Genomic DNA, 142,938 nt, shown 5'->3' on the forward strand with positions numbered 1-142,938 from the left:
TTAAAAGTTTTTAAAAGACCCAATTCACCCCCCCCCCTCTTGGGTTGTCACCTTGGGCAACACCAGCCCAGTAAGAATCCCAACAGCCATACACAGTAATAATATTAAAATAATCAAAACATCAAATAAATGCCATTTCATCTTTTCAAAAGCTCAACAAACAACAAGTGTATATAATCAGTACATATACACAAATCCTTTTTCACATTATGTGATCCATCCCCGTATTACTCTGATTCTCAAGTTTTCAGACTTTTCACTTCTGGCTTTGGACTAACCAAGTTCATGACCCAGTCCAAGACTGCATAATCCCACGCATAAGCTCGTGGCAGCTATCCCACGCGTAAGCCCGTGGAGGCTATCCTACGCATAAGCTCGTAGAGGCTATCCCACGCGTAAGCCCGTGGAGGCTATCCTACGCATAAGCTCGTAGAGGCTATCCCACGCATAAGCTCGTGGCAGCTATCCTACGCATAAGCTCGTAGAGGCTATCTCATGACAAGGTTAGTCCAACCCATTTTACATGTCTAGTTTTACATGTTTAATCACATTTCAATCACGTCACATATTTTCATAATTTCTCAAAAATATGTTCTTCCTTCCCAATTTAATTATTTCAATACTTTCATAATAAACAAAATGCACACCTCATAGTGTCATACAAGCTCAAAAACAAATAGCAACATACTGATAAAATATATCCAACGATAAATCCAATATATGCATAAATAAAAGTGCTCAGATGTAGGGATTCTTACTGAAATTGTAGACTGACTCAATCACGGATCCGAGTCACAACCTACTCGCTGGGGTGCTGAGTCCCCTGATCAAAATCTCCTGGCTCCGTTGACTCTTCCCCTACAACATTAATTATAAATCACAACTAAATTATTTAATATTAAAATATTCTGAACTATAATTCTCATCTGTTATGGGGTCCATCATCAGGTCCCCAAACATCTCAATCCTCCCAGATCTAGGGCAATCGGGATAGCCCGACTCCCATCTTGTACCACTGGCCTACGTCGTCGCCAGCCGTGGCCGCTGCCACGCCGGCGATGATGGCCGGTCCCGGTAAAGAGACCAACAGAATGGATGATTCCTCTCTCTTCATGGTTGGGAATACATCTCCCCTTCTCCATTTCTTGGTCCAAGGGCAGCAGCCGCCACCTGCCCAATCCTCGGCCGCCACCCTCCCGACCCTTGGCCACCGCTGGCCGAACCATCGCCGGCGATGGTGACCGGCCAAAAGAAAGAGAGAAGAGGAGGTCCCTCTTCTTCTTCTTTCCCCAACACCCGAAAGGGTTCCCCCCTCCTTCATCACCAACCGAAGATCCACTAACAGTGGATCGACCTCCCACCCGGCGGCAACCCCAGTGAACTCCCCCTTGCCATTGTCGCCGCCGGTGGCCAACCGCCGTCGTCGCCGGCCGGCGGCCAACCAACGAGGGGAAGGAGGAGGAGAGGATGGGATCACGAGGAAGAAGGCCTCGGATCCGCCATCCCTCATCTCCAAACAACATGTAATCCCTCTCAAATCCTGCCACAAACTCGATCAACCCGCCAATGCCATGGATCCCGGCCAACCGGCGGCCGGCGGCGACGAAATCCGAAGGAGAAAAGCCGAAACAGGGGTACCCTGTTTCGGATCCTTCTCCGACGGTCTCGTCGGTCAAATCCCTACCATCACCGCCCTAAGTCCAGGAAATGAAGCGCAAAGAAAGGATCCACGCTTACCTCGGTCCGATGGGTGCTCCGGCGGCCTTTCCGGCGAGGAATCGGCGGAGAAATGGAGGGTCTTCACCGAAGGAAAGAGGAAGGCTTCCCCCCCTCCGCGGCCGGCCGGATCTCCCTCTCCGGCGCTCGATCCCCTCCGGCGAGTCGCCTCCCCCGACGACCGACCTCCCCTCACGCCGCCGCCCCACCCCCTTCACCCCTCTTCTTCCACGATCGTGCCTAGGGCACGATCATAAGAGGGATACGGGTCCGGTCTTTTCGGGCCGGCCCGTTAACCTCTTTTTTTTTTTTCGGTTTTTACACGTTCTTTCTTTCTTTCAGTTGAGAATTTAATTTAATTTTTATTTTTTTGAATTTTTTTACGTCTATACTCTTTAAAATATATAAAATTATATAAATATTTTTATAAAATTATTATTTATATATATACCTTTATAAAAAAAATTAATTTTACTTGTATTTTTTTTAATATATATATTCGTACTGTCTAACATCATTAAAAAATAAATAACTTAAATTTAAAATAACTAAAATATTTTTATATGTAGACACAAAACTTTATAAAGATTCAAATGCAAATAGCAATTTTGCTAGGATATTCACATAATTACGCATATTTAAGAAGGTATACTTTTAAAAAAATCTAATAAAAAATGATCAAAATTCAGTAAAAATAATTCAGTTATTCTTAAAAAAAAAGTTGGCAAAAAAAATTAAAATTATCATGTCCCATGATTTTATTTTAATATCAACCCTTATCACTATATTTTGTGGACCCCATTATCACAATATTATGGAGTTTATTTGAATGTGAATGCTATGTGTAAGTTTGATCTCAAGGTGCCAATTAGTAAAAGTGATGGACAACCTACCTAACTTGCTTAAGCCTGAAGCATTTTGAGTGGTATTTAGTTCTTACGCTCACCTTAGACCTACGCATGGGCTAGATGTAAGATGTCCCACCCTGCCCGCTTAAGCGCGAAGTATTTTAAGTGGACTTAGGCCGAAGGTTTAGACCCGGTCTCTTTTTTTTTTCCTTATGTTATTTGTTTATGTTTGATATGTCTGTAAACTTAGGCCAAGTCTATCTAATCTTGATTTTGGATGGGATTTCACCATCCTACTTCTTGAACAAAAAAAAAAAATGTGCATCATAAAGGGGATATATGAAAGTATATGTGCTTGCCACCCTCTCTCATTCTATTATTGGTAGCCAAAATATGGATATGTTTTCTTCTTTGTTTAACTAGTTTATTGCACGTATTGCATGTGGGCAGGGCACAGAGGAAGGAGATCCATGGCGAGAAGGTTTGAGGAAAGGGGAAAGGGGAAAGGGGAAAGTGGATGCACACTTCTCTGCCTTGGCGGTCAAGCATATGCTCCGCTTTTTTGTAGGCTAAAGGAACTTGTGGTTGCAGGAGAAGCGGTCAACAGCTCTGTTTTCTAGTCCAATGGTGGTTGTGGAATTTTTTTTTGTCTTTTTTTTTTTTTTGGCAATGCCAGCATTTGGACAAACTTTACATGAACGCGACTCCAAGTCAAGGAGTCTCCATTCCTCTCCCACTTATCGTCTCCTCTCTTCTTTTTTTAATATTTTAGTCATATATTTGGGAATCTCTGCTCTTAAACCTCAGACCCTTATCATCAAGCCTAGTTCAATGAATTCGTAACAAAGCAAGAGTGTGACTCTTAACAAAGCAAGGTTGGAGTCATCTGTCTAATTGTCATCAATAGTTCTTTTCTTTCTCTCAGTTGAGAATTTAAATTTTTTTTTACTATACATCTGTTGCCACCGAGTGTATTTTTTTTAAAATTTTTTTATATACACCCTTCAAAATATATAAAATTATCTAAATATTTTCATAAAATTGTTAATTTTTATACCCTCATAAAAAAATTATTTTATTTGTATACTCTTCTTTTTTTTTCTTTTTAATATATGTACTCATACTATTTAACATCGTTACAAATTAAACGATTTAAATTTGAAATACTTGAAATATCCATATGGTAAACACGCAAAAAGAAAATTATATATGGATACATATATAAATAGCAACTTTGAAAGGGTATCCATGCAATTATGCATATTTAGGAGGGTATACACTTAAAAAAATAAAAAAAATGATCAAAATTCAGTAAAAATAATTCAATTGTTCTTAATAAAAAAAGTTGCAAAAAAAGATTACTATTATTATGTCACATGATCTTATATTAATATCAACTCTTATAAAATGAATCATACTGCTTTTACAAATTTTTTGCCTCCAAAACAAGCAATACCTCAATATTTATGATTCATTAAAAAATATTTTACTAATCTAAGAATCTATAATTAATTTAAATTTGATAGCTTTAATCTTTTAAAAATAATGAAGAATATACATCTATCATAGATTCAAGAATGATAACTATATCAAAATTAAATGGAGAATAATATTACCAAAATGATCACCTAATATTTCAATTTTACCGAGTCATCATCTTAAAAAAGAAAATTGATAATGTTGCTTAATATTTTTGTACCAGATAGCGGCTGGAAGTGGCCTAGGTTGAACTTTGAAGTTGTCGCAAAAGGAGAGGCTCCCTCCACGGCCGTTCCCATTCAAAGGAGAGAGAACGATTGCCCATTTAGTACTACAATTTGCAACCTTTTTACCTGACGCAACACAAACCACTGCAATATTTGGAGGGTAAGAAGCTTTTGATAGCTAAGACGTATATACGGTAAACCATTAAACCTTTTTCTCCTAAATTTTGATGAAAGTCGGAGACAGCACATATACCGCTGGCAGCAAACATATGATGATAGCATCTCGCTTTGTTATTTGTTTTTTTTTTTTTTTGGCTTAAAACGGGTTCTTCAGACAACGCGTGTCCGAATACACCCAAGAACATCAAAATACAAAATCTCACGTAGTGCCAATGGCAGCTCCCGCTCTCCTGCCCACAGGGCGTATCCCGAATGGTGTGCTGCATATGCAGCTACCCAGTCAGCCGCCCCGTTGGCCTCCCTAAATACATGCTTAGCCTCAAAGACCGCACCATCCCTCACCATCATCCTAATATCCCGAATCAAAGGATGGCCAGTGCTCTCACGCCGAATCCACCCAATGACAGTGGATGAGTCGCCCTCCAAGATGATCGAGCTAGCCCGCAGTACCTGCCGCGCATGGCGAAGGCCGGTCCAAGCAGCTCGCAACTCCGCCTCTGGAACTGATATGTCGAAGAGCCGGCAACCGCCCGCTGCCACTACCCTAGAGTGAGGATTTCGTATGACGAAGCCTGCGCCGCCTCGTGTCCCACTATCTAGTACTGAACCATCAAAGTTAACCTTGAGGAAACTCGGGGGTGGGGGCTCCCAGGTGAAGAACACCGTCCGAAGAGCTGCCTGAGTAGAGAAAGAACCCCAGGTGTCCCGAGCTATCAAGGCCGTATCTGAAGGGCTGGTAGGTTTGGAATCCATCGCCAGTACTCGAGCAGACTCCGCAACAAACCTCGGCGACATCCTACGCTCACCAAAGGTGCGAGCGTTCCTTGCCAACCAGATCTGATGGGCAGTGCAAGTCGCTCGGATGGCCTCCTGACATGTCCGGGGACTGGCCAGCCACTGTTGAATCATCTGTAGGAAAAGTCTCCTCTCCCGCCACACCTCCTCTGGCATACCCGTCCATTGCAATGTCAACCTCGCCCAAATGCATCCAAATAGTACATGGTCCACTGACTCATCTGCACCGCAAGCCCCACACTCCGCAGGGATCCCCAAACCACGTCGGCTCAGCACTGCTCTCGTCAGAAGACGGTCCCACATCACCTTCCATAAAAAGAGTGCTGCTCTCGGATGGAGCCTGGACCTCCAAATCCAGGCACAGTCCCATCCACTCTCATGCTCGCGCTGAATCACCCGGGCCAGGTCACCCAGCCTAACACTGGCCCTGCATGAAGTGCTCCAAACCCTGACATCTGGGCCCTCGCATCCTGGTACTGGAAGAGAAAGGATCCTCTCGGCTAGATGTGCCCCGAACAACTGATGAAGTCTGTCCTCGTCCCACTCTGCCCTCCCTGGTGCTAGGAGGTCGCACACCCGGAGCCCCACTGCTGCCTCAAAATCCACCGTCGTCGGCCAATATCTCAAAGGAATGGTATCCACCCACGGATCATCAGTCACAACAATGGTCCGGCCATCGCCCATCAGCCACCTGATATTAGCTAACACGGTCGGCAGGTACCTCCCAATCTCGCGCCACATGAAAGAGATACGACGACCACACCGTGCCACCTCAGGGCTCCCTCGGGCATATCTAGCTGCCATCACCCGACTCCAAAGCCCCTGTGGCTCCAACAAAAAGCGAGCTGCATGCCGTGCAATGAGAGCCTCACGCCGCTTCAGGAGGGATTGAACTCCCAAACCACCCTCACTGGTGGGCCGGCAGACCCGCTCCCAGGCCACCAGATGTACCCCACGGCCCCCACCATGGGATCCCTAAAGGAAGCTCCGGAGAAGACGTTCAATCTTCAACAGAGTCGTCTTTGGGACCACAGTGTTGGCCATGAAATATACCGGCATGGATCCAAGCACCGATCTGACAAGTGTCAGCCTCCCCATCATGGATAGAGATGATGCCCTCCATCCCTCCAGCCTGCTCTCGACCCGCTGCACCAACCCTGAGCACTCCGCCACCCGTAGCCTCCGGCCTGGGATAGGGACTCCCAGGTAAACCAAAGTCCCCTCCTGCTCGGGCATCTGCAAAATACTCCTGATCTCCTGTCTGACTCTGCTCTCCGTGCTAGGGCTGAACTGGATGGCTGACTTCGTGAAGTTTATTCTCTGTCCGGATGCCGTACAGTAACCTGCCAGCACTCTACGAAGTACTCGTGCATCAGAAACCCGCCCCCTGGACAAGAGAAGACAATCGTCAGCAAAAAGTAGGTGAGAGACAGGTCCCGCCCCCGGTGCTGGAACATAGGACTCCAGCTCCCGGCTAGCACACGCCCTCTGCAGGGAATGGGACAATATATCAGAACAAATGATAAATAAGTAAGGGGATAAGGGACATCCCTGCCGCAGCCCCATAGTAGACTCGAAAAAAACCGACGGTGTGCCGTTGACCAAGATAGAGAACTTTGGCCCCTGGACACACCCTAGGACGCATCCAATCCATCGCCTGTGGAAGCCGTGGCCTCCAGTGCCCTCCGGAGAAAGCTCCACCTGATCCTGTCATAAGCCCTCTCCATATCCAGCTTGACTGCCATCAAGCTGCCCCGCTTTGATGCTCGCTGGAGATCCCACATCATCTCCTGAGCCAACATAACGTTGTGGGAAATGTTCCTCCCCGCAACGAAAGCCCCCTACTCTTGGCTAATAATGTCCGGCAGTAGGGGCTTTATCCTGCCCACCATAATCCTCGCCACAACCTTATACAAGGTTGTGCACAAACTGATGGGCCTAAAGTGACCCGGCTCTACCGCCTCTTGGCGCTTCGGAATGAGCGTAATGAAGGTGGCCTTCCAATCCTCAGGCATGGCTGCCTGAGTGAAGAAACACTGAACAACCTCAATCACAGCTCCCCGAATGATACCCCAATATCTACGAAAGAAGAAAGGGGGGAACCCATCTGGTCCTGGAGCCTTGTCCGCTGCCAGAGCCCAGACTGCCTCCTGCACCTCCTCCGCCGACACCGGCCGAACCAGGGTCGTATTCTCATCATCTGCAATACCTACATCAACCCTCGGAAAGTGGTCATTATCACCAGGGCCTCCATCCTCAGTCCATCTGGCGCGGAAAAAGTCAAGTAGGACCTGTCCAACGGCAGGCTCACCCTCCACTCGGTGGCCGGACCCATCACGCAGTGAGTGGATCATACTTCGCTGTCGCCGAATAACCGTCGTCCGATGAAAGAACCTAGTGTTGCGATCACCCTCGTTTACCCACTGGACCCGAGATTTCTATCGCCAGAAAATCTCATGCTTCCGTAGCAGTGAGTGGTGAGTCGCTAGAAGCCCCCGAAGATCAGTCATGTCATTCTCCGGAAGTTCACCTCGTAGGTCTTCTCTCCTCTGTAGTTCAGTAATCGCTTCCTCAACCCCCTCCAATCTCCGAAAAATATCGCCCACTACCTCGCGGTTCCAACGGCGAAGCCGCCGTTTGGTCAACTCGAGTTTGCGTGAGACCCGTCGCATCGCATCCCCCCGCACCGGAACACGCCACGCATCGCGAACAATGTCCCAAGACTGAGGGTACGATAGCCAAACCTTCTCGAAGCGAAAGGGGCTATGATGATCCGGTTCCGATGAGGTCGAAATCAACAAGGGGCAATGATCTGATGCAATCCGGGATAAACGGCAGGTAGGAAAGCGAAGGATCCAGTCTGGGGATGCAAAGGCCCTATCTAGTCGCTCCCAAACCCTAGCACCGCCGGGTTGATTGTTGCACCAGGTGAACCGTGGTCCCGAAAAGCCTAAGTCCACCAAGCCATTTAGCTGCACAAAGTCGCGAAACTCCCTCCTATCAATCCTATCAGTGAATAACGCACCTCCCCTCTTCTCATCCGCACTTCTGATACAATTAAAATCACCGACCGCCACCGTCGGGATGCCCTGGGCAACCAAGTTGGTGACCTCTCGCCAGAGGGTTCTCCTGACCCTGTAATCCGTGCTCGCATACACACCACACAACACCCAAGAGTCCGCCTCAGGTTCCGATACAACCATCACTACCTGTTGAGAACAGTTGTGGAAGACATCAATCCTCGCCACCCCTCGCCTCCACAGGACCAAAAGGCCACCAGACAGCCCCTGGGACTCGACTGCATAGGTCTCCCAGTCCCTCCCCAGGCGTCGCCTCAGTCGACCAAGCCCATCACCAGACAATCGTGTCTCGCAAAGAAAACAGATCTCTGGACAGTGGAGCTGCACTAGCCGTTTAAATGAGGGCATAAAGGCCGGCTTGGCCGCCCCCCTACAATTCCAGGCTAGAATCCTCATGGATCAACAACTGCTCGGTCAGCCTCGGGTACATCCTCCCCCTGGGCCTCGGGAGCTAGCTCAGGCTGGCGACCTAAATCCCCCAGCTGCTCAACCTCACCAGATGCATCGCACATGACTGCCGCCCTGATGAGTCGCACGACAGCTGGGTGGTCCCCCTCTGCCGTAGCTAAGCCCATGGAGCAGTCACCACTGGCACCCGCATCCGGGAGTCCCTCATGTGGCGCCCCTCCGAGAGGCACCCCTGTCGCATCCTCTCGTGGCGTCAGTGGCTCGACTAGACCTTCCTCCAATGGCATCCCGGGGTAACCGCTGGTCTCACATCCCCTGGGGGCAGCCACGTGCTGCTCGCCCAAAGCTTGGGTCGGGGAACCAAACCGGAAGACACCATCAGGGCCTCTCCCAGGGCCCTCAAGTGAATCCCAAGGGTCCCGCCCAGGGGGGGTCTGACCAACAGGCAGGTAGGTCCCCTGCACTGTGACAAGTCTCCGACCTGGGGACCTATACTGGAAAGGGCCTGCTAGCTCCCCGAGATCCAAGGTCAGATCATCCTGGACCTGCAAGTCCTGCACAGCCCCGGGCCCCAAACACTCAGCTGACTGGGCTTGTGGAACCCCCACTGGTGGTCCTCTAGGGTCCCCCCCCTAATAGAACTAGCGGGCCCCGTCCCTGTAGCAGGGTCCGCTGTCCAGGCCAGCAGCTCCCCCGCAGCCCACGGAGAGCCCGCGAGGCACCCCGTTGGCCTGTCACACCCCCAGCCCGCCGTGAAACCAACGGTCGCGGCCCGCCATCGGCGCACGACCCGCTAGCGGCGCGGGGCGCGCCATCGGCCGCGCCCGACAGCCCGTGGGACCCGCGCCGGGCTCTGAAGGCCCGGGCTCGGCGGCCCAGCCTAGCCGACTGGGCCTGCTTGCCTGGGCCCCTTGGCGGGCTAAGGCCTGCCGGGGCCCTGGCCCGCTTTGCGCAGCCCCGGCTCGGCTCGCTGGGCCCAGGGGCGGTCAGAACAGTGGCCGGCACCAGGTCGGCCTCGTCGAGGTCATCGACCGAGTCGACCCAGAGCGGGACGGAGGTATCCCGGTGCGAGCCCTCCTCCCCACCCGCCGGCGATCGTCGCCTGGCGACTTTCGTCGGCTTTTGCCAGCCGTCGGTGTCCACAGGGGACACCGGTAGGGCAACTGGCGATGCCGGTCGGGCGTAGGGCGACTCAGGCCTCGGGTCAGGCACAGTCGTCTCCGGTCTAGCTACCGGAGAAGGCGGCCGGGACGAGGCCGATCCAGGCACTGGTCGAGTCTCCCTCGGCCGTGGTGGTCGAGACTCCCGCGGCGGAGGCCTCCGCCGCGTCGCCACCATCCAGGGGCCAAAAACCGGCCCTGGGATCTCCTCCCCGGCATCGGGGGGCGCCGAAATCGACCCGCCACCAGGGTCCACCGCCACTGGTGGCGGATCCTCCACCAGCCCAGGATCCACCGGAAACCGACAGGCCGCCTCCAAATGGCCCATCCGCCCGCACCGGGGGCAGAGGATCGGAATGTTTTCAAAGACGAAGGGCTGCCACCGCACCTTCGTCTTCCCCTGGATCAGGATTCCAGGTTTAAGGGGCGCGGAGGCGTCAACCGCCACCTTCACCCGGGCGAACCCCATCGCCCGTCGCTGTTCGGTGACACCATCCACGGCTATCGGTCGGCCTGCCCTACTCGCTATATCCAGGATTGTCGACGATGTCCAGTATTCCGGTGGCAAGCGGGGAAGACGTAGCCACACCGTCACCGACGACACCACCTCCTCCCCTGGCTCAAAATCAGGGACCCAGGGAGTCATGGCGAGGAGTTGGCCCCCCACTACCCAGGGTCCCTTATTAAGGGCGCGCTCTTGGTCCGCCGATGACCGGAAGCGCAAGGCCAGGTAGCCGTCTGCAAGAGGGACGGCCACCACATCTTGGAGCTTGGCCCGGGTAGCCACGTCCTTGGCTACCCACTCGGCCGGAACTCGGCGGCCCAGACTGCGTACCACGGCAGCCCTCCCGTCCCACTCCAATCGAGCCGCCGCAATAGGTTCCTCCCGGAGCGTCACGACCTCCGGAAAGCGGCGGCTCAGCCGCTCAACCTCCGCGGCCGTGGGCCACTGAGTCACCCACGGCCCCGGCCTCGACCAGGCACCAGAGTGCTCCCCCCGACCGCCGTTGGGTATTCCTACAGAGGTTTTAGGCTTACCTGAGCCTCTCGCCGTACCTCCCGCTTCCATCCCTGCCGACACCTTCCCCTTCCCCTTCCGATCCATGAAGAGAGTCCCTGCGAGATCCGCCTGCGAGGAAAAGGGGGGTTAGCTGGAAACAGACACAAAGGTGAAAAGCCGACGAGGAAAGCCGAAGGCGAAAGCCTGCGAGATCCGCCTGCGAGGAAGAGCCGAGGACGATAGCCTCCCCCCTGGGTCGTCGGATTGGACCGGTGACGACCTCGCCGAAAGAATCGCCGGCGTAAACTAGCCGTTAAAACGCCTCTGAGGAAAAAACTTCCCCAGAGTTTCTCTCACTACTTTGTTATTTGTTCGCGTGCGATCCATTAACCTCAGAGAAGCTGTATGACTGGCGGAGAATAATTAAAACAGAATTATGGAAACATATTTTTATATAATATATTTCGCGCAGAATAGACAGAGAGCCGGCAGGTTTTACAAAACCAGCTTTATAGAAAGCAACCGAACAAAGAACTTAATCAAATCGATTTAGGTTTCGTATAATAATCCCATTTTAGCAGAACCTGAAATCCAAAAGGCACCAAATGTTGCATCTGCAAAAAAAGCTAACTGAAGAAATGCAGCTAGCATTATAAACGAAATCAATCATGTTTGGCTTAATCCTAAGCATCCAAACCAACAGTACAAACCCTCTTTATAAGATGGAAAGAACACTGACCCCCTCATAATAAAGCATTGGCCACCATCAGCTGTCACAAGACCAGGACTGGCTGGGTATTAACCCTAATTGGATCTTAAACACATGATCAAACTGATACAAAAAACCAAACTTCAGATGTTTCATACCAACAGACTCAAATTAGGTTCCATCATGAGTCCTACATTGCCTATAGAAAGAAAATGATAGCATTTATATGGAGAACTGTAAAATAAGGTAGAGGCAAACCTTGCTCAAGAAATTTTAGATCACACAGTGGAGGATGTAGTATTTCACATCATAAAAGACATGACACGATATCCACCAAATGGATCATAAGGATCCCTTCCACCAGAAGTATAAAAAAAATTGCGAGTACGTGCATAAGAACTGGTGAAGCAAGTACAGACAAGCCATGCTCAAGTAATTTTATCTCAAACCCAGCAAAGGGTGAATGGGTATTTCACGTCATTAAAAAGAAAAAATGACACAAGCTCAATCATACTAATCATAATTCTCCTTTCTACCGCAACTATGAATCAAGACTCTTCCTGTTTATCCTTTTGTTACTCATAAATATAAAACCGCAAACTTCAAGGCAGCTTTTCTTTAAGAAACAAAAGCTGAGCTTCCTGGAGGAGGAAGCGCAACAACCTTCCCTATCGCAACTGTTTTCCCTGTAAAACATAAACCATGTTACTGACTATTACAAGCAATTTCTAAAGTTCATTATAGTTGAAGAATTCCTGCTTGTATGGAAAATACAAATATGTTTCTTTTTATTTATAAAAGAAACTGCATGTACCAACAAAGTAATCAAGGGACCAAATGAAGAAACAGCCTACAGTCATATGAAATTTCAAAATTTTTTACTAAGCACATAGCCCTGTAAAGATTACTCACATTCAGGGAAACCAAAATTAGAATCATGGCCAATCCCACCGCCAAAAGACGTACTACAGCCATTCAAGAATTTCATCGTATCGTAAGATTTTTAACAGATCAAGCGTACTGGGAAAACAATCCAAATTAAAGCATGCAAAGAAATCATAAGGCATGTCACAAGACCTGCAAAAATGAAGTACTAGCATATCATACTGGTTGATAAGAATCAATCTAACAAGACAAAATAGGTGGGAGCAAACTGGAGGAGAAGAAACCGAGAAATTACGGGCATGTTCAAGATTTAATTATCTTTGACTTGTAAAATCTTAACACATAAGAGAAATGATGGGTATGATGGAGTAAATGATGGCGGCTGCTGTCGCCGGGAGGTAGATCCCATCACCCCCGGTATATACCACAATATCTCAGCTTGCTTTGCTTGGTCGGATTAATGGCGCAGCTTAGTTCAAGTCAACATTTACAAAGATAGATACTTGAATTCAAAAGGGAATTGAGCTATGCCATGTTCTCAATAGTAGCTCAGTAGCAGCATATTATTAACTAAGAGCTAGTTTAACTAAGAGCTATTGGATGAGGTATTCTTATTATTTAACTAAGAGCTAGTTTGTAGTCTTGAGGTTTTAAAGGCTAAGCTTTAATATTTATTCTTCAGGCCGGTCCAGCTAAGGTGTTCTAATTTGGGTCCGACCCTGGTCCTAGACCGGCTTGGCCCAGGTCCCACCCCTTCAGCCTTCACCGAATGAAAGATCCGGAACGGGCCAACCCAGGAGACGTACGGTGTTCGGCGATCTAGGAGCCGATGTCGCCCCGGTGTTTCACCCGGTGGGCTCTCCGAACTTGGTTAGGGCTTTACGGTTCTTCTCCTTGATTTCAATGCTTGGAGATAGGAATTTCGAATTTCTCCTTGATTTCTCTTAAGCAGGGAGTTCATTGCGCTCTTGCGTGCTTGAGAAAGTTTTAGGTAGATTTAGCCCTTCTTTTTAGCGGCCTTTGCACGCCATGGATCTCGAACTAGCAATTTCCTGCAGCAGAAGTTGAGATTTTGTCCTTTTTTGGGGTTGTTGGTGTAATGGGGAGGATCGAGATTTTAAGTTGGTAAAGTTATGCATCAAGAGACTTCCGTTGCTTTGATTTGTCGGAGAATTTCTGGAAGATTGTGTTTGAGCTCCCTTTTATTATGGTTTTTGTGTTTTCTTTTTCAATCCATATACGTCTTCTTCGTAAGAGTTTGTTTTCTCCTTTTAATGCCTATCAGTAATAAACTCAAGCGACATCTATTTCTCCTTTTGATTACTTTAGATGAATGGGATTCTTGTAGTCATACTACATAAGGAAAGGTCCTCGCACTTGCACTTGCAGAGCCTGTAGAAACAGACCTTTTTTTTATCCTGCTCTTACTATTGAAAATAAATCCTGCAAAGTCTGTTTTTTAGTTGAAATTTTAACCATCCAGGTTAAAATTTTAACCTCGACCTAATAGTTGAAATTTGAAACAGTGTCCTTTTGGATTAACCTGTGTTCCGACGTGTAGCATCTTCAGTGGTTTGAGGGCCCATTAAATGGAGGAATTTTAACCATCCAGGTTGTAATGTTTCATCATCTCACTAGTTAAATTGGCTTGTAAAACTTTTAGATGATGCCCTCTTCGGAGGTAATCGGCAGTCTTATAGTTAACTAACCTTTAGATCCCTCCAGGCTCTCTCTAGCCTTTCAGAAGACCAATTAGGGTTTGCATGGTTAGATTCAAAATTTTCTTTCAAGTTTTTGCATCTGTTGTTAGTTTATCCATGACAACTGTTGCTGGACAAGTACCTTAGACTGACTACTATTGTTACTAATGCAAAAAAAAAAAAATGGTGAAGTAGATTTGTATATTTCTAATGGTATTAACATTGGGTAGGTGAATAAGGTGTTGCTGGTAGATGCACACTAGGAAGTCACTGGTGAAATGATGAATAAGGTGTTGGTGGTAACAACCTTCCTAACATACCATCCTTGCTTGGCATCACCATTTCATGTCGGTACATTTGAACTAAGCTAGAACTTGTTAAAGTCTTGTTTCATTTATTTCCACAATTTTATTGGAGTAATTCATGTCACCTCAAGATCCAACCTTTTAGATTTTGCTTTACCGCATCCTTCAGACCAGCATTTATTTATTTATGAAGGAGTTTAAAAGGTTGTGGCCAATTCATTATGTATAAAATCCTGATCCTATTGATTGGGCCAAGTTTAATAGAAGATTGGTTTTCCTTGGAGCCATGATCATCATTCCTACTATGGAATAGAATAATATTATGTCTTGTTTAGATTAACTCCGATAGGTGTTTGACAACATTTAGTTAATGATCTTTGAACTCATTTGCCCTTTGCCCACAATCATCTTCTTGCATCATGAACAGTAACCTGTGTGAGTTTTTTTTCCCACTCCACAACTGCATGCTTCCATCTCATGATCATTGAAAATGCCCTTTATCTAACTTTTACAATGAAAACAGTAAAAGTTTGATCTTTATCTATAGCTAAATGCATAATAGTGATGAATATTATTTTGGTTATAAAATATATCACTATCTGCTTTCTGAAAGCCATGTTCTTTCTTTCTCCTTATTACTTTCAGATTATGGATTATTTGCATAAATTACTGATGTTTGTTTGGATGTTATGGATTGTCTGATATCCTTCATTACTAACAGTTTCAAATGCAAAACTTCGTCATTTGGAAATAGGCATATTGTGTCTCTGGGCCTGTGATATTTGTACCAAATTCCAAGTTGATTGTTAGGGTTGGCCAAATTTGGTACTCAAAATTATATTGCCTTTTTTTGAAGCAAAGTTGACACTTCTTATGTATCCAGCGGGTATGAGTACATGCATAACAATCAACTTTTGATGTCTGGTAGGTTTTTTCAATTTCATTGCCCATTAAAATACAGCAATATTAGGTGACTCAAGTTAATTTAGAGGCTCGAGACTGCTTGGTGATTTGAGGATCGCTGAAAGCATATCCATGCCTCCAAATGCTGAAGTTACTTAAGGGGAAGGATAAACATTTGATTCAGGTGGCTTTAAATTAAAGGCAAGGTTGTGACTATTCCAAAGTTATTGGTTTTGTAATGCTTTTCTTGAGAAAAATAGCAGATTGTTTGTTGAAGGTCTCAATGCTGAATAATTCTGTTGCTAAAAAGAGAATCACAATAAACCCTTGCAAATTAATTAAATTATATAATTCATGACTTGTCAGCATTGCTGTTAGATTTTCCCATCCCAGCTTAGCTGTACTTGAGTAAGCCCTGTCCCAATTTTTACTTACAGGGATTGGCAGCAATGCCTTTATATGTTTACTCTAGTTATAGATGAACTTATTTTAAGCAAGCAGGAGAAGGTGCCATCATGCATGTAATTTCTGTATGATTGATTGTGATGCATAAAATAAGGTCAACATTAAATTCTATACTGGGAATTTATGTTATATGGGCCTAAAGTTTAATAGAATTAAGACAAAACATAAATTGCGATTTTAGTGGATTAGCACGACTATGAGGGCCTAGTCATGATTGATGGTCAAGACATACTTTGTTATCATAGTCAGAATGGGTGTATGAAGTCTAAAAGGTGCTTCTCAAGTGCAATGTGACCAATGCATACCTTTAAGAAGGGAAGATTTTATAGGATCATAAGCCTCAATATTGTTTGAATTAAAATGTTGAGGGTACAAACATAAATGCTAAGCACATTAGAGAAGATAATGCAGAAGGAATTTTTATTGGTGGAATAGGAAGGATGGGAAGAGGAAAGAATATATTAGAGGATGCACAAGAGTTGCATTAATAGAGTACAAAGTGGTGGAGATATGATCAAGCTGGTATGTGCATGTGCATCATAGATTTGAGGAGGTTTCCAGCACGATAGGTGCTTTATATTTGTTAAGGACAATTCTTGACGGTTCTTGGTTATGTAACCTTGTCCTCTGTGATCCCACTTGTGATACAAGAATGCCACGTCTTATGAAAAATGTCTTTCTTCCATTCACATGGTCTAGATGGTCATAAGGCATTAGGCCACAACGAGAACTGAAGTTGTGAGTGGACTAAACTTCAGCAGTTTGACAGTTGAGTTGAGGATGGTGCCTCTGGTTGTCTATCTTATTAAGCATTATATTTATAAAGAAGGCCACCTTCCTATTGAGGAATGGGGTCTGTTGTTCCTTTTTCTGCAAACCCACCAAAGTTATTGGTCATTCCCTTCTTCAATTCCACTATTTTAATGGGTGAGGTTAAGCTTTCAATCCATTCTGCATTGTACTTATATTGGATAACCTTATGATGAGAGCATCTTTTTTTGTTTAATGGCCATTAGAGGAAAATCTCAGTTGTTTGTTGATGTGATCTTAGGATGAGAATCATAGTCCACATCTGATATGAATTCATCTCTAACTAATACTTTATGAACAGGAGAAGAAATGATGGCACATAAAGGAGAGACAACAAGAAATGGTACTTTATTTTGTAGAAATTCCCTGACTTCTTAGAATGTAGGGTTTAAGTAACCAAATGAATATTCGGATTTAAGGAGAACGTCTATGAACTGAATATATGAGCATATTACAAATTTACCATCAATTAAGAAAAGGCTGTGAGTGTGTTTTTATTTTCTTCTAGCAATGAACATGTTCTGTCTTAATGGACAATTTCCAAGTTTTTCTTTGTTCCTACTAGACCCTAAAATCATTTCTGCTATAAGCCGACACATTCAGCAATTAGATAGTAAGGTCTTGTATAAATTTTTTTTTTGGGTTCTTCAACCAGATTGCTTAAATTTGATGTTTAATGACATGTAAACAAACATGATGGTATAATAGAATTTTCACAAAAACTTTTTTTGAAATTAGTGTTGAAATTTTTTAGCTGGCACTGAACATTTGAAAAAGATTTTCAGTGGGAGTAGAAATGGAAATATAGACTATTTTACCGAAAAACAAACTGGGAGAATTTCATTAGAACTGGGTAAATTGAGCAAGGATGTACCTTCACTGTTTTTTGTTATCATTGTGTTCAGTGAAAACTTAATGAGACATTTCTGTGGCAATATTAAGGTCAACAACATTTGCATGCGTGAAGTTGTTAAGCAATAAAATCAATGCAGAAGCATTAGCTTAGGGTGAAAGAAAAAAAAAATGTAGAGGTGAAAGCATATTGAACCTGAGAGGACAGAAAAGAATGAGTAATAGAAGCAGCCTAGGACTTGCACTAACAAAAAGCAAAGCAATGGAGACTAAATGAAGGCATCCAAAACTCAAATAGATGCTTAAAAGGGGTAAGGAGAGTCTCAGAAAATTTTGATGGGAGATGTGAGAGAGGATCTGGAAAACAATTTGCATTATATATAGGAATCCCAAACTTGACCAAAATTTTAAGTTGTTTGGTTACAGTTATGTATAGCATCTTTTCATCTTTTATCCTAGTCTTAAGCTGAATCTTGCTTTATCCCTGCATTTTTTATTAAAAATATTTGCACTTCAGCAATCCTAATTTTATTGGTTTTATTAAAGTGGTTTGGTTTGGTATCAAATATATATTTATGGTGGTGCTTTTGTATATAAATCTGTGTTCTGGCTGATCATTTATACTAATTAGGCTACTCTAATCATGTGGTCCTGCTAGAATTCTGTATTGTGCCTTCTTTAGGTGTATTAGTCAACTTGTATGTGATGAATTTATCTTATAGCATTGTTGTCCCCACACGGTGGACGTTTAGGGTGATGCATGGGTTAGAATTATGTTCAAACTTGTGTTACAGACCCGAGAAGGTATGCTAATAACTAGTAGTGTTACGTGTCTTTTCCATTTTCTAGTCTTATCCAGAATAGTTGGATTTGGATGAAAGTAACTCGAGTTTGTCTGGACTAGTGTCGGCAGAACCGTCTCGAACCGGGCGATTTCGGTCGTACCGAGTTGTTTCGGCGGCGGACCGGGACGGTTCCAGCAATAAAAACGAAATCCGTTGTCAGAGGGGAAGAAGAAGGAAAAAGAGGAAAAGAGAGCGAGCGGAGGAGAGAGGGAGAAGGAAAGGGAGGCCGACGCTCGGGCAGGAGGTGGAGGCCGTGACCGGATCTCCTATTTCGCTCGAAACACAGGTCTGGCCACTAAAAAATTTTTGTAATTTTTAAGTAAAGTCGGCAAATCGCAAAATTTTATAGCGGCCCGACCCCTGTTTCGAACAAAACAGAGGACCTGGCCGCAACCACCGCCTCATGCCCGAGCGCCGGCCTATCTCCCCCTTCTCTCTCTCTTTTCCTCTCTCCCTTTCACCCTTTCCCTCGCCTCCTCTATTGTGTCGGTACAGGCCCGGCATGGCACGACGCGGGCTCGTACCGACCCTTGCCGCCGAGTAACCGGTCCGGTGCCGGGTACCAGCATAACGGACCATGGTCTGGACTACTATTTGACAGAACTAAAAGGAAATTGTTCTGGATGAAATTCACCATATCTGATGAGTACCAGTGTAAATTGATTATTTGAGCAGTATGTGGTTTATTGTGGTTCTATTGAATAAGGCAGACGCTTAGCTCTGAAGCTGGCTCTGGAGCAATGTTTGAGATCTTTTACTGATAGAAGTTAGAACATTTTTTTATTATTACGTGGAATTGTGGATAGATGCGGTGACATACAGCAGATCCTTGCAAGGTAAGGTAATTATTTTGAACCCATCTGTATGCATGCATGTTTCCAAGTGCACAATCATCTTTGCAAGTAGTGACTTTAGGTATCCTTATTATGGCTTTATGCAAATTTTTGTAACTTTAGGTCTTACTTTTAGGAAAATACTAATTTGGCACTTAAAAGTAAACAATTCAAGGCTTTTGCATGGCATTGAGCGCACAGCTTCAGTGTTCATTGGAAAAAGATTAATATTTACAGAAATGGAAGTTCACATCATCAAGTCCTTCTGGAAGAAGTTGATGTTGGGGCCTAGTTGATGGTGTTGCAGGCTAAATATTCCCCCCCTCCCCTGCTGCCCCCCTTCCAATAGAAGATTAAATTGGTGCTGTTTGGACTAAGTTCTCTATCTTGGTAATGTACAGAAATTATGAAGCCTTTATGTTGTATGTGGTAGCTGGAAAATGGAAGGGATGAGCCAGCAATATTTTCGCTCATTTTGCTCAAAATTACTCCCATCATTTGTTATTTTAGGTGGCTTTATTGTGTGTATGCATGTCCCGTGTAAGTGTTGAATTAAAGGGCATCTTGTTTGACTTTACAAGGCCACTTGGGATTGAAAGTGAGTAATAGCAAAAACAAATTGCAAATGTTCAGAAGAGCGAAGAGAAGATTTGAGCAATAAGAGCAAATTTCATTCTTTAATTTCATTTACATGTTATCGCGACTCAAACTTTCCTTGCATTGTCATATTCATTATCTTTATTAGTTCTGGTATACCTATTGCTGTTTAGGGTTATTCTAGCTTATTGTTGTGTGCATTAGCAGTTTAGTTCTGTGTTTTCTTACTAGGTATTTTTATTGAAGCATGACCATAAGAGTATTTTCTGGATTTTCGTATATATCTGAGGCTTTAACTGGAAAGATTTGAGCTCTTTCTTAAATCTTATAAGTGTATAGCCGTGCTAGGTGGCAAATATTTTTCCTTGTCTTTGTCTTGCAGAGTTGATACTTAGGCAGTTGTAATGTCTTCAGCAATGCAAGGATCATATCTTCCTGCTACCACCGATTCAATAGCACAGACCTTGGAGGCGAAAGATCCTTCTAAGTCCATTTCTATTCTCTACCATGTTCTTGAAAACCCTTCATCTTCCGTAGAAGCGTTGCGTACTAAAGAAAGAACAGACAATTTCAAATCTGACCGAACTACTCACACAAGAAAGGAAAGCTGAGGAGTTGAGAAGTCTTCTGACCCAACTCCGACCCTTCTTCTCTATAATTCCAAAAGAAAAAACTGCAAAAATTGTGAGGGGGATCATAGATGCAGTTGCCAAGATACCCGGAACCTCTGATCTGCAAATCTCTCTCTGCAAGGAAATGCTGGAATGGACCCATGCAGAGAAGCGCACGTTTCTCAGGCCACGAGTTGAGGCAAGGCTTGCAGCTCTGCTAATGGAAAACAAAGAATATTCCGAAGCTCTAAATCTTCTTACAGGCCTGATCAAGGAGGTTAGAAGATTGGATGATAAACTACTTCTGGTGGATATTGATCTTTTGGAGAGCAAGCTTCAGTTTTCATTGAGAAATTTGCCAAAGGCCAAAGCTGCACTAACTGCAGCAAGAACAGCTGCTAATGCTATTTACGTTCCTTCAGAACAGCAAGGAACAATAGATCTTCAGTGGGATTCTTCTTGTGGAGGAGAAGGATTATAAAACTGCATACAGTTACTTCTTTGAAGCATTTGAAGCATTCAATGCACTCGAGGATCCCTGTGCAGCTTTTACCTTAAATACATGCTGCTGTGCAAGATAATGGTTAACCAGGCTGATGACGTTGCGGGCATTATCTCCGCCAAGGCTGGTTTGCATTATGCGGGTCCTGATTTGGATGCTATGAAAGCTGTCGCTTGAAATTATTTGAAACTGCTCTATGAGATTACAGGGCCCTGTTGGAGGGAGACCCAATCGTTCACAGGCATCTATCATCTTTGTATGAAACCCTCTTGGAGCAGAACTTGTGCAGGTGGATCGAGCCTTACTCGAGGGTGGAGATTGCTCGTGTTGCGGAGATGATCGAGGTGCCCAAGGTTTATGTGGAGAAGAAGATTTCTCAGATGATTCGTGACAAGAAGTTTGCAGGGACTCTTGATCAGGGTGCTGGTTGCCTTATCATCTTTGAAGATCCCAAGCCTGATGCTATTTTTCCTGCAACACTTGAAACAATTGCCAACATTGGCAAGGTCGTGGACAGTCTTTATGCGAGGTCAGCTTGGATCATGGCCTGAACTTCGGTGTTCCCCTCTTTCTCAGATCACTCCATCTTTCAGGCCTTCTAGGTAATGAATGAGACACTAATGAATGATTGATATTTGGTTTCTTTTGGCTTTACCTTGTTTTGTCTTGTAACAATTCTCATTGTACTCTCTCAAAGTTAATCCTCCTCCATGTTTGTGATGGGCTGTTAAATGCAAACTCCAGATGCGTGACCTTGAAATTGGTCTGCTGTATGAACCAAACCACATTGGACTTCTTTGTGGAGCCATATTTTTATGGTTTATTTGGTGGTCACGTCTACGTACATATCAGATTATTAAAAAAAAATTGGCACTTTCTTGGCTTGTGTTGGCTTTATTTGTTGCATGGATGTACAGATGTTCTGATGTATTTCAGGAGGATGGACTAGTTACTTGGTTCATATGTTTCGGGTTCAGGTTCATAATTTCTAATTGTCATGTAAATTTTCTTATTTAATTTGTAAATTCTCTTATTTGTAAATTCCAAAGTTGGAGATCGTCAAGATCTGGAAGTCGCCAATCTATGTCATAATCCCCGTCCTCGCCATCCACCTCCAGCTCCGCCAAGGAATCATTGTGTTCGATCATTAGCTTTTGCAAGCTCTTCAACATTTCGAGGCTTCCAAGTTGGGTTTTGACGATGCATGGTGTCAACTGGATGGATGCTGAGCTGCTCATCCTCTGTATTTCGAGGCGCTGACTAACATCACCTTCGAGTACAGCTCTTCCAGCTCTTCCACACTTGATGTATTCTCTTTACTGCCACGACCTCTGCCACCTTGAACTTGTTAGTCTTCATGCTCGGTTCCATAGAGATCAAGCAGCCGCAGTTTAGAAAGATTTGATATTGCACCACGAGGTATTCTCAAGAGAGAATGTACAAATCCCAGTAGCCAGTACTTCAGCTCTTTAAGACATGCCAGCTCCTTCAGCAATGATTTGATGCCTGTATAAGATAAATTAAGATACTGCAACTTAGGTAACTCCTCCAACTTGGTTAGGGATAGATCTAGGTAAGTTAGAGCAGGCATGCATTGGAAAAGGTCAGGTGGGATCCATGTAAGAGACTGGAAGGTTCTGCTGCTTCTGCTTCAACCCATTTCTGTTTCATATCCATTGCTTCCTTCAGGCCAATACTAGCTTGAACCATCCACTTATTCTTTTTCTGCCCGCAGTCGGAAGCGATCCATAGTGCTAAGTCTCAAATAACACCATGCATTCTCACCCACCCTTCCAATTTGCCAGGCTCCAGCAAGCACACTGCTTCCGGGATTCTAATGTGTTCGCGACGCCTGGACAAGTTTCCATTTGAGTCATCAATTAAGCCTAGACCCATCTAGCATTCTATAAGTTCATCTTTCCTAATTGGAATGTTCTTGAGTTTAGATCAGACTCCTCGATAGTCATTGAAGAGAAATTTATGATCATAAGGTGTTCGCCAGTCATTGAAGCGATGAATTTTTAAGACCGCGAATACACACCTTGATCCCAGGCCGCGAATACTCACCTATAAAAGATGAGACTACTGCTTCATTTAAAATAGGAGAAAGATAACCCAGTTATTTAAGTCATATCCTGCAATTTTGTAATTCATTCGGAGCTTAAAGGAGAAGAAATGGATAATATGAAGCATACTCCTACTGCTCAGAGAATTGCAGTAATTGCATTATGAATGGATGATATATGAGCATTCACTGTATGGTGTTCAGCTGTAGAGAGAGAGAGAGACCATGGCCCGGTACTAGTCCGCCCCAAACTTGTGCTCGATCCCTGGCATCAACCTGAACCAGATATAACAAATCATTAGGGCGACTGCTGCCTTTCCACTCGTATCGGGGCCAACGCGGTCCCCTGGGGAGAAGGAGGAGTGATCTTACCCTCGAGAAATTATTAGGTGGACCAGGTCCACCTCCTTCCCCTCTGGCGGAACAAGGATAGATGGGCACAAGCAGCAGCATGCTTGGCAGAAGGTAGGTAGACTGGTAATGGCCATCTACCCTCAAACCAAACGTCCTTCGATGCTATATATCTTCGTGAAGGCATTTCAGGCAAACCCCCTTTCTCACCCTATGCGCTTGGTGGAAATGGCAAATTGTTTTCTCCTGAAATAGGGGAGGAAGGAGTTTTTCACGTCCTTATCCTGCCACTGCAAGCTTTGCCACCATCCTTCACTGCCACGTATCTCCTGTAAGTTGCTCCCCATGATCTTGATGGGCAGCTGCTTCAGCTCGTCACAACGATTAATTTCAATGATTTTAAGAGAAGGAAAACTGATTGCCTGATCACATATGCTAGTCAAGCTCCCTAATTCATACAGAGTCAATGTCCTAAGACAACGGAAGGCAGATACCGAGTTATAGCCAACATAGTCACATACTGAATCACCGATCACTCGCTGCATTTTGGGGCACGAATATATCTCTAGTCTCTCGAGCCGTGGGAGCAGCAGAACCCAATTAGCATTCTCTAACTCATCACAACAACCAATTTCCACATACCGCAGCTGCGGAAGGAAATGTGAGATTGATACTCTTGTCCAATTTACCATCTTTAATTTCTTGAAGTAAGTGAGTTCGAGACGGCCAAGATCTGGAAGTCGCCAATCCATGTCATGATCCCGGTCCTCGCCATCCACCTCCAGCTCCACCAAGGACTCACTCCCTTGGATCGCTAGCCGCTGCAGGCTCTTCAACATTTTGAGGCTTCCAAGTTGGGCTTTGACGATGGATGGTGTCAACTGGATGGATGCCGAGCTGCTCATCCTCTCTATGCAGAGGTAGAGGCGCCGGGTAACTATGTTGTCAAACCTGGAGAGCATTTGGAGGGCCGGCACTGCATTTACCGTAATTCCAAGAGTTGTCGACATCACCACCTTCGAGTTTAGTTCTTCCAGCTCTTCCAAATTTGCTGTATTCTCTTCATCACCACGACCTGGGCCACCTTCAACTTGCCAGTCTTCACACTTGGTTTCAGAGAGATCAAGCAGCCGTAGTTTAGAAAGATTTGATATCGCACCATGAGGTATTCTCAAGGGAGAAGAAAGATTTGATATTGCACCACCAGGTCTTGTCCAGGAAGGAGGACCCACAAATCTCAGTAGCAAGTACTTCAGCTCTTTAAGACATGCCAGCTCCTTCGGCAATGCTTTGATGCTTGTACGGGATAAATTAAGATACTGCAACTGAACTAGCATGCCAATCTCTTTCGGTAACTCCTCCAACGTGGTAAAAGATAGATCAAGGTACGTAAGAGCAGGCATGCATTGGAAAAGGTCAGGTGGGATCCATTTGAGAGACCGCATCCACTGGAGCATCAAGACTTTGAGACTCGGACGATCAGGAAGGTATTGGGGCAATATTTCTATATGATTACCTATTAGCGATATTCTTTCTGCTGCTTCTGCTTCAACCCATTTCTGTTTCACATCTATTGCTTCCTTCAGACCAACACCAGCTTGAACCAACCATTTATTCTTTTTCTGCCCGCAGTCGGAAGCGATCCATATTGCTAAGTCTCGAATAACGTCATGCATTTTCACACTCCCTTCAAATTCACCAGGCTCCAGCAAGCACGCTCCTTCCAGGATTCTAATGTAATCGTGACCCCAGGACAAGTTCCCATTTGAGTCATCGATTAAGCCTAGACCCATCCAACATTGTATAAGTTCATCTTTGCCAATTCCATAGTGTATGAGTTCATCTTTTTCAATCAAATGGCCTTCGGGCCACAAGCAGCAGGACAAGAAGCATTGCCTCGTCGTGTCATCACGCAAGCTATCATAGCTGAGCTTTAATCTGGGAAACAAATCTCTTTCTTCACTCTCCTCCGGTAGGATCTCCATTTCCTGGATCTCAGCATGCTTAGAGGACTTCAGCAGCTCGATTACGTGCCTCCAGTATATTGGTTCCCTCCGGTTGCTCATGGCCCTTCCGATGGTCTTGAGGGCAAGCGGCAAGCCTCTGCACTCCTCCGCAACCTCTCCTGCAAGGTCCGGTATGTCAGGGTGAGAGCTGAGGGTCTGCTCACCGACATGAAATTTGAACAAATCCAGCGCCTCTGGCTGCTCCAAGCATTTCATCTTGATCTCGACGGCTCTCATTTTGCGGCACACGTCCTGCAATCTGGTGGTGAGGATGACTTTGCGCTTGTATTGATTCCCTCCGGTGCCGGGACGCGGGATCCCCACATCCTCCAGCTCGAAGCCTCTCCACAGGTCATCCAGCAGCAGCAGGAAGTTCTTGCTCTTGAGGTACTCGAAGAGGCCCGTGTTCGCTGGCTGTCCGTGGGCCTCCAGATTCAGTCCCAATTTCTGGGCTATTCCCTTCTGAAGCTTCTCCAGAGTACACTCCTTGGAAGCCACCGTCCATATCACATCGCCGAACTCCGAGCCCCTGTCGCTGCCGGGGAGGAAACTGTTGTTGATGCGGTTCAAGAGAGTGGTTTTGCCTACCCCTCCCATGCCCCAAATCGCGATGATTCCCACGCTATCATCATCGAGGCGGAGCAGGACTTCGTTCACAGTTGACTCAATTGCTACCAACCCGGGAATTGGAGGCATCTCCTGGACCGACGCCGGCGGCAACCTCCGCGCGACGACGATAGAACCTGCTTTAGTTTGCAGCTCCTCCACTACCTTAGCCTTCTTCGTAGCTCTCTCGCCGTCTTTGTAGCTCGAGACCCAGTTGAGGGGGACTCCCAACACCCTCTTCCTCTTCCGGCAGGCTTCTTCCATTTTGGCCGCTTCACCTGCTTCCGCTTCCACCCTCTTGAGCCAGTCGTCGACTTCTGGAGTGCGCTTTCTCCCTTCTCTCTCGGCGATGTTGATATCTTCCAGGAGGCCAGCCCTTGTAGCTTTCAATCTATCCATGGCCTCGGTTAGAGCTGTCACATTTTCTCCACTCGTGCTGAGATCTCTGATGTGCCGGATAATAGGCCGGATAATAGGCCCGACAATAGGCCCGATAATAGCCTTTGTAGCTTCCACGAGAGGCATCAGCTTTCCGGCAACATCAGCAGCTTCCAGAATGCGCTGCCTTGTGGTTTGAGGAAGGAGATTCATGGCGAGAAGGTTTGAGGAAAGGGAAAAGGGGAAAGGGGAAAGTGGATGTCAGGATGTGGAAGCAGATACTTCTCTGCCTTGGTGGTTGACCATATGCTCCCTTTGTTTTAGTCTACAGGAACATGCGGTTGCAAAAGAAGCGATCCACAGCTCTGCTTTATGGTCCAATGGTTGTTTTTTTTCATTTTTTCCTTTTTTTTTTTCGCAATGCCAGTATTTGAACAAATTTCAGAGTCATATTTTTTTTTGCTAAAAAAAAAAAAAAAAGAAGAGGGGAGGAAGGGACAAGCCCAACCTCGCGTAGCAGCCCCCACTGGGCCCCCCATCCCGCCAGGAGAATGTTCGATGCGGGCAAACCGGGTCGTGTGTTGGGCATGCCGACCTATTTTACTTATACCCTCTCCACCTGTGAGCCGGCTCGGTTACCCGATCCGACCCTCTGTGTGAGTACGTCACACCTGGCACCACCCAGGCTACCAGCCGACCAGTAGCACTTCCAGACCCCGTGTCCAGGCGTGGAGCATTCGGTCTCCAAATTTAATCGACGCCCGCGCATTTCGAACCTGGAACCACTTGGTTGGAAGTAAACGCCCCGTTCCAACTAGGCTACCACCTTGGTGGCTCAGAGTCATATTCAAATACTAGCCGATGGACGTCTGCCGACATGAACCCGACTCCCAAGTGAAGGAATCTTTTTTTTTTTTATTTTTTATTCATACATTTGGGAATCTCTGTCCTCATCCTCAGAGCTTTATGATCAAGCCTTTTTTTTTTTTTTTGTGGTGCAAATCAAGCCTGGTGCAACGAATTCGCCAGAACGCGTCGTGACCGAGAGAACGGGCACCGTGACCGCCACGCTACGTCAGAACGCGTCGTGACCGCCAAAACGCGTCCTGAACGCGCATCGTGACCCGCAGAACGCGACTCCAAGTCAAGGAATCTCCATTCCTCTCCCAATTATTGTCTCCTCTCTTCTTTTTTTTAAATTTTAGACATATATTTGCGAATCTCTGCTCTTAACCTCAGACCTTTATCATCAAGCCTAGTTCGATGAATTCGTACAAGAGTGTCTCCCTTAACAAAGCAAGGTTGGAGAGAAAATTGCCTAGCACAATAATTGAATAGGAACAGTAATATAATTCAATCTGGTAGGCTTGAGCTAGTGTTGAACTGTTGATAAAGTGGGACACACGGTTTGCAAAAATTGGAGAGCATTAGATGAATTTTGTGGACCCCATTATCACAATATCATGAAGTTTATTTGAATATGAATGCTATGTGTAAGTTTGACCTCAGGGTGCCAATTAGTAATGAATATCATCTTTGGATCCAAATCCTTCCATTGTTACTCGAATTAAATCTAACAAAAAATTATCTGAAGATCTATAACCAAGCTTAGGCATAAGCAAAATCAGTATAACATCATACGATAATCTGTGAAAATTAAAATACCAGAGGAATACCCCTACAATCATGAACAAGGGGTGGCATGCTTTGATGCTGAAAGTAGCTCAAATATCACTATGATCAGCTCAAATGCAGGCTTCACTCGAAGAAAATTGCGTGAATGACCTCTACGGCTCTACCATATCCTTGATATGTAAGGCATTTGAAATGGATAATATGAAGCAACACTCATACAATTTCCCACACCGCAGTAATAGTCGGCGGCAATCTGGAAGCCGTTAGCCGTCTAAGGCACAGCCCTCGGCAAGCTGGACGTCGGATGATGCGGGCGACGAAGTTCTTGAGGACGATGTTGTTGGAGGCGGCAAAAAAGGAAAGATAGGAGTCAAAGTTGGGTGTGGAGCTAGTGGGGAAGGTCACAGGAGATGTCGACCTCCTCGGCGGTCCAGGAGGAGGCAACGGCCTCCTTGTACATCTCCACACCTTGGGTTCAGCCGATGATGGAAACATTGAGACAAGCTTGATTGGAGGCAGGGTTTTAGGGAGGAGGTCTATGAGCGTATTCTCGGTATCATTTTGGATCTCTGCATCCCGGGTACTCGGCATCATCAAGAAAGATTCAGCTTAAAAAATGTCATCTTTGAAAAAAATTTGGATAATCCCTTTCTTTATTTTTGAGGATTTGAAAATACAATGAGCTTTATCGCCCCTCAACCCCCTTCTCGTCAGGAACATGACTATATAAAGAGTAACTTTTCCTGAAATGCTCTCATGCCTGGCTTGGTAGCAAGATTGTTTGGAGACATCCGAGTTCAAGCTACAGTTTTGAAGCAAAGCCAACAAGCTGCTCTAGCGGAAAGGGGGAGAGTGCCAAAACGAAGATCTTTTTGGCTCCACCCGAGCACAAGATTCAACTCATTCCAGCGGCTCACGAGGTTCCACAATGAGTTTTCTGCTCAGCTTTAGCTAGCTTACCTGGCCGAGCAGCATACAAATTCATTTACACAAACTTCCATCTAATTATGTATTACTTGCTGGAGTATATGCTTCTCTAGCAGCCCACAACAGCACCAAACCTAATAAAGATGATTCACCTGAGCAGAGAACGATTACCCATTTAGTACTACAATTTGCAACCTTTTCCCCTGACGCAACACAAACCATTGCAATATTTGGAGGGTAAGAAGCTTTGGATGGCTAAGACGTATATAGGGTAAACCATTAAACCTTTTTCTCCTAAATTTTGATGAATACACGATGAAGGTCAGAGACAGCACATACACCGCTGGCAGCAAACATATGATGATAGCATCTCGCTTTGTTATTAAATTCGCGTGCGATCCATTAACCTCAGAGAAGCTGTATGACTAGCGGAGAATAATTAAAACAGAATTATGAAAGCATATTTTTATACAATATATTTCGTGCAGAATAGACGGAGAGCCGGCAGGTTTTACAAAACCAGCTTTATAGAGAGCAACCGAACAAAGAACTTAATCAAATCGATTTAGGTTTCGTATAATAATCCCATTTTAGCAGAACCTGAAATCCAAAAGGCACCAAAGGTTGCATCTGCAAAAAAGCTAACTAAAGAAATGCAGCTAGCATTATAAACGAAATCAATCATGTTTGGCTTAATCCTAAGCATCCAAACCAACAGTACATACCCTCTTTATAAGATGGAAAGAGCACTGACCCCCTCATAATAAAGCATTGGCCACCATCAGCTGTCACAAGACCAGGACTGGCTGGGTATTAACCCTAACTGGATCTTAAACACATAATCAAACTGATACAAAAGCCAAATTTCAGATGTTTCATACCAACAGACTCAAATTAGGTTCCATCATGAGTCCTACATTGCCTATAGAAGGAAAAATGATAGCATTTATATGGAAAATTGTAAAATAAGGTAGAGGCAAACCTTGCTCAAGAAATTTTAGATCACACAGTGGAGGATGTAGTATTTCACATCATAAAAGACATGACACAATATCCACCAAATGGATCATAAGGATCCCTTCCACCAGAACTATAAAAAAATTGCGAGTACGTGCATAAGAACTGGTGAAGCAAGTACAGACAAGCCATGCTCAAGTAATTTTATCTCAAACCCAGCAAAGGGTGAATGGGTATTTCACGTCATTAAAAAGAAAAAATGACACAAGCTCAATCATACTAATCATAATTCTCCTTTCTACCGCAACCATGAATCAAGACTCTTCCTGTTTATCCTTTTGTTACTCATAAATATAAAACCGCAAACTTCAAGGCTGCTTCAGAAATAATGCTCATGCTGATTAACTGTACTCATAAACTTGGTGGTCTAGTAGAACAGAAATATCTTTTCCTGGCAAGCATAAAATTATAACACAACATTGTAAGTTATGACTTGTAGAAAACCACAAAAAAATGGCACCCAGTAAGTTTTGAGAAAGAGAGATAACAGGAAAAATATCAGATTATTGCAGAAGAAACATAGATCCATGAATGGCAATTATAGATGGTAAAAGAGGATAAGTAGGGGAAGTCACATACCTTCTAAACCAAAATTTCTTTAAGAAACAAAAGCTGAGCTTCCTGGAGGAGGAAGCGCAACAACCTTCCCTATCGCAACTGTTTTCCCTGTAAAACATAAACCATGTCACTGACTATTACAATAAGCACAACAGCATCATTACTCGATAATTCTCTTCTCACCTTCCGTACGAAGGGTAAACCTTCCAAGCTGGGCAAAATCTGAAAAGTTCTCGATGCATATCAAGTTATTCACCTAGATGACAGATTTAAGTAGATAATTAGTACTAAGAAAGTGTATACTTGTACATTTTGTTAAGAGTACTTCAAAGGGCATACCTGAATGCGGCAGACAACAGCAGCACCATTCTTAACGAAAAGAGGCTTTCTCTTTGGCTTCTTTTTCTTAGGATCCGCACTCTTTTTCTTCAAATCAATTTCTTCTATAAGATCTACAATCTCACACTCCTCAACAATTGCATGAATGTGTAACACTGCCTTGTAACCAGCAGTGAAAATTGCCTAGCACAATAATAGAGCATCAAGAATGCTCGGTGATTTAACTGGACATTTGTTCCCATAAGCCAAATAGCATCGTCAGAACCAAGAAAACCTCTTTTTTATCAAGGAAAAGGACTTACATTGTCAATCAATTCAAGAATCTGCAACTGGGCATTGAATTCAGTAACAGCACCTATTGGATTTGCTGCATGGACATGACAAATTGTGTTAACACATATTGCCAGTGTAATATTCAGATACAAGCAATTTCTAAATTTCATTATATTTGAAGAATTCCTTGTATGAAAAATACAAATATGTTTCTTTTTATTTATAAAAGAAACTGCATGTACCAACAAAGTAATCAAGGGGAAAAAAATGAAGAAACAGCCTACAGTCATATGAAATTTCAGAATTTTTTACTAAGCACATAGCCCTGTAAAGATTACTCGCATTTAGGGAAACCCAAATTAGAGTCATGGTCAATCCCACTACCAAAAGACATAATACGGCCATTCAAGAATTTCATAGTAACGTAAGATTTTTAACAGAACAAGCGCACTAGGAAAACAATCCAAATTAAAGCATGCAAAGAAATCATAAGGTATGCCACAAGACCTGGAAAAATGGAATATTAGTATATCAAGCTGGTTGATAAGAATCAATCTAACAAGACAAAATAGGTGGGAGCAAACTGGAGAAGCAACCGAGAAATTACAGGCATGTTCAAGATTTAAGGAGACCACAATAAGAAATAGTTTGAAATGGCCAGGTGGGACATGCTTCCACTAAAAGGGACAAGTTGAGAAAAACGATTTAGAAAACCAGTAATAGCAGATGTATCTGTTGATCAGGACAATGTCAAAGTTAATAAAGCCAGATCCATACAACTGGGAAATGGTTTCTTGGTTATGTTGATGATTTTTTCAAGATAAAGACATCTAATATGATAGTTAAATGCATATCACAGCCAGACAGCAATCATGGCACATCCCTAATAAAGATTTGGCATGCATAGATTATAAATAGAGATCAGGCTTCCCTAAAATTCCTTGACAACCATCAGGTCACTAGAAGGCACAAAAATAGAAACAAAACAAAACAAAATCTAATCTGTTCCAAGTAATCTTGATATGCCCTTATCAGGACAACATTGAAATGACCGAGGAAGAAGACCTGTTTAAATCAATAGGCACATTAAAGATCACAATAAAATAAGAGTTAATCTATCATCATCCATTAGCAATTATCTATATATGTGTTCACGCCCACAGCTCAGTAGTTACAAGGATATTGAGAGCTTCAAGTTCCATGCATGGATACACTGTCAAAGTGTGTCCTATAAGACTGATCATTTCTGGCAGGTGCTTGCAGCATCCAAATGGCTTATCATTGCTAGCTAAACCTCTTTTGTTACAAAATCTTTCTTAATCAATCTATCCTATGTAAATGAATTCAGAAGACTGTTATTGGCCCATCAGTTCTAACTAATATATTCATGGCTTCATTAGACTGTCCATTAAGAATTTATATAGCCAGAAATGGTGGTGTCTGCAGAATAAATTACAAATCTAATAATGTTAGTTCAGAAGTAATTCTCTGTATCAGACTTCAGGTGAATATATATATAATTTATGAATTACAGTAAAATAAATTGCAATGTAAGAAGATCCATACAAAATGAAAGTAGCAAATCCTCTAGATCCTCTCACCCCAATATTTTTCTTTTAGATTTAAGGGTCATAACTTTCTCATCTTCATATCATTATTTTCTAACTACATACTGAAGTCGATAGTTTAGCATTATTTGCATAGATATCCAAAATAAAATATAGAAGTATCTTTCAAGCACTATCAGAGAACGCCAATTTAAGCCGTATGCTTTTGAGATTAGGTTTATATAAGAAACTAATACATACCAATGCTTGAAAGGACAAAACCAGCCAAGATATCCTCTTCTTCAATCCCTGACAATTTGACCCGGACATTCTCACCAGGTCCAGCACATCTTACTTTATTTTCATCACAGTGTATAGCAAGCACTTTTACATTAGCCTGTCAATCATCAAGCAATACAACATAACTGACCCAATAAATTTAAAACTATGAACAAACTGAACCTAAGAAGAGATCATACTTTGTTGGGCATGATCAACAAGCTGTCACCTTCACGAATACTTCCAGACTCTATTTTTCCCATCACGACAGTTCCCATTTCTCTGTATTTATCAATAATTGGCATCCTGCATATCAAAAGTTTATTATTGTTTTATAATAACTTGTCAAATGGCATTGCCAAGAACGGCTAAATAATTAGGTACAAGGATGCGGAAAAATTAACTTGATGAATCTCCATCACATCTATGGAAACTGCTAAGATTGGGCAAAAGAGGAAAACTAAAGTTCTGATCATAAAGTTAGCTGAACATAATTATTTCAAACCTTCCATATGCATCACACCACAAAGAGAACTCTCATCCAACTCTACGAGACTCTAACATCAACCTAGAATATATGCTCTCCTTTTTCCTTTTCTCTTTCCCAAGTTTACCCTTTTTAACTGACAGAGTAATAAATGCATTCAGTTTTTTCCCTTTTAACCTGTCTTACAAGAACCAAACTAAATGTGTATCCAATTATTTCACAATAGAAGACCCCTCGGTGCATCAAATCACGATTGTTCATCCTGAATTACAGTACCACTTGCAGCTCAGGGTAACGGGATCGCCATTCACAACCATCTATATTGTTCAAATCAAGGGTTTAAGTACCTCACTGGTATGGCATGGACCCATACCTTACTAACAAGCAGTACACCTACGGGTGCAGGCATAACATAACTGAGTTGCATACTGTGTCTCAGTACAACACGGACCAAGGGGCACACCAGTACTTTAGTGGTATATGCATCAGTACTTATATCGTTTATTTCACAAATAAAGAAAAATTGATGGTAAACCATGTGATTCACTAATTACTCCTTTCAGTTTGATGCATCGTGTACAATAGAGTCATTATAATGCATGATCCATCATGTGCATCTTGGGTGCCAACAACTGGTTGGAAACTAAAAGAGATGGAAGTGAATTCGTACCTGAGAGGACCTTTAGGATCACGTGGAGGAACAGCAATTGAATCTAAAACTTCAAAAAGACAAGAACCATTCCACCAATCGCAAATGTTTTTCTCCACTCTGGTCTTCATATTGGTACCCACCAAACCAGAGATAGGAAGAAATTGAACATCTGTATAAAGTGCATAAGGAACAGACAACTGTATTATATACAAACTAGCAGTTTATCACATTGGTTCAGCTCTCTCATTAGTAAAGTTTGATTGATGAAGTATGTGCTATATGCAGCTATAGCTCAGCTAGCATTGAACTTCTTTTCACATGATATTGATGAATTGATAATTATCTTTGACTTGCAAAATCTTAACACATAAGAGAAATGATGGGTATGCTTTAGCAAGAATAAACGGAGCAAATGGATAAATGACAAGGTCCATACTCATGGTAGAGCCAAGCATAATTATTTTAAAAGACTTGCATGGCAGACTAAAAGTAGTTTGTCTAAAGATACAGATTTAATTAAATGCATCTGACAAAAATGTGGTTGGCCAATTTGACTTCATCCCTTAAACTTCCATCACAAAGTAAGAGAACAAGCACCACGATACAAGGAACCTGGTGGGCCATTAAAATAAATTCCCAATAATTGCATAAAAAACACTGGCCTAGAGTTTTCTCACATCCATATCTGAAGCACACAGGCCTGTTTAGATAAAATAGTCAGTGATCAAAGAATAAACCATCAATAGATCATCCCTTATATTATAAAGTAAGAGAACAAGCACCACCAGACAAGGAACCTGGTGGGCAGTTAAAATCCTCAATAATAGTGTAAAGACACCGGCCTAAAGTTTTCTCACATCAGTATCTGAAAGCACACAGGCCTGTTTAGCTAAAACAGTCAGTGATCAAAGAATAACCCCTCAACAGAAAGCTATGAAGCACAGACATGGATGTAGGGAAATAAGACATGATATGAATATACCAATACATCAAAACTTTAAAAAATAGATAACAGTATGGCTGAAATGTTTCGATCAATAAATGTGTTATTTTATATATATGTGAAAAAACTTCCCTAAAGCATAATGGAATACCATAGTAACATAATCCATATTATACACAAGCTCCATGAGTTGCCATTCTCATCCGTAGACCAAAATCCAAGCTCCATAGTCCATACCATCACTTCAACATCACATTCTACAATTTCCCACACATGATATCCATTATTAAAAGTTTAATATTCATAGGAAGAAAAAAGCCCCCACATCGTCTCTAAATCCAACTGCTGCTTCCCTCTCACTCTCATAATTAAAAGGCTAAGATTCATAACCAAAAAACTCCCCCTCACCCTTATTTCCAAGTACAACCGCCACTTCCGTCTTTCTCTCTCCCCTCTCTTAAATAGGGCACATAAAATTTGAGATCTAGGATTTACGTATCAGATTGTACCACTTCGTACCACCTGCACTGGGCATATCATACCAGCCTCTTAGGAAACCAATACTTAGTACACCCCCTATGCTGAGTGCCAATACCATGGGATGTACCATGAAAATACTTGGTACAGTCTGTATCCATTGGGTGTCAATACAGGTAAGGGAACCAATAGTTAAAACCTTGCATGAGATAGATGGTACAGACTTAAGTTTAATGGAAGTCGATCTGGGCTCAACACCAGCCTAACTCAACCCAATATCCAATCAATTGTCCGCAGACATATCCAAAAAGTATCTAAGGGCTTGCTAATTATAAAGCTAGAATTACTTAAAATAATTATCCAACATTTATCCAGCTGTACCCAACAAGTATTTGTATATGATTCATACTTGAAATGGCCATGGCATGCAAGTTTTAAGTATCCATGCATCCTAACCAAGAAGGATAATGCATAGGATTACCAATGACCATGCAATTAGTTTATGTAACAAATATTGATTTTGGATTAAGTAGGCCTTAGATCAAAAAGTACACAACTAATAGATTCATCAACAGTCAGCTGAGAGCAGGGTGCTATCATGCTATTAAATGGCATCATGTAAATACAGAAAATGGAGAGATGAACAAGGTAAAAACAAGAAATTCTAAACAACCATAAACTAGATAACAGCTAGTCACCAATACGATGTAGGCTAAATCTGAATTTAAGACTCACAAGAAGCAGGTTTCCTCCACCAGGATTAAAAGGACCACAAAGCAGGCTAAGCTCCAATAATCCAAGTGAAAGAAAAAACAATCCCTTAAGCAATAGAGGGAACATTAGCTCTAAGCTGCATGCAATCAGCTCATGTACACAACTAATAGATTCATCAACAATCAGCTGAGAGCAGCCTTAAGCAATAGAGGGAACATTAGCGCTGCCAAATGAATAAGCTACTTGCAATCAGCTCATGTTCAGCTAAAAATGATCGCTTAATAAACAAGAGAATTTTTAGCTCAGAATATAAATGAGCCAAACATGAGGTAGGCCTAGCTCGATCATGCTCGGATCAATATAACTTAAAATAAACATGGAAATGAATAATTACTAATTTATTATTTACTTGAGCTTCCTAAACTTAGCTGTCAAACACAAGACAGATTCATATAAAAAATTTAAGGACAGCCATCTAGGTGCCTAATCAGGCTAGCCACCCAAGCAAAGCCCACTTAAGCACTAGTCTCTAAGAGTTTCATTTCTCTATTGCTTTCCCTATTTGAACTCATATGGGACAACTGGAGGGCAGCAGAAGACTGCCAGTGGAGCAATCCAGTGGGCTGATCAATGCTTAGCGGTGTAATGGTGAGTGGCGATGGACACAGACAGCTGTGGCTAAAACTAGTAACAAACAGACATGTTTTTTACCTCTATCTATCGTTCTCTTGCATACATAACTTTTCTTGCTCTTTTTCATCTAGCAATGTTTTTTTTCCATCTGCTTCCCCTGTTTTTTGCCTGTTGCTGTACATGCTAGCCTTTGTTTTGCTTGCTTCCTTCCCTCATGATGGATGTTACTTGTTTTGCAGCACATTGCTGTCGCTTCTCTACCCTTTTCTCCTCCTCTTCCTCCTACTTGTTGCAGGGGGGTTGGCTGCCTTGCTATGTCCCTGCAGCCTACTGGCTGCCGCAGCGGCAGCAATGCTGTTGCTGCCCTCCACTTTCTTCTTCTAGTGGATTTTCATCTTCGGTCTTTTAAGCGTGAAAAATAGGTCTAATAATGCCATATACAGTGAAAAATAGGTCTTCTTGGAGGATTTTCCTCCCTAGGCAGCTGTCTACACCTAGGCACTTGCCTAGGCCACAAAGGGGGTCCCCCACTTGGCCTCGCCTGGTCAGTTGTACAAACATGAGATCAGAGTTCAGTTTATTATTCTCTCAACGTTCGACCCACAAGTTGTTTTGTCATCCAATCCAGGCTGTCTGAACAGTGGCACCACAGGATTCACTGGTTTGGGCAGGTTTTGGTGAAGTCTGGGTTTTACCTTGACCTAACCTGCTTCGCATGTGGCAGGTTAACTGGGTCAACCCAGACAGTCAACCGGGTTTTAAAACACTGCTCAAGACAACATTGAATTATATGGTTGCGAGTCAACTAAACTAGCAAAGATATCATAAGAGGAACAGCACCACCCAACAAATGAAAATTAAAAAAAAGTAAAATACTGATCCTGCAAATGCTGCAATAGTGCGCAAAGTAAGAAAGCAACACATTTACTTCTATGAACCAAACCTCCTTTGCAGTAATGTCAATGGCACGGAGAAGTGAAAAAAAAAGTGAATACAAAAAGTGAAAAAGTGAATACAAAAAAGGAGATGTTGGAAAAAGGAATAACATTAGTGCTGTGGGAAAAAGTAAAAACACATGAATATAGCTCATGAAAAGTTAGACCATACTACCTTTCCTTAAGTAACCTGAAGACTTGAGGAAAGGAACCATCTTAGACTCTATTTCGTCAAACCTGCAAAGGAAAAGCCCCATGAAAAAAAAAGGTGAAACTGCCACTCTTTAGCGGGCAAAAATCACAACTTTAAATCACTTGTAGACAGAAAAAAGAGACAGGACTTGAACAAAACCTTTCTTTGGACCATGTCACAGTAGGATCATCCATTTTGTTGACAACAACAATCAACTTAGCAACACCCAATGTTTTTGCAAGTTGAACATGCTCACGAGTCTGTCCTCCTCTTTCATATCCAGTTTCAAATTCACCCTTTCGAGCAGATATGACCTTAACACAGTAACATATCACAAGATTATGAAGTTTCAAAAAGAAGTATATGTTGAACAAACAAAATGACAAGATCTTTACCAGAACACCGATATCAGCTTGAGAAGCACCACTGATCATGTTTGGCACATAACTTTTATGACCCTAGAGAAATATGCAATTAGATGAACCATGATCAACAAAACTTCCAAAGATATAGGAATTAATTATGTGATATCCAATGATTGACAATAGTAATCGAAATACAACACTGAAAAATAATTTGTGATACTCACTAGACTGATATATCATTCTCATAATGTGCTAGATCCAACATTAACAATGCATGCAGATACATTCAGGAAATTCTATAATTCCTTATAAGCCAGTAAGCAAGTGGATTGAACACTCTTCTGACAGAAAATAACAAAACATAGAGTCACTCACAATTTGATCCCTCCAAAAATGCGCAAGGACTCCAATGCTGATGCATGATACATTTTTCAGGAACCAGGAAAACAGGGACTTTGTTGTAAACAGAAATAAATATAAGATCCACCATTCTGAGCTTGCATATGAGAGTTAATAACATTGAGATGTCTTTCCATGCCATATGTCACAACAAAAGAGTACTAATGATGCCAATGATAAAAGCCCTTGAGTTTAAGGAGAGTTTGACATCTACAGTTGTGATATGCTGTTCTGGAAGTAATTTTAGACCAATCTTGTTACATAACCCACTCCAAGCTTGTTATGTAACCCAGAAATGTTGCTGCTTCATTTGCTGTGACATACTCAGTCAACATTGTTGTACAACATGATCATGGAATTGAAAAATGAAAAAAATTTCCTTGTTCAGATCCTTAAAACATCCAAACCAACAGCCTCTAAGACATTACTGAGAGAACAGATTTAATTCTAATAACAAAAAAATTCTAAGCTATTAGTAGAAAAATACCGGAGCATCTAAGATTGTGAATCTTGTATTTTCTGTCTCAAAATGGGCTCTGCCAACCTCCACAGTCTTCCCCTGAAACACATGAAATATAGAAACAATAAGCAAAAACAACTGTTTGGAAAAACCATGCAATCCACTAGTTAGAAGATATGATGAGCAAAAAATATACTGAACACTCAAGGAGTCAAGTCTTTACCCGTATGGATGATGCTTTCATAAATAACATAAATGACAAGGCATAAGGGACTTTTTATTTCTCTCATGCAAATAATGATAAAACCTTTTTATACTCAGAAACTATTAAAAGCACATGAACCAGGTATAACAGAGCTGGTAAGCATAAAAACAACTGAAGCTTGGCAAAAAAGATCATAAAGTTGAACCCGCAACAGATTTAGATAAGGTGAATGCTGAAATTCTATACCTTTATGCGTTCTTCCTCATTTGTGTCCATAATATAAGCCATGTACCTAGAGCATCAATGAACAGGCTACTAAATATATATAAAAACTCCAAAAAAAATGTGAATTTATTCCAGAACAGGTCATAGTGAACAGTGAAAGAAAGGAACCAGCAAGATATACCCCATAACGTGCAAATGTGTCAAAGTACTGTAAAATTGAGCAGTGCAACAATAAGTTGAAAATATATAAAAGGGAAGCCTAATGCATGTGGGTCCCACCACTGCAGGGTTTGGGGAGGATTAGACGTACACAGCCTTACCCTCATGTGCGGAGAGATTGTTTTCATGCTTACGACACTCATATCACAATGGAGCAACCTTACCCTTGCACCAGGCAAGCCCTCATAATAACTTGAAACAAAACAATTCGACCGTCTACATGGCACATAAATAAGATTTGAGAGCCCAGTCGTTTGATCTACCCTAATTTGGTAATCATAAGAACTTATAGCATCGCAACAAAATTCACATTTTCTAACATACAATTGTGAAAAAAATAGAGATTTTCTTGAGAACACATGCTCCTTAAGTATCGAAATTTGAAGGTTTAGAGCACAATATTCTAGCCCTTCAAAGTACAAAAAATTAAGAAAACATGGAAACGATACCAAGAGACTCTAATAAAATAAAAAAAGGGGCATGTCTTCAATTTAATCTTGAACTTACACAAAGCTCAACAAGTTTAAAGGCGTCCAAATATTTCTAAATGTTCTTTCATGTACTAATATAAATATTTGTTTTCTTTCTCCTTTCTGATGAATATATTTTTTACAAGAGTAATAAGCAAGGAAATTCTGCTGATTCTTTTCCTACAGTGGGTGAAAGAGGATCAAATCAAGGTTTTAAGTCCCTGCCGACGGGGCGCATCCCGGCGGTCCCATCCTACTCTTATGAGAAAATGGGACCGGGACAAGATCGGGACTCCGAAACCCATCTATGCACGGATAAAGAAGAAAAAGGATAGAAAGGGAAGGAAAGATGAAGAAAAATAAAAAGTGAAAGGAAAGAAAAAGAAGAAGAAAAAAGGAAAGAAAAAAACAAAGGGAGAAGAAAAAGAAAGGAAGGAAAGAAAGATGAAAGAAAATAGAAAGAAGAAAAAAAGGAAAAAGAAATAAAAGAAGGGATAAGAAAAAGAACAAAAAAGGAAAGGAACGGTAGGTAGAAGAAAAAAAAGAAAGGAAAGAAGAAAAAGAAAGAAAGAAAAAAAAGGAAAGGAAAGAAGAAGGGAAGAGAGACGGAGAATTTATATCGGGACGCATGAACATGACCACCACTGGGACAGAGCAGGACGGCGGGGCGTCCTATTCGATGGAGAAACCGGGATATCCCTATCCCAGAGGATTTAAAACCTTGGATCAAATTATAACAGAAAACAAATCACCAACATAAAGATTTCACCAGCTCAACACAGTATTACTGTTGTGGACAAGGCAACGCCCTCAACCATCAAAATCTCACCAATCAGGAGAGAACATCTCTAGTAATCAAGGGTCCCATTCCATATGGTGAGTAAATGCCTAAGCCAAGCCCAGAGGTCCAAGCAATCATGGAATAGAAATCATGTCACAGTATTAGTTCCTCCAATCAGAATTAGGATTCCCAAATAGACTCATTATGGAGAGCAAATTCACCAATACTAACCAAACATCCAATTACAGCAACCACAAACTTGGGCAGGCATCTCAAGGCAAGGTGAAAAACAAATTTAGAATCTTTTCAAAACTGACAGCTCAAATCATTAAATCTATACACAAAGACATTCTATTACCAAAGGATTGTTCATCATCTTCCTGCACAATCTCCCATGCCACTACTATCACAGTGATGTTTCAAGTTTCTTTTACCATAATGCTAGCAACCCATAGAAACTAGTAACGCATTGAAGAAAATCCCACTTTTATAAATATATTCTACAAAGGGATTCCAGATTCTTAAAGTAATTTCAACTCTTTAAGAGATGATTAACCACTCTTTTGTTCTCTCTGAGCACATAGACAAACAAAGCATCATAATAGGATTGTATTTTGAAGTAGTTTGCCATATGATATGTGTAATGAATGAAAACACAGTCAACCTAAAAAGAGGCGAGTCCATGTGAAGTTCTGACACCTGAGACAGGAGTAAAAGGAAAGATATGTGGGAATGAAGTCCTATAAGGAAAGTTAACAGATGAAGTAGGTGTCACATTCCTCACATCTTCACCATAAAATGCAGATAGATAAAGAAAGTAGCAAAGCAAAGCAAGTCACCTCCTCAACCACAAGATCTCTTCCAAAATACAACGGTTACACAACTATATCACCTAAAAATTTTTAGGTTTTCCTATAATGACGTCGTTGGATTTTTATTAGTCTCCACATGTACAAAATTGCATGGCAAGAATAGAGAGTGTTCTTGACATGGTGCCGGCAAGGTGTTCCAAAGTTTGCCAGAGAGGGGAAGGCTTGAATTAACGTGGCCCTCTCTTCTTCAACTATACCTAGCTTTTTTCAGGCTCCTGGTATAGCTTCAAAGAGGGGATCAATTAGTCTCCGTGACATTAATCTACCGCAACAGGAGACCATCAATTATTTTGCATCCATTTAGTCTTTTCCCTCTATAAGAACTCTACACCCATTGAAGGCTCATGTAATATACAAAACATAAGGCTTCTTTTTATACTCTAACAAACAAGACATAAAGTTATTGTTTCTCCAAGAACTTCTTTTACCATAACCCTCTTTCCTCCCATCCCTCCCTTGCTATGGAGCTACCAATAAGAATTACCAACAATCTCATGACAAAAAATTAGAACTCAAGTTAAGTAACTACCCAACTACTTTGGATTCTGTATTACCTCATTGCACTCAAAAACTGCATCCTTACACTTAGAAGTCAAAAATATATTATTCTGTTGCCTAAATCAAAACATCAAATGGATGATGCCCTGTCACTATTCCACTCCCCTGAAGATTGTTGAAATGAACCGCATTCAAATCAAAATTTTCAATACTCCCAGAAACTTTTGGAATCCACCAAAATCAGCTCCAAAAAGAAAAAGAAAATTAAAGCTTCATCTTTAGAAAATATAGAGCAGAGTTATTGCGGTCTTTATAATGCAAATATATAGTACAAAGAAGTAAAACTCATAACATCATAAACCCTGATATAGTTTAAATATATCTGTCAGTCAACTGACTTTATAAAGATGCACTGATCTTTCTAGATCTCATGTCATCAAGCTTAAGTTCTGAGTTCGTCATCCTTCAGGTACATGTGATCTCAACTTCCTAATGATGTATAATGCATTCATATACTCTTACAACAGGCAATAGCTAGCATGACAAGGTGGTCTTTGCTTGGTGGCATAGGCAGCACAGCATTGAACTGTTAATGGAAGTATTATTCCCTGATACAGCAGCAATCAGACTCCAACTACATGTAGATCAGAGTGTCGGACTGCATATGTCTTCTTTTAAATAAATATCACTTGGCAAGGTCGTCCATCAATAAGCATATTACTACCATTAGAACAAGAGAAAAAAATTGTGAAGAATATTCAAACTTTTACTATGATAATATTCAAATTATATCGTTGTCAACAACACAAAACAGATAGAGTAGACAAATATTGGACATATTTATAATAGTGGCAGACTTTGTGACATGTAGCAATATAGTATGTAGAGAAAGAATAAAATAGCACCGCCTCAGCAACAAATAAGCACAACAAATCACAAGGTACAACACGAGCATACCAGCTTTCTCTACTTTTATCTTTTGCTTCCTTCTCATATTTCTGCATAGTTCGGTCATCAACCTGACCACTGAGGAAAAGTATCTGGCCTCCAGTTGTAGACTTACCAGCATCTGCATCCATGGAAACACGCAAATGCAGAAAGCAGATATGATCTATTAGCTGCTTTTGTTAATATAACAATTAATGTGAATTAGAATGATGAAAGCAGTCAACCCACTAACTGATCTTCACAAGATCAATGGTCCATGCGATAATATCAGATTAGAAGTGAGAATGCAGTACAAGAGCATATGCAATCATGATAGATCCTTTAAAGTCATATGAAACTCTGAAGTTGGCATTTATTGTATACGAAGTATCCAACTAAAAGGTAGGAATAAGGGAGGAAGAGAGCATTCCAGCCATATATCTCACACTACATAGGCTTATAATCTATGTCTGTAAACTAAGAGAATAAGGATCAAAAATAAATGAAAATCTTTCGTTAGAAACATATCTGTGTCAGAGAACACTGAGCTAACATTTAGACATTTTGGTTCTATATCATCTCTCCCAAGCTTGTGTGAATTCACAATATAATTAACAAATTCCAAAGAACTTGAACTCCAAATGCAAACATCACTCTCAATGAACTCAAATTTACATGTCTGTTGAATTGAAATCTCCACATATCATGTCCTGAACATTTTTGCTGATCTTCAATCATTTTCAAAATTAGCAAATTAATCACAAAAAACGAAAGATCCCATCAACAGTTAACTATGCTCGGTATCATTTAACAATTCGGAAAGAATATACACTGAGAAAAAAAAAATATATGGACTTGTTATGCCTTATAACAATCGAAAAAGGATGGATTGGAAGAAGCATTTCAGAATCTAAAAGTGATGACTAGTGAGATGAAACAATATAGTGTATATCTAAACCAGAATCTAGTAAACTCCAGGGGAAAGAGATAACTCCAGGGGAAACAATATAGTGTATATCTAAACCAGAATCAAGTTCTAAGATAAAAGAAATAGAGCACAGCAAATATAACAAGATAACATGGTGGAAATATACCAACAACCATTAAAGGTCATTTTTACAAAACACAACAAGGTGAAGCGGAAGAAAGCCGCATCCTTACATACCAACATGACCGATGAAAACAACATTTAGGTGCCGCTTCTTGTTTTCTTCCTTTTCATCCAGCTTTTCATCTTCCTCAGTTGCAACTGTCTCCTTATCTTTCACTGTGATTTTAACCAAGCAAGCATTAACATGAGGAAAAAGAACTCATGAAGTATAAATGACGAGGATGAAGATTAAGCGATATCAGATTTGTTCGATGGCTCAGCAGAAGTAAGTTGAAGGCCTTAATCCAAAGATCCTTATACATTGGTAGGCCTGGACTAAGGTAAAAACAGAAAACAGTGATCCGAAAGCCAACTCATAAGTAGTTGAATGATTGTCTCCAAATTATGGCCATGGTAATCATCAACTACTATAAAATGAAAGAAGAATTTTTGACAATCTGCCTGCTGAGCCAATGTTTCTCAAAACACAATTTCCCATCAACTAGACTATATTTGCAAATCTACATAGGGCATTGCACCTTTTGTCTCCAACTGTAAGGACTGAAGGTCAGACTGAATCACTTTGACGTCTGCAAAAAAGAAAAGAAGTAAACATCAGAATTGATTAGGGCTAGACTTTTAGAAAAGTCTGAGAATGGTAAAGGCACATGAAATCACCCTGTAGCAAATGGATGAGAAATTCTTTAAACAAGTTTTCCTTCTTTCTAGCTTACTAGAAAAAACTAGCAGTTACGATTCTACTGGAACAACAATGATGGTTCAAAAAATAAACTGGAGTTATAGCTTCCATGTGTGTTTTGCAAGGAAGCAGAATAATTTATGAAGTTTTTGTATATTAGTCACACTTCCAACAATTAATTAATGAGCATGGGACTGTTTTTGGTAATTAGACTCTAAATCTTAGTTGCTAGAATTGAGAGTAGGTATGGGAGCAAGTGCAAGTGTAGGTGCAAGGAAGTGAATATTTTAGAAACACTTTAAATAAAGCAGCGCATAGAAAGTGAGTGCAGGTTCAAGATTACAAGTAGATTGTAAAGCAGGTGTGTTATCTAGGGAGAAGATTCTGGCCGTTAAGCTTTGGATTGTTTGGAAGCCATCATTCATGACCGGAATTCAGATATTCTAGCAATGCTCTTTGGGAGTTTGTTGAGAATTTGGATAGCAGAAACAAGAGATATTCAAGGGCAACAAGTAACATGACAAAATTTAGTGGTTCAAGCGAAAAGGAAAAGCTCATTATTGTACTAAGAACAAGCACTAAGCCTGTCAGCTTCTATTCTGATCTAGATCATCTATAAAAAGAGTCAAACAAATAAAGGAGACAATTGTGTTATATTTTCCTTCGAAATAATGATTGCAAAAGAAGGAAAGGTAAAAACCAACCTGGAATTGATGGGAGAAGGCTTCTTGATTACTATTATGGTTAATCTTTGAAGATTGTATTTTATCATCACAAAGATCCTCAGCTATGATTACACAGAATGCATGAAGCATATTACAGGGCTTGCCTCCTCAATGTGGCCAGCCATTCTTTAGAAATTTCATCAGGTAACAACACTTGACATAATGATACTAAATTGAAACCATAACAGGATACAAGGACATGATGACAGATATTCGACATAATCACATCCACAGAAAGAGTACATTAGTTAGGTAGCACCCAGCCAATACTTTCATCCATCATATAAGAGTATTTAAAGCACATAACGGCCATTTTGTTGGCAAGTCAGCCATTGTAAGTATGCAACACCAATGTTATTATTAGAATGGTCTAAATTATTAATTAGCAGGTTATTCAGCACCTTAAATTAGTTTTATTGTTGTTAACCATTCCAATTACCTTTGGACATAGTATAAATAGGTTTACCCAAACTTAAAAATTCTCGATGAAGGAAGCAAATGCCAAAGGGACAACTACAACAGTCTCCTGAACTAAGTTTGCAAGAACCAAGCTAACTCTAGGTTTTCATCTTGGCCAATATCTCGGCCAAGATATCAGTTTGTATAGATATTGGGCAGCCACCAATACGGTATAACCTATATCTCAGCCCATATAAAGTGAGAGATCCTGATATATCATCAATATGATATCAGAATATAGGTCAAGATCTCCTCATATGTCTTATAGAATCTTAAATTGATGTCTTGACTGTCAAATGCTTAACTCATTGTCTTAATATAAAAGCTAATCTCAATTACCATATCAACCAAGATAAGTCTAGGTTCCTATAATATTGTCTAAGATCTCGAAAATTTTGATCTTCCTATTTTTTTCAATGTCTTATCTCGGGCGAGATAAACGAAGATCTCGGTCCACCTCAATATCAGACACGTTACGAGATGGTTGAGATCTTAGTAACTAGAGACCTTGCGCAAACTAACCCCAGTATTGTAAGAAACATCTTAAGGGACTGACCTAGTAGAAAGGTGTTTTTTGGCTTAATGATTGGTAAATGCTCAAAGAAAAGAAAGGAGAGCCCGATAGTTTGTAGTCAGTTTTCTCTAGCGATCTGCAGGAGAGACATCATGCACTTATCTTTGCACTTATATTTCAGCCAAGACAGGATGTCATCCCACCTAAAAAGTTGTACAAAAGTTTTTTGGTTTTTTTTTTTACTTTAAAGGTCATACTGTAACTGGAAAAAGAGAAGCGGTTAACGAGAGGTCTGACCATGCTTGCCCAACTAACTGTCCAACCTCTTAATTACTGGTTTCAAACTCTGGATGACTGGTCAGGTGGATCTTTCATTTGAGAAAACAAACAACAGTAGAATTCCAGGCATAAGAGGAAGAAATTGATCAGAAAAGCTTTTTTGAGTCAATCAGAACCTTTTCTTGGGAGGGTATAAACTATAGCCCATAGATGGGAGATGGTATTGTAGGATTGAGAGAGAGAGAGAGAGAGGGAGAGAGAGAGATGACTGCATAGCATATCCCCTTTCTCTTTTTCTGAATTTTGAGAAGTTGCAAAAAATCACACAAGAAAAATGGATGGCATTAAACAGACATCATGATTTTGACAAGGGTGATATGACATAAGATCACTCTTCAGCTAGGGACAACGTAATTACATGTCATAAAGAACATTATTCCCTGGATCCAATTACAAAATCAAAAGCAATGACAGGCCAGATCAATGCCACATTAAGCCACATTGAAACAAATGCTTTGTAATTCAAGTTTTATGCCATGATCAACACATATAGAACCATGATGCTAAAAATGTTCTCGCACAAAATAACTACATTGATGGCCAAAAGCCTCCTGAATATAATTTGTTGCTTCTGAAAACACTCAAAGCATCCTCTTGGCGTATGGGGAAAAAGGGTCAGTAACCTTTCATTTCATACATAACAGATGCCGTAGCAATCAGTAGCAGTTTCCAATAAATTCTAGACCAACAAAAATAAAATACACTGGATGACACTAATTTGATCGCCTTTCATCCTTCCATTTTCCTTTTGTTGGACAAACCATGGAACGAAATCTTTTTTTGAAAAAAAAAACTAAGATGGAATTCGAAACTCCGCTTAATGAAAATAAAATCTGTGGAAGAATGAGGCTTGCGCAAGAATCCAGTATCCAAAGGAACTACGAGCCAAATTATTTCGGAAAAAAACCATCAATAAAGCTAAAAAATGAACGATCAGAGTTCTAGAACTGCGATCCCGCATCCAACAAAACATCATTTCAAAGAAACGTATCATCTTTCCAACAAGACGACAAGTAAATCCACGGATAATTCTACCGGAACCTGATAGGATTAGGGTTTACAGTATCGAACGAACCTTCGTCGGGAGGAGGCGCCAGGGTATCATCGGCGGCAGGGGCGGGAGGTCGAACCTCCTCCATGGGCTCGTCATCCTCCTTGCTCCAGTCGTTGATCTCAGCGTCGTCGACGAGGGCGGGGGGTTGGGGGGCGACCTCCGCTCTCGCTGCTTCCTCCATCTCTTCGCGAGGGCGGCGAAGGGGCCTTTCGAACCCTCCGCTCGGGCGCCTTGGGTTTTATCGCAAGCGGAGGGGGCGGCGGCGGTAAAACAGTCGTGGCTAGCGGAGAGAGAAGGCTCGGCTGGGGGAGAGGAGAAGAGGGGGAGGTGGGAATGCGGTTTATTACAGTGGGAGAAATGAGCTGCGCTCTGATACCTTTGGGTGAGAATGGCTTTTTCTTCTCCCCCGTGGAAATCCGAAATCTCGATGTATGCTGCAAAGCGGAGTCGGAGTCGGAGTCGGAGTCGGGTCGGAAATCTGTCTTATTACTATATAATATTGAAGTGGAGCCAGAGTCTGCTATTTTCCTTCCGGAATCCGGACCATTTCAGATGGTTGTTTGGAGATGGTGGACTGGATAACATACTCCGTTCCGTTATAAATAGAAATTTAGGCATCCGATTAATACTATAATTTTATTTATATTTATTAAATAAATATAAATATAGATAAATAATTTTTATTTTATATAGTACTTATGATCTTTTAAAATATATATATAACTATATTAACATTCTATTAACATAATTTACCATATACTTAGTAATATTTTTGATTTTGTGATCATAAAATTTAATTATTTAACTTATATCTATAATTTCAGTATTTAGTTCATATTCATATCCGTCTAAAATAAAAGAATTTTTTTCTTAACTCAAAATAAAAATAAAACATGAGATTGAAAAATCAACATTGGTTACGTACTCAGAAGGGACCATCAACCTGCTATAGAGATTCGGATATGAATTTTTGCATCTGACTAATACTATTTCCATGTTTATATTTATCGGATAAAATAAATATAGATATGGATAATAATGATATCCGATTCGTATTCAATCTGGTTTTTTCTTTTGATATTTTAAAATTGAGACTATGAGGTGAGAAGACAAGGGTAGTTGTACCAATTCATCAGTGTCCCATTCAATATTGTTGTTTATATACTAATTTTCTTTTAGGCATGTCTATATAAAGTTTGAGAATATAAAAAATGAAACTAAATAGAGGAGTGAAAGCTTAACTTCCCTGCAGGATGGAGATATTTCTGGCCTACTCGTCTCCCCACCATCTAGAATATAAAGTCAATCAAGTTAATTATGTTAAAATATTAGAGATCGAAATAATATTATAAGTCTAACTCTCCTTCTTGAAAAAATTTAGTTGCCACTCCTAAAAAAATTTTGAAATAATTTATCTGAATATCTTATTAAATTACCTTTTTATAACACACGAGATATTTCATTATAATTAAGATCTAAATTCTTAATTGTGTGCTTGGTACCATAGTGGTGTATCTATTTACATTTTGGGATGGAAGTAAGTTAATTTACTTTTCACTTCTGAAAGTTCTATAATTATGTTGTTATTATTATTAGGAAAATATTGGGTAGGGCCTAATTGCTTTTCTAAAGTAGTACTAAGGAAGAAGAAGAAAGAAAAATCTAAATCAAAGAGAAGAGTGGGGAAGATAGTGAAAAACATAAGAAGCTAAATAGAAATTTAATCCAGATGTATTAGAGATTAAAAAGTCAAAAAGGAGGTTTTAGCTCCATATGGCTTTTTTTTAGAGGCAGATTTGCCCGAACTCCAATCAAAATATAGGCACTATCGAGAACTTGCATTACAAATACTTTCTATCTAAAAAATTATCTTTATTTCATTATAAATATGTCAGCTATTTTGACACAAATGATTGTTTGTCAACCGAATAGAAATTCCTTGTTTATATTGGATTTCATCCATTCTAAGGTTAATTTGTTGTTCTCAATTGGGAGATGAGGAAGATTAAGAAACTGATAGAAACAGCACAAATTTGGATAGAGTTGCATGCAATTTAAGAATAGATAGTCAACATCCTCTTCCTCTATCATAGTCCATAGAGAGTGTAAAGATTGGAGAACAATTTGATTCTTCTTTCTTAAATTGTGTGTAGTAGAAATTTTATGTTATTATTAAATGGTGATCTTTGTTGGTTTAAATATAAAAAAAATAATTAATTTTTTATGTACTTTCTCTTGAGAGTGTTACTTGGATGTTTAATACATACTAGTTATGTTGATGTTTTATATTTTGCGAAGGGAAAAAAGAAAGAGGCATAAGTCTTTTCCATTAAATCAATGCTCTTAAGTTATTCTTTAATTATTTTGATAGGGTATTGTTGAATTAATATTTTCTCTTATGCTCCTTTTCAATTATTGGAGGTCTATTGATTGACCAAGAAAATTTAAATTTTTTTAATAATATTTGAATGCATTTCAAAGCTCTTTAATCCTTTGCTTGAGACCAATAATCATTCTAAGTCTTTACATTATAAAAATGATATATTTAGGATGTTAATGCAAACAACATATTGTGTTATAAGATTTTCTCTGTCATAAAATAAGTCTACAGTCAAGGTTATGCACAACATGGCAGTGATTTTCATATTATAGACTAATATATCTAAAGGCTCTTAATCATGGAGAGAGGTCTACATAGCTTGTGACATCTTTTTGATGTATAATTGTGTTAGGGTAGGCAGTGGCTTGGATTTTTGTTTTTGGATCAATAAATGGATCAAGAATCTCTCCCTTAAGGGCCGTATCCAACCTATTATTGATAAGGATGCTAAAGTAATGGAGTGTTGAGAAGGTCACTCTTAACAACTAGTTTTCGAGCAATTTCTAGCACATCGAGTTTTAGAAGACGCATGACATCTCTATCAGCTTTTAGAAGATGCGTGCCATCTCTATCAGCTACCGAAGGACATCGATATTTCTTAGAATAAAGATGAGCTCATCTATAAAATTGGCACTTGAGGGAAAGTTTTCTTCTAAATCTACTTATGCAAGAGAGAGGCATCATGCACAATGAGGCTCGAACGATCTGGCTAGTAAAACTCCCCTCAAGATAAAAAAATGTATATGATTGCTTGCTCGAAATCAATTGCTCACATAGGACAATTCAGTGAGAAGGAACATCCAAGTTGAGATTAAGTTTTTTTTTCTCCGGATATGCGGGAGGAAATCACCGTGCACGTATTTTTTTCAATATCATTTTGCTAGATCTTTTTGTGGCAGGAGTTATTCAAGATCTTTAGAGCCAGATGGAATGAGTCGAGCCGAGATAGTCTTAGGTCCAAATGGAGCATAAATAATATTTGTAAAAAGACAAGGGTTGCTTGGTTCCTAGCAATAATTGTGGTATTATGGATCATTTAGAAGGAAAGACATATCTAAATCTTTACCATTATAATAAGGCTAGTTGGTAGATCAGAACAATAGATATCGATTGTCGATAAGATCATGATTTGCAGCCAGAAAGATGGAGAATTATTGTTCATAGCCTTGCAAGGGTCCTTGCTATATCCTCATTCCATTCATTTGCTTAAGGAATTTGTGGGCATCCTTCCATCAAAAGAAAAAAGAGAAAAATTTATCCACACCATATTATTTGTGTCTGAATTGCATGAAATTGCAGACAATAGCGTTGTGTCACTAATGAGCGGCCTCAGATCATTTCATGAGCAACTTCAACGGCAGATCCAACTCCCGCATAGAAAATTTATATGCGAGCGCCTCCAAGATAGTCACGCCGAAATGGCCAAATCCGTCACCCAACTTCATCCCCTTCTTTTATTTCTGTTCCAATAAATCCCTCCCGTTCTCGGGAGGGGCCTGGAAACACACTTTGCGTTCCCGAGAAGCGCTCTTTAAACTCCTCTCATCGCCAGCCGTCCAAATCCCGCACTGCGGCATCACCACCGTTAAATCCGTGGTCTGTACGCGGTCCTCATCCCGGCTCCCCTCTCCTTTTCGAATGAACTCCCCACTCGCCCCCCTCCTTCTCTCGTCTCTTTCCGCTCGATTCGAATTCGCAATTCTCTGTCTCTCGGCGTCCATTTCTTTTCTCCCTCCTTTTCCCCCTTTCCAAATCGCTGCCTCCCTCTTCTCTGATTCTTGAATTATTGGAGGCAATGCCGAGGAGATCGCCTCAGTGATCTGTTCTCAGTTCTATGGTGAGTTCAAGGAATCATCTTTAATCTTTTTTCCCCGAAATTTTTGTTGAATTGATGGTAATTTACTTCTTGAGATACTGAATTCGAGCTTGGCGAGTTGCTGGTTGAATTTGATCGAATTTGGCGGTTGATTAATGAGAGAATTGGAAATTAGGGTTTGGTTCTTGCACTCAGTGAAAACTAATTTGGTGTAGTCTTGAGAAATTCCCTATTCTTTTCTTTCGTTTTCGTAAAGTGTATGCTGTTATGAAGTCGTTGATGCTTTCTTTCTTTGGTTTGCAGTGGTTGTTCGTTTGAACTGCATGAGGTGGAGTTTTCCATGGGAACAGTTGTTGACACACAGGTTGATGGGGAAAAAGACAATGAAGAGAGTGATTTTGGAAATATCGGTGCTTCCGACCCGGTGGTTTACCAACTTGTTAGGGTATTTGTTTGCATTGCTTGTTTTTTATCATTTGAGTATGGTTTATTGAGTCTTTGTGTGGTGTAGTCACTTATAATATCGATTTAATGAAATTAGATAGGGATTTTTGAATCATAGATGTTGGAATTGAATAATTGAAGTGATTATTAGAGGAGTATGTTTGGAATTTTTTTTGTTCCTTGTTGAATTATGGCATCTGAGCTACATTCCATGTTTGGCTAAATTTTAGAAATTTATCAATGAAACTGTATTTTGGAACTCGAATATCGACATATAAGGTTTTACTCTTAAATTCATATTTCAAGCTTACGGCCAACTTAGGAATGTGTGGATTTATCCTATGACTTATTTAGTTGGCATTCACTTTTTGTAGTCTCTTTTCCTTGAATAGTAAGTTAGAGAAATCCCATAATTTCATATTTGTTAGTAAATAACTCTCATGTGGTTGCCTTCAGAGAAACTGTAATTCATCTTTCCTATTCTATAAGTTTTCATTTGGAGTATAGTGACTCATGCTATGAACAAGAGAAAACACAATGGTGATGGTTGTTGGAGATGGATACAAATTTGCAGAGATGATGTCCTTATTGTCACATATGCAATTTGACATATTTTTTAAGGCGAACGCAAAAAGTAAATGTGAAATGTGGCAATTATAGAGACTGCTGTATGGTTGTTTCTGCGCCCTTCATTTTTGCAATCAAAATTCTGCTTGGGCATGGTAATTATCTTTCAGTATATCTAGGATGTCAGAGGCGCAAAGTTGGAGAAGTTTATCCAAGGAGCTTACAAGGATGTAGCTGACAAAATTATCATTGTATGAAGTGAAAATAGAGGAAATATTGTTTTTAGGATCACTCAGTGATAATAGCCATTTGAGCAAACAATTCATCTATTGGGTTTTAGTTTTCTTATGTGTTGTGTTAAGGTGAAGATGGTGCAGGTTAGGAAAAAGGTTCGAAAGCTCAGCTTTGTTTTCCGGTTTGAGCTCTTTCGAATGAGTTTTCAGTTACGTAGTTTTGGTTGCTTTGGCTGTTCTGCTCTAAATTAGGGTAGTTCTAGTTGAAGATTGTGAAGAAATTAAAAAATGCAAGTAAGTTTAAGAGAAAAGAAATACAGAAGAAACATAAAATCAGTCATGAATAATAAATTAAGGGACATTTGAGAATATGTCATATTGCCTGCGACTTTACCAATATTGTTTCAATAATTTTCTACTGAAACCATCAAAAGATAGAATTTTGGAATGAAATGATTAAATTTTAGACTGTACTATAACATTAGCTACCCAACATATATTTGTGCATTTGTCTAGTGAAATTCAGTCTCTTGAATAGCCAAAACTTTGTCAAAGAATTTACTCTTCCTCTCAATTTGTTGAGAACCCAACATCATGTTGCCTCAAAAATTGTTCAAAAGTTGCAAAATTCAAGTTTAGAAGGAGAAAATGCTCGTCAAATACTTAAAAGAACAAGCAATTTATATATTAAATTTGGCTTCATAATCAGTTTTGGCCAAAGCCCTTAAAGCAACCTCAGTTCTGGATTGGGTTTTCGGTGAAAATTATGTGCCATGCAGTGGCAAAAATAAAAAGAAAGATATCAAGGAGGAGTGTAACAAGCATCTGGCTTTTTTGTTCTGTTCGAGTAGTCTCTCTCATTGCTAGTACAGTGAATTTCATGTTTCATCTTACTGTCATCTTGATAATTGAACTGAAGATCCTACACTGACATCCTTTCTTTTTCCTCTGATCTTCAATTAACATTGTCAATCCTCAGTAACTTCTTTCTTGTTTATTATAGACATGCTTGTGAATCTATTCATTAAGGTATATATCCATCCGCTATTCATAAATACTGATATGGAGAAGATATTCTTGATTTTTGATGTTCTAGCTAGTTCTATTCTCAGGTTGAAGGCGACGGAAGGTTAGTTCCTGCTACAGATGATGAGGTTATGGAGGTTGAGCATCTGCTTGATGAAAATAAGAGTGGACTGGCTTCAGATGAAGCTACAAAACATTTTGATGGATGTGTTTCTAATGAAAGGTTGCCCTCCAAAAATTCTGACTTTGAAGGTAATGAGTGCTGTTTCTCACTTTTCTTGTTTTTACACTTTTCTCTTAGCTATATATCGGAGAATTTTATCTACTTACAAGTTACAATGCATGTATTTTAGCATATATTTTGGGTGTATACTCTTGTTTGGTTGTTCTTGTCTTATTGATCTGACTATAGTTATTATGCTGTTAAAAGTCACATTTTGGCTTGTTACTTTATTCTTTTTAAGTATTTTCCAGATGCCCTCTTTCTTTGGCACGCCAAATTGCTTGTCTCATGCATAGGCCGTTTTATGATGCTAGTGGCTAGAATTAGAAATAGATAGCCATATAATCTCTTTACTCTTTTGGCAGATAATTAGACATTTATTAAATCTTTTGCTTCTTTGTGGCATTTTGATTTCATTTGTTCTCCCTTTGATTTGTAGGGAGGAATTTGTTTACGAAGAATAAATACGGAAATTCATGTATGTTTTTCATGCCAACTGAACTTTGATGAATGGAAGGCCAGGAGTGCATTCTGCAATTTAGTCTAAGCATCAGTATTAAATCATCATCATCATTATTGTTATTGCTATCATTTTTATTGTTATTTCTTCTGATAAGAATGGAGGCTGTTTTACTGGTACCATTTTATAATGACACAAGGCTTAGTTGCCAAACTGGGTGCAGTTGCTGGAACACTAGACATTGTTTCAGAAAAGATGTTAAGCATGATCCTGAGAAGCGAGAGGAGTCCCTGAAAAAGGAAATCAGTTACTAGGCCAGGATTAGTTTTATATTTGGATGTACTTATGCATGATTGCTTTTTTTCAGAAACAAATGTGAGAACTAACAGTGAACGGTGTGATCTTGATTAGTCCAGGTACTAATAAGAAATTCCAAAAAAATTAAAAGGGAGCTGAAAGTATTATGAAGTTGATAGAGGATTGGAACACAAGCAATACTTCAGAGCTGGTGGGAGTCTTGATAAACTAGATATAGAGTTCTGGCTACTCGGGATGCAAAGATGTAGAGTTCATTTAATGTTGCTTTGGTTATTTTCTCTCTTGCTACATACTCCATTGTTATACTTTCTTCCTGTTCCCCATTATGGAGTGTGTGGCATGTGCATATAACGAATAACTTTTTCCCTTTGTTTCTAAGCATAATGTTCTGAAACACTGTTTGTATTATGTTGCATTATCTTCTTCAATGAGGAATACATTTTGAAAAATTGTACGATATCTGTTGCGCAGCTTGGATATACCATTTTCTAATATCATTTTTGTGGCAATTGTCTTAATATAGTCAATTAATGAACAAATCCTCAAAAATAGCCCATAAGTTTGCTTTAAATGTGACAAACCCTTTTACTCATTGGGATCAGATACTTGTTTATTTCGAGTCACTGAAGGTTCAGTTATCATATATCTACATTGTAACCCATGGATATCTCTCTTACCCCTTTTATTTGGTAACACTTTTATCCATAAAATTTAAAGGGAGCAATTATCAGATATATTCTGGAAGTCAAATGATGAGCTCCTTGAAATTTCAAAAGCATTTTCCCATACTCAACACATTTGGAAATTGTTGGTCCATTGCTTCCACCTCACAAAGCAACATCTAAATGTTCTCTGACTTTAGTTAACTAAACATTTGAATAAGAAACGTTAATTACTTGTCAAGGTTGCTTGGTTTAAGTATCTTAACGCACCTTTTCTGTATAGAATAGTTTACTTCTAAATCCAGAGGGGGGGGGCAACATCAGCAATATTATTTTATTTTCTTATTTGATTAATTTTTTCCTCAAGACTGATGAGCTATTACTTGGGAGACATGTGAGCTTCAATCAGAAGTCTATCAATAGGTAGTGTTCTAAGATGTGGTGCATGAGGTCGCATATGCAGCCGCATACGAGGATGTGGTCCCCTAAACTACATGCAGTCATATCGCATATGGGGTTGAAAAGTTGGTCCACTTAGCATGATGCGGCTACTTACATCGCTGGCTTAGCATTTTGGCATCATACTGTAGCCTACTCGTATGTGGGCTTGTGTGGATGGAGTCGGTTCAAATTGATGGTTAAATTGGATATGGATACAGAATTACAGATATTAATAATGTTAATGTATTAATTATGTTATAACCAAAGTTGGCGGAACCATTCCGAACCGGACGGTTCCAACCGTTCTGAGCCATATCGGTGGCTCACCGGTATGGTTCCGGTAACAGAAACGAGACTCGTTGCCAGAGCCGGAGAAGGAGAAGGGAAGAGAGAGTGAGGGAGGAAGAGGTCGGAATGCCGGCGGAGGCCGCGACTGGTTTTTTTGTTTCGAACGAAATAGGAGTTCGGCCGCGGCTTAAAAAAATTCACGATTTTTAAGTAAAGTCAGCAAATCAGCCGCAGCCTCCGCCAGCCCCCTGCGGCCTCCGTCGGCGTCCGTCACCCTCCGCCAGCCTCTCTCACTCCTCCTCTCTCTCTCTTCCTCTCTCCCATGGTACCGTGCCCTTTGTCGGTACAGGCCCGGTATGGCTTGTACTGACACGTGTTGCTGAAAAACTGGTATGATGCCCAGTACCGGTTTCTCCGACTTTGGTTATAACTATTGCTATTAATAATTGCTAGTTGCTATTGTTATTGATATGGCTATTATTTAAAATATTTCTATCATTTTTACTTTTTTATCATATTTAATGTATTTAGTAACTGCATATCCATGCGCTTGTGCAATCTTCATACTACATATGCATTGTGTGGTCCCTTGATAAAATTAAGGGATGTGCTACCGGATATGCTAACAGTTCAAAATACTGTGTTGAACTGCTACTCTTCAAGATCAGAAGTTATGGTATGTTCCATAGTTTATACATTTTGTTCAGTTAATTTTTTTTTCTCCTCTTTTTGTGGGTTAATCATGGCCTACAAGATCTTTTTAGATAGGTAGAGGGCAGGCTTTGGCACAACGGTAAGGTTACTTTATTGTGATCTGAGTGCTATGGGTTCAAAACAAGGATTGCTGAACCTGGGCGGTATCGCTCGGTTCGAACCAAACCGAGCCGATCTGACCAGGTCGGTTCGTGCATGGAAAACGGTTCGACTCCGTAGGGGCCAGAACTACAGTAATTCCAGCCGGTACAAGAGCGAACCGGACGGAACCGGACGGTTCGCACCGAGTCTGGTTAATTTTGCCACAGTGTGCATGCGCTGTGGCCTTTTTGGCGACAATGTGCACGGAATTGCCGAACCAAGCCAACTGGTTCGGTACTGGTTCGAAACCAGACGGGGCGCCGACCGGTACAGTATCCGGTACCGGTTCACCAATTCTTGGTTCAAAACCTGGAAACAACCTATCTACACTAGGATAAGGTTGCGTATATTTGACCCTTCCTAGACTCCATATTAGTGGAAGCCTTGTCCACGGGATGCCTCTTAGGCTTTTCTGACTATTAAATACTAGTGCCTAAACTGTCTGGAACATCATTTCTGTTTACTCTTAAGAAAATTTGTCTTGTTGACTAGTGGTTGATTGATTTGATTATGTATGGTATCACACCCTTGAGTGTTTTATATAGGTTTTTTAATCCAGAATAGGAATTTATTGTCCTAGTCATAAGGCTAATGAATCTTGTTGGGGCTCGGCGTCCTGTAATGTAGAATAGAACAAAGTTTCATTATGTACTGCACATGGTCTCACCCACGCTCATAATGCCTTCCTTTTTAGAATCTTATAGTCAATAGGAATAAAAATGAACTTCATTTACTAAGCTAATATGCAGGTTTTCTTTCAAGGTTTATCCGTATCTTATTTTAATACTATAGATTCTGATGGAACCTTTTTTGTTCCTTAATGATGATATATTTGTAATGTTTTGTATTAATTTGCCTTTTTCTTGTATCTCCTTACTAGAGAGAAAGATTCCAATGGAAGCTGTGCTGTTTCTTAATGATGGTATATTTGTAATGTTTTGCATTCATTTGCCTTTCCCTTGTATCTTCCTTCTAGAGAGAAAGATTGCAAACACAGACACACACTGGTATGAAAGAGAATAATGGTTAGAAAAAGTTGTTTGAATTAGTCAAGTTAAATCGAATTATTACATGTAAACCAAATCATTACATAAATCAACTCATGAACCGGCTTCAACCAGCCAATCCAGGCAGGAATTTTTGTGGAACTTCTGATTCAGACCAATTTAATCTAATGCTATCCGCTCATGCGTTCCCATAATTCGTTCGAGGTTAAGGTTAAATCACATTCAAATATAATAGAGAGATGAAGTTTTTCAAAAATACCAGCATGTAATATATTGAGTTTTTAAAATATTTGTGTGACTCTCACAGCAAATCCAGTGAAGAATTATCTGTTGTTGCTGTTCTATACATACTTTTAAATTTACAGATTTCTTTTTCTTTGATTTTTTTTTTCATCATTTACTTCTTGATCGAGTTAAACTAATATGTCTCTCTATGTTACTGTCTATTTTCCTTGAATGTATGCCTATATGTGGGGGTGCACATGTGCGCGCTTGTGTGTTTGCATGAGCACAAGTGCATGTTTATTCACATGCCGAATCCTAATGAACATTGAGTTGCTCATTTTAATGTGTATTCCCCATTTTATTGATTTGGTCTCTGGCTGAATATGATTTGGTTTCCCAATAAGTTAACCATGTTAAGGGGCTGCAAGAATCAGAGGATTGTGGCTGTAAAGGTTGAGTAGCCAATTAAGTAAAACCATGAAACAGGAGATTCAGAACCAATAGGTTGCACTAGTACTGTTACTAGCACCCTCTTGGTCAGATTTCTTATCACTGCAGCCCTGATTTTCAACACCAGGTGAGAACTGTCTGATGCTGCAAAAGCTCTCGTGTCCAGAAGAGTTGCAAATTCTGCATGATCTCCAGTTCAATTTTCACATGGTTGACATTGTAAATAATATCTATCTCAGTTTAGTCTGAGCTCCTGAAAATGATAAAGCTGATAGATAAGATAGTACTTGTGATAAGCCCTCGTTAGGTGCTCCTTGAAATCCTGTAGCTTGATTCTAGAGAGTCAAAAAGTAATCTGCATTGAAGAACAAATTATACAAATTGTCAATTCACAGCAGGTTCACATACTTTCCATTAGATTAACTTTATTACGTTTCACCATGCTGCATTTCTAGACTTGCATTGAGATATGAAAAAATTACCAAGTTTACATGGTTGATCCCAGACCAGTCTGTAAGCCAAGGGAAGCAGTGCCCACCAAGCATAGTCTGTCCTCATTTTTTCTATCCCCACGAGAGAACAACTAATAAAAATTAATAAATAGTTGCTCCCTAAATTTCTTCATTTTTGTCATGCTCAGGGGGCAGATTTTAAATTTGCGGAATCGCACATACCTCAAGCTCCCGGTAGCTAGATGATTTGGTTCTTAATGGAGACTAAAATCTGCCCATGTAGCTATAACTGTCATAATATAGAGCAGCTGAGCAAACAATTAGCTTTCATTTATGCATGCCTGTGTTCAAATAAGCCTAATGGTTTTCATTCGTGTTGGTTTCTGTTGTAAATTAGTTTGTACATTTTGTATGAAAGTTGAATTTTGTTATTCACTATTAGAAACTAAAATGCCCACTATCTGTTCACATTATTCTTGAATTTCTGCTTGTCACTTTTTTACTAGCTTCTTTATGGAAGCTTGCATCTTATCAAGCTATATGTGTCAGGACTCTCACAATCTGAAAATGCCGAAGTTGATTCACAAAAGTTGAATGCTAGGCTTGAGGTGCGTTTTCACACTTGGTATGCATTATGCATTTTTTAATATTATGAGTCAATCTTTTAACTGTTTTCTGATTATGTCATTTTGTGTATCATATCACCGTACAGCTCCAATCTCCATTTCACCCTCCCTCCCCATTGAAATCTTGGCTGATATTAGTAGAAGACAATGCAGATAGGTTCAACTTCAAACAAGTGTAGTTTCCAGTTATAGTACAACCTTTTGGCTTTCTGGCCTCTTGATTTAATGAAAACTATTTCTTTTAGTGTTTGGTTGGATATTGCAAATACAGATATATGGACACTTATTTTGCTACTATTTAGTTGCAAGTTTTTTTATGGTGGGATTTGCATATTAGGTGAGCCACTTGCATGTCTCAACCCTGTAGGACATCGAATTTGCATCAGAGGAAACTTACTTTCCTGTAACCATATCAATACAGAAGCCAATTAGTATTGATTATACATGACTCAAAAAGGTTATTTTGGATGAATATATTAACATTACAAGAGGAAAAGCAGTATTAACAAAGACTTTTCTTTTGTCTATGTTGACCGCATTAACATTACAGCATTATATTTCTGAGAAAATGATTGTATTGCTAAGATCTAAACATTAAATTGACTATTCAATATACATAATTTGTCCAATCATCAATACTCTAAGCACCATAGCTGCAAACCGATATACTGTTGATGCACATTGTACAAACTTTGAGGGACAGAGTGTTTAGGCTAGCAACAAACCTAAGCTCAATTTGCCAGTGATTGGTGGCCCTTCGCCTTTTGCTGCTCCTTCGCCACAGTCCTCAGTCCTCACCACCACTTGTGGTTCTGCTATTTGCCTTCTCCATTTGCCTCCCCCTCACAGTGTCCTCACCATGAAACCTCCACTGCTGTTTGCCCTTCATCGTTACCTCTTCTCGCCACTCGCCATTCGCCATCGACCAGCGAACACCACCCGGCTGCCATTAAGTTGATTACTATGGTTTTACCATTTAGGAATAGGCGAGAGGAATCAGGAGAGAGGGAATTGAAAGAGTAAAGCAATTTTAAACAGGTAAGGTGTAGTTTAGATGTGTGATGGGTACTCGATCTGTTCACTGGAATCTGCTTCACAACCACCCATGCGCCTGCTCATATCGTGTGCTTTTGGCCCATATGACATTCTGCTACACTATAAAGCTTGATATAACTTTGATCGACTCCATTTCTGCATATAAAATGCATCAATTTGAAGACGAATCAAAACTATGAAGTCAAAAAACCAACAAAATTAGTATTGCTTGCAGATGTTTGCTGTATGGCTTGACATAGTAGTTGGTATTAATATAAACAACACTAGGTATTGTTGGCGCCAATATTAGTCAAGGCATCTCCAGAAAAGATTGATTGGTTCATCGTTGTACTGGCACTGCATTAGCAAATGTCTTCGGCTATTAGAAATGAGCTGTAAAATACCTTGTATTCTTTTAACAACTAGACTAGCTATGTGGAGATCGTTCATCCAGTAAATTTTGTTTTGGCTGTTGTTTATGCCATGATGTGAAAGAGAATAATGATGATTAACTAAGATAATCATAATTGTCAACTGATCTTCTATAACTAGTATGAGCATGAGCTAGACACTCTTTAGCTTTAATTGCATTTGACAATTGCACATGTGCTTGCTCTTAGCATATGGTTGATAGATCATCATCCTCTACAATTTATTTATATATAGTTTTTTGTGAAGTTGAAAACATCTTCTGTTTTCCCTATGTAATGTCTTGTTCCTGAGTCCATATTTTCCTTTCCATTTTATCTTTTCTGTTTAAATTCTATCTTGTAGTATATAGAGGTGATGTTGCAAAAGGTTAAACAGGAAGAGAGGTTGCGGTTGTCGTCTGAATCTCTAATTCATTCTGCCAAGTGCATGGATGTAAAGTGTCAGACTTCTGACAGTTGTAATGAGACACAAGCCTGCAATGACAAGCTCCAACCTGAGAATACTTCAATGGAAACTGCTCCTTCTTCTATGGTACTAAATGGCAGCTGCAGTGCTCTATTAAGAAGTGCAGAAGCATGCTTAGGACCTGCAAATGAGGTAGTCACGAGTATGTCTTCAGTTTCTGAATGCACTAGCTCAAAGCCTGATTTTTCTATTCTGAAAGGGGAGATCTGTTTGGATAATCTTTCAATAAGAGAGCTTCAGGAAGCTTTCAGAGCTACCTTTGGTCGTCAGACTTCTGTCAAAGACAAATTGTGGCTTAAGCGACGGATTACAATGGGATTAACTAACTCCTGTGATGTTCCGACTACAAGTTTTGTGATCAAAGATAATAAAGTAGTTCACAAGGAAATGAAAGAAGAGCCATCCAGGTTGCAAAAGTCTCAGACTGAAGCTGGTTCCATGTCCACGGATCAAGTTACTGACGCGACAATTAACAATTCCCAAACTTTACCATCTAGCCCTACTGACCGAACTGAAGACCTGCAAGTGTCCGGCAAGCGACTTAGAAAACCTTTTTGTGAGTATGATGAGAAGAATGAAAATCTTCAAATGGAACAGTTTGCTGGCAAAAGGGTGAGAAAGCCTACCAGGCGGTACATTGAAGAACTTTCAGAATTCGAGACCAGGGAGTGTACTGCTAAATTGTTATCTTCAGTAAAAAATTCTGGACATTGCCAGTCCTCTCCAAAATCTCGGATCAGGCCAGTTCGTGATATTGGCTCCCAGGGCGTAAGCTTTTCCACCAGGCAGGACTCTCTAGGAGGATTTGGTATTCAGGTACCATATGTCTCCAGGGTGAGAAGAGGGCGCCCAAGGAAGAACTTTGCAACTCTCATGGTATGTAAACTACCGACTTAAGCTTGGCATGTAGTCTTTGGTAATATCTTGTATTGCAACATATTTCCATGTCCAGGATAAAAATAGACATTAATTGGTGTATTGTTATTCCATTTATGCTAAAGCATAGTTTATTTTTTATAGCGTATGAGACTTGGTTCATTGACAGTTTATGTTGCTGTGAGGTGATTCATAGACCAACATCCCTTTGTTTTTGCTTCACAGCCCGTGATTGTTTGTCTTCAATTTGCTTCTTGTTCTTGTGTGTAAACACACAATTATATTATTTTCATTTTCAATAATGGAAACCTATCTTACCCCTAAAAAGCTTGTTTCCATACGTAGTTGACTACATCTTCATCATCTTTAATTTTATCCTTTTCTATAGTTGTCTGTTAAAATATAAGTTCAGTCGCCCGTAGGAACGAGGTTTCATTTTTTTGATGATATTCAGTGGCTCATGCCTATGACCAAATTGTGCCTTTTGGTTGATATTCTCTGGAGTAGGCAGTAATGCAATATAGAACAAGGTTTTACCCTTATAAGTGTATGTACCAAAAAAACTTTATAACAGTGTTAGCATTATGATGTTCTGGCTTTGAAATTAGTATCAGTTGGGATGACAGTATAGCACACTGTTATTTGGCTTAAAGCTTCAAAACTGTTTTTATATTAGTTTTTGATAGAAGGCTTTTAGATAATTTTCAGTGTGTTATAATGCAGAAATATCTGGTAGTATTGTAAAGCAACAACATTATTTGACAGAACCACCACTGTATACAGATTATTCTATCAATCTTTTAGACCAATTTTCTGTATATACAATGAAGACAGTAATTCAATTTATTCTTCTTCCTTGAGGAATTACAAACATCAAATACTGTGTGATAATATATGCTGGCCATTATGTTTCATAATTGCTATACATGCTGTAACAGAAAGGAAGTGTCCTGCGACAAAGGTTTCAAGTGCCAGCCCAGCTGGTCTGTGCCGGTTGGCATGCGAATTGCGCTAGGCTAGTACTGGCACTCAGACCGGCATGTTTATATCAGCTTAAGCTTTCTTTTGACTGGTAAAAGTTGTCTATATTTTTTCATTGAAGAGAGCAAGGTTAGAAGTGGGCAGGAAAGGATTATGAAAGAGAAGGGAGAATATTAGAAATAGGAAATACTAACAACACAAAAATTGATGGAACAAAGGTGAGTGTTATAAGCTCTTCAGAAGTAGGTATTAGGTTGTAGTGGTTTTATGTTCAAAAGGATAGTTACATTTCCAGCGGTGGTTTTATTTTGGATGCCACTTAGATTGCATGAGAATTGAAGTCTCTTAACACATTGGATTGTGAAATTATACTCTTTGAAATTCCTTAATTCACTCACTTGACTTGTAGGCCTCTAAGAGAAGACATGATTCTTTCTTCACCATGTAATGCGAGATTCCTTCTGCAACCGGTAAATAGCAGCACCTTTTAAAGGTCTGTACATTCTTGTGTGACATCATCTTCATTAGATTTGTTATCCTAGTCATCTTCCTTGATGTCCGAAAGGCTTGTAGGAGGAAATTTCTTGTTGTCACTTGTTATACCTCTATAAAAGCTTGCCTTGCAGAACTAGCCCTAAACACTGTCCTCAATCCTGAGGAACTTCATTTCTTAAAAATGTCTTTTGTTTTCAACAGTTTCTGACCATTTAATGTGATACTTTTTTCCTGCGGTGTGCATGTTCATGTACTTGTTTCATCCATTTCATGAAAAGTTGAAAACTATGATCGAAGTAGCTAGAGCCAAGCATATTTCTAGATATATGTTCTTGTTTTTTTCTTTTTCAGTCTTTTGGTTATGACTATGAATAACTACTATTGACGCCAAATTTAGGTTTATTTCATTGAATTGGTAGATCATTTGTGATCCAATAACATATCAAAATTTCAACCATTTGAATGGACAGAGGTAGGCTGATCTAGGACCTACTGAACATTTAGGATATGATTAGGGATGACATACTTTTGCGATCTAAATCAACCTGTGTTCCATCCATTAATGATCTGTGAAGGATCTTAAGACATTAGTTGGAAACATGTTTGTGTGAGTAAAATGGGAAAGCAATATCCAGAAGAGGTTACCTCTTCAATTTATCAGTTTCATCTGATCTAAGTTGACTTTGCTTCAAATCATTCTATAGAGTTATTTTTTGATGCCATTGGTGATGAAGATTGATTCGAGGGGAAAATATGGTTTGTAATTTTGTGTTATTTTAGCTGCACGAAAAACATGGATATATCCAGGTCCTTTTCAAATTTATAAGTTATGCAGTATAATATTAACCAGTATCAGTATGTCACCATGCACCATATATATGTTGGTAAAGGTATTACTATGGTAGAAACTGTAGCCTTACCAATGGCATGATGAAATGAGGTTCAATATAATCGTCCTAACGATATTCATCTGGATCATATGGACTTTGCAGAGGCTTAATTTTTTCATCATTTGCCTCTTAAAAACATCTAACATAATGATTGGCATTTTTTGCCCCCTCTCCCAAGCAAGAACTAACATTATTTTCTATAATGTTTGTCACAATTGGCAGAAATACCATCCTAGTGGCATTGCATCCAACCGGGTAAAACAAGCTCCTAGGATTCCTGCCATGCAACAAAATAGTGAAATTGGAAGCAGAGTAAGGAAAGCTAGACCTCTACCTATGCATACTCCACAGCGGGTAGGATGATACTTAACCCACCATGTGGCTTGTCTCTCTTGATAGTCTTGTTTTATGTTGTAATTTAATGTAGTTGCTAGTGCCTGACAATGTGACTTGCCTCTCTTGATAGTTTTGTTTATTTTGTGGCCTTACGTAGTTTCTGGCTTTATGTAGTTTCTAGCAAGGTTGCTGAAATGCCTGTTCGAGTTAAGGAGAACCATTATAGTATATCAGTATTTTTGCATTAACAATGGAGATGATTTTCTTGTACATAGGAAACTTGATCATATGATTCTCATTAGTTTATATAACCTTATATGATCTATTCTATATAGCACAAGAGCTTTACGAGATATGCTGATGCATTGGAAGATATGTAATGATTTACATAGATTTTTCATTTTTCAGTCCATATTTTAGTATTTACTCATTAGTTTTAACATTATTTAATTCTGAACATGTTTATTGGCATATTAACCCTTACCCATTAAAACCCAGCTACGAATCTCAACATGAGAAATAGTTGTCCAAGAAGTCTGAAGAATTTGCAATGTTCTAATCAACCAACTTTTGCTGCAGAACTTTGTTGATGAGAGAGGAAAAAGGGATGCAGAAACAATTAACAGCGATGAGGAGCAAGATCTGAGGCTTGAAAAGTTTGATGCAGCTGGAGATAACACAGATAATAATGCCGATACTCGGCCACCATTGACAGGTGGTGTCAGAAGGAAGCATCATCGAGCCTGGACCCTTGGTGAGGTTTTGAAGTTAGTAGATGGAGTAGCTAGGTATGGAGCTGGTAGGTGGTCTGAGATCAGACGTTTAGCCTTTGCCTCTTACTCTTATCGCACCTCTGTTGATCTTAAGGTAAGCTCATTCTCATGCCGATACCCTGTCTCTTCAGATGTGTAAGTTTTCAGTATTTCATGAGGCAATCTTCCTCACAATTTGAAATCAGATGAAAACCGCATTATTGTACAACACTCTAGTTAACATGATTGTCATGGTTTTTGTTTTCAGGATAAATGGCGGAACCTGCTGAGAGCAAGCTTGGCACAAGGTCCTACAGACAGAGGGGTGAGGTCATCAGCAACCTTGGCTTCTGTTTTTTTTTTTTTTTTTTACATTAAACCAATTGGTATTTCTTGCATGTTGCTTTCTTCCCTCATGAGAATATCAACCCTCATCTCTATGATCCGACAAAGTACATAGAACTTTGGTGAGCCAAGATTGCGAGGACTCATTAATTGCAGCTGATCGATGGGTGGCTTTAAGCTGTAGCCTATAGTTTTGCCCTCAGGAGGTGGGGGACATTGGAGATAGAAAAATATTTAGTTTGTTGATTTGCTTCTCATTCTTTTGTGTCTGCAGGCCAAGAACTCTCGAAAACATACTTCGATCCCAATACCAGCAGCTATCCTATCACGAGTAAGGGAACTGGCAGAGATGCAGTCACAGACTGGTATTGAGCTTGGTCCAAGCAAGATTACCGGGCGTGGTGGGGGAATTGTACAGGAAAAAGGATCTGGATTTTTATGACCAGCCATGTTGGTAGAACTGTTAAACTAATGAGAATAAACACCCTGTAACCACCTATGTACAATATTTTTAGGTATATGCAGTCATCGCTGTTCTCTTCTCTTCATGCAATTTTAGCATTTCGTTTCGTTCCACTTCTTGCAGTGCTCCAAAAAGTTGCAGGTTTGTTAAATACTTAGGCAAGGGAAAAACTTTTGAAGCAATACCCTTATCCTTCCTCTCATGCTCAACTCCTATAACTTTAATAATTTCGTGCTTAATTGCAAGAACAGCATTTCTTTTAAAATTCTCAGAAGTCACCTGGAGTTTCAAACAATGAAACAGGAAAGGTTTAGAAGAACTATTGATCTCTGTTGTGGACCACGTAAGAATGGTTATATATACCATTAAAATCGGTGGATAATCAAACCATCACCAACAATAGCTAGCATCATCAATCTGCAATCTGTTTTAATTCCATAAGTAAGCTCTGAATAATCCATTAGTGCTTCCAAGATGCTAAGCCTGCGGACCAAGATCATTTATTCCGGTGAGAAACAATAGTTACGGTAAAGAGGTTTCAGCCTACTTATCAGGACTTGTGCCCATAAGTTTATACATGATAACACAGAGCCAGTATTTAAGAAGAATACTATAAAGATAAACTTATCCTATGTTCCCATAACCGGAAACCTCCACGTAGGATTCAAATGCTGACCTGGCATCCCACACGTATCTCATAGCCTCCCATCCTCCCGCCTGGCTCCCGTCTCTAGCTACTTCCACTCCCTCCTCTCTCTCTATCCACGCTAAATCCGCCACCCACATCAAACGCTTGGTCCACCAACCTGCCGACGGCAGCCACCACTTCTCAATGGCATCTGCTGCACTGGCGATGACCATGGTGACGGCTCCAATGGCTTCCATGCAACAAGACCCTCACCAAAGGCTACCATCGCCGTTAGGAGACCCACTGCCGCCTTATGGTCTGGGTATCGTCGTCATCATCATAGACATCGGCGAAGAAGTAGGCGGTCGCGGGGCTGACTGCGGCGGCACTGGCTTCAGCCATGGTGATTTTCGAGGTGGCAGCAGGAGCGGCCCAATATATTTGGGCGCCTAAGGCCGTTTTGTCTTTGAGGCCTTTCTTGCAGTGAGACGGCCTAAGGCAAACTCACAAGAAGGCCTTTTTTCTTTTCATCTTGTCTTTGAGGCCTTTTCTATGGTGGGCCTTCTTTAGGCCAGTGCCTTAGCCCTTTTTTTTTTTTTTTTTTTTTTTTTTGCTAAAACGGGGTATCATACCCGACGGGAACGGATACACCCAATAAGGTCAAAAAATAGGATACCTCGAAGTGCCAAAGGCAACTCCCCATCATCAATCCACAAGGTGCCTCCGGAGTGACAAGCTACATATGCAGCTACCCAATCCGCGGCGCCGTTACCTTCACGGTAAATATGCCTGGCCTGAAAGGCCCATCCATCCCTCGCCATAGCCCAAATGTCACGAAGCAAAGGATGATCACTACCACCACCCCTTGGACCCCTCTGGATCCAACTGATGACAGTGGCTGAGTCACCCTCCAGTATGATGGACCTAGCCTGTAAGACGCACCGGGCATGGCGAATACCCGCCCAGGCTGCTCTCAGCTCCGCACATGGAACCGAAGTGTCAAATAACTGACTGCCACCGGCAGCCACCACCCTGGCAGACGGGTCCCGAATAACAAAACCCGCGCCACCCCGTGTGCCACTATCCAGAACAGACCCATCAAAGTTGACCTTGAGGAAACTCGGGGGTGGGGGCTCCCAGGTGAAAAACACCGTACGGAAGGCTGCCGAAGCAGAATGGGAACCCCAGATGTCCCGAGCTATCAAGGTCCCTTCAACAGGGATAGTGTAACACAGCTCTGCCGCCTGAACGCGTGCCTTTTCGACCACAAATCGCGGCGACATACGTCGTTCGCCGAAAGTGCGAGCGTTCCTAGCCAGCCAGATCTGGTAGGCAGTGCAGCTCGCTCGAACAATCTCCTGACGAAGCACCGGGGACTCCGAGCCCTGACACATGGCCTGTAAGAACAGGTCCCTACAGTGCCATACCTCCTGTGGGACCCCTGCCAGCCGCCAAGTACTCCTAGCCCATGAGCACCGAAACAGGGCATGGTCCACTGTCTCGGCCACACCACAATCCTCACACACCAATGGGATCCTCATACCTCGACCTCCAAGTACAGCTCTCGTAGGAAGACGGTCCCAGACCACCTTCCAAAGGAACAACGCTACCCTCGGGTGAAGCTTCAATCGCCAGATCCAGACACAATCTGGGCAAGGCTCATACTCCCGTCTAATGATGCGGGAGAGGTCGCCCATCCTGACCCTGGATCTGGACGAGGACCTCCACACACATACGTCAGGTCCCCCACTCTGTGGGAAAGAGAGTGAGCGGACCCGCTCCGCCAAATGCTGCCCGAAGTGACTGGCCAACCGAATCTCATCCCAGCCAGCCGCCCCGGGAGTCATGAGATCACAGACCCGTAGACCCTCCCCAGCCTCGACACTAACCATAGTCGGCCAAAGCCTCAGAGGAAGGCCATCAACCCATGGGTCCCCGGCCACATCAATGCTACGCCCGTCACCTATCAGCCATTGGGTGTGACTAGACACCAATGGCAAGTACCTCGCTATCTCACGCCATAGAAAGGAGCATCTCCGCCCTCCTCGGGCCCAGCCCTCAGGACCTGCCCCCCCATAACGGATAGTCATGATCCGGCTCCAAAACCCCTGCGGCTCTAGGATGAAACGGGAGGCATGCCGGGCAAGGAGCTGCTCTCGTCGCTCCATGAGAGACACCACCCCAAGACCACCTTCTCTGAGGGGGAGGCAGATACTCTCCCACGCCACCAGGTGCACCCCACGACCCCCACCCAGTGAGCCCCATAAGAAACCCCGAAAGAGTCGCTCAATCCTCACTAGAACAGTCCTTGGCACCACCGTATTTGCCATAAGGTAGATGGGCATAGACCCCAAAACAGATCGAATCAGCGTGACTCTGCCCATCATAGATAGGGACGCGGCCCGCCAACCCTCTAATCTGCTCTGAACCCTTTGCACCAGCTCGGTACACTCGGAAACCCGCAATCTCCTACCTGAGATCGGAACACCCAGATAGGTCCAGGTCCCGTCCTGCTCGGGCATCTCCAGGATCCTCCGAATCCCCCGTCGAACCCGGAGTGACGTACTTGGGCTGAAGGAGATGGAGGATTTCTGGGCATTCACTCTTTGACCGGATATAGTGCAGTAGACAGCCAAAGCCCTCCTGATAGCCCGAGCGTCCGCTACGCGAGCCCGGGTCAGGAGGAGGCAGTCATCGGCGAAGAGTAAATGTGATATAGGCGGGGCCCCTGGAGCTGGGACATAAGCCTCCAGGACTCCGGAGGCACACACCCCCCGCAGCGACCGAGACAGGACATCAGAACAAATGATAAACAAGTATGGAGATAGCGGGCAACCCTGCCGAAGCCCCATGGTAGAACTGAAGAAAGGGGTTGGAGAGCCGTTGGCCAAGATAGAAAACCTTGGTCCCCGAACACACCCTAGAACCCACCCAATCCATGTCTCATGGAACCCCAGACTCTCCAAAGCTAGCCTAAGAAAACTCCACCTAATTCTATCATAAGCTCGTTCCATATCCAGCTTGACAGCCATCAAGCTCCGCCGCTTCGAGGCCCGCCGAAGATCCCACATCATCTCTTGGGCCACCATGACGTTATCAGAAATACTCCTACCTCTCACAAAAGCACCCTGCTCCTGACAGATGATGCTAGAGAGGAGGGGCTTCATACGTTCCATCAGTATCCTTGCCACAACTTTGTATAAAGTTGTGCACAAACTGATCGGCCTAAAGTGGCTGGGCTCGGCCGCATCCTGACGCTTAGGTATCAGCGTGACAAATGTGGCCTTCCAGTCGTCAGGCATCCCAGCTCGACTAAAAAAACACAGGACTGCTTCCACCACTGCATTCCGAACGATACCCCAGTATCTCCGGAAGAAAAAAGGTGGGAAGCCATCTGGACCAGGGGCCCTATCCTCTCCCAGAGCCCAAATAGCCTCACGCACCTCCCCCTCCGTCACTGGTCGAACCAACATAGCGTTCTCGGTCATATCAATCTGGGAATCGGCCCTCGGGAGCTGGCCGGCTTCATCAGACCCACTATCCTCCGTCCAACGAGATCGAAAGAACTCAAGCAGGATATGGCTAATGGCCGAATCCCCCTCCACCCGGTGGCCCTGCTCATCCCGCAAGGATCGGATCATATTCCTCTGTCTTCTGATAACCGTAGAGCGGTGAAAGAAACTAGTGTTCCGATCACCCTCTCTGACCTACTGAATTCTGGATTTTTGTCTCCAGAAAATCTCATGTTGACGCAGGATCGAATGGTGAGTGGCGAGAAGTCCCCGGAGGCTCACCATATCAGCCTCGGAGAGCACACCCACTTGATCTTCACTACTTTGGAGGTCAGCAATCGCGGCCTCCATATCCTCCAACTTCCTGAAGATATCGCCCACTACCTCACGATTCCAGCGTCGTAGCCGTCGCTTGGTCAATTCCAGTTTGCGTGAAACCCTCTGCATGGCATCACCGCGAACTGGTAGACTCCAAGCTCCTCGGACAATGTCCCAAGATTGGGGGAGGGACAGCCAAACCTTCTCGAACCGGAAGGAGCACCGGTAACTAGACACCGATACCGTCGAAATCAACAAAGGACAATGGTCCGAAGCAATCCGGGGTAGGTGACTAACCCTGTAGGAAGGAAATCTAATGAGCCAGTCAGTGGAAGCAACGGCCCTATCAAGCCGCTCCCACACCCTGGCTCGACCGGACTGGTTGTTACACTAAGTGAATTGTGGGCCGGAGAAACCTAGATCAACTAGGCCATTACGCGAGATGAAATCGCGGAACTCCCTCCTATCCACAGAGTCAGTGAACACCCTACCTCCACGTTTCTCACTCCCCTCCAGGATACAATTGAAATCCCCCACTATCACCGTCGGAAGACCCTGAGCGAGTAAATGGGAGAGCTCATCCCACAAAACCCTCCTGGTCCGATGGTCAGTACTAGCGTACACACCACTCAAGACCCATGGAGCAACATTAGGTTCCGAGATAATCATTAGGACCTGTTGGGAGCAGTTATGGAATACATCGACTGTGGCCACACCCCGCTTCCATAAAGCCACAATGCCCCCGGACAACCCTCGAGACTCAACTACATATGACTCCCAGTCAACCTCAAGTCGCCGCAAAACACGACCCAATCCTCTACCGGATAGTCGTGTTTCATAGAGAAGGCAGATCTCTGGACTATGGATCTGAACCAGCCTCCTAAAGGATGACATGAAGGCCGGCTTCGCCGCCCCTCTACAATTCCACGCAAGAATCCTCATGGGGAAAAGTCCGAGAGGTCGGCCACAGGCACATCCACCCTCTGGGCCGCAGGGTCCATCACCACCTCATGATAAGGATCGTCCCACTGACCCTCATCCACACTAACCCCGGACACGACTCGCAGCACTGCCGCCTTCACCCGTTGAACAACCGTCGAGTGATCTGCGGACCAGCTAGCCGCCCCCTCAGAACCACACGGGTCACCTACCCCATGCTCCACAAGTGCGGGTGCGTCCTGCCCCTCCAGAGAGCCCGTCATAGGACAATCTACACATACAGGGGGCCCACTATCCATAATCACGTCGCCCAACTCGAGCCCGCTCGAGGCACCATCCCCCTGTCCCACATCCAACTCTAGAGGGCCTAGAGTGGTAGGGACCTCGGACAGCAGAGCCACCCCGGGGACCTGGGCCATAAACTGGAAACCAAGCGCGCTAGACCCCATCCGCTCGGCCAGCAGATCGGGCCCAATGGCAGGCCCCGTAGAGCCCAAAGAGACTGTGAACAGTGGAAGGCCCACAGGGGCCTTCTCAGAGTCCACCGCGCGTGGCCCAGCCAGATTGGGCCACGCGCTACCCGCCGCGCGACGGGCCTGGGAACCCGTCGCGCGGTTCACCACATGCCTTAGCCCTTAGGCGACCGCCTAAGTCGCCTAAGAGTTGGGCCGGCCCTGGGTGGCAGAGGCAGCCTAGCTGGAGTTCTCACCATCGCTTAAGAACTTCCTTCTTAGCATCGTTGCCGGCGGAGTCATGCTGGGCGTTCTTGTCGGGGCGGTCATTGAGGTCACCAACTTCGATCCTGTCAAGCGGACTTGAAAACTATATATATATCTCCTTTTTGTTCTTGTTTTGGTGATCAATCATTGTGACTTCATGTCGTTTGCTTTATGAGTGGTAATTCCAAGCTTAATTACTTGAACCTTGTGGGAAATATTCCTTTGCTGTGAGTTAAAGCAGCTTATATATATATATATATAATTTCCAGGCAAAACTAACAGTTTTTATCTTTTTTTAAAGAGTCTCTACAGCCGACTATGAGTATAAAGAGAGATGGCATCAAGAATAGTGGTGTGAACAAGTGGAGGTAGAGCAGCAAGGCCAGGCTCAAGCTCAGCTGTGACATTTTATAATTAAACATAGCAATAAAGCGGAGTATCGAAAGTTTAGTTACAGGCCTTCTTTTTTTTCAGGTAACATTACAACATTATTTGGGCTGCGAAACATAAAGACTACCATTGCTTGGAAAGGCAGAAGGGCAGGATTGATGTCAGAAGAATGGTGGATGTAGCTCCATAAGAAACCAACTCATGCCTGCAAATCAAGTGGTCTAGATCTCTGGGACATCAATTTTGAATTTGATTTCAGAATGGTGGATCTTTGTTTAAGGGAGAATACCAAATGGGGGGAGGACCAGTATAAAATAAAACTGTCCTTATTCTTGTCATGTTGCTACAAAATGAGAGAGAAACATATATGAAGTTTGGATTTGATGATTGAGCTGAATTTGATTTCAAAATGGTGGTTTTTTTTTGAAGGGAGCACACCAAACGGGGGGGAGGACCAGTATAAAATAAAACTGTCCTTATTCTTCTCATTTTGCTACAAAATGAGAGAAACATGTATGAAGTTTTTGACACAGCAACCATCACAACATGCAGCTTGATACACCAGGACAACCATAATGACAAACACCATACCAGAAAGGGGAAAAATATGCATACCATGGACCCTTCTTATTATACATACCATGAATCCTTCTTGAGGTTAAATTTGCACGAAGCAAGCTCAAGTTGGGCCTGAGACTCGAGCTTTGAATCGATTGCATTCATGCTAACTCAAGCCTAACCTGACAAGAAATCCATGAAAAGAGAGTAAAGCTGGGCACAATGTAGTCTGATGATATAGCAAGAAAGTAACCTTGAGAACTTTCCAGGGGGGTATTCAGCTTAGTACATGCTTATCTACGAAGTTCTGATGGAATCCGATGCAGCTTAGTACTATATCCTCATCAGATCCCAGCATCCTCAACACCAAGTTATCAGAGGAAAGACCTCATAGAACTAGACTGGTAGTCGAATTTCAAATCGCAGTGTCAGAGAATCATGAAACAAGAGAAAGCTCCTTTTTCTTTTTTATTTTTTTATAAATAAAAAACAGGAGAGACCTCTAAACTAAATCTGTAGATGGTTGGGGCTTGGACACAGAAAACATCAAATTGTAGATATAACCCGGCTCCAAATCCAAAAGAACTATAAATATAGTTCAGACCCTTAGGTTTTGCCTCATGATCAGCTCTAAGAATATTCTTCCAAAGGTTACATTATATACTTACGGATTGCAAAACCACAAACATGCTCACATAAAAGGAAATCAATTCGGATAATTTACAAATTATGAAATGATTACTTTCACCAGTGCTTTCGTTTATCTTTTTAAGAAAATTGAACTATGGTGAACAATATATATGATTAAACCCTTTTTTTAGCTTCTCAAAATAATTCATAAAACATTTAGAACTTTTGATAGCAAAGATTTACTATTTTTTAAAATAATAAAAGTAAAAACAAAGAATACCAAAAATTTTATGCAAATGTGATTTTAATATCAATCTCCATGTGGCTAACAATGAATTGATGGAAAAATAAGAGTTAGATTGTCTAAAAATAATAGAATCGACCATCGATAGAGTTCAACTTCCCAAATATGACAAAATAATCAGATTCATCAGTGACTAACATAGAGTAGAATGAAAAACTGGTGTCACAAAACAAGTTATAGGATAATAAACATGCCCCACAATACTTGTAAAAGAAAATAGCAACTATTCAAAAACATTACAAGACAACTCTTCTTATTAGAGTCAAGTCAACAAAAATAAAACAAGACTAACGCCCCCAGCCAAGTGAACAAAATGGCCCAACCTCTCAGTTGAGACATTATGCAACCGGGACCTCTAACTCTGGGGCCATCGCTGGTGGTGGCCTGATGTACTCCTCTTCATCCTTTGGTGTGTGAATGGTAACCAAATCTGGTAGAGGTGTTGCAGGGCCCTGCTTGCCCTTTGGATCCCAATCCAACATGATCTTGACCTTGATTCCAAGAACACCCTAACATGGAGAACAAAAAAAAAAATCTTTCTTGATTAGAATAGCAGTACAGTGGGGATTCTTAAGTCCAAATTGGACAAAGCTATGCAGGAAACAGAAGACGAACTTCAGAATCATCAGATGTGGGCATTCTCATGAGCCACACAACAGTACAGGTAGGCCACGCATGAGTCAGACGACAAGCAGTACATTGGATCAGAAAGAAGAACTTGGTAGTGAAATTTTTAGACTCAGTAAGGTTGCTTTTTGAAAGGAATAAACGAAAATAGAAGAAAAGAATGAAAAAAAGAGGGGGTCTAATCCGTTGCATAAACCAAATACAAAGAAAAAAGGAATCAGCACACATATAGCAGACATCCAGCATTTTGACAGCCCAGATACATGTAAAATATTACAAGCAACATTAAGATACATCATCCACCATAGAAGTAGATGGGCAAGCAACCATTGTAAAGTGCCCCACCAAGATAAAAATATTTCGCATCACCTTTCTTTCTTTGAAGTTATGTCATCAATGGTAGTTTGGTAAATGACACTTCACATATTACTAACAGAGTAGATGCAAATCTGGAGGATAAAATGGTCGATGCAAAAGAGCGAATGAGAAGCTAACCTGTCTAAGAAGAACATGCCTCACTGCTGAGTCAATGTACTCATTGACTGGCTGACCAGAAGAAATCATGTACCCATCCTTGAACTTCATGGATTTAGCACGTTGGGCCCTCAGCTTCCCACTAACAATTACCTGCAACATCGTGGGTGTTATAAACAATTTCAATATAAAAGTGAAAGCATTTGTAAGAAACATAACATACCTCACAACCCTTGGCACCACTCTCCATGACAAACCTCAAGACACCATAACAGGCCCTGAAAGAGAGAAGATCGGCAAGTCAGACTAGTAATGCATTTCCTAAGGTCAAAAAACCTTCTTCCACGGATATCATCACTTGCAGATAACTACAATTATGAGCACTAAATTTCAGAATCACAACAAGGAAATCCAAGACACAAATGGATAGACAACCAAAGGAGCAACAAGTGCAGGCACAAAGGATACCTAGTTCACAAATAGCAATATATCACATTTCAGTACTGGACGAACATCACTACTTGGAATTTAAAATTTAAAAATATTTGTAAACTTCACCGAGTTTACAAATATCACATGATGTGGATCATGCATCCATGCTGATGAATCATGGAGTTAAAAAATTTAAAAAAATGTCAAAGGCTTATTTGACTTCTTATCTAACATTGATGGTGAAGAAGAATTAATCCTTTTGGTTAAAAAAAAGAAAAAAGAAAAAGGAGGAAGAAGAAGAATCAAGTGGAAGAAAAAAGTACGTTAGTCATCCAACAAAATTCCAAACATTTTGATGAAAATATGACCAAAGAAATAGAAGACTGCATAAACCATTGACCTAACCTAGTTCTGGAACATTAAGGAACATTATAAGTGGCAGGAAGGTTACGAGAAAAGATGCCAAAGGACAATGGAGACACTCAGTATTAAATTACTTCACAAATTAATTTTACAATTAGGAGATGTACAATCAATAATGAGGGAAACAGGTAATAACCCTTGCGATCAATGCCAAAATCAAGTTCACAAATACTCTCTCCACCTCTAAAAATTTAAGTTGGATACAGCAATCCACCACTTTTCAGGAACAATATGACACAAATTTTAAATAAGCAGTTGGCAAAAAAAAGGTTAAAGTAGCTAATAGAAAGAAAGTGCAAAAGTATTCTGAACAAAGAAATCACACTGAGATCTAAATGAACCATGTCAAGAGATGATCAGAAATACCAAATTCAAAACATTTAATTAGGAACTTATCAATCAGCAGAACCGCCACTTAGAAAGCAGGTGTTGGAGCTTCTTCCAAACTTCAAGCATATAATGAAAATACAAGAAGCCTGACAAACTCCATAGTTCTCTATATGAGCATCAACAAAACCTCCAAAACATATTGTTCAGCAAGACAGAGAAAATAGAAGCGCTCAGATGGACAGCATTACGGTGCTTAAAAACTTCAGCTAATTTATGTGCCAAAATAAAATATAAAAAAATGTCCAATTAAGAGATTCAAGAGGCTTTAAGGGCTTCTCCAGGAAGAACAATATTGAACTCATTCAGTAACATCAAAGACAAAATAGTATACTTGATTATAGTTAGCCATCTAGAAATTTCTGGGCATTGGAGCTAAAATACAAAACAACATAAAACAAAGAGTATAGATACAAAGCCTTTGTCATCTTCACATTGATTGCATCAAGCATCTACGACATCTACATTGCCTGTATCCAAAACTATGCCAATCACACAAAGTTGCAGGATGAATATAGCATCAAATACAGAGGTCAAAATGTTATTCGACATCACAATCAGATTAAAATCAAGGACATCACAAATCCAAGTCGAGAAAATTATGTACCAAAACTTTTAAAAGAAAATCATATTTAAGGTTCCTGAAAGGGATATAATACTGTAGGAACAACAACTGTACTATAGAAATGAGTAACAATTCAACAAACAATCCCACAATTAAGCTAGGTGGCTCAAATCTATAATGCATCCCACAATAATCAGGCGTAGCAGTAAAAGAAAAAAAAAGAATACAACAAATAAATAAGTGTGAAAAAAATAAGAAACTTGGCAAAATTTTTAAGAAATAACCTTGATGCTGATTGACAAACATGTCGCCAAAAAAGATCGACGTCATGAAAGCTTTCAAGACTTTAATAGTCTACATGGCATTGTTCATATAGTCATCTTCCGACACAAAGTTGGTATTGATAACCTATTTGCTTTATAGATGACGAACGTCTCAGACAACAACCCAAAAATGTATTATTCCACCAAAGCAATTAGTACATTTACAATTCAACTGTAGTTTTTACCAAGTAAATACTCACAAAAGAAAATTATAAATGGCCCAGTAAGTGAAAGTAATGAACCACACCAAAATGAATATAATGACACAACAAACAGAAAGAACAGTTTATATAACGACTAAACAGACCAGACATGGAACAATCCACAATTACCAATAAACAAATCAGTAACAGTCTCAAATTACAAAAACAAGGAAATCAGATTTTCCTTTGTAATATATATAAACAAAAAAGTACATGATTGACCAATGAACTTGCAAAATATGAAATAGGAACATCATCTTAATTACAATCCCAGACTAATTTGGCAGGTCAGCTTTGCAAGTCTAGTTTCTCATAAAAGCGCAAAGCAGGATACAAGAGGAAGCACCAATTTTGAATCAACTGCTAGTGCTGGAAACCCAAAATACAAAAATCTTCTGCACAAACATTATATTCCCTCCCCCCCCCCAACACACACACACACACAAAAAACAAATTCGTATCCTTTCAAAAATTTTGGATGACAACACCAAGTAAAAAATTAGGGAAAGAATTTAACAAGGAACATCAATGACTTCAAAATTAAAATAGTGTGACTGGCATCAACTTCTAACTCCCAACCACTGATCTAAGTCACGTTGACAGAAACACAATTAATAAAATCCGCATGACAAAAACTAATTCACGTACATATGAAAAAGACTACGCAGTATTTTCACACAAAAAAAACAGAACTTGTATCCAATACCAGAATAATATCGAGACACAAGATTACATTACACGATGAAAAAAACAACGCAGGCTTTAAGAACCACAAGCCAAGCAAAAACAAATAAAAAAAAAGAGAGAGAGTGACAAGAAAATCTAAAAAAGATACTGGAAGATAGAAGTGATTTTCTTCCAATTCAACGGTAAAGAATCTAGCAGTGGCTTCAATAAATCTCCCTTCAACGCATACACAGAGAACAACGACATGTCCAAAATATAGAATGCATGGAAGGGCATTATATACATGAAAGTCGTCCTCAGACATAGAAACGGTACAAAGAACCAATCTGCTGTAAAGATGACCCATCCCAACAAAACTTCAAAAACAAAACCGAGAAAGAGATAAACAAATAGTAGTCATTTTATTGCCAGATATAAAAAAAGTACTAATTTTTATTTGCACAGTGGAGAAATAATCCAAACCTCCGAACTGCAAGGCCTCCGAGAAGCTTGTAGCGCAGCGACTCGGCCTGGGCGATCGCACAGAGCCCCCTATTGTTCACCTTCTCGGCATACAGCTCCACGCTGTTCTCCGGAAAGTTGAATCTTTTCTGCACCACCGATGTCAGCTCCCTAATCCTCCGCCCCTTCTCACCTAATCCAAGCCAAAAAGAAAAACGAATCAACACACCCGAAAACCCTAAAACCCAATCAAAAGCCCCAAATTTTGAGAGGAATCACCGAGGACGTTCTGGGTCCGCGTCGCCCGGATGATGATCTCGGTCCGCATCGGCGTAACCCGAACCTCCACGCCGGAGTACCCATCCTCCGCGAGCTCCCTCGTCAAGACCTCGTTCAACTCCGCGTAGAAGACTCCGTCCGCAACGAACTGAGAGAATAGAAGAGATCGAAGAAAATCGGTAAACTAGAACCGAAAGAGAGACGAATAAATTGGAGAGAAGAGGGGGATTGGATCGAAAAAGGGGAAACCTTTCGCTTTTTGCTCATCTGGGTCGCCATTTTTCGGAAATTTAGGGGAAGAGATTGGCCGCCGTTCTTCTCCGGTGCTACCTTCGGCAAAACCCTAGAGGGGAGTGGGAGGAGCCGAAAGAGAATTGAGGGGTTCTTTAAAAAGGCGGGGTTAAAGAGGATCGGACGGTTAGCATAGCCTGGAGGTGGCTTGGAGGGTTGAGATTTAATATTTTCAGATCTTAGATGGCTTCCAGGCGGTAACCCTAGATTTAACGGGCTATCGGTATCCTGCAACCCAGCCCGCTAAGATGCGGGTTTGGATCCGGAAAATATTTTGACGAGTTGGGCCTTAGGGCATCACTCTATGGGCTCGTTTGGTTCGCGGGAAAAGAAGGGGGGAAAGTGTGGTCAACGGGAAAGTAATGAGATGCCTCTTGTTTGGTTGGAGTTTTCAAAGGAGAGAGAAGGGAAAGTAGTATTCCCATGGGAATGTGATTCCCACATTTCATGGGAAAGTCTTTCCCATGAGAAACATGGGAAAGTTACTTTCCCATGAGGCGGGAATCACTCCATTTTTACTTTTTCCCAAAAAGTCCCTTCAGCATTAAAGAAGCATTAAAGAGGCATTAAAAACTTAATTTTTATTAAGGGCATAATAGGAATTATATATAACTTTCCTAGGAAAGTAGATGGCCAACCAAACATAAGCACCTTGGAAATTTGTCACTTTCCCATGGTCAACCAAACATGCCAAAAGTACTTTCCTAGGCATCCTCTTCCTAGGAATTTGTTTCCCAGGAATCATATTCCTAGGAAGGAAAATGCTTCCCGCGAACCAAACGAGCCCTATATAGGAGTACACTCTCTTTCCCTTTGGCAGAATAATTACAATTACACAACTCTAGTATAGATACAGCCAGTAGCATCAAAATATGCGAAGTCTCGCAGCTTGGGGGCGGGAACAATATACTCTAGCCTACTTGATGCATGTAAAAGTTCAATGGTTGTAAGGATGTAATTGACCCAAGCCCGATCAAGCCCTATTAGGTCAAACTTGACTTGAATTGTCGAGTCTAAATTTAGAGATCAAGATTCATTCTTGAATTTATTTTGAATCTAGACGTCTCCAATATGGAGAGGGATGCTAATGGATTGAGTTTAGTCTAGTTGTCATGTTAAAGCAAAGTGTAGAAAACTATTATGTAGGGGTGGCAATGTCTAAGCTAGACCTGCTTATTTGCTTGATTCATCTAAAATAAATAGATTTGGCGAATGAATTTTATAATTCGATTAGGTATGATTTATGAAAATCAACTTGATATAAATGGATGAGGAGTTGGTTTAGCTCTCCGACATGATGGACTATTAAGAGTGAACAAACATTTAAAATCTTTCTTGAAACCCTAGGATGGTGGTAGTTATGTGATTGTTTATTATGATTTAGTTAAGGATTTCTAAAGATGGCTAGAATGGTTACTTGGTTGACATGAGCAGGTGGAAACCCCTCACATCCCATCTGCAAGCTGCTGGTCCCTTTTGCATCAGAGCCAGAAGCTTAAGAAAATATCATGGATGTATTGAAAAATATGTGGAAGCAATATCAAAGATCAATGCCCTGTGATCTGTACCAAGTTAATTTGAAAACAACTTTATATGGATTTACATAACAGACATTTGATAAATAGGAATTTGAGAGCATAAATTTTGCAATAGATGGTTAGTTTTGCCTTTGTGGTTAAAACACTCCCAAAAAATCAATGCACATTAGTCCTCAGGATAATCTCATCATGGTCAACACAAATTGATTTGACCTTTAAACTATTTCCATGACAATGGACATCAAATTAGCTTTCCAAAGTATTCTAACACACCTTAATTAGAGATCGGATAATGAAGATATGATTGTAGTGAATTCCTGTCATGCAGAAATATTGCTGACAAAGTTTGAGGTAAATATGAAAATACCATTCTGTGGCTAACTCGAACTCAAGATGATTTTTTAAGTATCTTTAGTCTAGTTTTCATACCTTTTTTTAAAAAAAATATTTATTAGTTGAGTCAGAAGGCTTGGACTTAAGATTTTTTCTTATTATCTTGATCTTTTAAAATAATCGTATGCCTATAGAGCTAAGAGATCCTATGGGTTTTAAGAGCCCCATCATTACGAATACCCATAAACTCTCCTAGTTTTTCATTAATAAAATCAGTAATTTTTTCACTCACATATTCTCTTCCTATGTGCACTAAAAGAAAATAGAATTTCAGCAATGAATTTTATAGCAGCAAGATAGTATTTCTCTTTAAAAATAGTTTAAGTATATGGCTACAACAAAAATCACTTTCAAAAAATATGTATACCTATAGAGAGAAGAATTAATTGTCTTCCACAAGTGTCTATTTATAGTGACAATTTTTTTGCCTTATACTTTCTAGTGTCAAAATATAAATATTATTGCTAGTTGTAGTGTATCTTAGAAAGACTTGCTGCTAATCCATCCTATAAATATTTAGAGGCAACTTTACGAATTTTATCAGCAATTTTTTTGCCACTAGAATCCTATATTATTATAGTGCTGGATTTCGACATGGTGGATCTGATCTTAGGAAATGTTAATGGTGAGTTGGTGTTGAAAGCCTCGATAAATTTTTGATATTGATAGAGACGTTTGGCAGCGAGATATAGCTATCATTTATGCTTCTAGTCTTTAGTTCTAGTTCTAAAATAGCCTTCTATTCTCTTCTAAGTTCGTGCAAAAGTTCAGCTTACTCAGCCCGATCCGATTATTTATGGGCTCGGGCTTATATTTTTAAGCCCACCTAAGATCAGTGACGAGTTTGCTAGCTTTTATCCTGTCTCCAAAAGATACTGTGCGGCCCCAACCATGCTCACCAACAAAGTGGGACACCGTGCATGCCATGGCATGGGCAAATTTTTCCTCGCCCTTTTCTCTCCTATGTCTCCCCCAACAAGCGAGGAGCTGGAATCAGACAAATTCTATGCCCATGAAATGACGTTTATTGACACATGGCCACCACAAAGGAATAGAGAAGGCAGTTTGTAGCAAGATATATCGTACCAGCCCAAATCAAATAGTACATAATATATTGTATCATACCAATTTGGTATCGGTATCTAATACGAATGGCATATCAGTACTCGGTATGCCAAAAAAATTTCATATTGTATGTATCGATATTATACTAGTGTGGCATCGATACGAATTAAGTTCGGCACTGAAACGGCAAACTTTAGTTTGTAACCGTATAGCTCCCTCCCAAATAAACAAATTGACCTAAAATCATGTTGCCTTTGACGTTCTAGTTGCCAATCCAACCCACCCACCTGCCATCCAAAGGCTAAGATGTTATCTAGAATTTATTGGGGCTCCCATCTTTATTAGCATGAAAGACATGAAATGAACAAAAACACCATGTATATTTGTATCTTACCAACTCCTAATTATGTGAAGGAAAGTCGTTAAAAATCATCTTCAAATGTAAAAAGTTCAGCATGAAGGCATTTCTTTGATCCCTATTTTTTTTAATTTCTTCTTGGTAATGAATCTTGGCCCTGAGTGATAGCTAGCCTCTTCTTCTACAGATTTGCGATCTTCAAGCATATGACCGATGCTTTGCAACGATGTTACCTTCTTAATAAATTTGGTGAGGTTTTTTTGTCTTTTATTTCGAGAAAGCTAAAAAAAAAATCACCTAATAAGAATGATGACTATGTTATATTGAGCTGGTGGAGTGAGATTTCTGTGTGTCTTCAGCTTTGGATGGAGGAATGGACAATTTGAAGCCATCATCATCGATACATCTATGTACTGTGCAATTGAACATTCGATTAATGGTTATTTTGTCAAGTGGTGAATGTGACGTAGTGGAAATGAATTAGGAAATGTTATGGACTTCAAAGAAGAGTAGGCAATCAACTACCCTTCCTTGGAGCATTTGAAAGTTGGTTAAGTGCCATAATAGAACACGTCTATCAATAATACTCTTCTCTCTTTATGGAGGTAGTTTTTTCTCTCTCTCTCTCGCTTTTTTTTTTTTAATACGTTTGGCAAGGACCACATATCCATGGGCATCATGGATTAAACAATGATGTGCATCAAGGTTATGAATGTGGCATTTCTTTGGTATTCCTGAAGTATTTTTTTTCTCCTCATCATGATGAAATGCAATTACAAGAACTATATGTACGCTTTTATTGTGAATCCAATGAATGTGAAGACCACCCTATCTACATTTTGGCAAGTAAATCAAAGAGCTGTGTATACTAAACTATCGATTTTATGTTTAACTTTGAATGGGTATAAGTTTTTATTAGTTTTTCGGTGCTCAAAAATATTTGGCAATCAACATCTCTATGCCAATCTTATCCTTCTTGGTCCGGTAAAATATAATTTCGAAGGGGAAGATAAATTTGATGTAGTTTTTACTTTTAGGAAGACCTATGTGTAGATTCTTCATTTTCAAATACAACTTTGTCTATTTTTTGGATGTATGTACGTGCGTTTGTTTGTTGTGTAAATTCACATTTAGGTATCATGCATGTTACTTTGAAGATTGCAGGAATTGAAACTGATCTCCATCTTTTATCATCTTATATACCCAACTTATGATGATTATAATACTTAAGATATATATAACATTGTTTGGTTTTTCTTAAAAAAATTTTAGAAGAAGAAATAATGTTTTTCTGGTGTAATGATATAAGTATGACACTGGACCTAGCTAGCCAAGAGTATGTCATATGTCAATATTTAGGGAACTTTTATTCTTAGTTAACTCATATGGTTCTCACAGCTTATCTGGCATAATATTAGTTCAAGCTACAATGCTATTTTCCTACCTATGCATTGCAATTAAGGTGGTGGGAAAATTTTCAGTAGTGATTGAGGCTTGTGGCACGAGTTTGGCTAGTATTTTACTTTGATCAGTGAGTTGATGACTAATATGCTTGGTATTTTTCATTGATTTTTTTTACACATATGCATATGGTTGTGGATGTGCAATATGCATGAGGGTGTATCTGTTTGTGTTTGTGGATGTTGACCATTGTCCAAATTAATTTTAAATGAACAAATTTGCTAATTAGAAGGAATTTGGGAAACTCAGAAATGCGATCCTAACCTTTCAATTGCTTCTTGGGTCTTATATTTTTTCCGACGAGCACCCGCTCAACTCATTGGCATCTCTTTCAAATTGGAAGAGATTTGGAGATCAAATATTTTGAATCTTGTCAATGGCACCCCTACCATATTCCTTTTCTTAATGATTATTATTTTTGGAAATCAAAAGATGGCTAGAAATCATCCATTATTGTGTAGTAATCACTTCTCTTTCGCATTTAAGAACCTAGAAGTCAACATTTTAAAGTAAAGAGACTAAACTTTTTCAATTAACTAATTAACTATCATCAAATGAAGAATGATATAATCTATTACTACTATGATCTACTATAATCATATGAGAAATATTGCGATCTGTTAGAATAACATTTCATAATAACTTCGAGGGTTGCTGTATCTATGTCACTTTTAAGAGAAATCATTGCGTAGGAATGACGCAATTTGCTAACGTAACATTTTATAATAAATTTGAGATTACTGCAATGATGTTACGTTCACTTTATCAAGAGAAACATGGCAAACGTAAACTTTAATTTAACTCTTTTGGCGTCACGCAAATAAATGTGTTTGAATAGTCTTATACCAAAAAAAAGTTAGGACATTTTAAAGTTTTACGATCACACTTCATTTTAAAAAGTGTGAACTTAATATATCTTAAAATTAACACAGACAAAGAGTGTAATTTATTGGTTAAATTAGGAATCTTTACTTTGTCAAGAGAAACATGCGAAATGTAAACTCTGATTCGACTCTTTCGTTGTAATATAAATAAGGGTGCTTGAATGATCTTATACCAAGTTTAGCGCATTCATGAAGTTTTAATATCACGCTTCATTTTAAAAAATGTGTAAACTACATATGCTGTAAATTTAACATAAACAAAGAATCCAATAATTGATTAAATTGTATGTCGGAATCCCTATAAGTTGTCATTCAATTTTTTATTCTCGATAGACACTATATAAAAAATTCACACTATAGGATGGATTCCTAGCAAAGTCATCTATCCTCTTGATATGATATTTTAAAGCAAAACTTTCGGTTCAAAGTATGTAATAACAAGGCATAGATTAAATTCATATAATTTATATTGAAAAGAAAACTAGATGAAGAATAATCTTAATGCACAGTATCCAACTAGTTGGACTTAAAGTTGCAGTCAGTCTCCTAATCAATTAATAAGCTGAGACTGATAGCTAACCTTATGTTCAAAATTCCATAAGAGTGGTTCATGTAGATTAATCTATCCTTATGTTCAACATTCCAAAAGAGTGGTTCATTTAGATTAATCCTTCCTTCTTATTTGGTCGTCTTGTTGTTTTGTGTATATTTCAGTCAATCAATTCTTTTTTTTTTTAACAATAAAATGACTTCCTAGGTTTGACATCCTGCTTTACAATTTCATGTACTCTATAGAATGGAGGTGATGATTTTACTCGTGTTTTTTCTTAAAAAAATTGTACAACAAAAACTATATGATTGTATAAATAATGAGAACATATATGATCCTATAAAAAAAACTATATGATTGCATGCATACTAAAAATATACAATCTTATTTTCTCATGACATGATGCACAATATTGATAATCTCTATGATATTTGCTTTTATTAGCCAACATAATTTTATCATTAGTTAAAAGCGGCAAACTTCTTTTTATGGTTCCAAATAGTTGAGATGCACCATTGAAGATTCGAACCCGGAACCTTCGGTCGGTAGACAAAAGAGTAAATTTATTGTTAAAAGAGTCTAGGTTTTGTCTCTACCTTCCTTGTCTAAGGACTTTATTGTTAAAAGTTTTGACTATAAATGATCACTTTGGCCAATATTAAGTAGGAATAGATTATTCTAAATTTATTGTAATTCTTAAAGGTTCAGCATACCTCTTTTATTTCACAAATACCAAAATTTTAATTTTCTCACCCCAAAAAAGACTGTAGTTTTGTTTTTCTTTTAGTTTCTTTAATTACCACATCCGTTATTCGATAAAGAGTAATTCGATGACAAGACAGACAAATATCCCTGTGCATGGGAAACATGCTCCGCCACTTGGTATGAACGACAGCAGGAAAAATGGTTTTCTTCTTGGAGCCTTCAGCTAAAATGACACGAAAACGAGTGCTGTCATATGAAAAGAGACATGTTTATATGCATCTGCCATGTCCAAATGACAAAAATCCCCCCTTGGAGACCTTTCTCCATTATTTTTCTTGCCACTCCTCCTCAGAATCTAGAAAAGTAGCCAAAGATCTTAGCTCAGAGGCTGCATTAAGTTCTTGGATATCACTTCCCCTCCAATCCTCCTGCATGGCTTCACTGCACCAAAATGAACTCCCCTCTGCATTGCCATCGACAGCGTTGCCACCTTTTTGGTTATCATTGGGACAAAGTTGAAACAAATCATCTTCGAAGCTCGACACAAGCTCTTCCATGTCGAAATCAATCAAGAAGTTGGAAGGATCATCTTCTTGAGGGACCAACGTGGATGGGCTGTCATTGCACGTAGGTCCCAAGCTGTGGTCAGCCATCATATCATCTTGCAAGGGGAGGTAGACTTTGGTGCACCTCACTGCTTTGGTTCGGATCACAGAATGGAACTGCTCATCCACCTTTGCAGCTGCTTCTACCGAGTCTCCTTCCACAGCGTTCTTCGCTTTAGATTTGCTGCTACATTTCTCCAATTTTGCTTGCGGGAATTTCACCTTCTTGCTAAGATTTGTGTTCCAATAGTTCTTGATTTCATTGTCTGTTCGCCCCGGCAACCTTCCCGCTATGAGGGACCATCTAAGTTGAAGAAGACCAGATAATTTCAATCCGATTAATCATCCATATTTGTATACATGACCAATGTTTATTCAAACTAATTTACTGCGACGAAGGTGAAGAGAAACATTACCGGTTTCCCAGGAGATTATGGAGTTTGATGATGAGATCCTCTTCATCATCAGATATATTGCCCCTCTTGATATCGGGCCTCAAATAATTCAACCATCGGAGACGACAGCTCTTACCGCAGCGTTTCAGACCTGCAATTCCATCAATCTTCTGAATAAGAATCGACATTATGATATGTTTGTGAAGCCAATGTGCAAACAATTTGCAGTTAGTACTCCATCTAAAACAGAAAAAATTCAATGAGAGCTTAGCTACTAAAAATGCTTACTATGAATTAGATGCCAACGGTCATTAAATAAAAGCCAAGCATTAATGTCCTTACCTGCTCTTTTTGGAAGATCTCTCCATTTGCCCTCGCCATGGGTTCTGATGTAATCGCTGAGGATCTTATCCTCGCAAGCCGACCATGCCCCTCTATTCAGCCCCTCTTTGGAGCAACAAGGCCTCCTTCCCATTCTCCTCCTCACACACCACCCTCACACACACATACACAGGTCTGCCTTACTTCCTATATATATATAGCTCATGCATCCATATTAATTACAGATCTAGGATATTCTAGGCCAGGAAGACTCTCTTGAATCAGTGCATGTTATGCCGAGTCTTGCCATGGCGAGTGCTAGCAGAAGACACCTACTCTTATATATAAATGCAGGCATGTATGTGCATGTAACATGCATGTATGTGGACGTAGGTATGTGAGGTGCATATGATGCATGATTAGAGAAACATGTATAGATGCAAGATTTTACTGATCATAAATCTGCAGTTGAGTCAGAGAAAATATTCATTGTCCTTATGTAAGAGGCCATGCTTAATCAGTGCAAACTAGGGTTAGAGCTATTTAGGTGGGGTTATAATAATCACAAAAGCAACTAATATTTGAAGGGAATTAGGTACGGAGGAAAGAAAAGGACTGGCTTTTTGAAGGGAAGATAGTGGCAAGATTGTAAAATTAAGAGACGGCTACTTAGGAAAATAAGTTGTAGTGATGGAGATGGGGAGGTATTATGCTGATTCGATTCATACTTTCACCAAGTTGTAGCTAGGACAATCTTTTCTAAGAAATGGATTGATTCATTTGTAGGTGTGGTCACAATCTTTAAGACCTTAAGAGCAATGACATTACTGACTATACTCATTGGTGGAAAAAGGATGTAAAGCTAGCTTTGTCATAAAATAGGGAGTGCTTAGATCTTTTCTGAAAATCTGCAGGAACTGTGGATCTAGGTTTGAACAGATTTACACAAATGAAGACATGAGCAATGGATCAGATAAAAATATTGCTATATGACAGATGATTGTCTATCCTTATGATGTACTTTTGCACAGGAAGAAAGGGGAACAAAAGATAGATCTTATTATTTCTATATGTTTCATTAGGAGCATCTCTTTGTTATTTCGATATAAAAGTGTGTATACCATATTTGTGCTTGATGCTTCCAATTCTACCAAAAATTTAATAATATAGAAAATTGTTACGGGCGGATTGATTGGGGGACAGTTCAATTGGTATTGACTTGCATTGCTATTCCCGTCAGCGTAAAGGTAAAAGTAAATTGGTAAGATCTTCATGTTTTGATAGTAGAGACCTCTAGAATTTGATTATCGCCTTGATTAAAATGAAAATAATTGGTGATATATAGGCTGGAAAACTCTCTAGAAAAAAATAAATCTTATATTTTGTTAACCAACTGTCAAATTTCGAAACCTAAGTTGCAAAAATTAAAAAATAAGTGGGCAACATATATTTGACTCAATACTAATTTGAAACTTGGGAGGTATTGCCCCATAATTGATTACTTATGCTGGATGGGTCAAGCAAAATAGTGTATAAACTGAATTTAAATTGATTTTTCCTATATTTTTATGGAGTTGCTTGCTTTTCTAGATCGGCACCATCCATCCATCCATCCATCTTTTCCACCACCATCCTGCTTTCTTATCAAAATCGAATTAGGATTTGAACTCTGAACCTCTCCGAGAGGGTTCCCAAACTAGCTGAGTTAATAGTAGAATTAATTTAGGCAAGAGAAACATTTCGAATCCAATTTGTTCGAAATTAAAGATTTGCAGCATCAACCACGTGAGGCATCAATCGAATCCTTTCGTCCGATATTCCATTTCATTTGTCCATTTGCTGAGAGAAAAATTCGAAAGCAGTCGATCAAGAACATTTCATCAAGAATGCATAATAAATAAAAACATTAAAAACAATGCACGTGAACTTCTATCCTCCAGAATAAAAAAAAAATCATGGATTCATTGTTTAATTGGCAGAACCATGTCGATGACCCGATCACTCCCGATTTGCATTAGAATACGAAGGAAATTAGCTCATGTGGACCCAAGTTGACTCAAAGCCATTGGTTGAACCAGTAGCAGGTCGAGCTAAAAGAGAAAGAGGACAGCATTTGTCACCATCACTTGTACCTCATGGAAGCTCATAGGTGTCGCTAATCTTATTTGGACATGGCTGGTGATCTCATGGTGGGGTTCTCACCACATGGCAGAATTTTTCCATTTCCAAAGTCCATGGCGGACGTTTGGGGAGGCTCAAGCACCCTAAAAGTATCTTTCGTGGCATCTCCCATCAGCCCTTCAAACGCCCGTGCCATCCCAGCTAACCCCTCCACCCCATCCTTTTGGGAATCACATGGAAGAGTAATGTTAGGTTCACTTTGTGACGTGGCCGACAGTGTGAAAAATAAGGAAAGAGAGTACTCACCCAAGGCCAGTTAAGGTTCAGTGCATGCTAGGGTTTTTTAGAGGAAGAGAACAAAAGTATACTGTGGAGTTGATTCAGAGAGTTTCTTTGTCTCATAAACTTCTGCTCAAGTGGGGTCTGATACTGTCCTTTCATCAGCGAAAAGTGTTCACAATTGCAGTGACAAAGAGGCTGCCTAACAGTACAGTGCTGGCTTTATCTATTTTGATGCACAGTATTAGTTTGACAAAGCTGGCCATCTATTAATGCACATTGTTTACCTCATTTCATTTCATACAAGTTAAGAATGAAAATTCGAGAAAGCCCTGAAGTAAAAAAAAAAAAAAAAGAAAAAACCATGGAAGCAGGTGTGAGGATCCGTGCGGACGTATGTTTAGTCTCACATCGGTTATTCGCTGGATAAATCTTGGGTACTTATACAGGATCAAGGAACCCATATAATACCTTTCGGCTAGCCATTTTGGATGAGGTTCCGGGTTGTTACAAATAGTATCAGAGCGGTCCCGACCCATAACCTATGTGGACTAAGGGACACTGCAGCACGAATTCATTGAGGCTGACCATGGGCTAATTGTAGTGTTTGTGATTAGATTTGAATAGATATGAACCTTTAGCCTGACGAGAACGTCAGGGCTTGAACGGGGGGAGTATGTGAGGATCCGTGCGGGTGTATATTTAGTCCCACATCGGTTATTCGCTGGATAGATCTTGGGTACTTATACAGGATCAAGAAATCCAAATAATACCTTCCGGCTAGCCATTTTGGGTGACGTCCTGGGTTGTTATAGCAGATGAAGAAGTCGAAAGCTTTGGACTAAGGGATAGATATACAGGTTTTATAAGATCCTTGTTTTATGATTTTGGAGCAGGGAAATTATGTTTTTATTACTTTGATTTTTCACTTTTTTAAAAAAAAAAAAAAACATATGCATAGATATGGTTCATAGTGGAGCAGGTGAGTTACTGCATTTGATTAATTACTTTGTGAGTGTATTTTCTATTTTGGAAAGCAATGGCTGAATCACCATCAATCATTTCATAAAATGATGAAAGGAGTGCTTGTGAAGACCCTTGGCATTTTACCTCTCTCGATCGGTAGAAAGGGGTTCAATCATGGTTTGCCTCTCCATGACTATATATATCCTTTTTCCCTGCTGGCTTTAGCTGTAGTTTTCTTATATTTTTGTGGAACAAAAACAAGATGGTCCCTCCACCTTCTCTAGAGAGCAAAAGATGGTCACATCTTTTATAGCTATTTATATGTGGTCAGGATAGGATTAGCTAAATATTGCACCTTCGGTCTAGCTTGCAGTGATGAGATTATTTTCTTGAAATTTTGGGTTTGTGATAATAAATAAGGTTTTCTGCGTGATAATAATAGTCATTAGCGAGCTATGAATGAAAACTTATATGGATTGAGATCGGGATTAATTTAAAAAATAGTTCTTTCTTGAGGTACATTTGATATTGGTGTAATTAAGTATATTATTTTTTGATAACAAAGTATATATTTATATGTTATAAGCAAATGTGTTGATTTTTATGGTGGCGAACGAACCATGTGCTTAGTACTGTCACCAAAAAATCTAAGACTACAACATTTGTCATGGGAATGTATAGTACAAACTTCACACCATCTATGTATCCTCGCTTTGATTCCTGACATAAAGCCATGAGTAAAGTAGAGAACTTTGGTTAAACTAATTAAAAGGCGGCTTAATGTTCTTGGCCATGCAAAGCATCATACTCTGAGTTGGCACCGGCACATTTCTTATTGCTAGATTCTAATCCAATTATAAGATCAAGCCTTCAAACCATTAGATATAGGATTTGTCTGGCTGTACTCATGTGAGAACCATATGAAATGCCGTTTTTAGCCCATTCAGTAGTGTGATACTGTGGTAGAACTGGTCATGCACACATGGAATTAAGCACCATTTCAGTGAGCTCTATAAATCTTTTATTTACTTGGGAAAGACATCATTAATTAGGCTGTAGGAAATCTTCAATGCCCATGAACAGGGACGGCCCAATGCATTTGGGGGCCTAGGGCGAACTCATTAAATGAGGCCTTTTTTAAAATAATAATAATAATAAATTTTTAATAAGTATAAAATACTTTAAAAATTTATTTAAAAATAATCCGTCTAGCTTTTTGAGATGCCTAGGGCGGACTCACTAAATGAGGCCTTTTTCTTTTTTTTTAAAGTTTTTCATATCCACATTCATATTTTCTATTAGACATTTGAATATAAAAATTATATTACCAAACAAAGCAATTAAGATAATTACTACAAACAAATTAAAATATAAAAGAGAAAAAATAGAAGAGAAAATTTGTAACAAAATTATAGAAATTGCAACAAAATTAGGAAAATTAGACACTGGATGTTGAAAATATAATCAAACAACAAAAAGAGGGTTAGAAGGATCACACCATATGTTGTGCTACAGTGCCACTAGGCCCACTACCCACTGAGTCACTGTCACAGACTGACAGACTCAGTCTCTCAGTGACAATTGACACCGTGACACGGACGTGAGGGCTCAGGGCTGAGGGGACGGCCGGGCCCGCCGGGGTCACGGGACAACGGGAGCCGGGGCCGGGGAGGGAGGCGAGGGCCGAGGAGGTCACGCCGTCTGCCGTCACGGCCTCACGAGTCACACCTCACGGGAGCTGGGGCCGGGGTCGGGCGAGGAGCGGAGGAGGTCACGGGCTCACGGCTCACGGCCACGGGAGTGACGGACTGACGGCCTGACGATGTCACAGGCGGGGTCCTGCCGTCCGAGGACTGGGAGGCGCTCAGGCGGAGGAGACGACCTCGCCGGCTCGCTGGATTGAGCCGGACGGGCCGACGGGGTCACGGCCTCACAGGAGCCGGGGGCCTGAGAGGCGGGAGGGAGGCGAGGAGGTCGCGGGCGGCGGGACCGCCTGGATGCCGGGGAGGCGGGGCGCCGGGGTCGCGGGGACGGTCGCGGGATGCCGGGGCCCAAGGAGGCGGGGAGGCGGACTGGCGGAGGCGCGGCCGCGCGGGGGGAGGCGAGGAGGAGACGAGTAGACGACCCAGGGCCAGGCGGCAGGCAGTCACACCTTCACGGCTTCACGGAACAGTCGAACAGAGCTGTCAGAGACTCAGAGCAGAAGAGGATTGAGGAGTGGAGGAGTGGAGCAGGATGAGGATTTTAAAGAGAGCCAGAGAGGAGGAGTGGACAGTGGAGCACCCGCGTCTTGTCGAGGTAGCCGTTGGCTCCTGCGGCCTTACCCTCTGAGGCTCTGACACTGTAGCTAGCTAGTAGCTAGGAGCGGCCGAGCGGGAGCTGGGAGGCGGCCGAGCGGGGCTGCGGGAGCTGGGAGGCTAGAGCCTAGGATGCCGTCGCGCGGGGGCCTTCTCTCGAGCCGGGGCCTTGGGCGACCCCCTAGGTCGCCTAAGGCTTGGGCCGCCCCTGCCCATGAAACAAGCTAAGGAGCCAAGCTCCGAAGAGAAGGATGGCTATAATTCACTGCGAGTACAATTCTCTCCTGCTGCATTGTCCTTTAATTGGGGTACCTCCCCATCAACTTTCATATTAATCTCGGCGCAATTCAAACTTTCTAGCTTAGATAAAAACATTTCTTTGTATTATCCCACTCAAATTAATATAGAGTAACTTTGAGATTATCATCATATGTACCATTCCAAGCAATCCGGAATAGGTAGGGGTGCAAATGGGTCGGATCGGGTCGGGTTCTGGGTGACTCCGATCCGACCCGATTTTTGGATCCTAATTTTGGACCCAGATCCGACCCGGTTAAAGATTGGGTTGGATCGGGTCGGGTCCGAATCGGGTCCGGATCGGGTCCGGATCCGGGTCGGGTCCGAATCGGGTCCGGATCCGAGTCGGGTTGGGTTCGGGTCCAAATGGAGTCCAATTTTTTGTGCTTTGGAAAAGAATTTGGGCAAATCTAATTTGGTCATATCATAATTATGAGGTGCGTCACCCATGACTTGAAAGACTTGCAATTGACCTCCAGTCAGAACAGATGACCCTTGACTAAGTCGGTCTACAAGCCAAATTTCATATCACACTATTTTTTGTCCATATGACTGATTGGACGGAACTTGGTGTCTCCCGGCTCCCCTCTCACGAGGACAAAAAAAATCCCAGACCTTCTTCCAAAATCCAATTCCATTGCAGAAAACTGGCACATGACCCATATTCAGTTCGGTGTTCCCTGACACCAGAGGTATCAACAGTGTAATAGACCGAGAAAAAAAAAACTTTTTTTTGATTTTTTTCTCCTCTTTTTTTATCTCTTCGGATCTATTCGGTTCGGGTCAGATCCGTTCGGTGAACCCAAACCCGACCCAAAAAATGATTAGGATCCAATTTTAGGACCCGACCCGGACCCGCGGGTTCTAAAATTCGGATCGAATCGGATCTACGCGGGTCGGGCCGGGTCGGATCTTGGGTCGACCCGACCCATTTGCAGCCTTAGGAATAGGTGATGATTCACTTGATACGTATTGAAACACTAGTGTTGCTTTGCTGCAGCACGGCACTTTTATCTTCTAAATGCCATGAGACACTGCACTCCCACTTTATTCCAGCAAAATCAACTCTTCAGATATGACTGAAGGCTAGCATTCAAAGAGCTGGGCCACATCTGGACTTACTCTCTCTAGGACATCTCCATCGCGAGATAAATGATCAGATCAGACGATCCAAATGCATGTCGAGCCAAAAGGAGCAAGGGAAGAGGGAAGATTCTGTGTACAACTGATTACAAGATAACGATGGCAACGACGACAGCATTGAATGGCCGGTGAGAAGAGCAGGTGCAGTTGGCCTTCGCAAACTCCATTGATGTCCATTAATGGTTCAAGTTAATGGCCTCATGTAGGTCACAGTATGGTACGCGATGATGTTCATGGACATGAAGCATTCTTTATTATTTGTTTATTTATTTATTTTGCAACCAAAGTTTGGCGAGTGGTCCATGCATATGTGCCATCGTAGCCGTCGTTGACGTCATGGGAGGGCCCAACGTCGGCCATTAAAGATAGGGTGCCCCTCCATCACTACTTCAATTATTGTATGCATGCATGTGAGTCGGCCATTAAAGATAGGGTGCCTACTGGAGACTGTTTGCCAAATAATGGTCATCAGGAGAAGGCTACTTCGTCTTCGAACATGGGTAGAAGCCGATGTGGCTCAAAGGAGGGATTGAACAAAGGAACTTGGAGTGCCATGGAGGACCGGATCCTCACTGACTACATCAAAGCTCATGGAGAAGGGAGGTGGGGGAAGATTCCCAAGCGAACAGGTACGAGCAGATTAAAAGAACTAGTTGCTGTTCTCTTTGCATTTCTATGCGTCAAGAGGCCATTTAGCCTACCTGCCACACTTACCATACATAGCAAAGACTCTCACTGTATGTGTGTGTGAGAGAGAGATATAGAGAGGGAATGTGTGCGTCACTGGTCTCAAAGGCTATTTGGTGTACCACATGACTCCTATAGCACATTAATGGACTCGTTGTGGCTACCTTGTGGCATTTACAAGGCTATCGAGTCTGCCGTAGATCTCCTGTAGCAAATAAAACAACCAGTTGCTTCTTTCTGCATTTCCAAGTCCTCAAGGCCAACACATAATCAGTTGGAGAATTCTTCATCCATCATATATCTTTCAAGTAATTGTTTCAGTAAATTTCAATCATGAAATGATTTGGTTTCTGATATCTTCATCTGCACACATGTTTCAGGCCTAAATCGATGTGGGAGGAGCTGCCGGCTTCGATGGCTGAACTACCTGCGGCCAGATATCAAGAGGGGGAACATCTCCCATGAAGAGGAGGACCTCATCATCAGACTCCACAAGCTCTTAGGGAACAGGTATTTAATTATTATCCAATGCCATGAGAGTTTTTCCTCTCCTCTCTTAGTGAGTTGTTAATTTTCTCCCCCTTAAATCCTCCAGGTGGTCTCTGATAGCTGGAAGGCTCCCGGGTCGAACAGACAACGAAATCAAGAACTACTGGAACACAGTCCTGAAGAAGAAGGCGCAAGTTCGGTCAGTTCCATTAACAAACCTGATGTGTTCGAACCAAGATGAAGAGAGGAAGTCCAAGAGCAAAACAAGAGTTCGAGCTCCACCATTTGAGAATCCAGCAAGGTGCAGCGAGGCTGAACTGAGTTTAGATCGGCATGGCAACCAAACTGTTCATAAGAATGAACTCAAGGCGCTCGTGATGGACGACATGGCACCAGAGAGTTCTTTGTTAGCTCCTCAAGATCATGACCTACTGAACTTAGTGACGGGTTGCAATACTGACGGTCTATTCCGCCCGTGTCTCCTTGACTTCGAGCTCTTCCAACTCGTTGGGGACAATATCCAACAGGACATAGGGGACCGTAACAATGGTAAATTGTGCGTGCCTTTCGATGAGAATGTCATCTCCAGCGGAGGAATGTTTGAGAATTGGATCGGGACCGACCACATCCAACCATATGGCAGTCTTGATCTTGGATCACTGGCTACTTTCTTCGAATCCGAGTCATGAAATCTTGGGCTATCAAGCACCACGGTTTGATAGTGGTTTGCATGTAGAATTATGTTACCATACTTCAGCCCTTTCACCAGTGTTTGTTGTTGTTTATATCAATGCAACTCTTTCACAAGTATTCGAATAAAATTTAACTCCAGTCCTCTAATATTTCCATTTTTTTCCTCGCCGTTTCTTTTGCTAGCTTGTAAGGGCCTTGTCATCACGGGTGGCAATTAGATCGGGTCAGGTCGGATAGGGTCGAATCCATAATTCAACAATCCAAATCCGACCTATTTATTAAACAAGTAATCTGACCCATACAACCTATTTATTAAACGTGTTAAATAAGTTAGAAGGGTTTTAAATGGGTTAAATTGATTTAAACATGTTAAACAAGTTAAGCGGGTTGGGTTAAATAGGTTAGAAATAGGTTAACAGATTTCAAACAGGTTAAATAGATTTTAAACAGGTTAAACGGGTCGGTTTATAATCCGATATAATTATTAAATAGGTCAAAATAGGTTAAATGGATCAAAAGTTTAAATGTGAATTTAACCTATTTAATAAATAGGTTTAGACGGGTTGACCTATTTACGACCTAAATCAGTTTATGTCAAATTCAAATCTACTTAAAATGGATCGTTCGCAAGCTAAATTGGCAAGTCAGGTTATAAATTGCCATTCTGGACGTGTGCAAATAAGTCTCCGCTTCGACTGTTTCCACCGACTAGCCGAGCCTCAGGGCACTCTTCTTTAGCTTATGACAATCTCTTTGATGACAAATGATGATGACCATGCAAAGAAAGTGACCGCTTTTTCTGACTCGCAAGTACAAGTCCAAAAGATGTTGGTTAATAGGAAAAAGAGGAGGGCTTCTGATCGAGGGTCGAAAGCTTCGGACATTGTTCCAAAATAATCTTGTAAGAGAACAAGATGAGAGCAAAATAATATTTTTGTCGTTCTAACTCTAAATCTTTCCATAATAAAGATTAGAGGAAGTAATTTTTCACAAAAAAGATAGAGAAAGTGAAACATATGATGAGAGTCTTTCTTTAAGCTTTCAGATGTCCCTTGAAATTTCTAATAACCTTATTTATTTTTTCTTTTGGTAGAAAGAACCTCATTTCTTTAACTTAAAGTATAGTATCTTTATGATCAATTATCTTAAGTTCTAAGAATATATATATATATATATATATATATATATATATATATATATTAACTTTTTTAAATGCTGAGACTATACTACTCTCCTAGAAGATTTTTTTGTACTTTTATGAAGTGCGGACATGGATATGGAATAGCATGAAAAATGACGCAGATAAGCTGCTCATAGCAAGCATTAATTATAGAAAAAAAAGGAGAGCAAAATATATCTTTAATTTGATCTATTCTCAACGAATCAAGATACACCATTTCGGTACTGGGCTCTATACCTTTGCCACCCTATTACTATATTGGTATGCTCGGTACAAAAGCCGATTCAGCATACCGAGTGTTGATACACCTTCCGTACCATGTATCGGTACCAAACCAATATGATACGGTATGTGCCCTATACCGTCTTGCTCATCATCATTTTCTATATCCATGAATATCACAACGTCTAAATTTGGTACTGAAGAATCTCTACACTTTTAAATGATACCAAAGCATCTCTAAGGATGCGTCACATCTTGTGGTCTCTACTTATGTATTTTCTTTGATAACAGATGAAAACTATGGCGCATGATTGAGGCATTCTGACTATAATTGTGAAAACCTTTTGCACTTGTGCAGTGAGCATGCGCATGATTGAGACATTCAACTACATCAATTTATATTGGATAAGAGTTGTATTTTACTAAACCTAAGATTAACTACCTCAAAGGGTTCCTTTTGTGCGCACTACATCAAGATTCGTGATAATATTTTGGCAAGCATAGCTTGATATGGTCTGTGGAAATTTTCAAGACATCACAAATTTTCTTAAAGTGGAGTCCCTTGGAGGTAGACTTATGTCTCATAGCAATGACATTATAATAAAACAGATGAAGTAGGTTGAACTTTGATCCCACTTACTAAAGAGAATAAAAAGGGGGAAAACAAGCACCAATATTCTGCATCTCCATAACTTTTGTATCGAACATCATCTCACATCCATGAATTCGGCGCAAAAAAAAAAAAAAACCCATGTCAACAAAATTCTTTATCTTCTTTTTGAGAAATGAAACTACTTTGTATATGAAATTGTCATAAAAATTTCTCCACCTTGACTGGCCTCGCGTAATATTTGTTTGTTTCTGCATGCATGCCCCTATTTAGCATGCATTTGTCTCAACTTATTTGGTCATATGTAAATGGAGGAATCATAGACTCAATCCCTCAACAATTTTGGATCTTTCGGTATTACCCCCTTGGTGGATTGAGATTTCCCAATTAAATCCTTCTATAGGTTTCTGAACTATCAAAACCTTTTATAAAGCTTTGCTTCTACTATCTATAAATGTGTTTCTCATAGAAAAAAAAAACTTGTTTAACATTTTTAGCGGTTAGGAACAAGCTACACAAAGGAGAGATAATTGTGTCATGTGTTCAATTGTTTAAAAGAAGATCGATCAGGGAGATCTCAATTCCTTTACATGCCAGACCATTTTGGGACCACCTATCTATATAATGAGATTTTATATCCTTCCAGTGGCTCTTTTTAGTTTGCACCTCCTTTCTTGTCCAGAATCTCACACAGACAAGTTAGCTAGAATATGCTATTTCGATTTCTTGGCTCTAAGCATTCAAGATCTATCCCGTGCATAGTCGATGTGGAACTAAACACATGCCTCCGCAAATCCTTACATACTCTCTTATTTAAGCCCTAACGTCCTCACCTGTCAAGAAATCTAATCACAAGTGCTACTATGAACACATGCTGCAATATCTTGTAGTCCATATAGGCCATTGGCCGAATTTGTTTTCATACTATTTGTAACAATTTAAGACCTCATGCGAAAAAACTAGCCATTAAGTGTTATTTGAATTTTTTGGCCCTATACAAGTACTCAAAATCTATCCAGTGCATAAACGATGTTGGATTAAACATGTGCCCCCTGATCCTCGTATCTTTTCTTTCCTATATCAAAAGAGAACTAATAACAATAATTCTCTCTTTCACCATAGAGGATTTTTTTTCGATGATGGATAGCTTTGTCCTAGGAGACAATGCGGCACTTTGTATTGTGACATTGAAAGGCGAAATTGAATTAGTCCACATTCATTGAATGAAAATGCCCTTGTGTCCCCATAATTACTCGAATACAAAGGGATTCAATCATCAAAAACTCTTTGGAATAGTTCTCTTAACCATTATCATCCCATAGGACAAAGTGGTGATAGTGTGCTCCAGGAGAATTCGAATCTATCTCGGACCTCTCCAAGAAAGCTCTTTAGAAGAGGCGTATCAACCAATTGAACTGAACCATTGAAATGGTACGGCAAAGATCACATGATATGGCTAATTTTTTTTTCTTGAAAAATTAAATACAAACATGCCCACCACTAAATTTACTGAGAGATATTAGTTCAATTGATATATCAAGCCAATCTTACTCCAAACAATATACTACACTATAAATGATAAAAGAATTGAAGCAACCCAATAAACTTTAATGAAAGGCATTAAATAGTTCAGAAAATGACTTAGATGACTTCCAATTACAATTGATTTTTTCCCTCTCACTACCGAACATGCTATTGAAATTATATTTTATTCCAACGAATTCGAAACTATGTTTTATCATACTAATGCAACAATGCATCCTCTTTTATTAATGCCGTCTAATTGCCATACAACATTTGGTCATTAGCACAATCAAATCTCATCACCTTATCGAGATAAGTTTAAAAAAGGAACGCTTATCATTTACTCTTTAGCAACATGTGATAATTACCATTCTAACTTTTGATTAGATGCTTGCCAAACTCAAAAGAGAAAAAGAAAAGGTGGGGGGCAAAAAACAACATCCAAATCCTCAAAGGAGGCCAATCTCAGGTCATCTCTTCTTCATCACACCTTTGCTTCAACCAACCAGCCACTTGGAGGTATCCATTTTTTTATCCTCACCAACTAGCCAAGCCCTCAATCTGGACCACTGTATCTAGAAAGATCATTGATGTGGATTACCCATCAATAATCCTAAGGAAAAAAAAGAAGGAGAGTACGGTTTTTTTCATCTGAGCAACAAACAAGTAATATCCTAAACAAACAAAAGAATACCTTCCCAAGCCATATAGTGTCATTACAAATAGCCTATAGGGTTGAAACCAGATATGGATTGGATACCAGTATATCCATATCTATATTTATTTTGATTTACGAATACGGATATAGATATAGACATTAGTCGGATACAAAGATTTATGATATAAATACGAATATAAGTTGAAAAATTAAACTTTATAACTACGTAGATGGCAGATCAAGTTAATAGCATGTTAAAAGTTTATAAGAGCTCAAATAGAATCAGATAATGAGATACGAATCAGCTAATTGTCTATACATACCCACATCTATTTTTCTTTGATGGATATTAATACGAATATGGATATTAATTGAATGATTAAATTTCTATTCATATCTGAACTGATTCAGATACAAAAATAGATTCAAACGAATATTATCCGATCTATTTTCACCTTTACAAGTTGGAGTTTTTACTGCGGGTAGTCGGCATATTTAGCTGTTTTCCCCCATCCCCATCAATTTTTTTCACACTGTTAAAACGATGTAAACTTGCTGCTAACTCCCACACAAGACAAAGGAGTTATTTTCGTACATTGTTTCAAGTGGGCATCATTATCATGGCGAGCTCTTTGATTTTTCTAAAGGGCAAAATCACAAAGCCTGTTCATGGAGCCATGACCATGGGCATTAGCAGCCCTAGCGCATGCTGTTAATATGCCCATCGCGGGGCCCTGATAGGAGCACCAACGGTGCAAGGAGAAGTGAGTTTGGGAACAACTTTGTCCCTTCCTTCCAAGGGACACACATCAACTAGTCTCCATAGTTTCTCATGTCCTCCACACCTATAAGTCATTAACCATTCTTGGGGTAAAGCTTCCAAGCATGATGAGGACTTGAACTTCTAGACAAAAACATAACTTTAATGAGAAAGCTTAAAGTAGGTTAAGGCCTAGAAAGTGAGTTACGTTGTCATTCGCTTTGTCCATGAACACCTCTTCTTTTTTGACCTACAATAGTAGGCTTGCAAATATATAGTATAAAGCAATTACATTGTATAGTGACATGTTATATTAGGACCCTCGCCATGCTCGTGTGACATTGACATTATGATTGTCCTTAAACAAGAAAAAAAAAACCTTCTATTAAACACTTTTTAGATAAGAAAAAAAAAATCTTTTGTTCATGTTCATGAGATTAAAATATTTGTTGACTTCCATGAGGAGGCTTGTTACGTAAGTATTTATTCTCCAATAAGAAAATAACCAAGAATGAACTACGAGGTTCTCGAAGATCTGGCAGGAAGATGAAGGCACCAAACATTCAGACCCCAATGATTTTAAAGAGCTCATAAGGAATAAAATGTGGCCGTTTTTGTTAATAAATATTCTACTGACAATCCTTGCAGCTCTTCTCGACTATTTCTTTAAGCATGCATAATGAGTATGATAAAAAAAACAAAACTAATTTAAAAAGCTCATAAGGATTAAAATGTAGCCATTGGTAAACCAAGTACGATTTTTGTTAACAAATATTCTGCCGACAATCCTTGTAGCACTTTTTGGCTTTTTCTTTAAGCATGCATTATGAGTATGATAAGAATCGCGTGGAATTATTTTTGTGAGGACCCGTGCGAGCGAGGGTGTATTTAGATCCACATCGATTATTCGCTGGATAAATCTTGGATACTTATACAGAATCAAGAAACTTAAATAATACCTTCCGGCTAGCCATTTTAGGTGAGGCCCTGGATTGTTACAATCTTAGTTTATCGCAATAATTGTGGACAAAACTAGATTGATAAGGAGTCTTTGTATATATCCAATTAGTTCGAAGCATAATTATCTTAAATAACTAAATAAATAAATAAAAGATCTTTATTTGAATTAGTGGTTCAATCATCATTGTAAAGAGTAATTTAGTAATATTTGAATGAGGCAAAGAAAGTTGTGTACTCTTCCACCACAAAACACATAAGCTTGTGTTGGGCCACCCAGCACAAAGAAGCAGCCGCTGAGGACAAGAAAAGATTATTGATGGTGTTGGACTCCACACTGATGTCCAAAGCATCCCATACATGCGAACACATGCAAACAAAAGGAATTTAAAAAATAAAATTTAAAAATACATTGATGCCTGTTTGATATAAAGGTCACTGAATCACAAACACACATAGTAAGATCAATGTGACGCAGAATCATCATCAATGCAATGTTGACACCATTCATGAGCCATTCTTCTTTTCTATGCTTGCTTTTAGATTAGCAATAGAAATTATTTATTATTATTATTTTAAATTGAAAACTGTTAGATTAGTATTATCTAGGCCAAAAACTTGAAAAACAGTACCCATAATGATCCATGGATCCCACCAGAGACTATGATAATATGATAGAAGTTGCAACGAGGGTTAGGGAGACCAAAGGAGTTTTTTAGATATATATATGAAATGGGGAAAAGGGAGGGAGGTTCAGCAAGATTATTGGAAATCTTCAACTGAAAATACAGACATAGAACATTAGTGTCCAGAGGGTGTGAATTCCAGATCAGAGAACATCAAAGCTTGCACTTGTTTTGTCATTTGCCATGACTGATAAAGGTTAGATTTGAAGAGATCAATGGATCTTTTCATGATTATTTCCTAATGACTTTGCTTATTGAAAAAGTCATGGCAGTCTCTTGCCAAATTATCCAACGTTTTTGGTATTTTGTTTTTTCTCCGGAGGGTCGATGACAATGTCAAGAAAGATATCTTGCCATGAAGCTTCGAAGGTTGACGGGATGTTTTGGGCGAATCCATATAATATTAAAAGATTTTGAATAGATTCTCCTTATCTGCTCTAGAAAGAGCATGAAAAGGAGAGTATGACAATCTAGGATCTCACCTAAAAGGACTAGCCGGATAGTATTATAAGTATCTAAGTTCTCCGCAATGTGCAATCGACATGAGAATAAACAAACATTAGTACATCCTATTTAAGCCCAACTTTTTTCACTTAAACTTTAACGTTTTCGTCAGACTAAGAATTCAAACTTAATCAAATGCAATCACAAACATCGTGATTAGTTTGTGGTTGGTCACAAAAGGCCCCATGTTATAGTGACCCCTAGTCCGCATAGGTCATGAAATAGGTCTTCTATTTTTTATATTATTTGATTGTTCCATATGGACCTATAGATTAGTGATTCCTCCATTATAGCCAAATAATACGCCAACATGAATATTGAATCAGAATTTCCTGTGAAAAGGATATTCAAGTGGGACAGGAAGGCTTTAGCGATCTCTTCCTACTATTCTAACCATCAATTATCCTAGTAGAATTTTGATGTGGATAAATATTTTGTGATCACTAGAACCTTGTAGAAAAGTCGGTGTTTCCCTCTCCCTGTTAGCCATTGAATTTTGGCCTTTTGTTCTTATAAATCTCCTCATGTAAGTATCCGTCCTCCAATTTTGATTTAGCTTCTCTTCTTTGCTTTCCCTTTCAGACTACATGAGATTTGAATTTACCTTTTTTATATCCAACTCTTAGAGAGTGAACCACTCGACATTAATATTGCTCTATCATGACCTGAATATCACATATTTAAAATATGAAAACAATCTCTCTGTATGTAAGGATAAGAGTATGTACATCCAACTTTACTTAGACCTCGCAATAGTGAGAGCCACACGTACTAAGTCATTTTTTTTTTCTTTTCTTTTATATCCAACTCTTGTATAGCTATGAGAAGGTCATTTCGATTGCTGCTTTCTACTTTCGATGTCTAATTTTTCCAATTCTTCAAGGCCATTGTAACTGCTTTAATTTCAACCTTTCGCACCAATGTCTCAGTGGCATCTCATGGAGCATCTAGTTTTTGACTCCATCTCTCGAGTCTGAAAATGTAGCTGAAGTTTTCTGATCGAGAGTAGAAATCCATTTGAAATAGCATTACACTAACCACAATTCAAACATGTCATCAGGGCGACAAGAACAATTAGAAAATAGAGTTCATGTGAGGGATGGAGATTCCTCCCCTGACCTTTTGTCAATGGGAGGCAGGTGATCCACTCCCATGAACTCTATTTTCCAAACTAGCCATCTCCCTGTGACTACAAAACCAATGGAAGAAGGAACAACCAAAGACAAGTTGAAACGTAGCATCTATTTAGAAATATAGAATAAAGGCAATCTGACAGAAGTGGTATTAAAAAAATGAGATGGTGACCTCTGAGAATGCTCAATCTCCAGAACACTCGATCATATATACATAATCTAATCAAGCACATTGTTTACTATAGCCATCATTATTTTCATGACCTTTAGTAGAATATGCCAAATCTTCTTTTTATTTCCTTCTTTCATCCCTTTCGTTGCAATATCGCAGGAGGGTCCATTTCATAATACCTAATGGTTTACAAAATTTTAGGGTAGAAGTGGACAAATAAGATCACAAGTACATTAACTTGTTCTAAACATATCAAGAACTAAACTATATTCAAATGTACAGCTTGTTTGACCTGCCACTAGGAGTTGAGATTCTTGGTTAAAGGCCTTCAGCATTCGACCATGGCAGATAAGTTGTATGATTGAGTTTTTGAACATTTTGCTTTCTTTAAGTGTTGCTCGAAATTTTTTCAGGAAGAAAACCATATATGGATCAGCTGTTATAGATTAAACAGAGAGATAGTGAAGATAGGAAACAAGTAATCTAGAAACTACAAAGTATCATAAATATCACCAAAATTTAAATGATACAAGAACAATAATGTACACGAATCATGAATCCATTTTTTTTCTTTTCTTTTGTCAATAATACATCTAAATTCTCTCACATTTTATGATCTAAATGAATTTTTAGCATATATTTTTCTGAGTAACATGAATTTTATAGATTATAAATTTGACGACGCGAATGAAATTTAAACCATTACCGATATGCTGCACCATTAAGGTCCGATCCACATCCATGTGCCTGTTATATAATTGTAACATCACATGGAGTCGAGAGTTTATCTTAGCTGGATTCTCGATCGATTTAGATTCAACAGTTTAATATATAGAGATTATGGCTTTAGTGATATCTTATAGCGGAATACAAAATATTGAAGTGCATCTTTGCAAAGGTGACATCTTTTCCAAGTAAAAACGTGACTTTCATAGGTACTCTTTCTGTCCCCCGAAGGCTAGAAGTAAATGACAAAGATCAAAACAAATCTATTTATCAATGTAGCCTAAAGATTCCTAATAATTCTTTCTCAATCCAACCTTGGGCTCCATGGATGCATCTCTATCAATCTATTAAAAAAACATTACCCATGTTCACCTTGTCCTTTTGGACAAGGAGTGCTTCTCACGTAATCAATTTTAATTAGATGGGTGCATAGGGTGGAACATACATCATTTTTCGTGCACATGGTCACTGTCCTATCAAAGCCACGCTTACAATTTCTAACTTTAATCCACCCTGCTACCCTAAAATTCCAAGGAACAATGGCGAGGTGGCAAGTGATGTTGGCTTGAGTTCAACTAATTGACATGTAATACCAAGGCTAGTGCCTACCACTTTAGTATTGACTCCCAGAAGAGCCTTCAAAGAAATGTGCACATAGATCTAGGTGTCATTTTCACCTATGATTATGCATGGTTGTGGAGTAAGTTGCTCAAGATTGAAGAGGTTAGCATATTCCCAACTCTTTTTATTCCAAAATAAATGTTATCCCATCCTACAAGATTGATAATTTATTTTGGATTATATACAAGATGGTAATTGTATGTATTTATCTAGAATTAAATACAAGATGGATCATGGGATTAAGGTCTTAATTGAAATGTTTTTGCTATTTTTGGGGTCAATTTAATGTGAGTTTAGGTCCGAATGAGTTTCATTTAGTCTTGACTTGATTTTAGTTCGATTTAGGATTATCATACTAATCGAGTAGGCTTGCGTTCGACTCAAACTGAAATTAAGCTCAAAATAATGGTAAACAAGTCGAGCTTGATGCTAGAGTTCAAGCTCGAAATTAATTTCAAACTAAGCTTGAACAAACTCAAGCTTGGCTCCGTTTACACCCCTAATTAATATGCAATTGAAGAAGTGAAGGATGTTAGGAGTCATTAAGATGCAATTGAAAAAGTCAAGGGTACTAAGATCCAACCTAAAAGCTTAAGTTAGGAGGCAGATGGACCCATGAGTATTTAAGCACCGCTAAAATCATTAATCTATCCAATGTGAGACTATTTCGCAATACCTCCTCTAGAGCGAGCATGGAGATATTTAGCACCTCTAGCACGCAGATGAACGTATGAGAAAAGTACCACTAGAGTCCTTAACCTATTTGATATAGGACTATTCCTCAACAAAGGTGATTTGGGTTTTCTCCAATAACAGAGGGAACTAGATGATGTCTATGACTTCAGGGATAGCTTCGTGTCAGAGGGAATGACTCTTACACATACACAATGATTCAGGTGAAGTTTCAGATCCATTTTTTTCTATTCAATTGATAGATTTCCTGATTCAAAGAATAAAGCCTTCATTATGCATGATAAAATTTATTTCCAATTGTTTATACCTTCTTAAATCAACATAAAATGCACAGAAAGTTCCATCCTGTTAACTAAATAGTTCGGTATAATCTTTATACTTCCATTTGAAAAAATTGATTCACATTGTCATGTAGGTCTTTCTAATTTTGCTATTAAATTTTCCATCAAAAAAAATTGCTATTGTATTGCATAATTGGACCTGTCAATTAAGATAACCTCAGCAAAATCAATTTTACTTGATAGATTATAGATTTTTGTATTTGAACAACAACATGGCCTACCTAGTATTGGGTTTTTCAGCTACACCTTTGTACACTTTAAACTCCTACTATAATTTTTTCTGTCAAAATTGGGAAAAAAAAAAGAAACTCCTACTGCAATATAGGTTCAAATCCTCTTGCATATGGGCCAGGAGAGGCTGACCTCTGAGATCCTAACATTCTGCTTATAACTCCCAAACCAAGGGTTAGTCGACCAAACATTTTCAGACCATTTAACACAATCCTAATTGATTACAGAACATATTTGAAAAATCAATTTTTTTCATCATAATTATGCATCTCAAAGAGCATCATCCTTCATTGATCATAGAAGTCTAAACAAGCAGAGCATTTTAAAGAAGACCAACTTTGAAATGTCGGCGAGAAAGGAGGTTGCCACGGACCGCCTTGAAGGGTAGATGAAAGCGATTACATAATGTTGAGAATAACAACACTAAAATAAAATATGGTCATCAACACATTGAAATCATCTTGTAATTTTCCTCTGAAATAAATATAAGATTTTATAAAGGTCATCCATGGCATGGCTGAGTCTAATAATTATGCTAAGTAATAGGTTGCTAAGCCAGATTCTGAGGTGCTAAAGCTTCACAGGTGGCATTTATAATAATCATAATACAGAGGGCTATATCAACTTTGGCTCACATAGGGATCCTTTCTTCACATGTGATTAGTGTCCTTTTTTTTTTTGGTAAATGATTAGTGTCCTTCCACACTTCCTAGAAGTTATAAGAGGCTTCTCTAGGCTCCCACTCCCACCAAGTGTTTCAGGTGAGCAGGTTCTGTTCTAGTCTATTCAGTCAGCATGGGAAGGAAACCATGTTGCTCTGGAGAAGATCTCAATAGAGGAGCTTGGACAGCAGAGGAGGACAGGATCCTTAAATCCTACATCAAAGACCATGGAGAAGGGAGATGGAGAAGCCTTCCCAAGAAAGCAGGTTCAATCAAACACAAGTCATCTCTCTTCTCTAAATTAGAACTGTGATCCAACAATGGTCTTATTTTTTCTCATCATGATATCTTTTAGGCCTCAAGCGCTGTGGAAAGAGCTGCCGGCTCCGATGGCTGAATTACCTCAGGCCTGACATCAAGAGAGGGAACATAACAGATGAAGAGGAGGATCTCATTATTAGGCTCCACAACCTCTTAGGAAACAGGTAATACCTTGTTATCTAGTGGTTTCATGGTGATATGGTTGTGAATTGTGTCTTCACTCATGTCCTTCAGCAATTTCTCTTGCAGGTGGTCATTGATTGCAGGGAGACTACCAGGGCGAACAGACAATGAAATAAAGAACTATTGGAATACTTGTCTGAGGAAGAAGGTCCAAGGCCAGCATCAGCTGAAAAGGTGCGAGGCTTCAATCAATGAGGCACCCCAGAACTACTTGGTTCGAACAAAGGCTATTCGTTGTTCTAAGAGGTTCATCACACCCCAGCAACACATCACTCAAAAGCAAGAGAGAAATGCAGCTATCGAGCCGGCCATGATCGGAGAGCTGGCTACCGAGCACTCCTCTGTCACTCCTAAAGAAGACACTTGGTGGGATGTGTTGCAGGGGCTGGATACAAGCAAAGCATCCCCATCAGAAGCTGCGGACTTCGATTCCATGCAACTATGTGGGAGTGAATCGCCATGCAACCACCATACTAGAAGAGAGGACTACCTTAAGGGGGTGTTTGAAGAGATGAGTGATGCAGCGCTACCAGATGTTGAACTGGAGCTCAAATCACTGGCCAATTTCCTTGGCTGTGAAGAGGGATGGCTTGCAGGAGAGATCTAGGATGAGAACCAAATGAGCTTTGGATGGATGGATGAACAGAGCTGTACTCCAAGTGACATCAAATAATGGCATGCACAGCTCTCTCTTGTCGTGCCCCAAATAAGTTTGCCATGGTCAATCTGGGTAGGAAAGAAGGGACTACTTACTTTCATGGTGTAATCCATCACTTTTGTACCAATAAATGAGTATATTCAATGAATCACTCCATGACAGTACAGGGGTCATCTCAGAGATGTGATATGTCTTCTGTAGGGATCTTATGACTTTTCAAGGGAAAAAAGAATGATGAATTATGATTGGAGAGTACGCCATTTTCTTCTGGTGAAACCATTGAGACTATTTAACTACTCTTCGAGGGAATTGAGTAGTGATTTAAGACCTTAGTCGCTAGCAAGCGCCCACCACAAACTGAAACCAACAAGCACTAGAGAGGTGGTGCGATCACTTAAAAAGAAAACATCGGGGATTAATTGGATAAATCAAGTAGACCGAGGCAAGTAAGTGTGAGATGACCCAATCCTAAGCAAGGACTCAAATAAGTTTCCTAGGCTCACATAATGCTGGTTTGGCAACTCAGCATCTACCTATCACACCAATTCCTGAAGTTGCACCAATCCCCTCATGCCCTGTGGCAGAGGAAATCTTTTGTCCGGGCATATTTTTGTCATGTAAGCAGAGAATCCAAGGTGCGCTTGATTTTTCTGTTACAGAACTACATGGATGTTGACTTAGATTTCCTTCCTGCCCTGCTAATCTCTCGTATGGCTCCTTCATCATTAACTCTTAGATTGCATGCTTCCTCATATAGGTTAGGAACTTTGGTGTTTGTTTACCAAATTGAATCAATTGCAAACTCTTAAATGGAAAACATGAGATGTTTTCATCAATCATAGTGATGAATTCTGTCCCTTTTTTTAACTCAAAGCTCCTAAAACTTGATGGGAGACGCATGATGCAGCATTCTCTGCAACCTTTTTTATTCTAAAATTTCTCGAAAACCTGAATTAAACTTTAGGAAACAACCTTTGAGAGCCCTCGAGTGTGAAAATACTAGGCTCCTAGTGTATCTTTCCATCACATCTTGGTCCCCACGCCCTAACCAAATGACTGTTAATGATTCAATTGGCTTTTGTTACGAGACACCCTACTTGTGCTACACTTAGCCTCCCTAGTCAGGATAACAAAAAATATTATCACTTTACGATATCCCATGACCCAATACCACATGTACACAAAAGAATATAAGCCTGGAAATCTTGATGCTAACAGTTTTATTGAATAGTGTTCCTTGTCGTTGCCTAGTCCTCGTAACAGGTGTCTCTGTTACTTGTCCAGCCACTGGAAGTAAGAAACAAGTTCCTCTTGACCCGAACACTAAAGCTCATAAGGGTTAATGAATTATCTTGGGATAATGACCAAATAAAACTTATATCCAATTGGTCAGAGCACTTTGTCACAAACAAATGCACACTTCCAGCTCCAAAATGTTGTCTTTCATATTCTTGTTAAAAAACCAATATGTATCAAACTATAGTCTGCTTCCTAAAATCGGTTCTTGCTCTCAACTTGAAGTGGTAGTTTTCAGTAAAAACATTAGATGACTTCAATTCACTACAACCATTATGTTAAGATGGTCGACCAAATTAATCATGGGCAGATGATTCTAGCCAGCAACTCTTGTGATTACTTAAGAAGACTAATTATCGGTCACCAGTATAAGTTTTACCAAAAGCAGCTTCGTATTGATTCCTTAACCAGATCAGCTCTCCATAATTTCTACCATATAATCCATTCCTTCTTGCTGCTGAGGCATGGCGAAGTGCAAAAAGTGTGCAAGAGGATTCTTAATCTATGAACACCTAGGCCATTACCATAGATGATTATGAGCCTTTAACTATGGCTTAATTAAAAGCATAAAGCTTTTTTGTTCTGTTAAACTGATTAAAAAAATTGCTATTAAAGCTTCCCCATTGGGAAGTTTTGTTCATTTCATGCGGTGATATGCAACCCATTGATAGCCTGAACCACATTTGATAATGGTGATCATGTGATGGTGCTACTTTTCTAACATATCATAGATTGATCTTTAAAGCATCATGGCAAAAGGAAACAAGCTTGACACAGTGGCATCCATCTGAATGGATTAAAGCACCAAATAATAACTGATAGAGTCTATCTAGTAGTGATGGAAGGAAGTGAGATATAGCTGTTGCAAGTCAAAAACAATGCTTGAAGAACAGTTTAAGCACATGATTGAGAACTTTCACAAAGAAGATGTTTTCGAAGTCATTACCAGTTAAACTACAACATTATATGCTTGACCCAACATAAACTATACAAAGTTAGACATGAGATTGATGCTTCCAGTGGGACTCTAAAAGGGCTTCCAAGTGCACCCATGTTTCTCCAAATATAGCTGAGTGGCAGATGTACCAAATATAGCATTATCGATTTCTTAAGGCTCTAGATAAAAATCAGTCAGTGTAGCAACATTAGCAATATTCTCAAGAAATAACCTATAAGCCATAATAACCGACCCAAAAAGGTCAAAAAAAAGGAATATTATTGCATAGAAAAAATGGTGCCTTTTCAACCTTGATTCCCATAAAGAAACAACACTTGAAAGCAGCACAACTTATATTTGTCACAAAGTGGCAACTCTGTCATCATTCATCTGATGCCAAGAAATACTTTACAATCATGAACCCAAAATTTAAAAAAAAAAAAAAACAGAGCTTATCTTTCCCTGTGCAAGTAGCCAGAAATCCAGCTTGAAGACCACTGTGCATTTGCTCTTAGCCCCATGCCATGGAGGACGCATAGTTGACCACCAGCTTCCCATCAAACCCAAAATTCTGTTGTTTTAAGGAGAGGTTAATGTTAGAGCAAACCCCAAAACTTCACATAAAAAAAATCAATAAGATTTATATAATTCCAATTTAAATATGGCCAGTGAAACTTATCAAGAGTTTCTAAAAGGCTCAATTCCATCAAGACTAAGAAGGAAGAGATGAATTAGCAGAGTAAGAGCCTTAAATAGTTAAACCTTTACAGTGTTTCCTCATAATCTGATAATCAAACAGATCCATAACAGAATTCTAACTTAAATGTTTGATCCAAACTCCACAAATCACGACATATATGGTATACATTACCTAATGGTGGAATCTTTAGGTTGACTATTGCCTAACTTTTTCTTATGGCTTCATGCATGCAAAATGATGCAAATCCAGCTGAAATATAGTGAAAAAAAAAGCTGAAATATAGTGAAAAGAGGGGTTATATTTTTGGTGTCCATTCACAATAAAAGCAAACACATGCAGAGTCCCTAATTTTACATGGATACATCAAAAGAAAGCTTCCTTAGAATAAAAAAATTTTAAAAAAAATCCCGAAACACTAAAGCAGGAGATGTGATACCAATACCAGGTGCCCTACAAGCTAGGCCAGTAAGGATGTGATACTGGTATAACAGCCAATATAACGTGAAACATGCTTAATTTTTTTTTTTTTTGAAAAAAAATAAAAGATCAGTATACTTTTGTTTTAGAAGGAGAAGAAGAAGAAGAATTCCATTTTCTTCAGGTGGTTCATGACTAATTATAGTTAAATTCTATTTGCATTACAAACTTCTAAAATTAATAATCTTTAAAGTTTCTTAAACTAAATACTAACAAGAATGATTCCTCAAAGTCAAAACAAATGAAAATTTCAACCATGACCAAGAGGTAACATTCCTACTATCATTACAGCAGTCACGATGTCTGCTAGTCTAAACCTATGGAAGACTGCATAAACCTGAACTTTGATTGCTATGGAGAGTTCTGTTCGCATATCATTCACCCTTGTAACCAGAAACCTCATATGGAGAGGTTAAGCAGTGCTCGTGCAGGTATTAACCATTGTGGGTCCTTAGGTATCCAAATCCAAAGATTTGGCTTGAGATAAATGCAGACAATTGTGTCGACTGGATTAATAGATCTATTAAACCAGTGTAGGAGCCTGAATGTTTGTTATTGCATATATGAGTTCTCACATAAAGGCTGATGGAATTAAAAGTTAGTCACACTTTAAGGAGGGATACAGAGCAGCTGATTTGTCTGCCCCATGCCACCGATCAGGCATAATTAACTTCTCATTGACACTGAAATTCTGCTAACCCAACTAGTAGGTGCATTGGCATTTCTTACATGAATAAATATTACAAACGCACAGTGTAGACTTGCAAGAAAATTTCCCCAGAAAACCTAAAAGGCATGATTTCATTCCCTATCTTTTCAATGTTGCATGGACGATGAAGTCAGCAACTACATTGAACCCCATCACCTCCTCCCCCCTCCGCCCCACACCAAAAAAAAAGAAAGGAAAAAGTCATTATCTGCAATTATCTAATTCACTGGTAAGATATAGTACTAAATATTGATTGTCTTGGTCATCTAATACGGAAAATCTGACTGGTGGTGCTTTTATCTCACATGTATGCTGTTCAGTGGATGAATCGTTAAGAAGAGATTTATGTATGTAGACATTATGGTTTACCTGAAGGGCTTATAAATATGCTCCCCATTTATTAGATAAACACATCCTGAGATATCCCTCTCCCTTCAAATTTAAGAAAAACAAAAAGGAAGGGAATCCATCTCACAATCAGAATACAATGATCAAGCTTCCCTCTACCAATTACTAATTTGGAGTGAATTTGGTTGCTTGGACAACCACAGACACAATTCGAACATTGGCATTCTATATGGTAGTAAAACGATAAATGATAAATAAAAAGAACTATGGAGGTAGACAGATAGAGGCTTTGGATTTGATCCTACCAAGGAATAATATAAGATTAGTGTGATAGACAGGTACAGGGGTATACCATACCATACCTGTGGAGGTATGGGAGCACATCATACCACACCATGCTGGTAAGGTACAGCACCTGATACCAAGACTTTAAAACCTTCCTACAATTGTGCAAAATTGAATCTTCGTACATTTACCTTGTTAAAAAGTAGAAAATACTACAATACAAGCATGACTAGACAGATAAAAAATGTGGAATTGCAAATATGGTTTGCCACAGACACCAAAATAGTTCCATGGAAACGAACCACAGAATAATGATTAGATAAGAAGAAGGCTTACATTGTATAGATCAATCACCAATTCATCGGGATTTGGTGAAAATGCACTATTGACGTAAACAAACTGTTGAGCAAACAACTAGCCATCAGTAATTATGCATCTAAATACTATATTAAGATACTTGGTATTTTCTGAGATAGAGTGCATACTAATGTATCTCTATGAAGCTGACGACGAAGAAATTCAATGACCTTAGAGAATTTGTCATTCCCAGAAATCTGCCAGCAAAAGAATTAGTCAGTTTAATCACACACACTATTTTGAGTGGTCTTAAACTTGCAACATCTGCTAGCAAGGCAAAAGATGCAAGTTGTGGTATAACATAATGAAATATCATTGGATGAACTGTAAAAGACCCATCATATTTCAGTTGGATTTATAAACCCAATCTCAACCCATGTAAATCCCTAATAATTCAATATGGCTTTGATACACTTCCTTAATACCCACCAAATAACCTCTTGTTGGACTATACCAAATGCTTTCTCCAAGTAAACCCAAAAAAAATGAGAGAAGGATAGCTTTAGTCTGCTTTCTGTATTTTCCATTAAATGTCTGGTCAAAAAAATAATCTTGATGGTTAGTCTTCCTAGAATATTGCTATGTTAGTTTCCAAAGAATCATCGCTGACCTTAAATTTTATTCTATTACCTGACTTGTAACTTCATGGTGTGGCTCAAAAGTTTTTCCATAAAAGCCAATGCAATTTGCCATATCACAGTTCATATATCACTATTATTTTGATATATGTATTAAATACTTCTCCAGTTACTAGGCATTTCCTGAATTTCAAGATTTTACGAATAAAACTGATTAGCCAATTCAATCTAGCTTCTGTTGTAATCTGTTGATAAAAATACAGACTGAAGAATAAATGATGTTACCTACAGCAAAAATATGTTCAAAGCACTGCTAATTTGACATTAGCATTACCTTGAGGATTGTTGTCGATATCCAATTATATGGTCCTTCAAGGCCTTGCCTCGGTTAATACAACTCATCTGTTGACTTACTTAGCTGACCTGATATAGCGACAATAAGCACTGATCAAAGCATTACTCCTGCAGGCAGTTTCCTAAATCTCTCTAATATCTGCATATAACTTCCTAGCAGCACCAGACCACAAATTCTCTAATTATACTTCTTATAAATAGTATTCCTTACAAGAATGACAATCTACATGGTCTAGGAGCCTTTACAAGAAGAAAGGAGGAAGAGAGAAGCTTCGCTTTCCTTTTAATCCAAAATAGAATGTCTTGTCTTCAACTCAATTCCATTCAAGATATGCACCAATTAAACGGACAAGGGAAAAAAAAAGAATTTATCCTGTCTTCTTTCTAGAAACCAAGATCAATCATCTGAATTACTAAGAACAGCATAATCATGGACACCGCTACCTAGTGCAATGTCACACAACCCTCGCACCTTAATAGCCAGAACATTCTACCTAGGGTGATGCACTTGCTTCAGAATCTTCTCAGAATCTCCAAGTGAGCCTACTTCCTAAGCACTTTCTTACTTCAAATGTTTCTAAAATGTCCACTTCCCTGCCTGCACCTGCACCCACTCCCGATTCTGGTAACCAAGCCTCATACAGCTACCTTTATAATATCTCTTTTTCTTTTCCCTTTTTTTTCGAGAAAGTGGCTCCTCTATAATATCTCAAAGCCATTTCACTTAGTCTTCAACTAGACACACATGCCTCACCTTGCAAAACAAACCCAAAACTAAAATCCTTGGCAAAAACATATATCCACCACTATTACGCAAACATATTTAATTAAAATGGTTACACAGTTATTGCTCCCTGTTACTCAATTTCTGGTTTCTTCAACAGAAGCAACTCATAAGTTAAATTCTACTTTCTAGAAACTAACCTAGGACTTTTTCTAAATTCTTACAATTACAACATATTTACTTTTTTTTTAAAAAAAAAGAAAATTCTGCCTTCTTCTTTTTCTTCATCAAAGAAAATCTCCATCCCAACCCTTGTCACACTATACTTACTTTGATTGACATGAAAAAATATATTAAGCCTTTTGTTCTTTTCTGCTTTTTTTTTTATGGCGATAGTTTTTTTGGATGTATGGTGGGTGGGAGGGAGATAAAAAGTGTAAGAAGTCACATAGAAATTAAGAATCTCTCTTTTTTTCCCTACTAAAATGAACTCAATAAGCAATATATCTAAAGACCCTATTAACAATCAATTTCATATGCTCAAGAGAACTGAATGGCCTACAAAACCTAGCAAAGTCTGCATAGTTCTTTCTAGAGATGCTTTCTGCAGCTCCTTATGAGAATTCAACGCCTTAGCATGTAACCTGATGAAAAAGTGCAACTTCACTGGAAGTAACAAGAATTCTCCACCTATTACCTCTACTTTAATTTCTCCCACTTCCACAAATGTCCACAAGAAGTTCTTTAAGGAAAGAAATCCAGCAATTTCACACATCGTTTCTAGTGGACAACCCTAACTTCTCCCTTCACTTCATAGATCCCTCCAAAAGCTCTCCTTCACTATGAACTACATGGTCTCATCCTCCATTTTCAAGTCCATCTACTTCATCTCTTCCACCACTTCCAATCTATATATGAATGGTACTCTTCTTGAGTCTATGAAAATAACCACTCTATTTAACAACAAGAATTCTATGCCTATAAACTTCATATATTAGATGCATATCATCTCCTCAAGCCTTCCTTCCTCCCAAGATTTTTTATCTAGGAGAGAAGAATTCCACACCTATCAATATCCCTTCAAAATTCATCAACATCATCCCACACTTGTCAAATCTACAACCTTATCATGAAAGGGTACCTCATTTGGCAAGTATTCAAGCACTCTCAATTTTGACAAACCAAATTTTGGACTGTGCCAGACACTTGGGACACTTCATGACACTCCTTGACACTTCAATTCATCAAACCAAGTTGTCATCCTCATTACATACGTAATTTTGACACTACTGCATAAAAGCTGCCAAGTCCAACATGACATTTAGCAAAGGTTTTTATCAGTTTTGCAAACTTAGAACAGTTAATTCCAGCTAACTATTCATTATATGCATAAATCAACACATATTTGCAAACACATCTACATCATATAGAAGCATCAACATGCTGGATATCTTAAGGTTGCCATACCAGGTTCAAGAGTTCCATGCCATGTGGTCATCTAGTCAACCAAAATCTCCCAAATTAAGATGCAATAATAATATATTACCAAAGAAAGCGAATATCAAGCTTAACAATGGTTATTCTCTTATAGCAACTGGCTCAACCTTTACTTTTCCCTTTCCTATCTAAATCCGGAAAGAATTTTTAATTAATTACCATTAAATATGCCTTCTTTTGCACCTTTCCAGCAGAAAGAAAAAAACAAGGAAAAGACAGAGAGACAGAGATAGATAGATAGAGAGAGAGAGAGAGAGAGAGAGAGAGAGAGAGAGAGAGAGAGAGAGAGAAGATGAGGATGTAGAATGTTCAATAATTGTTTCAAGGAAAGCCAGAAAGATTAAGAGGTTATAATGGAAAGAGAAGAGATCGGTACCTTAAATTTGGCTTGCTTGAGTATCGGAGCATCGCCGGTCGCTCTCAGGTGAACTACAACTGCACGCAATAGGAGAAGGTCAGAAACTACGATCACAGAGAGAGAGGGGTACAAATTAAAAAAAAAGGAGGAGAAGAAATCGTAACCCTAGAAGCTTAGAAGACGGGTCCTCTTCCTTGGCTTTACCTTTCCGGTCGGAAGTCGGCGATTCTGCGGCCATGATCGAATGGCGCCGGAGATGGGCTTGAAATCGGTCTCGGCGGCGGGGGTGGCGAAGCGGGGCGCGGACGGGGGTGGCTGAGCGGCCGAGGGCCTCGTCCGACGGCCCTGACTCAAACACCAGGTAGCGCTCAAGGCCGGCGGATGGAGCCCGTCGGAGGGAAGAGAGACTTGGGAATGGGGCTCGCCCGGAGCCGGAGGGGAGAGGGGGTTCGGGATTTAGACGTCAAAGAGGAACACGGAAGAGTCGATGCTTCTTGTCTTGTCGCACGAATCATAAAGCGGATCGGAGTCCAAAACACGTGTCATTTTCTAATCAAAGGGTTGGAAACGAGTCCTAGCAGCTCGCTGCAGGTAGCTGGCTTAGCAGTCTATTACCCTTGGGGAGGTAACCTCACCACGTTGGTGTCAAGGTGGCCACACCTCTGTCCACATTGGATAACCCACAAGTAGCAACTACGGGCTCGTTTGGTTCGCGGGAAAAGAAGGGGGGAAAGTGTGGTCAACGGGAAAGTAATGAGATGCCTCTTGTTTGGTTGGAGTTTTCAAAAGAGAGAGAAGGAAAAGTTGTATTCCCATGGGAATGTGATTCCCACATTTCATGGGAAAGTCTTTCCCATGAGAAACATGGGAAAGTTACTTTCCCATGAGGCGAGAATCACTCCATTTTTACTTTTTTCCAAAAAGTCCCTTCAGCATTAAAGAAACATTAAAGAGGCATTAAAAACCTAATTTTTATTAAGGGCATAATAGGAATTATATATAACTTTCCTAGGAAAGTGGATGGCCAACCAAACATAAGCATCTTGGAAATTTGTCACTTTTCCATGGTCAACCAAACATGCCAAAAGTACTTTCCTAGGCATCCTCTTCCTAGGAATTTGTTTTCCAGGAATCATATTTCTAGGAAGGAAAATGCTTCCCGCGAACCAAACGAGCCCTACATGTATAGTTTTTTCTTGCAGGCAAATCAAATAGATTCTTGCAAATATAAATGTAATATTTCTAGTTGCTGGTAATTAAAATTGCAGGAAACAAAACAGCCCTCAATTAGGAGACACAATGTGGTTTAACCCACCCCTTATAGATTGCTTTCGACTAAGCCGGGCTAAAAGCCAATCGACGAATTCAGCCATCGTAAAAATTCAAACTTGCAGCCTCACGCAAACAAGCATAAATTCCCCCAACTCAACCATACCCCATGAACTCTCTATTAATTTTATTGACAATGGCCATTACTTTATAGCTTCAAAACTACAGTAAGTGATGCAAGACATTGTCGTCGTCATCGTCATTTGTTTTTCTTCTGTTATTACTCGGAGTGGACTATATATTTCGATGTTGGACCAGTTGGGATCTTCGACGGCCAAATTTTTCGTAAGTGCTTAGTACATGAGGACTTGTAGGACAATTTGTCCATCCTAATAGCAAAATTTGATTGCTCTATATTGAATTAGTTCTCAAATAGAGCTCCATCCAAACTCGCACCTCATCGACATTTCATCACCAAAAATGCGCAAGGAGTAGGGCCTTTTGATCTGGATATGAGAAGTGACCAATTAAAGACCTATCTCAGTGTTAGGAAAGCCTTCTTTTTTATGGACAGTAGTCATAGAATCCATCCAAGTAGGCCTATTAAAGGCCTCTCTCTAACAAATTGGGATGTATATAAAACATTCGGGCTGCCTGCCTTTGCCCTTTAAACATCATATCTCACCATGAGCAGAAATCTAGATTCGATGCTTACAACTCCATTGTCAGCTTAAGTCATGGGGTTTTGAAAGGCAACCTTTAAACCCATTACAGATTCTTCTTTATAAGATTAGGATAGAAGAGAGGAAATGGATCATTGGAGGTGTTGTAGACCAACCAAAACTCGCATAAATAGCGCTGCCCTTCATGATTCATAGTGGAAAATTTAAAAAAGAAAAAAGAATTAAAAAAATAAAAAGAAACTTGTACTTGACCTTGGTAGCATATGTAACGAGTTTTCTTTTCTTTTTTTTTTTTTCTTTTTTTTTTGGGTGGGGGCAGGGGTGACCCAAAATCTCATGGAATTGCATCAAATCTCATATAAAGCATATTTTTCTTTTAAGTACTTCTCAAACATGACCTAAATATTTTGTTTCATTGGTAGAAAGAGAGAGGCCTATATATATTATATTTACGTTGGTCACAAGATTTGGAGATGTACCATCTAAGATTCGAATATAGAATCTCTCGTTGTTAGGTAGAAGAATATATATGATCACTCAGGCAAGCCCTAACTTATTAAATATATAAACCCAATGTAAATTAATAGTTTTCAATATCTAGTTTGCCTTCAATATTAAAGACCTTATTTTCCTTCGTAAACTTAGCCCATGTTAATTGTTAAATGTTTTGCAGAATGTTTATGCAGGAATTATTTTTTAAGTTTCAACTGAAAACTTCATTCCAAAAAATAAAATCAGTCGTGGGCTAGTTTTGTCTTCTGAAGATGTTAATCCAAATTTCCACTCACTTCCACTTTCTGCTCAAATTTCGAATGTAGTTTGAGAGTTGCAATATATATTTCTACATTCCTCAGCAGGTACGTTACTTTTAAGATTCCAATTTATCCATATAGATACAAGAAGAGTAAATTAATAAGATATAAGTTTGGATGTATATATCATTTTATTTAATTCTTGCTATAGCTTCCTTTAAAAACAAATATATTAATTTTATATACCACTGCCTCCTTCTCCCCCTCCTCTCTTTCTTTGAACAGTGCATTGAGGTGAACATAATAATAAAAAACAATCCATCAACAAGTTTAGAGAAGACAAAACTCTATTTGGGTTCTTATTATACTGATCTCCAGCCGAAATCCTCATCAGTTGTTGTTGGGCCATCTCTCTCTTTCTCACATACACACGCACGCAAGCACGCACAAACATTGCACACACATTCATGTACCAATTACCAAACCCACTCAAGTATGATATCTCGCAGATTAGATGGTCGCCAACAAGAAGTGAGTATATATAAATGTGCCTTAAGTTGGCCATCATACTTTTAGTAGGCTAAAGCTGAAACCAAACCAAATCCCCCAACGTCACAGATTCTCCTCATTCCTAATCTCCAAGCGTGCAAAACCTTTGGGAATTATTCTAACCACGCCATGCTATGTGCTTAGGGGTAAAGTCCCCAAAAAAGCATTCTGATAAGCTTCCTTTTCTTAAAAAATCTACTTTGGGACTTGTAAGAATATCCCATTGGCTAATACGCACCAGCAAAGGAAGAGATCTAGTTCTCACTAAAAGTGGGTTAGCACAAAGCCCTACACTCATTTCTTAGATCTGTGTGATGGACCCTTGCATGCATCCATGCATGACATGGGGAAAGGAGGAAAGGAACTCCTCCACTGTCGTGCCACAGTGGAAGCCCCAGCACGTACCTCCTTCACAAACTCTTGCACAAGATAGCTGTTTGTGTAAACTTTTAATAGTTTAAAGTACACCTTCTGCGGTACACCAAGGAAATAGATTGAATGTTGGGAAGAGAAATCATGGTGCTATAATTGCATGGGGGCCGGAGAGTTCTTGAGGGCTCGTGCTTTACAGCAGTGCGTTGTTGCTGCTTTTGAGGGACGGACGTTTGTGTCTGTGGGTGAGTGCATGTAAAGAAAGCTACCACCTCAATTCCTCAAATAGATTTGCATGGGGAATCAGATCCTCCCGAGGTGAAAGTGCCAGCCTCTTTTTTTGAGGAAAGGCAAACCGTGGGTCAGTGGGTTGACAATGGATTTGACCACCCTGCCCTACTCCTGATATAAGCCACGAAATAATATCATATAGTTTCATGCATAAAAAAAACACATTAATTACATTTTACTTTCTTGATACGTGCACTCCTCTTTACCTTTTCCTCTCTTCTAGAAAACGTAGCTCCAAAGAGACATGAGGGAATTGTATCCACTAATTGTGTGGTGAGAGAGAGAGAGAGAGAGCAACGACTGTAAACATGGTTAGGAATACGAGGAACGTAGGTTCTCCAAGCAGTAACTTTGAATAAGATCTTGGTTCATAATTTATTTAGTATCGTGTTGTTTGCGAGGGATGGAGTTATAGGTTTTTGGTTGGAATCTTGCTTTATTGATAAAGCTGCATATTTTTGGATTGAGAAGGAGAGATCAGGTGACTTTGGTACTACAAAAGGCGAGATATATATTCTGAATGTCTCTGCTGAGGTCTTTCTTGCTTTTCTCTCTCTCTTTTTTTTAATTTATGTGTCATGCCCTCACCTGCTGATGCAAGTGATCTTGTAGTGAGAGGCCTTCATACATGAGGTAATTCCTATCGTAACATAATCTTCTCTCAAATTCTCAGTCGGTGTGCTAATCATGTCTCAAATCTCTTGTACTGGGATGTTCCCACACCTTGGGTTCAGGCTTTCACGCAGGGTGATTACAAGAGAAGTCTCCACATGTTTTGGACTAGATAGACAACATGAAAACTGATTCCTTCTCTTGAGTATCTTAATAATTCCGTCATGCTCAATTCAAAGAATAATTAATAAGGCACCGCCATACGTATGTACTTATATATGTATGTTGATACTTAGCTATATATGCATGTATACATACATACATATATTTTTTTTTGTTGAACTCAAATTACACATCTTTTTTTTTATAATAAAAGATGTACAAGCTTTATTAGCGCACGGAAAGCAAGGGTATTGATTATAATGTCAAAGCTTAATATGAGATATTGTAATCATATGCGTTTCACTTGCAACATTAAAAACAAACAAATACACAGCTTATGACTTGATTTAGAGGAATATGTTTTTATATTTCCACCACAATTGAAGACTGAAATAGTCTAATAAAAATTTCCCTTTTCTCCCCTCCAAAAAAAAAAGTCACCATGAGCACCTAAAAATTATACACTTTTTTGGTTTTATTTTTTTTAAAAAGAAATATTAGCGAATGAGTGGGAAGCCCAATTATGATAAAGTATGTATCCAAGTCTAAATAACCCCCTCCAATCAAGAGTAATTTCCATCTCTTGTTCAGTCTCAATTGTGGCGCAGAATCTCCTTAGGCAAACAGATGTAGATAGTGAAGGAGAAGAAGAGAAGAACAATATAAAAGAAGCACTACGTCGCCTTCAACTTAAGTACTTAATGTTTGGAGATAACATATAGTAAAAATAAGGATAATGTGAATCAAACAACAGGAGACAATGTGTCCACAAGAGATTTGTTAGCGGATGCAGGTCGTAGGTCAGTCTCAGAACTAGATAGCAATATAAAGCGGGGGCCTTGAATTGACATTCATCTCCAAATGAAGCATCAATTTATAGATAGGAGAAAATTCATATGCCGAGCCCCCTCCAGAGCTCACCCATGGCCACCACACAAGCCTATGGCCGGAGCAATAATCACAATAGTTGTATCTTGTAGAAAAATTGCATGATGCCTCGCAAAAGTGATTCAAAAGTGCATGCAGCTGTGATTTAACAGCATGCTTAAGAAAAGCACACAATAACTGATAGCCATTTGTGGTTGCATGTAACCTTCACCTCTGCGTGGTCCAAGCTAACATCATTAAGACTCAACTCCTGCCACCACCACCACCACCAGGGAAAGAATCATTTGGTATAAAGGATAGCAGCGGAGGGCCAGGAAAGAATTACAACGGGCATTGTAGCCAATATATATATATATGGAGAGAGAGAGAGAGAGAGAGAGAGAGAGGGAGGGAGATACAAAAATAGCTAAACAAAAAAGAGAAGGAAAGAATCATGCATCTGTCCATCTGCAATACCCCACCAAAAACTTTCCAACCATCATCATCACCTCCTGGTTCCCCCACCACTACGAGAGCAAAGCTGTAGTACCTAATCATGGACCACCACCATTACCACCAGAGTCGCCACCTTCGTCGTCGTGATCATCAGCAATCGTTCCCAAATCCAACGGCTATGAAAATTTTCTTTCTTTTCGGTTCATATGTTTTACTGAAGCAGTGGAGGCGGCGGGCGAGAGCGGGAGAAGAGCTTCTGGCCGGGGGCGAGGATGGCGAGGGGGTCATATCGGGCCTTGCGCTCGACGAAGCGGGGCCAGTCGCGGCCGAAGTGGCGGGCCCAGTCCTCCTCCGACTGGTAGTGCGGGAGGTAGAGCTTGAAGTCGTACCCGTTGGCTCGGCAGCACTCCACGATCTCGCGGTTCTGCGCCACCAGCTCCGCCGCCGCCCCGCCCTCCGAAGACGCCAAATGGCTGAATCGCAGCAGCGCCACCAGGTAGAATATCTCGCTCTCCGGCACCGCCACCGACGTCCGCGGGTCCCATCTTCAATCACCAAGAAGAAATCAACCACCGTCCATCAGAAAATCAACATTACAAGATCAACACACACGAGAACTATATAGCACCACTAATCCACTATCCCATCCCAATGACCGCCAGTATCGTTGCCGTTGCCGGTCGTTATAACGGAAACAACGGCCATTGTTTTATACCTTAACCAAAATAAAGTAGATAAATAAATATAACCTAGTTGTTTGCCAAGAAAAAGCTGAAGGGGTATTTATAACGGGCGTCATAAATTGCCATAACGGCCGTCGTCGACACTCCACTCTTCGGGGAAAAGGACAAATAGGAAAAAGGGTATTAACGTCAAAGGGAGACAGGTGGAGCCCACCGGCGGGGCACGGAAAGGGGCGGAGTAAGCAAATGGTGTCCGTGGGGAATATTATGAGCACTTGGCCGCCCCCTGTCATTTCCCGATTTGGCAACTGTGTCCTCCACATCTGGCCGCACCAAATCTCCTACGCCTTAAATACGTCTATGTTTGAATTACCAAATTAACCCCCTCCCCCCAAATCTTACTTGCTCCGGAGGAGCGGGTACACCAGCATGGGCCCGCCAATGCCGTGTTTCAAGATTTGCTTGAAGACGTTGCGGTCGAAGTCGGCGATGTCCGATGAGGCCACCAGGAGGTTCAGCCAGGGATGGGGAGTCGCCCAGGTCCCGTTCGCACGTGCCGCATCCTCCGCCCGCTGCACACGTGAGAGGAAGTCGACGTACGGCAGTTCCGCCGCGAACTCCAGTCCCCGGATGTACCGCAGCGGCCGCAGCAGCCCCCCCGCTCGCTGCCAAAAACAAAAAATGATAAGGCCAGGGGCGTTCGGGACGTTAGCCAATCCGGATGAGGACAAATGTGGTGATCCTTCACGGGCTTGTCAGGGGCATTCACGTCACATTCCGGGATTTTGGACGCAGGCAGGGGCAGGTACCCCACCCTCTCCACAAATGCCACTAGGCTTGAATTTAATTACGAAAGAGTGGTACTGTAAGGCTCCTAATTTTGGACAATGGGGACATTTGGGCGTCAGGAAATCCAGCGGAGATGCACGACGCGGAAGCGACGGACCCGCTTTTGGGGTATACGGATGACGAGAATGCCCCTTGCTTCGGAGATATTTACCTGGTCTATCGCGTCGCGTTCGTGATGGTTGAAGTGGAGGGCGACTTCGAGACAGTAGAGGACCGGACCGGACCCGGCCGGGATGCGGGCCGGTTCGAAGGGCGAGTCCGGGGAGAGAGGGACTGAGGGCCAACCATTCACCGAGTCGGCGCTGTTAACGAAAGCGAAGCCCTCCACGTAGTCGAAGGCGGCCGGCTCGGGCCGGGTCACGAGCCACTCGGCGTCGCGTGAGTATTCCTCGAACCGGTCGTACACCACCCTTATCCATTTCACCTGCGCCAGCGAGGTTTTTGGGGATATTTCGGGAATAAAAATAAATAAAAAGAGATTTTAAAGTGGAGGACAGGATCGGGTGACCGCGAGGTGAGGTTACGTACCATGCAAGGGACGAGGAGGAGGGGGACGCGAGCACGAGTGATGACGCCGAACTGGCCGAGGCCGCCGAGGGTCGCGAAGAAAAGGTCGGGGCGGGCGGCGGCGGAGCATACGACGCGCTCGCCGTTGCCGATGACGACCTCGAGCTCCAACACGTTGGCAATTTGGGGGCCGTGCCGGAAAGCCTGGCCGCTGATCCCGCCGTTGGAGAGCGTACCGCCGACGGTGAGCCGCAGGTAGTCCGTCCACGACGGCGGAGCCATCCCGTGTCGCCGGACGGCCCACTCGAGCACCTCCTCCCACAGCGCCCCGCCGGGCACGTCGACGGCGGGGCAGCCGCCTCCGGCGGCGGACGTGCGGACGAGCTCCATGGTGGGGCCGAGGGAACGCATGTCGAGGACGAGGCCGCCGTCAGCCATGGCCTGGCCGTTGATGGAGTGGCCGTTGCCGCGGGCGGCGACGGTGAGTCGGGGGGAGCGGGCGGCGAGGAGGATCGCGGCGGCGACGTCGTCGGCGGTGGCCGGCCGGATCACCGCCACGGGGCGGGCGCGGGCGATCCCGCCAAAGTCCTCCCCCGCCGCGGTGACGGCGGCCGGGTCGGCCGCCGCCTGGAGGTCCAGAGCGTGGAGGACATCCAGGTCGTCGTCGGATCCGGCGGCGGAGGTCTCCGCCTCTCCGTCGCCGTCGAGGGCGAGGCGCTGCTGCTGCTGGTCCAGATAAGCGATCATAACCGGTTTCTTTCTTATTTTTCTTTGGTTTTTTGGGTTCGTATCTTATCGGGAACGATTTGGGGGCGGAGGTTGGGGACGGGGATGGCTTATATAGGGCGGAAGCGCCGGCGTCAAAAGGACGTCGCGGGTTTATTTTATGTTCTGACGCCCCGATACGATCAACACCCTCAGCCCGCGGCTCCTTAATGAACGAGTTTAAAAATAATAAAAATATTTATTATTATCTATTTCTCTGAACAAAAGGAGAATAATTTATATGGGAAATTGGACAGGGGTATTTTGTGAAATAAAAAATCTGGGGATCGAAACGGCCTTAAGCGCCCCTGAGGGGACGGCTCCCACGCCAGCGAATCCGAGGAGGGGCATTTCGGGAAGAGGAGCGCTACAGATCACCTATTCGTTCCCCTATGCGTTCCAGTCCGACGTGGACGCAGGTGATTGGGAAGTCCAGTACCATCGAGCCAATTACCGGCTTCCACACCGTATCAACAGCAAAACTGGTGCTTTAGTATTTCTTTATTTGGTATATAAAATGGGGAGTCAGATCATGGATGGAATGATTGGGGGATTGTGTGGTGTATGATTGGGGGATCATGACCGGGGCAAGAAGGTGGAGGTTTTGGTTTGGTCGAAGTTTTTTTTTTGTAAAACGTTTCTTTGCCTTCTTTTTTCTGGGATGAAGTTTCTAACGATGGCTCTGCTTGATTGGGATTGGTTGCGATGGATACGCTATAAAGTTCGAAGAGAGAGCCCTTTGATCCTTTTGGCATACTGCCCCACGGCTCGTTTGGTTTGCGGAAAAAGAAGGAAAAAAAGTGTGGTCAACAGAAAAGTAATGAGATGCCTCTTGTTTGATTGGAGTTTTCAAATGAGAGAGATGGAAAAGTTGTATTCCGATGATAATATGATTCATACATTTTATGAGAAAATCTTTCCCATGAGGCGGAATTCACTCCATTTTTATTTTTTCCCAAAAAGACCCTTCAGCATTAAAGAAGCATTAAAGAGGCATTAAAGACCTAATTTTTATTAAAGGTATAATAGAAATTATACATAACTTTTCCAGGAAAGTGGATGGTCAACCAAACATAAGCATTTTGGAAATCTGTCACTTTCCTATAGTCAACCAAACATGCCAAAAATAGTTTTGTAGGCATCCTGTTCTTAGGAATCTGCTTTCCAGGAATCATATTCCTAGGAAGGAAAATACTTACCGTGAACCAAACGAGCCCTTAGGTATTGAGATTATTAGGGTTAAGATTGAATCTTATTGAAATTATGAAATTTTTGTAGAGAATATCAGACCATTTTAATGAAATCTCACCTGGAGGCCACCCTCCTTTGCTTTGTCATCTTCTTACTCTTGATTTGGCTGGCTGCACTTACGCCAGAATAGCGTGAGCATTCGTTGTACCAAAAAAATAAAATAAAATAAATTTTAATGAAACTCTTGTTCTTTTTTCTCTATCATATATTCCCTATCTTGCATACCTCAACTATAATCCATATGTCCAATATATAATTCCTTTTGAATATTAGGCCATAGATTACTACCAAGAATTGGAGGTGTTAAACTGCAGACTGACTGCGCTGAGGACTACGCAGCCCTACTAATAGAAGTCTGTCTCATTGCTGAGGTAATGGAATGATACAATATTAAACTCATTAGCATAAGCATGCAGCCTTAAGATCTAACACTTTGGCTTTTTGCAATTGGTCTACATAAACTAGTTATAATGGCCTGAAGTCATAGTTAGGTAAGAAAATTTCATGCAATGAGACACCAAACTGTTTATTTTTTTATTGCCAAACATGACTGATTAAATCTTGAAGTTAGACAACCAGGAATTTTAGTTTTTGTAATATCTTGCTTCAAGAGGTGTAGAATCTCAAAAACAGTACAAAAAAAAAAAAAAAATCTCCAAAGTCAATTCAACCTGAATGCAATAGACTTCCCACATATTGTTAGACATAGTATTAAAATGTCTTGAAGTACTCTTAAACAAGCTATTTTATGTGCTGTAAGTAATAGAGCCTATAAAGCTATAGCTATAGAGAGCGACATTTATTGGTTTAAAAGGTTGTGTGACAACATATATACTTTACTATTGTAGGTTGTATATGATTGAATGCCTTGAATCAAAAATTTTATAATTTTTTCTCTAAAATAATTTCAAGAGAGAAATAGCAAAGACAAATACACTTATTGTCTCTTACTATTGGAATAGTGAAAGCAATTATTTGACAATCATTGATATGATGTGTACATAAGATAGATGCACTTCTTTACATTCATGTGAAATTTCACTAGAGAAGTGGAAGTGAAGATTTCTTCAACCTATTTGTAAGACAAAACACAAACTATCTTGTGAAAGCCTAAGTTGTTTAAGATTGATGATTTTGGCACTATATTCACTTTAGTTAATTTTAATTTTCAAATATAAATTATTACTAGCTTCTTGACCTAGGCAAGCCGAGTCGTATGCAGATCGCGCAAAATGTTAGTTTAATGAAAGTAACCAAGTAGGCCCGCACACGCAAAACTCAAGTTGGTGGTATATGGAAAGTAAGCTTACGTGGATAAAGTTGTCGCTTCCTATCATTTCACCTTCTAAATGCATGAAATTAAGTAAGCTTGTCATTCCATTATGGTGACACTTAATTATGATGCTTAACAATCCAGGATCTTAGGCCTATAAACATGTTTTTATCAACTGTTAACTTGTTTTAAGTGGTTGCATAGCTTGTCAAAAGAGATCGTTTTACAGAAATTTGGTTACAAGACCTCCAAGCTCTATTAGTTTACAGTGTTCCAAGCAAAATCTTTCCTAGCGAGTAGCTCAAGAGGAAGGGTTTCCCAGTCTTGGAAGCTAGAGACACGGCAATGACAACGCTATCTTTAAGAAATTGTAAGCTTGAAATGGACCAAAATTAAGATGTAGACCCCAATGTTCAGAAATATTAACTTGCAAGTGAATTATTTTATATGATGATTCATGCAAGCATGTGTTTAATCCCACATCGGTTATTCGTTCGGTAGATCTTTGATACTTATACAACTAGCCAAATAATACCTTCCAGCTATCCATTTTGGATGGAGTTCTGAATTGTTATAAATAGTATCAGAGCGGACCCGGCCCATAACCTGTAGACTAGGAGACACTGCGGCACGCATCTATTGGGGATGACCACGAGCCGATCGTAGTATTTGTGATTAGATTTGAATGGATTTGAACTCTTAACCTGACGAGGACGTCAGGACTTGAACGGAGGGAATATATGAGGATCTGTGCGGGACCTGAACCACACTGGTGGAAACAAAGCTCCGTTCCAACTGTGCTACCACCTTGGTGGCATGCTATCCTTTACCATTTACCATCTTTTACTTGGTCCAACCTCTTGTGGCCTAAAGTAGAGTGATCTTTTGATTCCCTTTTCCATTCAAATTATTGTAATAAAGTTTTCTTATTATTATAATGTCAGAGTATGAGAATGAATTTACCCAACCAAAGGTGGTCTCGGAATGGGCAAGTAACAGATAAATCCATGATGTCACAAGATCTCAACGCTTTGAAAAAATTGCTTGTCAACTTTTATTTTTGGGAGAAAACAATCGAATATCTTGCTCATATCTATTCGAGACCATTTATATTCCATTGGTGTTGATATCATTATAGCTTTGAATTCAACATCACATCGGATCCTGATATGATTCTTATAATTCTGAAAAGATCACTTGGATCCTTTATAAGATTACACAAGGTCTTTGTGCAGAATCTTCAGCCAATTTGGGGTCTTTTTTAATGTGGAAAAGAATAAATGTTGTGCGCGTGTAGGAAAGTGCCCACAAGTGACCTGAAAACAAGCCTTCCAGAAGTATTTTGTTGGTCTTCATATTTTTTTTCCAAAAAACAAAATACGAGCTAATTTTTCACACAAATGGTATTTCATTGATCTTGATATCTTTACTTTATTAATTTAACATTTTTTGACATGATCAAATGGATCAAGTTACATTTATTTGGATGCAAACGATTGAATGACATTTTGTTGTAATTCTATAACTTGGTCAGCAGGAGAGTTACATGGAGTGAAGGCTCCAACCTAGTGGCTGACCGATTAACTTATTGTCTCTTTGTTTGAAGTTTCATCTAGAGGTTCACAAATCTCTTGTTAACGCATTCCTCCTTGACAATTTGCAATCCTTAAGCCTTCTTAGAATTAATGGCACAATTTTGTCAAAGATGAGATTGTATGTGACGTCTTTGTGTCTTGAGTGATTTAATTAGCTGTAGTCTCATAATCCAGTATGATGGCCTGATTTATTTTCTTGACTAGTTCAACTAAAAAAATAGATAGTCTTGGTTGCGCCTTGGAAGTTAACATTGTTGATGTTAGCGGAGGCCTGAGGGGCCGAGTCAACATTGGCGGAGGCCTGAAGAGCTGAGTCAGTCCTGCCGCCTGCTAACGTGGATGCGTTGGAGGAGTAGGGTGGGTTATACCACTAAGGGGTCCCTGAACCCACTGGCGAGGCCCTGTCGGAGTTTGGAGTAGAGCGAGGCTTAGTCGAAGTCGACTCGTGGCGCTATGGGCCCCTGCGCTAGTTTAAGGAAATAAAGTTGCACCTTCACTAACACCTGCGGGTTTTGGTGTAATGGTAGCGCTTGATCCTGACAGTTGATATGGGTTTATACCACATTCATTTCAATAGTTATGATACAAAAAACCGATCAATAGCAAGCCTCAAAAGACCATCTAGTATAGACTGGATAATGGTTGATCTTCAGAAGGGACATCTTTTGCAGGTTGAATAAGAGATTTTGAAAGGATGTCGATCTTTGATTAAATACCAGATATAGACCGAGAACATAATCAATAGGCTGAATTACTAGGCTAGTAGGATAAAATACATGGCTAGTAGGCTAAGTTATACTCGGACAGTAGGTTCAAGTACTTGGACAATATGATGAAGTACACAGTTATTAGATTGATTTCAACTAGAAAGATGCTGACTTTAGACCAAATATTAGAAAAATAGACTGAAATACCAAGAATGTAGGTTGATTTACCAAGGGTATAAGCTAGTAGCTAAGGGTGCAAGCTGATGTGTGCATGCTGGTATGCCAAGGATATAGACCGATACACTAAGTTTGCAAGCTGATAAACTAAGGGTCCAAACCAATATGCCAAGTGTGCAAGCCGAGTAACTAGAATGTATACCCAGAGGATGAAAGTTATCGACTTAAGATAAGGCTTAAATAAAGCAAAGTCTTGGGATGATTGCTAGCCAACTATTATCGCCACCCATGATTTGGAAGAAGCGGTCGCATTACCTATCATGGATGGAAATATTGGTCTATGTGGCTTACAATAGAAATGACAAATATCCAAAATGAATAATGGTACCTATCTCTCTACTGCCCATGATGTAAAAGGAAGGTAACATTACCCACCAACTGTGTGAAAAAAGAGACACATGTGGCATATCATAACAAAGACAAGTGTCCAAAGTGAGTAGCGGTTCTCATCTTTCTACTACCCATGATATGAGAAGAAAGAAAGCACTATTACTTTAGCAATAGTGGCCTATGTGGCACACAATAGTGAGGACAAGTGTCCAAAGCTAAGTATTTGCATCCATTCTACTAGTTAAGAGCACTTATAAATATTGGGCTACAATCATGAAAGGGATTTTTCTCGGAAGAATGAAATTATTTTTGTAATATGTTAGTTTATGCTAAGTTCCATACCCTAAACATCCACTTTGAACAAAACTCAATCTCACAACTACTAGCTGACATGTGGGAACACATTGCATGGAGCCATGTACATTTACTTTTGTATTTTCATTTTTTATTGCACTTTTAAAATCTATTTTGTTATTTATTTTTTGTTTTCTCTATATTTTTAGGTTAATTTATTTTTATGCTTTGGTTTTTTATTTTTTTTAAAGATTTGTCAATTGGTCCATTTTTAACATCTTTTTCTACATTTTTATATCTTATGTATCTTTATATTGCATTATTATTTTTATTTTAGTTTAAATTGATCTATTAACTCTTTTTTACTTAGTTTGTGGTTTTTTAAATTTTTATTTATATATGAGATAATATAAAAATAAAAGAAAAAAAGTATTATGTAATCAACAGCTTATTATTTTATTTTGAGAACTTTTTATAGTTTCTCAAATGTGTATGACATATGCTTTTTTTGTTATTCAGAATAATGAACTCGCACTTGCTCCAATAATCATATCTCTCTACTTTTTTATGTTTGAATCTTGAGTGATGCATCTTCAAGCAACTTTCTACATATCTGATGAATAGCTACTTCCGGTGCATCAAAAATGGTAGCATGTAAAAACTACTGTTATTATAGGAATTGTTGTTGTTGTATATATAGCCGGAATGCCATTTTCTGATTTCAAACCTTAGAACTCTTCTAGGGCATGCATCAAGGAAGAGCCACTGATGGACCCTTCTTCTGTTGGCTAATTATAAATATTAATCAATTTATTAAAGTTAATGTGGAAAAATGAAGTGCTTCTACAAGACCAAACACCACTAGATTCCAATACTTGCACCAAATTATTAGTAGTCGAATTGCCCACCTTTGTGTGGAAAAGTGGGAGCCTGAAGTAATGGAAAGCATCAGCCAAAACCTTGGCCTGGTAGCGTGGTCTTCTAAGTGTTCCCAAAGCCCCTGGCTGCATTTCCAATAATGCGACAATGGCTTCTTTCTAGAAAGTAAGAAGGTTTAGAAGAATTGATGCAAAAGCCCCTTGTTTTGAAGCAATCCGGATCCTCTCGTGGGCAAAATCTTCTATTTTTAATTTGTTTACAGAACCTTTAATACTTTTGGAAGCAAAGATTTATTCCTTTTAAAAGAAACGAAAATAAAATAAGAAATTGCAGAAGTTTGGTGTAGATGCTATCTTCAACATCAAAGGTGGGCACCAGCTTCGCCGAGGCAGCGCCCTAGTTCGCCCTAATCTTTTGGGAGTCCCCATTTTTTGGCCATCTCAAGGTGAACTTTGACGATGGTGCATCTATTGATGGAGATAGCGGTGGCGTAGGCTTTGTGATTAGGAATCATAACTCGAGGCTGATTGCAGTAAGGGCCAACGCACTCGCGGCTTGTCTGTCATTGTGGAGCTTCGGGCAACTTGGAAGGGTATTACCTTTGCGAGGTATGCTCTTGGTGCCGACAGCATCTGCCTGAAGGGGGACTGATAGCAAAAGCAGAAAGATATGAGAGAGAGATGAGCTTATAACAGAAATTTCTTGATGGAAGCATGAAAGTGGAAACTGTAGATAAACTGAGCTTTTAAATTGTTGAACTTGGTTTTGCTCAAAAGAATATTGGTGAACTTGGTTGGAAGATAACCTTGTCACCCCTCTGTAAATTGATGCACCTCTAGAGAAACCACTGCTTGTGGTGAAACCATTCAAGAAAAAGAAAATTAAACATGTATAAAAGTTGCAGAGAATTGTGAATAGAGGTGTTCGCAGTAAAATAAAAATGGAATTTCATCAATGCATCTTCTTCTTTGAACAATGTCAGACTGAAGGATTGAATTGTCGTTTTATCTACTAAAAAAGGGAAATGATTTATGTATCCATTACAGAATAAACCATCAAGAAATTAAACAGTTTAAGATTTGCTCCAACAACAAAAAAGAAGAAGAAAGAGAAAACAATTTAAGATTTTTTAGTTACACATACAGAGAGAGAAGGCTATATGAACTGCATATTTGGATATTCCTACGAGATTATCCAGCTAGAATCAGGCCTATAAAGATCTACTGAAGTTTCAGCCTAAATCCCAAACTGTGGGCTTGTCTAGTTCATAAATGTAGCAGAAAATTCAGTTCAAATCCTGCAGGATTACCCAAACAAATCCTAAATGGGCTACAAACTCATATCTCGTCTTGCTCTTCATCTCTTTTTGCTCTTTCTTGTAAGTGCTAAGTTGAGAAGCTGTGAACAGAAGGATAAACTGGTTGAGCTAAAAACTATAGGGCTTGAATCTACAAGCAATAAATGATTTTCCAGTTGGATCACAAAAGAAGTTGAAACAGAGAAAATAAGCAAGAACTTACTGGAAAAGCAAAATGCACATCAATGCTCTCTAAGATCAGCGATAAGAAATGACAACGCAATTGCAAAAAAAAAAAAATATCATCGTCTTCGTTCTTGCCTAAGCAAACTGTTCAAGTACCATGGTTAGACCCAAAGAAGAAGGAAAAAAGAAAAAGAAAAAGGTCTGATGCTAGTTTGTAACTCCAAATGCCTAAAAACACTAATTTCAAGGATTTTCTTAAAACTCAGGTCCTTCACCGTCTACCTTGTCTACCCCTTTCTAGGTTGGCCTTCCGTTCTTCAACTGTTGTCCCACAAAATGGGCTTCATATCTTCCTGTACATCTATGCCTATAGAAGCCAACTAATAGCACTACTTATGACAATTGTCATAAAAGATTAAGAAAAAAACTCATACAAAATGCAGTCCAACAGGCCCACCTGGTGACTCAATCTGCACTGAGAGGTTCTTTGGCCAAAAGTTTCATTTGATTTATGCGTGGAAAAGGCTCTCGGTCCATCGACTTCATCGCTGGGGTGGTTTCAACCATTGTCAGAAAAATGAAATGTGATCTAGAATGATTTCATTAGACCCCAAAGGATACGACAAGATCAGGCGGAGTTTTCTTCAGCAGGCACTGGAGGCGTACGGCTTCCACAGACGGTGGATTGGATGGGTCCTAGGGTGTGTCCGGGGGCTAAAGTTTGTCATCTTGGTCAACGGCACACCATCACCTTTCTTCAAGTCCACCATGGGGCTGCGTCAGGGATGTCCTCTATCACTATATTTGTTTATTATTTATGCTGACATTTTGTCTCGTGATTTGCGAAGAGTGTGTGCCAACCGGGAGCTGGAGGCCTATGTTCCCGCACCGGGGGCTAGACCTCTTTCTCACTTACTTTTCGCTGACGATTGTCTTCTTCTAGTAGGACGTGAGTTTCGGATGCATGGGTCCTTCACAGGATGGTGGCGGGTTACTGCGCGGCGTCTGGTTAGAGAGTAAATTTTCACAAGTCAACTATCCGTTTTAGCCCAAGCATGGAGAGCAGGGTTAGACAGGAGATCCGAGGGATTTTGCAGATACTTGAGCAGGAGAAGACGTTGACCTACCTGGAAGTTCCCATCACTGGCCGCAGACTACAGGTGGCAGAGTGTTCCAGTCTGGTGCAGTGGGTACAGAGCAAGTTGGAGGGATGGAGGGCGGCTTTCCTGTCCATGATGGGGAGATTGACACTGGTCAAATCGGTGTTCGGATCCATGCCAGTATATCTCATAGCCAACACTGTGGTTCCGAAGTCGACTTTGCTGAGGATCGAGCAACTCCTTCGGTGCTTTTTGTGGGGGTCACACGGTGGAGGTCGTGAGGTGCATTTGATGGCCTAAGAGCAGGTCTGCCGGCCCACTAGTGAGGACGGTCTTAGGGTGCAGTCCCTACTGGAGCGGCGCGAGGTTTTTATTGCTCGGCATGCAGCTTGGTTCCTATTAGAGCCACACGAGCTGTGGAGTCAGGTGATGACAGCCAAATATGGTCGAGGGGGCATAGAACGGGCGTCAAGTCTCGTTCATGTGGCGCGAGATTGGAAGGTACTTGTCGACGGTGTCGCCAAACACCAGGTGGCTGATAGGTGATGGGCGGAGTATCGATGTGACTGCTGACCCATGGGTGGATACCGTTCCTCTAAGGTGTTGGTCGACCATGGTTGATATTGAGGCAGTGGAGGGGTTGCGGGTATTCGATCTTCTAGCCCTAGGAGAGTCAGCGTGGGATGATGCCAGACTACGACAGTTGTTTGGGGTACACCTAGCTGAGAGGATCCGATCCCTTCCGGTACTAGGATGTGGGGGGCTAGATGTCAGGGTTTGAGGCATCTCTTGCCGGACCAGTGTCAGACTGGGAGACCTTTCTCGTGTCATCCAGCGGGGGCATAAACCGGGGCAGAACTGCACTTGGATTTGGAGATCTGGGCTTCACCCGAGGGCGACACTCTTTTTATGGAAGGTGCAGGGGACCGCCTTCCGACGAGAGCAGTGTTGAGCAGACGTGGCTGGGGGATCCCCGCGAAGTGCGGGGCATGTGGTGCTGAGGAGTCGGTGGACCATGTGCTTTTCCAGTGTACATGGGCGAGGTCGATATAGCAGTGGTCAGGGATCCCGCAAGAGGCCTGGAGTGGGAGGCTTCAGTTTCTACAGGTGATACGGCAGTAGTTGGCCCTTCCTCGGACAGGTCAGAAGGCCATCAGAGCGACTTGCACAGCATATCAGATCCGGCTAGCAAGGAACACCCGTACCTTCAGCGAGCGCAGGGTATCACCGAGGTTTGCTGCGAAGTTCGCTCGAGTATAGGCGTTGGAGATCAGGCCCTCTTCAGATGGACCTTTGACAGCTCGGGACACCTGGGGTTCCCTCCCTACTTAGGCAGCTCCTCAGATGGTGTTCTTCACCTAGGAACCCCCACCCCCCAAGTTTCTTCAAGGTCAACTTCGACAGATCGATACTGGAAGGAGGCGCACGGGGTGGTGCGGGCTTTGTGATACGGGACCGGCACTCCAGGGTGGTGGCAGCGGGTGGCTGCCAGTTGTTTAGCACATCGGTTCCAGGGGCAGAGCTGCGAGTTGCCTGGGCAAGTCTTCGACATGCGCGGCAAGTGTTGCAGGCCAGCTCGATTGTCCTGAAAGGCAATTCGACCACGGTTATCGGGTGGATCCAGGAGGGGCTGAGAGGTGAGAGCACAGACCACCCCCTGGTCCGAGATATAGGGATGATGAGGAGGGATGGGGTGGCCATCCAGGCCAAACATGTATTTAGAGAAGCCAATGGAGCGGCCGACTGGGTGGCTGCCTATGCGGCTTACCATTCAGGGTACACTTTTTGGGCGGGGGAGAGGGAGCTACCACTGGCACTCCGCGAGTTAGTGTTTTTTGACTTTATTGGATGTAATCGTACATATATTGTATGAAGAACCCGTTTTCAGCAAAAAAAAAAAAAAAGGCATGCTTTGGCTGATTGAAAGAGTCAGTGATTGGAAGTTGCATTTCCACCATCCAAGGCCACATGCTACATTGAGTTAGTGTGAGGATTGTGGTTGGGCATCCTCAAAGGATTGGTGAAACTGGTGGAAAGACTGAAAAAGTTCATAGGAGTTCTGGATTTCTTCTTCTGTCTATATGTTTCCATATCTAAATTAGGGGGGCAAGTAAAGTCACCAATCATTAGGACAAAAATAATTGGCTCTTAGAGAAAAAAAAAGGAAAAAAAATTGACACCAGAAAAGACATTTTAGAGTGGAAGAGAGAGGAAGAGTCAAACTCTGATGGTGTAGGATGCATCTCCCAGAGTTGTGTCGTGTGTAGGTATGGGAAAAGGTGTGCAAGTTGAAGGCCCTATTAGCTTGTTGAAAAGAGCAAGATTAGCACCCCCACCCCCCCCCCCCCCCAAAAAAGGAGCAAGATTAGAATTTTGGTGACGGCTGCAGGGATAGGATTATCATTCAATTAATGATAAATGATTTGTATTTTAAAGTTTTAACATGTTTATGGTTGGATACAGAGAAAAAAAAATTGATCAGAGTAGTTTTTTATCAAGATTTCTTTGACTACATTTAATAATTCAGATTGCATATTATTAGAAATTTATTAACATTTTTATATACAATATAGATATATATTATGATTGACAAAGTGGATTTTAAATTTAAATGACCTACCATATAATATAATTTAGCATACTCGCATAATATGCATTATTTAGTTTTGTATCCACTTTGAATATACAATTTTTAACCCTAAATATTTTTAAAATATAATTTACAATCAATAATATGAATATTTAATTTCTATAGTTCATCATTGGTTTTAAATTTATATAATATCTATATTTTGTTTCTAATTTCTTATTTTTTTTTTCCTTTTCATTTATAAACCATTCAAAATTTAGAATATGAGCTAAGTTATTTTTTTTAAAAAAATACATTTAATAATTTAAATTTGAGTTTAACCTAATTCCATCCATCACGACATCGGTATATCTATACTTATTTTATTTGATGAATACATATACGAATGTAAATATTAGTCAGATAAAAAAAAATTATACTCATTTATTTTAAACAAATATGGACACAAATTAAAAGTATGGATATAAATATGGATATAAATTAAATAATTAAACTTTATAACCATAAAATCAAAGATATCACAATAAATCAAGTTTTTAACATGTGAATATGGTTATATATTTTTCTTAAAAGTTTTTAAGTGCTATACAAAATTAAATACGATGATAATAGAATTAGATATTGGGATATGAATCGAATAATTTTCTATCCATATTTATATTTATTTTTTAGTAAATATAAATTTAGATTCAAAAATAAATCTGAATGTCCACTCTCATCTCCACCGCCACCATCCTTACCCAGTGGCAAATCATGCAAGGTGGCTGCCGTTTGACATCATAAAGCTAAAGCCTATAGCCCACCGTCTGCATTTCTGTTCCCAAAACTGAGGCTTCTCTTCCCACGCGCTTCTCCTTTCCATCTCAGATCTCTCCCTCCTCGACCGTTTGAGTCCCCGCCTTCCTCCTTTACCCTTCTCTCTCTCTTTCTCACACACACATTACCGGAAGACGAACAGTAAAAAAAGGGGAGATAGAGAGAGCAAGACTTCGGAGGAGGGAATAAAAAAAATAAATCAAACGACCGCTAATTCCCATCTCCTCCTCCTCTCCCTCTGATTCTTTATGCGGTTTCGTACTCGCCGGAAGGTGGCGCAGCCGCCGGTCGACGGCCGAAAACCCTAACGCTCCCCCTCCCCCGACTCATGGAGCCCCGATCCCTAACCTCGAGTCTCCTCCTCACCCTCTTCTTCCCTCTTCTCCTCTCCGCCGCCGTCTCCTCCTCCTCCTCCGCCCCTCCCCGCTCCCCCTCGCCGCTGTCCCCCGCTTCCGTGGCCTCTCGCGTCCCCTCTCCGCCTCGGCCCCCCGATTTCCGCTTCCATCATCGATCCCCTCCGTGGAAAACCTCGCCGCCCCTCCCAAGTCCCTCTCGCCCCTTCGGCCACCCTGATCGCCACCAGCCCCAGCGGAGCGTCGCCAGGAAATCGCCCAGCAAGCCGGAGCTCAATTTTGGGGAGAAGCTCGGGCTGTTGTTTATCGGGGTCGCCGCAGCCCTTCAGGTGCTGCTCGGGACCTTCCTGGTTTACAAGAGAATACAGTTGAAGAAGGTGGAGCGCCGAGAACAGCGACACATGGCCTCTTCCTCCGGACCCTCTACTTGATTCTTGGAATTGGGATTTGGATATTCCCCCAAGTTGAGAGATGAGAATTTTATCCCCTTTGGCGTGCCGCTGTGGGCGAAAATTGTTGATGGTTCTTTGGATCTTTTGGTGTGGAGTGGGAGAATTGGATTCTTTGATGGATGCCCAGCTACATGTGGATAATCCTGAATTGGATTTGGCCGAATGAAAATTGGGCGGTCGATGATCAGGTCCGTTTAGTACTCTGTGAAAATGGGTAATTTGATTGGTGATTTTTTATGCCTTTGTTTTCTCCTAATTTTCTGTGATATTGCAATGTAGGCTGTAAACCACCATCTGTTCTGTATTATACTGAGAAAATCTGGTTTTCTAAATACTTTTTGATGTTATTCTCTTCTTTCATTTTCCTGTATCCAGAATTAGATGACGATGGTGTTCTTAATAATCCTTGAGCTGATTTTTTCCTCTTATTTGTTGAATGGAATTGTGTATTGTTTATCATTTGTGCCATCTTCTTAGTAATTCCTTATGAGTGGATTCAATTCCATTACAATAAAACATGGAAACTGGATATCTTATATCAGTCCAATCATAGTAATGAAAATGATATGGAAATTTGTTGTGGACATCCAAATTCATGGTTGATTATTGCCAGTGTTAAGAGCTGTTGTGAGATCTTATGACAATATCGATTGCAAGTGGTTTGTGGATCTCATCAATAAATAATGAAATCAAGGTGCAGTGTTGCGACGAAGTGGTTTTGTTCTGATCCCACCGTAAAATGGTACTGAAATCAATAAAAGACAATGATGTCTACATATCACATTCTTGAAATTCTGATATGTCCCAAATTAGGTTTTTTATTTTATGCCTTTGCTCATGAAATACTGAAATTCGTACAGGAGCCACTAATCGTATTATACACTGGAGAATACAAGTTGTAAAATACCCTAGTCTAGTGAACTAATATCTATTGTTATATTTAAAATCCATTGAACCATCCATTTATGAGTCCTTGAGGCATCAACCCATGAGTCTCATTAGTACATATTCTTATTTTTGAAAAAAATATGCACCCTCCTAAGTTAGCTTGCTAAGTTTAAGGGGCAGAAAAAAAAAAAAAGCACATGAAGCAAAAATGGGTGTATATTTACTAATATAACTAGATGGAGAAAAATAAAACAACTAAAATTA

At 40.4% G+C, this 142,938-nt stretch overlaps 11 protein-coding genes and 1 pseudogene across 30 annotated transcripts; 4 read left to right on the forward strand and 8 right to left on the reverse strand.

The window, feature by feature from the left end:
• Nucleotides 1-7,683: 7,683 nt before the first annotated feature.
• Nucleotides 7,684-8,721, reverse strand: LOC103696163 (uncharacterized). The gene has a single exon (XM_008777703.4). The coding sequence runs from the start codon at nt 8,719-8,721 to the stop codon at nt 7,684-7,686; it is 1,038 nt and encodes a 345-aa protein (XP_008775925.2).
• An 11,480-nt stretch (nt 8,722-20,201) lies between these two features.
• Nucleotides 20,202-21,794, forward strand: LOC148699530 (26S proteasome non-ATPase regulatory subunit 11 homolog pseudogene; annotated as a pseudogene).
• On the reverse strand, nt 20,545-26,666 carry LOC148699531 (disease resistance protein RPS5-like). 3 transcript variants are annotated; one of them, XM_089928520.1, is made up of 3 exons: nt 23,348-26,666; nt 23,200-23,251; nt 20,545-22,416 (listed from the first exon to the last, which is right to left on the reverse strand). In XM_089928520.1, exon 1 carries the CDS (start codon nt 26,527-26,529, stop codon nt 23,533-23,535), a length of 2,997 nt encoding a protein of 998 aa, XP_089784646.1. In that variant the 5' UTR covers nt 26,530-26,666; the 3' UTR covers nt 20,545-22,416; nt 23,200-23,251; nt 23,348-23,532. The 3 variants fall into 3 exon arrangements, with proteins under 3 accessions (XP_089784646.1, XP_089784645.1, XP_088570354.2); XM_089928519.1 differs by having other exon boundaries at nt 23,200-26,666; XM_088714228.2 differs by lacking the exon at nt 20,545-22,416 and having other exon boundaries at nt 23,033-23,251.
• Nucleotides 26,667-29,873: 3,207 nt separating this feature from the next.
• Nucleotides 29,874-48,694, reverse strand: LOC103703272 (uncharacterized). The gene is made up of 17 exons (XM_008786056.6): nt 48,249-48,694; nt 44,976-45,026; nt 44,512-44,613; nt 43,377-43,488; nt 39,601-39,646; nt 39,177-39,248; nt 38,321-38,383; nt 38,085-38,239; nt 37,908-37,969; nt 34,049-34,199; nt 33,092-33,197; nt 32,874-33,009; nt 31,095-31,159; nt 30,793-30,975; nt 30,637-30,709; nt 30,475-30,561; nt 29,874-30,286 (listed from the first exon to the last, which is right to left on the reverse strand). Exons 1-16 carry the CDS (start codon nt 48,406-48,408, stop codon nt 30,494-30,496), a joined length of 1,605 nt encoding a protein of 534 aa, XP_008784278.4. The 5' UTR covers nt 48,409-48,694; the 3' UTR covers nt 29,874-30,286; nt 30,475-30,493.
• Nucleotides 48,695-52,088: 3,394 nt separating this feature from the next.
• On the forward strand, nt 52,089-67,855 carry TRFL6 (TRF-like 6). 15 transcript variants are annotated; one of them, XM_008786058.6, is made up of 10 exons: nt 52,278-52,444; nt 52,519-52,599; nt 52,727-52,868; nt 54,780-54,945; nt 60,624-60,682; nt 62,510-63,508; nt 66,097-66,228; nt 66,790-67,077; nt 67,231-67,287; nt 67,582-67,855. In XM_008786058.6, the coding sequence occupies exons 3-10, from the start codon at nt 52,764-52,766 to the stop codon at nt 67,747-67,749; spliced, it is 1,974 nt and encodes a 657-aa protein (XP_008784280.4). In that variant the 5' UTR covers nt 52,278-52,444; nt 52,519-52,599; nt 52,727-52,763; the 3' UTR covers nt 67,750-67,855. The 15 variants fall into 15 exon arrangements, with proteins under 15 accessions (XP_008784279.4, XP_008784284.4, XP_008784286.4 ...); XM_008786057.6 differs by lacking the exon at nt 52,519-52,599 and having other exon boundaries at nt 52,089-52,444; XM_008786062.6 differs by lacking the exon at nt 52,519-52,599 and having other exon boundaries at nt 52,089-52,444; nt 62,543-63,508.
• A 4,763-nt stretch (nt 67,856-72,618) lies between these two features.
• On the reverse strand, nt 72,619-73,170 carry LOC149750959 (uncharacterized). Its single transcript, XM_089928413.1, has one exon. The coding sequence runs from the start codon at nt 73,168-73,170 to the stop codon at nt 72,619-72,621; it is 552 nt and encodes a 183-aa protein (XP_089784539.1).
• Nucleotides 73,171-75,874: 2,704 nt separating this feature from the next.
• LOC103703275 (small ribosomal subunit protein uS3x-like) lies at nt 75,875-81,015 on the reverse strand. Its single transcript, XM_008786071.6, has 6 exons — nt 80,859-81,015; nt 80,610-80,757; nt 80,352-80,523; nt 77,093-77,147; nt 76,891-77,022; nt 75,875-76,277 (listed from the first exon to the last, which is right to left on the reverse strand). The coding sequence occupies exons 1-6, from the start codon at nt 80,886-80,888 to the stop codon at nt 76,107-76,109; spliced, it is 708 nt and encodes a 235-aa protein (XP_008784293.1). The 5' UTR covers nt 80,889-81,015; the 3' UTR covers nt 75,875-76,106.
• A 7,013-nt stretch (nt 81,016-88,028) lies between these two features.
• LOC103703276 (transcription factor MYB1-like) lies at nt 88,029-89,488 on the reverse strand. Its single transcript, XM_008786072.5, has 3 exons — nt 89,197-89,488; nt 88,876-89,005; nt 88,029-88,763 (listed from the first exon to the last, which is right to left on the reverse strand). Exons 1-3 carry the CDS (start codon nt 89,327-89,329, stop codon nt 88,181-88,183), a joined length of 846 nt encoding a protein of 281 aa, XP_008784294.3. The 5' UTR covers nt 89,330-89,488; the 3' UTR covers nt 88,029-88,180.
• Nucleotides 89,489-96,600: 7,112 nt separating this feature from the next.
• LOC103703277 (transcription factor MYB1-like) lies at nt 96,601-98,294 on the forward strand. Its single transcript, XM_008786073.6, has 3 exons — nt 96,601-96,907; nt 97,346-97,475; nt 97,561-98,294. Exons 1-3 carry the CDS (start codon nt 96,679-96,681, stop codon nt 98,141-98,143), a joined length of 942 nt encoding a protein of 313 aa, XP_008784295.4. The 5' UTR covers nt 96,601-96,678; the 3' UTR covers nt 98,144-98,294.
• A 10,264-nt stretch (nt 98,295-108,558) lies between these two features.
• Nucleotides 108,559-111,171, forward strand: LOC103703278 (transcription factor MYB1-like). Of its 2 annotated transcripts, none has more exons than XM_008786075.6 (3): nt 108,559-110,093; nt 110,183-110,312; nt 110,398-111,171. In XM_008786075.6, exons 1-3 carry the CDS (start codon nt 109,961-109,963, stop codon nt 110,936-110,938), a joined length of 804 nt encoding a protein of 267 aa, XP_008784297.1. In that variant the 5' UTR covers nt 108,559-109,960; the 3' UTR covers nt 110,939-111,171. The 2 variants fall into 2 exon arrangements, with proteins under 2 accessions (XP_008784297.1, XP_026658863.1); XM_026803062.4 differs by having other exon boundaries at nt 109,745-110,093; nt 110,383-111,171.
• Nucleotides 111,172-113,486: 2,315 nt separating this feature from the next.
• On the reverse strand, nt 113,487-120,095 carry LOC113462485 (ubiquitin-like protein ATG12). 3 transcript variants are annotated; one of them, XM_039131502.3, is made up of 6 exons: nt 119,814-120,095; nt 119,628-119,686; nt 116,227-116,295; nt 116,078-116,140; nt 115,819-115,896; nt 113,487-113,793 (listed from the first exon to the last, which is right to left on the reverse strand). In XM_039131502.3, exons 1-5 carry the CDS (start codon nt 119,845-119,847, stop codon nt 115,840-115,842), a joined length of 282 nt encoding a protein of 93 aa, XP_038987430.1. In that variant the 5' UTR covers nt 119,848-120,095; the 3' UTR covers nt 113,487-113,793; nt 115,819-115,839. The 3 variants fall into 3 exon arrangements, with proteins under 3 accessions (XP_038987430.1, XP_038987429.1, XP_038987431.1); XM_039131501.3 differs by lacking the exon at nt 115,819-115,896 and having other exon boundaries at nt 119,814-120,090; XM_039131503.3 differs by lacking the exons at nt 115,819-115,896; nt 116,078-116,140; nt 116,227-116,295.
• Nucleotides 120,096-124,724: 4,629 nt separating this feature from the next.
• Nucleotides 124,725-128,634, reverse strand: LOC103703401 (cytokinin dehydrogenase 11-like). Its single transcript, XM_008786249.6, has 4 exons — nt 127,683-128,634; nt 127,306-127,578; nt 126,708-126,970; nt 124,725-126,167 (listed from the first exon to the last, which is right to left on the reverse strand). Exons 1-4 carry the CDS (start codon nt 128,406-128,408, stop codon nt 125,834-125,836), a joined length of 1,596 nt encoding a protein of 531 aa, XP_008784471.3. The 5' UTR covers nt 128,409-128,634; the 3' UTR covers nt 124,725-125,833.
• Between the last annotated feature and the right edge of the window lie 14,304 nt (nt 128,635-142,938).

The sequence above is a fragment of the Phoenix dactylifera genome, chromosome 18 (assembly GCF_051530095.1).
Source record: "Phoenix dactylifera cultivar Ajwa chromosome 18, Ajwa_hap1_PhDact_Kaust_v1.1, whole genome shotgun sequence".
Classification (NCBI taxonomy): domain Eukaryota; kingdom Viridiplantae; phylum Streptophyta; class Magnoliopsida; order Arecales; family Arecaceae; genus Phoenix; species Phoenix dactylifera.

Coding starts and splice junctions, on each gene's coding strand:
- LOC103696163 (XM_008777703.4), bottom strand. CDS start 8,721: ATGAGGATTCTAGCCTGGAATTGTAGGGGGGCGGCCAAGCCGGCCTTT.
- LOC148699531 (XM_089928520.1), bottom strand. CDS start 26,529: ATGAATCTCCTTCCTCAAACCACAAGGCAGCGCATTCTGGAAGCTGCT.
- LOC103703272 (XM_008786056.6), bottom strand. CDS start 48,408: ATGGAGGAAGCAGCGAGAGCGGAGGTCGCCCCCCAACCCCCCGCCCTC. Junction 33,198..34,048: donor GATCCTAAAGGTCCTCTCAG/GTACGAATTCAC, acceptor TTTGATATGCAG/GATGCCAATTATTGATAAAT. Junction 31,160..32,873: donor TTTTGTCCTTTCAAGCATTG/GTATGTATTAGT, acceptor ATGTCCATGCAG/CAAATCCAATAGGTGCTGTT.
- TRFL6 (XM_008786057.6), top strand. CDS start 52,764: ATGGGAACAGTTGTTGACACACAGGTTGATGGGGAAAAAGACAATGAA. Junction 63,509..66,096: donor AGAACTTTGCAACTCTCATG/GTATGTAAACTA, acceptor CACAATTGGCAG/AAATACCATCCTAGTGGCAT. Junction 67,288..67,581: donor AAGGTCCTACAGACAGAGGG/GTGAGGTCATCA, acceptor TTGTGTCTGCAG/GCCAAGAACTCTCGAAAACA.
- LOC149750959 (XM_089928413.1), bottom strand. CDS start 73,170: ATGAGGATTCTTGCGTGGAATTGTAGAGGGGCGGCGAAGCCGGCCTTC.
- LOC103703275 (XM_008786071.6), bottom strand. CDS start 80,888: ATGGCGACCCAGATGAGCAAAAAGCGAAAG. Junction 80,524..80,609: donor GCGGACCCAGAACGTCCTCG/GTGATTCCTCTC, acceptor GGCTTGGATTAG/GTGAGAAGGGGCGGAGGATT. Junction 76,278..76,890: donor GGCATGTTCTTCTTAGACAG/GTTAGCTTCTCA, acceptor TCTCCATGTTAG/GGTGTTCTTGGAATCAAGGT.
- LOC103703276 (XM_008786072.5), bottom strand. CDS start 89,329: ATGGGAAGGAGGCCTTGTTGCTCCAAAGAGGGGCTGAATAGAGGGGCA. Junction 89,006..89,196: donor AGATCTTCCAAAAAGAGCAG/GTAAGGACATTA, acceptor ATGGAATTGCAG/GTCTGAAACGCTGCGGTAAG. Junction 88,764..88,875: donor CATAATCTCCTGGGAAACCG/GTAATGTTTCTC, acceptor TCTTCAACTTAG/ATGGTCCCTCATAGCGGGAA.
- LOC103703277 (XM_008786073.6), top strand. CDS start 96,679: ATGCATGCATGTGAGTCGGCCATTAAAGATAGGGTGCCTACTGGAGAC. Junction 96,908..97,345: donor GAAGATTCCCAAGCGAACAG/GTACGAGCAGAT, acceptor CACATGTTTCAG/GCCTAAATCGATGTGGGAGG. Junction 97,476..97,560: donor CACAAGCTCTTAGGGAACAG/GTATTTAATTAT, acceptor TAAATCCTCCAG/GTGGTCTCTGATAGCTGGAA.
- LOC103703278 (XM_026803062.4), top strand. CDS start 109,961: ATGGGAAGGAAACCATGTTGCTCTGGAGAAGATCTCAATAGAGGAGCT. Junction 110,094..110,182: donor AAGCCTTCCCAAGAAAGCAG/GTTCAATCAAAC, acceptor GATATCTTTTAG/GCCTCAAGCGCTGTGGAAAG. Junction 110,313..110,382: donor CACAACCTCTTAGGAAACAG/GTAATACCTTGT, acceptor CATGTCCTTCAG/CAATTTCTCTTGCAGGTGGT.
- LOC113462485 (XM_039131501.3), bottom strand. CDS start 119,847: ATGGCCGCAGAATCGCCGACTTCCGACCGGAAAG. Junction 119,687..119,813: donor GCCGACTTCCGACCGGAAAG/GTAAAGCCAAGG, acceptor TATTGCGTGCAG/TTGTAGTTCACCTGAGAGCG. Junction 113,794..116,077: donor TGGTGATTGATCTATACAAT/GTAAGCCTTCTT, acceptor TTAAAACAACAG/AATTTTGGGTTTGATGGGAA.
- LOC103703401 (XM_008786249.6), bottom strand. CDS start 128,408: ATGATCGCTTATCTGGACCAGCAGCAGCAGCGCCTCGCCCTCGACGGC. Junction 126,971..127,305: donor AACGCGACGCGATAGACCAG/GTAAATATCTCC, acceptor TGTTTTTGGCAG/CGAGCGGGGGGGCTGCTGCG. Junction 126,168..126,707: donor TACCCGCTCCTCCGGAGCAA/GTAAGATTTGGG, acceptor TGGTGATTGAAG/ATGGGACCCGCGGACGTCGG.